At 34.6% G+C, this 107,518-nt stretch overlaps 2 protein-coding genes across 5 annotated transcripts; one reads left to right on the top strand and one right to left on the bottom strand.

The window, feature by feature from the left end:
* Window positions 1-6,876: 6,876 nt before the first annotated feature.
* Window positions 6,877-18,918, bottom strand: LOC123556761 (uncharacterized). Of its 4 annotated transcripts, none has more exons than XM_045347712.2 (5): window positions 18,809-18,918; window positions 13,765-13,955; window positions 10,488-10,905; window positions 9,920-10,101; window positions 6,877-9,060 (listed from the first exon to the last, which is right to left on the bottom strand). In XM_045347712.2, exons 2-5 carry the CDS (start codon window positions 13,930-13,932, stop codon window positions 7,786-7,788), a joined length of 2,043 nt encoding a protein of 680 aa, XP_045203647.2. In that variant the 5' UTR covers window positions 13,933-13,955; window positions 18,809-18,918; the 3' UTR covers window positions 6,877-7,785. The 4 variants fall into 4 exon arrangements, with proteins under 4 accessions (XP_045203647.2, XP_045203648.2, XP_045203646.2 ...); XM_045347713.2 differs by having other exon boundaries at window positions 18,813-18,918; XM_045347711.2 differs by lacking the exon at window positions 18,809-18,918 and adding an exon at window positions 17,572-17,697.
* Window positions 18,919-24,140: 5,222 nt separating this feature from the next.
* Window positions 24,141-88,394, top strand: LOC123556762 (uncharacterized). The gene is made up of 6 exons (XM_045347715.2): window positions 24,141-24,286; window positions 62,323-63,608; window positions 64,047-64,107; window positions 69,835-70,252; window positions 71,105-71,286; window positions 71,450-88,394. The coding sequence occupies exons 2-6, from the start codon at window positions 62,332-62,334 to the stop codon at window positions 72,809-72,811; spliced, it is 3,300 nt and encodes a 1,099-aa protein (XP_045203650.2). The 5' UTR covers window positions 24,141-24,286; window positions 62,323-62,331; the 3' UTR covers window positions 72,812-88,394.
* Window positions 88,395-107,518: the final 19,124 nt, after the last annotated feature.

Genomic DNA, 107,518 nt, shown 5'->3' with positions numbered 1-107,518 from the left:
ACCCTCGAGAACCCCGGTTTACGCTCGTAAACCATAGTTTACGAACGTGAACCATAGTTTACTACCGCGAACTTGGGTTTACATGCGTGAACCTACGTTTACGTGCGTAAACTATGGTTTACGGCGTTATCCTATGTTTTCGCTCAAAAATATCGGTTAATATTCGAAAAACCTGACTTTACGTTCGAGAAACCTTGTTTATCTATCGTTAATCCTAGTTTTTCGACCGTGAAGCTGGGTTCACGTAATTATTGGACAATTGGCGTGCCATACGCGTAGGGGTCACCCCGTCAAAATGTATGCGCGTGGACTTTTTTTTCTTTTTCTTTTGCTAATAGGGAGTCAATTTTCGGCATTTTTTAACGATTGTCAGCTTTTCATCTATGAAAACATATTTGAACTCAGAATAAACACAAATCCCACAGGGGTCCGTAACGGAGCAAGGGTACATACAGATTTTTGGAACTTCGTCAAATAGCTCAAAAGGTCCTATTTGATGTTGTTTGAAAGTGTCAGTATATGCCTCGGATGTAACATATTTCAGTATTTGAGATCTACAGACCTAGACATTTCAGAAATATTTTCAAAATGAATTTCGTGTAATAAATGTTGTTTCTACGGAAGCGTGAAAGGGCCATCAGACGCTAATACGTTTTATTACGTTACAGGTGCAGAAAGGATATCATGCACAACAGACCATGCAAATAGGATCCAAATGAAATTGTTACTATGAACTTTAATATTTTTACTGTTAGATATGTAAAATCAACCCATAAAGAGTATTTCACAATATGACCAACTGACATATACCATAAACAGATTCCGTTAATTACTGTTTAAATACTTGATGAATGTAATTTCATTCTTAAAAACGTAAACAGGTGACAATAGGAAATATTTCTGTTTTCAAAATACAATGATTGGTTTAGAATTGATCAACGTGAGCTATTTAGAGATATAACAGTCTTACAGCAAGGGAAGTATTTGGCCAACAGAAACTCTCGGCGGAGAAGACATATATAAACGCCTATCCAGCGAAAAAGAAACAACACTTTATTTGGCCTGTTTATGTGAAGGGACTGGGATCATGGGTATTATCCCGATATTTTTTGAAAAACAAAGAAAATGATGATTTCTAGGCTTGTTTCATGGGTCTGAAACGGTTGCTTTTGTATCTAGCTTTACATAATTATTTTTGTTACAGTTAAAGTTTAGGGGTGGACTCTGCACGTCGTTCTAGTGATATTAACAAAGATTATCTTCTATAACCTGTATATCCTTAATTCTGATGTAAGAGATTTAAATACCCGCACGAACTGGGGACTTCTCGCTAAGAAATATTATATTTCTGGTCATTTTTTATCACAAAGGATTTTAGGGGCATGAGGGAAGGGGATGCATATTTCATTGTGTGTGTGTATGTAAGCTTATCGGCAGCCTATATAGGCGAGAGGTGTTGCAATTTACATTACCTTTCATAAACAGACTCAGTCAAACCGAGTCTGCTATTATTTTGCTTAATTGCATTCTATGCTTCCAAAAGATCTTCTTACAGATTTTATTAACTATCACAAACACGGTGAGGATGCGTACACCGGATATTGCCATTAAGTGATAAGGTATTTTCCGAAAACGTGATTATTTTTCGTCAACAAGGTAAGTAAAACTCTGATTTACTATTGTATTATACTACTACAGAAGAAAAGAGCATTACTTTTCATAACTAGATACTGTGTATATGCTCTTACAAGCGTAAAATGAATCAATCTTAAGTAGAAATGCTAAAATTTGTGATAAAATGACAAGTTTATCATTTGATAAATGCATGCCGTAAACACATTTGTCCCGATACCATAACCTATTTGCATTATGGGAAAAATCTGAATCGTACGATTTATTTAGTTACATACAAAGAAATAATGTGCAAAACTTCAGCTTTGTACATGTTCAAATTACGGAGAAATCGGTGATAAATGATCGTCGATGGTGTACTGTGTATTGAGTTTTCAAAGTAATATTTGTACTGTGTATTGCGGTTTGGTGTACTGAGTATTGATATTGAAAAACGTGCATATTTTCAGCATTTATGGTCATGAGATAGACAAAGCATGTAATTCCATTGGCCCAAAAGATGATATTTCTTTTTCTGTTTGCAGATGGCATTAGACTTCACAGCGAAAATAACAAGCACCAGTTTGAACACTGATATTACAACTTACAATTACAGCGGCATGCCAATAGTCACTCCGAGAAACTGTCTAAAGACTAGCTATTGCCGATAAAAGGCCCAGCCACAAGTTCAGCCGTGAAGTTTTATAATAATGTAACACAGGATATGATGACGATAAGAGTGGAAAAGGTCTCGCCTTATAAGAAGAGCAAACATGAAAATATGTTATCCTTTTGCCTTCATACTACAAAGAGACATAAGCCTTGGTCAATAGACGACCTTTTCCGATTATGGTGTCAATAGTTCAAAGGTCAAGGTCGTAGGGGCTTTGAAGTTTTAAAGTGGTTTCTTCTCAATAACCTTAGACTCATTTGACGTAGAACCCTCGAACTAGTTTCACTTGAAATTTTCTTAAAATAATATAGTCAGAGCTATTTTTTTTGCTTTAAATGCATTGTTCTGAAAGGTAATTAGCTCACCACTTGCTTCATACGAAACAAAATGGGTGCCATATGCAATGAGCAATTTGTTTTAGAAGTAGGAGGAAACAGTGCCATGTGTTATTCTTGCACACTTCATTTGCAAGATATATGTCATTTCTATGCAAACAGTTCGTTACCATTGTTATGTGATCAACTTCCCTGTTAACCAAAATAGTATATTTGTTGTCAAGGTCAACTTCGAACTATAACAAACGATCGGAAACTGACTTGAAGATCTTTTTTTTTTCATGTATTCAAACTGTTGAATGTAAAATGTGTATGATCTTTGGTTTAAACATATTTATTCCCAACAATATACATAACTATATTTATATACTAACATTACAAGTACAGTTGGTGGAAAGGATTAGAAAGTGTGTCTAGGTTTCAAGTTTGTTTAATAAATATTTCAATGTACATGACTATTTGTTCTTTATCAAAGTAAATCATGGCTTTTACAATATTGCTGGTCAAATAATGTTTGGTAAAATAAATCTGTCACGACAGAACATATTTCAGTATCAATGCCCAGTCTTATGTGGAAGTAATGTACACTCATCACATTTATGCAGTTACCAGCTACTTCTTTTAATGTCAATAAGTATTTGTCTGTTTGCTTTTCTCTTTCCTCTTAATTTAGCGTCAGAAATGCGGTCTCCGTTATGCAAGCAGTTGTATAATTGTAAAATCATTGGAAGAGTTATAAGCCTGCTCTTCAAAACAACTTGCAGTCTTCACTATACCTCATATTAACCAAGTTGTTGATGAAAACATTTTGCGACGTCAAAAAATATAGGAAACTATAAAATCAGTTAAAGAAAACGTTTCTTGGCAAGCAAACTGATTAAAGGCTATTTATTCATTCATCTATTTTGTCACATTCTTTCATAGACTGTGTAACAATACTGTCCGAAAACCTTGTCTGTCCATGGAATTGCACTCTGTGTAACATTGAAAGTTCCATGTACACCGCCGTGTGTGTGTCTCTAGATTATAGTTTTGTACTGGTAGCATTGTGTAAATATTGAGCTAGATGGCGTGGTAGGCAGCATACATTTCCACTACAGTCAGTGAACAGGCTCCTCACTATTTGCCCAAATCAAAGGTTTCTTTCTGTTGCACATTGGTCCCTTTTGTAATCGGGTTCCTTTTTAAAACATGTATGTTAATATTTTCTGACTCAACGGTATTTTTCTGCTTGTTTTCTCTGCATATGTCTGGTGCTATCTTGTAATTTACCTTTTTGCTGTTTTGGTCGTTAGCATACGAAAATATTCTCGTCATTTGGGTGGTGTTCAACAAAATGACATACAATGTCCTTAAATTCGTTCGTCGAGCCAGTCATAAACACACATACACAAGTTGAATCTGCAACGAAAAAAAATCACAATATAGTATTTATTAGTAGCACCGGGCTTTCTGCAATATATTGAGAGTAAGACTAAGTGGCATACCAATGCAAAATTTTAAAAGATACCTTTAACTGTTTTTGAGATAATTCATTTAATATCAGCTTAAACAATGCTCAATGGAAGAATAGAATATATATATACATTTACAACTGGTAAGCATAACAAAAAACATTGCCCACTGTTGCACTATGGTGTAGACTGTGAGTTACGTTTAGAGCTTATTACATGAATTACAACAGAGTAAACGCTATAAATATCAATGTAAAACATCACGTATCTTCAGGGCTAAAGCAATTACTGTTTTGTACTTTGAAAAGGAAATGATAATGTACATTTTGTAAGATTCATTCTATAAAACTCAGCGATATTGTAAACAATACACAGTACAATGTGATACAGGTCAATACACAGTACATATATTTGCAATACACAGTACACCAACGACGCTCATTTATCATCGATTTCTCTGTCATTTGAACATTTACAAAGCTGAAATTTTGCACATGTTTTCTTTGTATGTAACTAAATAAATCGTACGATTCAGAATTTTTATCACAAGACAATAAGTGACGATATCGGGAGAAATATGTCCCCGACCTGCATTTATCAGATGATAATGTTGCCATTTTATCACAAATTTTAGCGTTCCTTCATAAGATTGGCTCATTTTACGCTTGTGAGAGCATATACACAGTATCTAGTTATTAAAAGTAATGCTCTTTTCTTCCATAACAGTATAATACAATAGTAAATAGGTGTTTTACTTACCTTGTTGACGAAAAATAAACACGTTTTCGAAAAATACCTTATCACTAAATGGCAATATCCGGTGTACGCATCCTCACCGTGACAAAGCAATATTTAAGTGCAGTATGGCGGCTGTGAAAAGTGTCCCCGTATTGGAATCAGTGTTGTTATATTTCTGGTAATTTCGCATCATGGAGTTTATTCATTAGTGTGTAGAGTTTCGCTTAAGCCGGTGCTTAGGGACGTGACAGGTGTTGCACTTTCCATTACTTCTAATGAAAAGACGCAATCAAACCGAGTCTGCTATTACTTTGCTTAACTACATTCTATGCTTCCAAAGAATCTTCTTACAGATTTTATTATTAATCATACGTAAGTTTATAATTTTCCGTGATAGGATAGTGCTAGATAAGAAGACGCTCAATTCCAAAAGCTTCCCTAGTTATTTAGCGTGTGAGGTGTAAAGCGCCCATACACTGAACTGTAATTTTAGTTGGAATAACTCACGTTCCCGAGTTTCTTGGGCAGACAATGTTTCAACTGAACCATTTTGAAGTGCATTATCTCTCACGAATGAGCTGAATCAAATCGAGTTTGCTATTATCTTACTTTACAGTATACATTCTATGCTTGTAGATTTCTTCTTAAACGAAGAGTTATTCGCAGTATATACCTTTAATATATAAATATGTTTGTGGATTAGGGTCTTTCCTATGCTTTTTTTCAAATAAAGCCCACATAATGATGTATTCCGATCATAAAAGGCGTTTACGAGTACTGAACTACCCTCGCGTGTAAAATCGTATACGCGTATTAAGACGGTGATGATTAGATAAAAGATACCGTTACACCCGCTATTTCTTTCAGAAAATGTTTCGAAGATTTCTTTTCTTGTTTTCGTAGAGAAAGATAGGCCATGCCTTTGTCATATCACCCTTCCTTTCTTGTGACATTTTTGAATTTTATGTTTTTAGGAGCAAAGTGTAGACCCGAGTCTAGAGAAGCTACGTCCTGACCAGAATACGTTCTGTTTTAAATCAATTTAGAATAACAAGTTCCTACTTAATAATATGTCCTTTTACCTCTTTCTGTACTTTGAAAATGTAGATGCAGCCTTTCCCTTTCCGCCAATACCCCTGTAAGCTTAGATATTTTACAAAAGTTGCATATAGTTTGAACTGAAAAATAGAAATACCTCCCTATCAGACGGCAGCACTACCTTGCTGCTCCTGAAGATAAGATATTTAGGGTTTTAGAGGCAAAAACCAACAATTGAATAAATCTGAAATTAGATCCCTCGGAAGCACCGAAAACAAGGCAAACAGGGAAAATTACAGACTTGGTTTGACTGAGTATTCATGAGCAGTAATGGAAAATGCAACACTGCTCACGCCCCCTAGCACCGGCGTAAGCAGTATTCAATCTTCAAATCTAAATGTTTTGTTTGTTTGTTTTGGGTTTAACGCCGTTTTTCAAAAGTATTTCAGTCATGTAACGGCGGGCTGTTAACCTAACCAGTGTTCCTTGATTCTGTTCCAGTACAAACCTGTTCTCCACAAGTAACTGCCAACTTCCCCACACGAATCAGAGGTGGAGGACTAATGATTTCAGACACAATGTCGTTTATCAAATAGTCACGGAGAACAGTCGAACTCACGACCCCGCATATCCGTAGACCAACGCTCTACCTACTGAGCTAAGCGGGGGGGGGGGGGGGGGGGGGGGGCTCAAATCTAAATGACCCGAAAGGACTAGAAAATATAACAACACTGAGATACAGTCAGGGGGACTTTTTACGGCCACCACAAAGCAACAGAAACCTTTTTGTTACAATGATATCTGGCTGTTGATTGTCTACTGTTGTTCTAGGCAAAAACACGGATAAATGGATTTGATAAAGTATTACAGCTAATTTGAAGATGAAACAAAACTCGAGATTTCATTCATTATGATTTTTTATGCTGATTTACACAGTGATCCAATATTTTTATTTCTGTCTTTGTTTTGCTGAAAATATGATACATGTATACAAAATGTATAGAAACATAAGGAATGTGAGACTTCAGAATATGAACATATTTATTTACTTTTTCTAAGCCACTGTAATATCAAACAAATCTAATACATATAGTATAATTGTTTCACAGAATGCATTCGATAAACAAATACAACGATGTACATGTAACAAGTAAAAATACATGTAAGAACTGTTCATATAATATTTCTGTGGTTTTGATGAAGCGGGACACTGAATTATGATGCACCGATACATATCAAGGGGCGGTTTAACTTCGTTATTGCCCTCTGACATCTGAATCCTGAGCCGTCAGCGATTTTCTCCTGGCCACTTTTGACCCTACCCATACCTCTAATATATTGTTTTATGCAGGTCATTGCCACTTAAACCTTATGTCTCTTTCCTTGATATTTGATTTAAAACACACAATGTTATCGCATATCTTCGTTATACACTGATTTTCAGGCGATGGCCAAAACAACATACCTGCCAAATACTTTAATAGTGTCATCTTAAAGTTTAAAATTTGACGTTATTGGCGAAATGCTTACAGTTCACGAAAATATTCACTGTCTTTAAAACATGTAACGTGAAAAAATAGCAAATGGCGAGTAATGTTTTAGCGAATGCAAAATAAAAAAGAGAAAATTGGGCCGGAGAGCGTCAAATGACATTGACACGTTGACTAACATTTATCTACCATTTGTCCAAGACAATATGACTAAAAATTCCCTTATTTACATTACATAACAGTTTTATAGATCTATCATGACACATAAAGAAATGAGAGAACCTTTCTGGGTATTTATTGAACTCCCTCGTAGATCTTAATACCTTTTACTAAAATAAAGTAATTTTTCTGATACGATTGAATGATAGATCATAACTTTTGTTCCTTTGCACGCACATGATTTTCTTTCAAACTGAAATAAACGTCCATGCCATTCAACAGTGTAACTACAACTTTTTTGACTCTTCTTGAAACTGTTCGAAATACTGAAGCATGCATGCTCTTTTCTGCATTTCCTTTAAAAGTGATATTCTCTGCATAAAACCCTCTTTTCTTTCTAATTTCTCATTTTCAAGTAATACATCTAAATGCTCTTCTAACATCACGAAAGGGTTTCCTTGCAAAGCTATTTCTTTTAGTCTGTTCGTACATTTTTGAAATTCAGCCATCAGACCTTGTGAGTTATCAAATATATCGTTCAGTTCTTGTTTAAGATTCTTGACGAGAATTTCTTGCGAACACAGTCTTTGAGTTTGTTCAAAATATTTTTGTTGCATTTCAGGATACGTTTTCTTCACCTTTACAGTAACCCTTTCAAATATATATGGAGTAGTAGCATGATGTTGCCAATGGCATTTACCAGGACAAAAATTACAATAGCCATAAGCATTCATAACACTACATTTAGCCTTATCCGCAATAGAACATGTGCAATTGACATGGCACGATATGTTACAGTGTAGACAATTTGTTACATACTGTCCCCTCGGCAAATCCCGCTTTCTTTGTTGTTCTTCTGTGACCTCAATTTCAAAGTTTTTGTTACGCTCAAGTGAACGCCTGGTTTCTGATATTTCGTTTTGTTCTTGACGTAGGCGGCCTGTTTTCAAAAGCCCGGAGTCAATAAGCGGCTGTAGTTTCTTGGCAACAGCATCTAATTTTGACCGCTCACGCAGAACATCTCTAGTTTTTTCAAGACTGCAGCTTTCGACTCCGTCCAGGTATTCAAAGAAACTACGGAAACCTGAAACACTTATATCCCAGAACATTGGCGACAAACTTGCATTACTTAACTTTACATTTTTTGCGTAAAGGGCACAGTTATTAAAAGCGAACGTACAACCGAATGGCAGTCCGGATGCTTTCATTGCAGCCAATACTGGTGGCTCTTTCCCATCGGCAAACGTAATTAAAGAACATATATTCCTTTCTACATCATTACCGAAAAGTGACATCACTGACTGAAATATATACATCTGAGGTAAAGTTAGCCTAGCATCAGGTGCTTTTAAAAGAAAGCAGACAGCGTCAATATTTGAGATACCTTCCGGTTTTTCCTCGGAAAACAATATTCGCACTTGATCGACCATTGCTTGATCTCTTTCCATACCACGTATATCACCGAATCCAGGGGTGTCTATTATATTTAGTTGATAGCTAAGGCGACTACCATTTTCGGGATTAAGTGTATAACATGTTATCCAGTCTTCCTGGCTTAAGGCCTGAAATAGGGAATCATTCAAAAGAAATGAGCTATAATTTTTCGTGTATGCACATGTTTGTTTCAGTGACAAATACCCATATTAATTCTGGTTTAATCTTGTGTCAGCAAATTATTCCGTAGGTATAAATTTTAACTGCTTCTTTCAACATTGGTATTAATTATTACGACGGTGTAGCTAGCTTTGAATCTCTTAAATATGTATTGTAAAATATCTAAATGTATCTTTGTAAGGTTATCATTATTATTATTTGTGTTTTATATGCACAAACTGCTTTGCTTAAATGTGCTTTATATCAAAATGATACAAATTAGGCAACATTAAACAGGTTTGAGTACAAATTTCTAGTATGACTTAACTTATTGAAACAATTTGCGGGTTTTGTTAAATTTCTTATTGTGATTATCCCCCTTCCATTATTAAGTATCGTCATTTTCATTGATCATTCGAAAAAAAGATGTTCAGAACTGGTTTTGACTAAAAATATGTAGCAAATCAATACTCTTTTATCATATTAGTTTCGATCTATATATAAAAATATTTCCCGTCGTGTGGCAATGTACAGTCCATAAAATAAACAAAAGTGTTTGTAAACATGGACGGATCCAAACGGAAGGGGAAGAAGCATTTTACAGAAATGTCCCGATGGCAAAATACAATACATGTCCGTAACCCTGACCAACCTATAAGCCGGGCCAGTCTATTTTAGAAGTACAACAACACGGATGACCTATTTAAACGAGCTGTACTAAACTTGAAATTATGTTACTCAACAAACAAACCGATTAAACTGGATACAATAGTTACGCTTGTAGTAGCACTTTCTTGAAAATGATGTAGTCAAGTTTATTTAACATACCTTGTTTTCCCTTCTCTCTGCGTCCCCTTTAGTAACAACTTTAACGGTAAACCTGTATGTATCGTCCCAATTAACGCCTAGCACATAGTTGATTAATCCGTCAACGAGAGTACTCTTACCACTTCCCGTAGCTCCAACCAGTATAATTGTTTTAGACTTGTCTATCCTTACTAGAGGTTCACCTTTTGTAGTAAATGTAAAGAGAAAAATAAATGGCTTGTGTTATAGGAGGAAACGCTGCAGCAAAATCAAATGACATCTGCTTAAGTAAAAATGTATGACAATAGAGTAATGTGCTACTGTAGGAAATCTCAAGGACTCTCAAGTCAAAACGGAACCAATAAGAATGCTGATGTTTGAACCCCATATTGATGTAAGTTCAAACTTTGCATTCATAACGAACTAAAATGTTTATTTGTTTTTACTTAAATCTATAGAAAGATCATTAAATTAAGTCTGCCTATAACAGGTGTTAAAATATACAACACCCCTTACGCCTCCTAGCACTGGAATAAGCGAATAGACTACATGATCCAAAAGGATCAAAGTCATATATATATGCACGTACCAATTTCAAATGTCCGTATTTTCCCGGCTTTATGCCTTTCTGACGTTGTCTCGGTCACGGGTACTGGAAATATTGTTGGAGAGGAGTCAGCATTCAATTCGTTTGTGGAAACGGTTGCAAAACGAAATGCAGGAGACTGACATGTAGTCAAAGCATCGCTCTCTGCGCTGTAAGGTCCCTCTCTATCTAAATATACAGCTCTATCACGAAAGACGAAAGAGGCATTAGATTTCAATTTTGACAATGTAGCGGTTGTTTCCTTGTATTCGCCAGGAAAATATCTCCATCTTCTGTCACAGCCAATTTCCTTGTAGCTGATCTGATAATAGTCATCATCTCCGAAAACTAACGGTGGCTCCCACGATAAAGTGATATTATCAGAAAGTATGTCTAAGGGTCTAGGTTTTCCTGGACACTCCTAAAAACAATACATTCCAATTATTAAGACTGTCTAAAACAGAAATGTCAAACTGAGGCAAGTTAAAAATAATTCTCTATGTATTAACGACCAATAAAATGACTTATTATGCTTTATGTAATGTTTACAGCTGAAATGTTTGTTTTCAAACTCAGTTTTTCACATACAGAAAATATATAATTCTATATATTCTAAACAGAGAAAACAAAACTGATACAGCTTAAGACTACTGAAAGATATGAAAGGAATAAATGTTTAATCCATCACCATTTAAGAACATGGCTAACAGCTAGGCGTAGCTCCATATACCCCTTGATTTACTGCTCCCAATTTGTTACAGATAAAATTTAAGCCCCCTTTTTGTGCAGGAAATAGTGTAAAAGTGGTTAAAATGCAAAACACATCTTGCAAAAGGGTCAGCTCTAGATGTATGCCATTTTGTTCCCTTTTGTTACCTATACTTCTTGGTAGTCATACACTATATATTAAGCTTTGTTTTGTCTGTTAAGTGATTCTAAACATTTATAGACTTATACACTTTCTGTTTATAATAAGAAAATTTAAGAATAAGAGTGTACACCAATTACATTACCTCAAACCACGTACCGACCATGAGTTCTTTTCCTTCAGTTGAAGTGTACTCTATTCTTAGTCTCAACTATAGTCAAAATTAGGAGGGATGCCTAAATCAAGAACATTACCCTGGCCTCATTCACTCAAAGTAGAATCACAGTATGTCCTTGTTATGCAAATGAAAAATGAGTTATCACGAAAGTACAATTACCCCGTATGATTCTATTTTAGAAAACATAAAATCAACAAGTTTATGGGTATTAACAGTACTATGCATTAGGGACCGACATTTGATTTTCCTGTAGTGGGGTTGTGGGGGTGGGGGTGAATGAAATGGCTAAATGCATGTCTCTTTGGTTAAATCTTTAAATTAGAAGCAATATGACCAAATAACAGTTCCTTATTATGAGCACAATGATATCCTACTTTAAGCAAGAATGGTGTAAAATTGCTTTTAATGTTCATATACATAGATTATATAATTGGTAACATAGGTGAAACCAAAGGGGCAAAGTCAGCCAAAACTGGATGTTGATCTTGACAAATAAGGGGGATTTAGGGAATGCGTCCATGGAAAAAGAATTGCAGAACAGCTCTGATGATTTTGATGTATATGTGGAGATATACCCTCTTAACTTTTTGCATTTTGAAATTGTTTGATATAATAAATTATAGATGTGAACATCCTGAGTATATCCATTGGCCTGTGTGGCTAATCTGATATAAATGCAAACAAAACTGTTTAATAAAGTTCACCCATATCTTTTGATAATATACTGGGCCTCACTGAAAAGTTACCACTTATATATACCTCATTATTTTTATACATCATTGACGTCACCTTTTTATGGCCTGTGCGCGGTATATCACTCACAGACCCTGTCTGATTTTGTCTCCTTACCAGTTTCATGATTGTCAGATGAGAACAGCCCATACGACGTCCAATTTCACGAATTTTAAGTCCGGCGTCAACCATACTAATGGCCTGATGACGTTGAGCGTCCCTTAAATATGACATTCTTAGCAAAGATATTCTGGTTTTGAACGTTTTTCTCTTAGTCTGTCCACTAACTTTCATGTGATATGAATGATTTGCGATAAAAGTTGCATACATGTCGACTTTGCTCGGAAAAGTCATTTTGCACGTGCAGGCCATGACTCAAATGAAGTTCATTAAATTTGTCAAATCATTACACCAGTGACTACTCAGCTGGGTGGAAAACATCGTCGCGTTGTGCTTTTAACACAGTTCAGTGCGGTTTTCAAAATATAAGGGTCAATAGAGTGATAACATTTCAGTGACGCTGAGTATATTTGCTTTTAAAATAAGATGATTACTGTCTAGACCTAATACAAGGTACAAGAACTGTGACCGCCTCGGTAGCCTAGTGGTAGAGCGTCCGCTTCGTGTGCGGGAGGTCGTGGGTTTGATCCCCAGCCGCGTCATACCAAAGACGTAAAAAATGGTACTAGCAGCTTCCTCGCTTGGGGCTCAGCATTAAAATGGTAGTGCTAGGACTGGCCAGCCCGGTGTCAGTATAATGTGACTGGGTGGGGTATCATGTCACGTGTCTACGGCGTGATATTCCAGTGAGGCAGCACTATAAAGCTGGGCATTGTGCTCACTGCTACAAGTAGACACCGTCGTTTATATGACTGAAAAAATTGTTGAAAAAGACGTTAAACCCGAGCACACACACACACAAGAACTCTGGTGGGTAGAAGGCATTGTGTCTGTTTTCTGGTCTCTCCTCGACTTCAACTTAATATAATATTACTGATACCAGATTTGCTCTGAGATCTGAATTCTAGGCTTTAAAAATGTATGTTAGCAGTTTTTCACAGAAAAAAATTGTGCATTTGGTATATCCCTGGATCAGATAGTGTATACACAGTATTATATATGTATACCAGGTTTAGGAGAGTGGGGAGACCAAATCCTGCAATATGTTAGTATTTTAATCACTAAATCCTGCATTTTGTTGTGTTTTAAGAAAATCATTCCTGTCATTAACTTAACCCTTATCTGCTATATTTCTTAAATGGACTGGCCCATCTTGCAATTTAGGCAGTACCACTTCTTATTCACAGGGGTGTTCATTTAAAATTTACTGACTGAATAGTGAACAGTGCAGACCATAATCAGCCTGCACGGATGTGCAGAATTAATTTATATATTTAGTAAAATAAGGATTTTATACACTTGAAGTAAATGTCTAAAGATTTTTTTAGTGAAAGATGGCCTTCGGATATCTTTAAACAAACCTTCTCTCTATTTATGCTTACCGTTGTATTAGGAATTGCAATCGGTGTGTGGAATGCAGTAGCTTTTCTTCTCGCATGGTCCTTCACACACTCTTCACATAATTTCTCTTCGCAGGCGACACAAATGTGTTTTGCAAATGATGTTTTTTTCAGTATCATACAAGGATCACATTTTTCTACTACCTGCATATCTTCGTATTTCTCGCTGTGACCTTTAAATAAAGAAAGCAATAACTTTTCATCACTGCAATTATCAAACATAACCCACGCTTTGAAATTCATAATGTAATCTTAAAATGTGCACATGTGAGATTCATCACCCATTATAAGTAAATTTTCATAATGTGGTAACATGTGTTCGCTGAAGTCAAAGAATCCAAAAAACGAACTTGAACATTGCGTTTTGACTGAGCCGGGGGTCTATACACACCCACTACGTGTATGGTCAAACCTTTGAAAACAATTTTTTCAAAATACCATATTTAAAGCTTCGAACAATACCGTGAGTTACCCTTCAAATATTGATCGTGTTTCTACAAGAGACCTCAACATCACCACCTTTTTGATTTTTATTAATAACACTTGTTTTACATCCATTCTGGGTCAAGTCAGAAGTTTCAAACTGATGTTGTTTCTTGCCCTAGTACCAAGTTTTAGTCAAAAAATGGGAAATCTATTTTCTCATCCCTGAGGTATTGGCCCACAAAATCATCTTTGTTCCCGACAAAGCTGCAGTTCAGAGTATTGCAGGTTACATATTCGCTTATATTTTTGTACTGATTACACTTCTTAGGGTATATCAAAAGTTTTAAAGTTCACATAATCTTGTTTAGGAATTACTTTACCTTTGCCAACTTGTTTACTTCTGTGCGTTTTCTTTCTACAAACTAAATTTTGTACGTTTATAATCCTACTACATGCTACAGGGTCTACTTTCCCTATGATTCAATGATTGATCTCTAGTGTAGGTATACTTTACAGGTGAACGACAGATTCAATGATTGATCTCTAGTGTAGGTATACTTTACAGGTGAACGACAGGTATTGTCTGATGTAAATTCATGAAGAAAATTATAAAAAAATTCACTGGATGCAAATCACTCAGTCACTGAAGATATAGCAACATAGAATCACATGAACATGCAAGTACATTTATATCCATTATATCCAAATAACAGAGTTATTTTAGTAAGATTAAAAAAAAAGAAGAAAAAAAAAAAACACGTCTGTCTCATACCTCATATGGCGACTGTATATACGGATGAGTGAAAGATGATAAAGTACTTTACAACTTGAACAAAAGCAGGTTTTCAGTAAATTAGACATAAACATGGGCTATTACCAGACCGATTTGGATTCAGAGTCTTGAGAAATTACAATATGTACCACTCACTTAGGAATATATTGATATAAATGGCTTTTATGTTCTGCGTTTCTATCGCAAAAGACGTTTGCGAAATGATAATAGGCCAAGAAGGAGATTAAATCATGTGTTAAATGTCACACTAAAAAGGACTGACAGTTTTATATGTAAACGTTGAAGTACAGAGGAATGAGTTGTCTGATAAAGGGATTGGACCAACTAGTCAAGGTAAACTCTGATCTTAAAAATAAATTTAGTAGTGCAGAAATACTTTGGTTCTATGACAAAATTTCGTCAACTAAAGTTATGTAATTGTAGATTCAGAATCGCTAGAGTAAGGTTTATCTTAGTGCAAGAACGAAATAGACGATAAGCATAACTTACGCAAGTTAAAGCTTGAACGATGTAAAGCACATATAGCACAGACCGAGGAAAAGCAATCTGACTAAAGAACACTGTCGTAGTAAGGTAAGATTAGATAACCAAACTGTCAATTAAGTGTATCGTCGTGAAAACAAAAGTGGAATGATGACCTTGGATCGCTTACCTGAGTAACCGGGCCTTTAGTCTCTACAGTGTTAATAGGCTTTTCCTTCGATTTGACTAGGTTTTGACTCTTACATGACCAAGATTCGACCATGGCATACAGATCTTTAAGTTTCATGAAGATAGGATAATAAATGTGGCTTCTAGTCTGTTAAGAAGAGTTCTTTTAATTTGAATCTGTGACCTAGTTTTTGACCCCACATTACCCAGATTCGAACTTGGCCTAAACATCATCAGGATAAACATTCTGATCAACTTTCATGAACTAGGGTAATAAATGTGGTCTCTAGAATGTTAACAAACGTTTCTTTGATTTAAGTCGGTGTTCTAGGTTTTTACCCCACATGACCCAGATTCGAACTTGGCCAAAGCATCATCAAGATAAACATTCTGACCGAGTTAATGAAGATAGGGTCATAAATTTGGCCTCTAGAGTGTTAACAAGTTTTTTGTTTGATTTGAGTCGATGGCCCAGTTTTTAAATCCACATCACCCAGATTCCATTTTGGCCTTGAAATCATCAACATAAACATTTTGACAAAGTTTGATGAAGATAAGATCAGAAAAGTGGCATCTACAGTGTTAACAAGCTTTCCCTTGGTGACCTAGTGTTTGACCCTTACATGACCCAGATTCGACCATGGCATACGGATATCCAAGTTTCATGAAGATAAGGATAATAAATGTGGCTTCTAGACTGTAAAGAAGCGTTCCTTTAATTTGAGTCGGTGACCTAGATTTTGCCCTCACATGACCCAGTTTCGAACTTGGCCTAAGCACATCAGGATAATCATTCTTATCAACTTTCATAAAGGTAGGGTCATAAATGTGGCCTCTAGAATGAATATTAACAAACGTTCCTTTGATTTAAGCCGGTGTTCTAGTTTTTACCCCACATGACCCAGATTCGAACTTGGCCAAAGCATCATCAGGATAAACATTCTGATCAACTTTCATGAAGGTAGGGTCATAAATGTGGTCTCTAGAATGTTAACAAACGTTCCTTTGATTTAATTTGGTGTTCTAGGTTTTTACCCCACATGACCAAGATTCGAACGTTGCCAAATCATCATCAAGATAAACATTCTGACCGAGTTAATGAAAATAGGGTCATAAATTTGGCCTCTAGAATGTTAACAATCTTCTCTTTTGATTTGAGTCCATAGACCTAGTTTTTAAATCCACATCACCCACATTCAATTGTGGCCTTGAAATCATCAAGATAAACATTTTGACAAAGTTTGATGAAGTTAGGGTCAGAAATGTGACATCTACAGTGTTAACAAGCTTTTCTTTGATTTGAACGGTTGATCTAGTGTTTTACCCCAAATGTTTCAAACTTGGCATAGGAATCAACAAGAAAAACATTCTGACCAAGATTCACAAAGATATGGTCATAAATGTGGCCTCTAGAGTGTTAACAAGCGTTACCTTTGATTTGAGCGGGTGACCTAGTTTTTGACCCCACATGACCGTCTAGAAATCATTAATATAATGATTCTTACCGAGTTTTAAGAAGATAAGGACATAAATTTGACCTCAAGAGTGTTAACAAGCGTTTTCTTTGATTGTTTTTGATGACCTTCTGTTTGACCCCACATGACCCAGTTTCATGCTTTGCCTAGGTATCATCAAGATAATTATTTTGAACAAGTTTCATAAAGATAGGGTAAAATGTGACCTATAAAGTTTTAACAAACTTTTCCTTTTATTTGAGCGGGTGACCTAGTTTTTGACCCCACATAGCCACATGCCTGAAACCAACCTGCTTTAAGCGGTCAACCCGGTGCTTTATACAGAACTTTTTAATTAAAATTCATGGTAATAAGTACGTTTCTGGATCAGTTCAGTAACTGTAATAACTGTTTTCACAAATCTTAAATAAAAAAACTTACTTGATCAAAAGTTCATGTATGTACCTGTTTACTACATTTGTGTTTTAGATATTCCATTCATATTTTATTTGTGCAAATGTATTTACAATTTGTGAACACATGTATACTCCAGTGCTATATGATTAATTGCGTTTGAATGTTGGACTTTCGTTCTTTGTACTTGCTTTATTTTCAGGAAAATGAAAATGTTTTTCCTGTGATTCAAGCTAAATATAGATTTAAGGTTAAATATATACTTCTACTTTCATTTTCGAATCCTTGAAAACAATGATCTGAATGACTGTAAGAATAATCGCCTGAAAGTGACTCTCTATTTGTTGTCCTCGCTTTTTAGGAAATGCCTGTAATGTTATTAATATGGGATTCATTTTGTACATTTGTCTGACACTTTCTATATTCGGAAATGGAAATGCCAAAGCAAAGTGATAAACAAAACGATAAGAAAAGCTTAGGTTATATTAATGATCACGTATTGTGAAATTTATTGTGCAGGGATCAACACCTGGTGCCATGTTTACGCTTGATCAACATCTGGTGCCATATTTACGCTCGATGTGGATCAACTGCAGATTATGACAAATATCAAATACCAAATTAAATTTTGTATGAGGAATGCCTAAAACGGTTAAGAGTAAACTTGGTCACCAAAAAACAAAACCGTACTATGTTCGGTATTTTAGCTAATTTTCATAAATCCCTACTGTAACTCGTAGGCGACCCATTCGCCCAGTGATTTATTCATTTTCTGTTTTACATTAACAATAAAAACCCGTTTAGAATATTCACAATGTTAACCATATCAAAATCAAAATATCAAAATCGTTAAAACAATAAACGATCAGAATCCACACCTTAATCTTATAAAGTAAAATGATATGATGAACATGTACATTCATTCTATCTTACAAAAAGGTATAATGCCTGACTACGGCCTTGAGACTGCTTTACATAATTAATGAACAAAATTTTCTGAAATGTCGGAATGAAAGGCGCACATCTGGTACGGTGCTCCTTCAAAACAACAGACTGATCCAAAATCAATCAAAAGAATAAATCTTAAAGATAATGTATCGTTTAAAAACAGACATGGAAGAAACAAAAGAACAAATGCCATGCATCGCTTTCGAACGGTAACTAGCCGGAAGTGAATGTAACATCTGTATTTTTATATGTGAATTACATAACAACGATTAGATAACAAGTTACTACAAACATAACATGTCATTGATGTCATTTTACTTTAAGAATAAAATATACTTACTTACACTTTAAAATCTCTGAATATATAAATACATTATAAAAACATCAAAAAAGTCAATGAGGCGTTGTTAATAAAGAAAACACGTATAAGCACAATGTCATTTCATGTTTGGACGTGTATTTTACTGGGTATATTTTTTAAAGCAACTCACCCACAGTTAGGTGGAAATCTTTTAACATGTTATTTCCACCAAGTTTGGCATAGTCTGCAATTTGGCATTGAAGAAATGAAAAAGTGAGTAAAAAAGTATTAAAAGTGTGTATAAAGCAAGAAGACTGTTGATTTTCTCCATAAAATAGAAACGTTAGTCCATTTTGCACAATAACTTTAGTAATTTATAAGATATCTTACAAAATTCATATGTCACTACATTGGTGCAAGTGGTTACTTTTATTGCATCAACATTTTATTGATAATTAAAACGTCTCTTAAAAGTATGAACAAATTGCTTTATTCGGAGATATCGACATTACCGAAATAGATAAAAGATCCGTGATTGTTTGTATCAAATACATTTCATTGAAATTTCGTAAACTTGCATGCGTTGGTGGAAGTGGCAAAGTTGTGCAAATTGTGCATGTATATAATCATCATATATACAATTAAATGCGCATGTTGACATAAATTTCCGTTTGAAGCAGTTCAATGTTTAGTAATTTTCACCTATGTCAAGACATCTACATTTTGATAACGTAAAACAACTACGTTCACGAGTCGTAGATAAATGAAAATAGAAAAATGCAGGTTTCATCTGGTAGCATTTATTCAACATTTGCTAGTTTCAGATAAAAAAAAATGCATTAGAAACTCCGAATAACTAAGATTAAAAATTCTTGACAACGAAGGCGTACAAATAAATACTTATGCATGCACACATGATAGCATATTGATGAATGACACACATTTACCAAAAATAATGTTTTTGATGATTTTTCAGTAAATAAATATTTCAACAGCTATTCAGGTTGTGTTTCTAACATATATTACGTAAAACGTCTATTCAAATTGATCCGTATCAGCTTGTACTTGTGTTTCAAAATACAATGAACATTAACATGCTATAGATTAGTCGGAAGCGAAACTGAGTGATTCACGTGTATATCATGCCTTCTTTAGTCATTCAAAATACACGTCAATGGCAAGGACACCTGAACAAATGTTGCATATGAATGGTACTAGAGATTTAGTAATTCACCAATGCAGCTCACCGAATCATTTCAGGGTTATCTTCAATGATAAATACTGGGCGATAGTTCATCTCAGTAAATGATTTAATTATCTCATTGATTTTTTCTTCTTTTTGTTTTTGTTTTTAGTGTGCGTGCGTGCGCGCGCGCGCGTGTGTGTGTATGTTTTAAAAAGTATTAGACTTTGCACTCAAGCGAAAATCAAACAGGCCAAAGCTTTATCAGATCATGGTTCCAATGTTGTTTGAGCGGTGTATTTTACGTGGACAGGGTGGATAAATAAAGATGGAAATACACCTTTTTGGGGTTTTAAGTATGATTTAAAACAATGTATGGACCCGGAGCAGAAATCAGTAGGTTTCATATCACATGTGTTCATTTAACTTATATGTTGCTTTTATGCAAATAGTTTCAGAATATCACATCAGATAATAATGTAATTATTGAAACAGATCTTATTTCTAGTGTTACTTCTAAGACAAAAGCATGCGTATTTTCATTGCATTTTAGCGAAAAGCCTAATTCGACGCCGTTCCGAGTAAGTCTTTTCTTGAGGAATTCAAGTGGAGACAATCCTTTCTCACTTTGCGACTTCAAGTGGAGACAATCTTTTCTCTCTTTGCGACTTTTATTTTATTAATTTATCAAAGGTCGTTCTTACCATAACTTTTCCCAGTTTTACACTGTATACATCTCTTATTACTCAAGCTAACAAGTAAACGCACTGTATAGTTAGAGATTTTATAGTTTACTGAACAAATGGGGTATATCCAATGAATGTACCGTTTGTGGCAAATATTAAAGGGTCGTGTACATTAATCATTTAATAAATTTCAAGTGTTAGGATTGCTCCTTTTGCAAGTCAGTACATGTATCTGCTGACAAGATTAAAAATTTGCTTTCATCTTTCTTCTTGCATTTTTTCCGTTGATATTTCTGCATATGAGTACTAAGTACCCATATAGCCAGAATTCAGAAAAGTCAAGGCTACTTCACATAAACACTTAAGTCGAAACGAAACAGAAACGAAACCGAATAAGAATAGAAATCATTATGACATTTCACATATACACCGAAACCGAAAGTATATGTGCACGCACAGAATGTCGATAGTTTCATTTCATGGAAAAACAAATTTTAAATACCAAATATGGCAAAGAGATATGCTTCTAATTTTAGAAACAGGTAACAAGAGTTCAGCTTATAATGAAACACAATTTAGAAATATGACCTCATATAAATACAAATCATCGTCATGGCTAAACTTCGTTAACGAAGATTTCAGAAGGTTGCAGTCCACGTTTTCTGCAAGCATGCATATGACTGATCAGGCCGATGTGGGATCTGCAGGCCCGGTTGCAGTGAATGTACGGGTAAGTCTGGTCAGAGCTTTGTGCAATAGCTGTACGGTTCTTCCTTCTCTGTCGCTTTTCCTTCAAAATGGTCCTGCGTGTGTTCTCGAAGGAAAAGACAGCTCTGTGAGTGTCACTATCTGCAGCTAATGTAGACCACTGGCGGTGGACTATGTTGCAAGGACTTCTTTAGACAGTCTTTGTAGCGTTTCTTAGGCGCTCCGCTGTTGCGATGGGCAGTTGAAAGCTCACCGTACATTATAATTTTGGGAAAGCGATGGTCTTTCATAATGGACACATGTCTAGCCCAGCGTAGCTGTATTTTCTAACGCAAATATAGCAATGTTTATGACAGCCACAAATGAAGCCCTACAATAAAATATAGTTTCCTCTGAAAACACGCAAAATTTACGTCAAATATATTTTGATAAACTACTTTGTGTCTGAAAGCGTTCCTCCGCTACCTCCGATTAATGTGGAGCAGTTGGCAGTTACATGCAGAGAAAAGTTTAGTACTGGTATAGAATCCAGAAACACTAGTTAGATAAATTGTGAGCTTTAGTCTTCCAATGCATTCCGATTCCCGTGAATTCTATTTAAGTAAGAACAATGTCTATTCGGGTTCATTACTTGTGTAAATCACAAATGATCCAGCTCTTACCTGAAATGAGTTAAATGATATAACTACGTGTTTATAATATACTTACAACAGTGCATTATGCTCTATCTCCCAAAAGTCTTTGGTTTGTAACAAATGCTGATATAAACAAGAATGTACGCATAGGCAATGTGTGGTATGACAGTAACGAAAGAAAGAAGTAGTGTCGCGGCCTTTCGAATTACATGGGTAGACCTTCCTGCAGGATCGCCTTTGGCAAGTGTCAGGTACTGTAATAACCTTCCTTACATAGATTTCTGTGGCATTTCTGTGAAACAGATGCTCCGCTACCGTTTGAATGTTATTCAACTGTATGTTACCCTTGGCCTAGTAAAGGCAGAAATATCCCTTTACTGCCTGAAGCATCTTAACGCACCACATACTGATCAAAATGGTGGACGTCAGTAACCAAGCTTGTCTTGACACTATTCTTTGGATAAGGGTCAATCAGATTCTGTAGCCTTACTTGTGGTTCAAATGCAGAGATGGCAACTGTTAAATATGATCAAGCAAGCGTTTCGTGTCTAAGAGCATCCTCCCTAGCAGATGAACATCTCCCCATATTTAATGCGTTTGCTATTTGCCAGGTAGAATGGAGAGAGTCCAAGATTGTTTGACCAACACGAAAGTAGTACGTGACGATTTTGTATTAGGAGTATTGCGATATTGCAACATAGCACATGGACAAACTTCAGTTTCTACTTCACCATTAATAATATACAACCAACAGCCCGCCCGCTTAGCTCAGTAGGTAGAGCGCTGGTCTGCAGATCGCGGGGTCGTGAGTTCGATCCCCAGGCGGGGCGTATGTTCTCCGTGACTATTTGATAAACGACATTGTGTATAAAATCATTAGTCCTCCGCGACTGTTTCATGTGGGGAAGTTGGCAGTTACTTGCGGAGAAGAGGTTTGTACTGGTACAGAATCCAGGAACACTGGTTAGGTTAACTTCCCGCCGTTACATGACTGAAACTGTTGAGAAAGGCGTTTAACCCAAAACAAACAAACAAACAAGCAACCAACAGAGCATTATCCCCTATCATTGACCATAAAGGCCCAACATTCCAGAGGTAGCAACGATTACTTACGTCACGTCCACATTAGCCTGGGAATCCAGTCTGACAATTTCTAACTTTTTTAATACCTGCAAATTGACACCCTGGGGAAACCTGTTTTCCGACCGCAGCGCCACCTATATTACATGCGGAATATGCGGGTGTTTAATAAAGAACGATAACTTCTGAAAGCAATATACCATGGCTAAAAATAGAAACGGAATTCTCACGGAAAAGACAGATCGGAATCGTGTACTTCCGAAGTTTTCCGAACATTTGCGGGCCATAGACAAATACCAGTTTGTACCTCTCATAGCTTTTCCAGCAAGTTGTAACAACTTTTAAATATATCAGTATAAACTTTAATTTGCGCCATAGCTATCAAGAAGTTATATTAATGCAGACCTAGTGATCTACGGAAATTGTCGAATTTGCCTCGTTTCCGTTTCAAACAAGCGCAAATCTGATCACATGTTAATTAGGCTAATTATAGAAAATCGATAATCGGTAGTAACATGGAAACTCCTTCAGATTTCCACGGGCGTTGATAATATCTGTCACTCGATGAATGCCAATTAACACTATTTAGCGCAAATTAAGTGATAGGTATTAGGTATGATTTCTTCTGGCAAAGCACAAATATTATCAACGGCTTCCCAGGCTACGTCCACATATGAAACAGATGTTGCAGTTGTGACACGTTATTTAAACGTTTGCTTATAAAAGAGATAGATTTTATTACACGAGTGTCTTTTCATGTTGAATTTATTAAACGAATTGAATAAACCCAATTAAATACTGACGAGCATTTTATCATTTTTTATCAAATACAATCGGGAAAGAAAAAAAATGTAGTATTCTATTATCACATGTTCGCTACATTTTAATTCCTTCTTTCTGTGCCTATCATAGACCAAATCATTTCGACCAACTTCTTCTATACCTGAAACGCCGTCAACATCAAACTATTCTTACACTAGTGTAATACCAAAACTATAGTATGGCTTGATTTCGCTCCCGACATCAAATATGAGATAGTTACTTTAAATTATGCAGTTACTCCACATGTTTCAATTTAAAAGAAACACGATGTCAAGGTTAAATTGGAATAAATGTAACCTTAACTTTAAAGCTTCGTTTTAAATAACGTGAATTATCGGTCACAAGTGCGTCTGAATAACTGCTGGGTGTTCGTATTGGAGGTATTAGAGGAGAATTCTGATCCGTAAGTATTAATTTATTTTACAACATATACAGATCAAAAGAGCTAGCCCGTCATTTGCTAGTTTGCAAATAGTTTAAGAAAAAGAAGAAAAAAAAAAAGAGAAAATAAATTACATTTAAATGGTTGTTCAAATCGGATTTCGTATATTGCCGTGGATATTTTGAACCTTACAAGGTCAAAATGTCAAGGCCCTTTTTAGATGAGCGTCTTAGGGTTATTTGGGGCTCTTGTTTATTTATTACACATCCAAAACAAATATTGGAATACCAGCAAGCGTTCATATAAACTATGAAATTTAGCGGATATGTTAATTAATATCGAACTTGATTATATATGCCATTCTCAATGATTTTTAACAATGTTTTAAAAAAATATCAAATGTCTTTAGTGAACCTTGAAACGTGCAGTACAAATAAACTTCCATGTCAAAATTGAATGTAGTGGTTTATTGTGCGGACAGAGAGCGAATACATACCATTTTAGTGTAGCAGACCACCACTGACATGAAATATTTAGCACCTTTAGGTAGACAAGTAGATGCAGGAAATAACTAGAATTGAAATGGTAGAAACTGATATATTTTAAAAAGATATAAGACATAACGAGTAAGGGTAAATGTACTCTTAATAAAATACATTGTATAAAAAGAGGGAAAATGTATAGATAGTTTAAATCCCTCATACATTACAATTAAAAACGACGACCTTGAGAACCCAAGGCCCTAGAATCAGACAAAATTAAAAAGAAAACGGAAAAGGGGGTGGGGTGGGGGAGCCTTTACTATAACAATAAATTGAAATCTAAATAAATACCCAGAAATAATGCAAGGTCTTCATAGACAAATAAAGTACTTATTATTTGATATTTTTAGCAAGTATGCTTGGGTTGTTCCATTGAAAATCAAAGCACTGAGATGACTGACGTAGCTTCTGGTAATGGGCATGAATATTTAGCTTAAATTTGGTGATTCTAGGTGAATTACTTTCGATTGATCAGCATTTTTAACCTTATTTTACCAACTCAAGAGGGAAATCTTTGCTTTTACTCAGTCACGTGGGATAAAACAATTATATGAGAAAAGCTCATGTGCTTATTGATAATTTTATGAGGTTTGGTTATCCTTGCCCAAATTCTTTTTTGAATTATAAGCATTTTCATTTGTTTTAAACAAATCAATGGGAAAACACTCTGCATTTACTGGAACAAGGGGATAACAGTAAATGTGAGCGAAGGTCATGCACTACGTGATAATTATGTGATGTTTGGAGATTCTAATTATAACAAGAGCTCGTAGAACACGAAATGCCCTCTGGATGCATTCAATAACTGCACAAGAAACAGAAATTATTTGGTCACTGTACATTGGACATTTGAAGTACTGACCTCAAAGCAATAATTATAGGTCATTTACCAGTCATAAGTGACCTCCGTATCAAATGTGATCTTAGACCAAAGTATTCCCTAGTTATTTGGCAAAAAAGTTCTATTGTTCCGGGTCACTGTGACCTTGACCTATGACCTACTGATCTCAAAATCAATAGGGGTCATCAGCTGGTCATGACAAACCTCCTGATCAACATTCATGATCCTAGGCCAAAGCGTTCTTCAGTTATCATCCCGAAAACGATTGGTCTACAGACCGACCGACAGCCATCATCAAACAATAATTAATATTTACAATACACTCCTCCTCCTTCGAAGGGGGCGGGGCGATTAACTTTCAAACTAGAAGATGTTTTGTAGAAAAGTTCATGTCTCCTCCAATGCATAGTCGTAGTAAGCAAGAAGTCAATAGCGATAGGAGCGAAAGGCAAAGAGACACTAATGGTTAACTGCACTTGGCATGTCTAATCATCCTATGAAGTTTCAACATTCTTGGTCAAGTGGTTCTAAAGTAAACCATTTTCCATGTTCAGGCCCCTTTGACCTTAACATTTGATTGAGTGACCCCAAAATCAATAGGGGTCATCTACTCTGCATGTCCATTCATCCTATGACATTTCAACATTCTGGGTCAAGTTGTTCTCAACATATTGATCGGAAAGAGTTTTTCCATGTTCAGGCCTTTGTGACCATGATCTTAGCTCAAGTGAACCCAGAACGATAACTGCAGATTATCTAGTAGTTAACTGCAGTTATCGTTCTGGGTTCTCTATGTTCAGAACGATAAGGGTAATCTACTCTGTAATTCCTATTATCGTATGAAGTTTAAAGGTTCTGGGTCAAATGATTCTAAAGTTATTGGTTGGAAACTGTTTTCCAGACTCGCGCCTCCCAATCATAATCGTATACGATTACTCGGGAGTAACATATAGATGTAGATTTTCGGGAAACGGGTGCGAATGTTTCACCTCCTCCGTTATGACCGCAATTATTTTTCTAAGCCGTGCAAATAAAAAGATATTTACTTAAATATCATGAAAGGATCGTATCTTTCTCTATGAAAAATAAATAAAATAATACCTCTACTATTAATTTAATGCAAATTATGTTTCCATAAACCCATTTCTATGCTACAAACTTATGTTACACGGGTGCAATTTTATCATTCAGTATCGTATCGAAACAGAAAGCACAGTGTCACTATATTCCCATGATAGTTTTGTTAACGATTCCCGCAGAACACTATTTCCTAAATTCCTAAACAAATTGATTTTCCACAAAAATTATACGCACACATTTAATGTATAAGATATTGAATAGGTTTAGGGTACTGTAAAGACTTTGTTTTGGTCACCTGAAAAAACAAACTTGGTCACGTTACAAAATGTTTTCTGACCATATGACAAAAATAAGCGCCTTGGTGTGGTTATAAAAATTAAATTTCGATTAACATTTCTTTGTTTTTGTTATGAAATATAGAATACGACAAAATATTTACTAAAGAGATGTATTTATTGATAAAATTGAATCTCAGAAGTGTTTCTCAAAGTTAAACAGACTTGAATTACGTAAAATTTATGGAAGTCATGAAACTACTTCATGCGTAGATGCTTCTTCTACGCATGCTGTTCGGTTTCAAATAAAACATATAATAAAACTGGATAATCTATACCTGAACCATTTAATAAAATAGTTTAGTTTATACTAATTTAGTAATGATGGATTGTGATGAAAGTTGTAAGTGTATTTAAACCACTCTCGAGCCCGCTTCCTGGAAAAGCCAGTACTGGTTTCATATGAGAAAAGAATTTTATAATTAGACTTTAATAACAGTACAATTAAGATGTATCACATATCTAATGAAGGAAGGGCATAAGTGATAAAGATAAAAGGCAGACCTGAAGGCTGAAGGGAATAATGTGCAAATACTCAACAGCAAACAATACTTAAATAGTTTACAAAGAATTGCACATAAACATGACAAAAGAAAACACCATAGTATAAAAATGACACCGACTGAATCCAGTAAACATCTAAATAAAGTCATTGTTTACTTTAATTTGTATGGTAACTTAAAAGTATTAAAAAGAAAGCCAAATTATAAAATCGGAGACCGAGTTCGTTTGAGTATAATTAAGCGACATTTTGAAAAACTTTAAGTTTTTACACCGACCTGGACAGCGGGAAAATTGTAATTAATGGAATTCACAGCACAATCTAAAGAACCTCACAGACCATCGAAGATTTGAATAATGATTGGTGCATTTAAAGTATGTTTAACGAACGATTTATTTCTAAAATAAAAAATTAGTATAGTATATAGAGATACAACAAAATTAACATGTGCATTAGCTAAAATAAAGAAGGAAGATAAAAAATGCTGTAAAATGATACGAGAAAATAGATACATTATTAAATCTAACCTTGGATAAAAATTTAGGGATAAAATAAGATGACATGTGACTGATAAATTTGTACATGTTATCAAACCTTACCTTTTGGAATCTACAGATTGGTTCTTTTTTGTATATAAGAACAAGAAAGTACAAATATGGTATGTGATTGCCATAAAGTGATGAAAATTAATAAGTTACGAAACAATTCTGAAGTAACCATTGTGACAGAACATAAAACCACAAATGACAAAAAATATAGAAACACTTATGCAGCATCCAAAGACTTCGAATAAATTCAGGACTAAAGTAAAATGTGGAATATAAAAATTAATGGAAAAAATGATATATATTAAGATATATTGAGTCAGGGTCTGAAACGGAGTCAGAGTACGTTTTCTTTGAGATTGTTTAATATAATATATGATATCGATGCCTATGAAAGAAAATGAGATCTAGCCAGTCGTCTAGCCAGTCTAATATATGTAAACATCAATTTATTTTCAATCAAAAGCTTTAACTTTTATTCATGTGAATGAAATTGAAAAATACTTAAAGTTAAACTTTAACAAAATAATCAACAGAATCGATATCTGGATTTCAGAATGTAGTGCACGGAGAATAGAGTCATTAGATGTCCAGTACAAAAATAGATATAAATTTAAGTTATTTAGAATTACAAAATCATTTACAGTTTCTGAAGAAAAGACTGATAAATAGAAAAAACGACGATAATGAATGCCCTAGGTGGTTTCCCATTTTCTAATCGAAGCACTGAAAGTACTGGAGGATCGATTGTCTCTGAACAACACATATTGTACCCATTATGCGTAAATATCAGGGGAACCTTTTAAAGTGTACACACAATTTAACATTTAACCATATGTGTGAACTTTACTGTTGATATAAGAATGCATGTGCGTGCCTTTTGCATTCAGTTATCATATTTAACCATCCTATGAAGTATCACAGCAGTATCTTGAATGGTAATCGAGAGGTAGATTTTTTACAAAACTGAACTGAAAATCCACAGCTTGCACAACTATTAAGGAAAATGTCAATTTTTAAATTCAATTCAATATTTATTTATTATCTGTAAACAATATAACATTACGAACATAAGCTATGTATTGCTTTCGACTTTAGTATATCTATTCGGGAGAGATTAGACTATGTTTTTTACACTTTTTAAAAACTTTTTTGCAGGGCAGGTATGTTTTTGTCCAGTCTACAACTTTCTTATAGTAAAATACTCTCCACCGGGACTTGAACCCAGACCTCTTCCTACGTGGTGTAAGAAGCATTCTTACATTGAAATATGGAGAGGCAAAATGTTGTAAAACTGGACAATACAATATTTAAACATATTTATCTGTAATCAGAAGAATTCAGAACAAATGTATAAATGTATGTATTGTTATGCCTATATGTATTTTCTTCCAACTATTTCATTTCAAGAAATTGAGAATCATTAAGTTAATCCAGATGTAAATTCTTCAACCAAATTCAAGTTTAAGAAATTACTTCTGTAATTATTATAAAATAGGATGAGAATATCATTTCTTCATAAATACTTTCAAGTCTCTGTTGTGCAGCATTTTCTAAACCTTTAGTTCTCTTGTCAAACTAGGAATAATTCAGTTACATTGGTAAAAAAACTAAAATTGAGTTGAAAGAAAATACAAATTGGACACTCTGTTGTTTTTTTTTGTTGTATTTTTTTTTGGCAATCAGGAACAGAAGGAAAAGCACTTAGTAGTGCATCATATCAGAATATTTTCTACAATAATAGGGCAAAGTAGTTTGAAACATTTTAGATAAACTAAAAGTTTAAAATAATGTAATCTTTTAACTTTTGAAAATATGTTTCTAAAGTAACTACCAGGAGCAATAACCATTAATCAGACATCAGTTGAGTTCTGAATTAATTACTTATGTTCTAAAAGGCAAATCTGAATTTCAATGAACTTATGGAAATTTATTTGGCTAGATGGAATCCTTAAAAGTTACCAGTGACAGAATACACAGTCACATCTTATCTTTGCTCTTCATTATGTATGAAAGAATGCATTGAAAAAAAAGTAAAATGAAACAATATGTTGGTTAGGATTGTTTAAAAATGAAGAAGAAAAACGTGACATTCAGCCCTTACATTTACTCAGTCATGCTTTATTCAATGTAACATACAGTAAAATTCAAATAAGTTTTAGTTCATACATCATCTCATCATCTGAATCAGGGACGTACCTGGGCATACGCCTATACGCCTGTGCATACAATTCAAATTCGGCATCGTGAAAATTTAAAGGCTCAATATGCTAAAAATGCAATAAAATGAAAAGCTAAAGGAGGTTAGGTGGCTATTTAAAGTTCTTCATTTGAACAATATCATCTAAATGTGATTATCTAATTCGTTTTCGAATTATTGGACATGCTTTGTATTTTCAATAATCGTAAATAAAAAAAACTTAAAAGGTAAGTGCAGATTTCCTGGAAGCATAGCAAACACGGCAAGTGACACAGATCGCCGAAAAGGCATGTCATAAATAAAAACTCGCACGCACGCCCGCACAAGTACACAAACTGACAGCGAGACCAAAACGAACGAAAGGAACACACTATGCACTGTCAATGAAGAGCCAGTGGCAACACAATCGAATGATCCATTTATATCTTTCTTCTTTCTAAGTCATATACTGCTTTAAAAAGAAGCAATTTTACAGATGAAATCTGGTCTTACTGACAGTGTTTTTCCTGCTTATCATATTTGCAGTTTGCAGTTCTCATTATAACCAATTTTTATCAGGGAAATCAATATTATTGTAACCAACAGCTCAAATGTAAACAAACTGGTATACACATGTGTATATTCATATTGGGCATCCCTTGGTTAAAGTTTTCTATAGAAAAATTTCACATAGATATGTCTCACAAAAACCAAAAATGATCAAGTGGCAAACTTAAGTAGAAACATTCGAAAACATGTAAGTGAAACAAGTGTATTAATGCAGTGGGAAAGATGTAGGTAAACCCTGAAACGCTTAGGAAGTTAAGTATAAGATGATGATTTAAAGTAAATTTACAATATTTTACAAGTTCGTTTTTATGTCTCAAAACAACTATTTTGAATGTGCATTTGCCAATATTAGATGTTGTTTACGTTTACTACAAAGTTTCGTTTCGTGTGAGAAAACTTGAAATATTTGCTATGTGTGGGTAGATACATTTATCAAAAACCTGTCATAATGCGGATGCAGAAGTCATGCGTTAAATTAAACATTGAAGATTTCAAAAACGATAACAACAAAAAACTAGTTGCACATTATTCAAATATGCGATTTGTTCACATGTGTAGCAGTTGGGATTAGGTTAGAGTTCAGATGCAGTTACCCTAACAGACTCATGGTTAGGTCTCTTTGGCGATACACAATATGCCTGCGCGGGTCTTGGCAGTTACACAATAGAATATATCATAGAATGACATTATGTAGTGTTTGTGCCAGAGTGTTCGAGCTACTGAAGAACACACTTTCCAGGGTAAAGTTACATAGAACTCTATACACGAAAAATGGTTATATTCCTCAAAATATCCGGGGCTGCTCCAGTTGCAATTTTAGAAACTGTCACGAACACTGCTAGTAAGCATGAGCTGTGTGATAATCTATGAATTTAAATGATTATCTTTCATTCTTTGAAGTATGTAGTACAAATGTGACAAACAAAATACATTAACTCTGGAATATAGCAACAGAACGCATCTCCTGCCGAAAAAGACCCAACATTTTCAAGGGGGGCCCTAAAAACCCAGTCCACCAGGAGATGGAGACCCCCTCCGTCACCTACCCCACTCTCGCAGCATCTCTGCTTGGTTCGTAGCTATGCTGCTCATATCTGGCGTACTGTTCAATACCATCCAGGTACGCCCCTGTGATTGTGAACATGCAACTTAAAGGTATTGCATGAATGCTTTTAGATATGACTGAGAGGATGGTTGAACTGACTAGGTGAAAAAATGTATAGACTATGTATAAAGTCTATTTCTCAACAATGAACTACAGTAATATGTGCTAAGTAAGTGAACACAAAGTTTCTCATACATGTGTGCATTTTTCAAATACTAATTATCACTCAGTTATTTGATGTTTTGTCATATTAAACAGCTATATCTTTTAAATTTCTAATTACTTTCCTTTTTTCCAAATCTAAGAGTATTATGAGGACACAAATTAGTCAGAAAATACCTTTGGGAATTCCTGCCCCTGCAGGGATGGAAAAATCTGATTTTCTATATATTTGTGTTTGGTTTTTCTTTCAAAGATCTATTTTCAACTTGTCCATATAACGGTTATATTGTAAAATATGGTGAACTTCTATCTGAATGTATGGGCTCTGGTTTGAGCTGCACAAGTCAGACCATAGATTTTGCCGCCCCTGCCCTGGCAAAAACCTGATAACTCTGAAAAGAATAAGATTCTTACACATCCTAAAAATAACATAGCTTACATATTTATATATTTGACAAAACTTTTTATTATGTTGTAACATGATCTTGGTTTCAAACTTAATGTCCCTCCACAATTTCATATTAATATTTATATGAATAAATTGACATCCTTGGTGACATTTTTTAAGCAAAAGACTTGAATACTTTGACAAAAATATGAAGTTATGTAAAAACCCTTGGTAAACACTGGTAATGGTTTTGGGAAGATATCATTTACCACTTTATTCTGTAATATTTATTAAAAAATAATGCCATGATCATAAATGTAATGAATACTTAAATATAAACATCTAGAAATGTTTTTTTGAGCTCTAGAAATAACACTAAATTTAACAAGAGTCAATTGGTACCAGTCAAAATTTCTATGAATAAAAGAGAATGCAATACTGACCTTTTTTTGTGTTCCATATCATTCTTGACAAAAGGGGTAGTGTAACAGTATTTGGACAATACCAATATCTAAATAAACATTTATCGTCATTCAGATATATATATAGACTAATACGATATGAATGTGTCTGCGGAACTGAAACAAACGCACAGGTTTATTTTGATGTTTCTAATTTTATTTACCAAACATTGTTACAGACCTCTTTGATTCTCACACTTACTCTCTCGGATAGAGCAAGTTTATACTTTCGGAGTTTAAATTGCTGGACAACTACAAAAAAAATCCTGGGTTACCAGTAAAAAATTCTGGTAGCCCAGTGGACTACCAGTAAGGTCATAAATTTGTCGGACACTGGACAAAAGTAAGTGCAATTTTTGTATGCAGGTAGAGAGGGGGAAATTAAACAATATTTCATTTAAAATGATCCCCACTACAATTAAATTATATCTGCTGCCCCAACTGCTAGCAGTAAAGATAAACAAAGACCTATAAGTACACAGAATGGCAACTGGGGATAATTCTGCATCATCTCATGTTAGTGCGTTATCGTATTTGAAAGTGTTTGCTGACTTGATCAATCGTGATCAAATCAACCGACGCTTACTGAAGTATAAAACTGGGATACCGCGTAATAAACCGAATTGAGTCCATTTTTCAAACGACAACTGTTGATTTCTCAGACTTCCAATCATAAATTCATTCATTCCCTATGTAGAAAATACTATTCTAATATGCTTGTCTCTGTTAAAACACTCTTACGCTAGAATGACGTCACGTTAACGTACGGTGACGTCAAAGTTTTTGTTGCGACCACGAAAGAGCACTTCTATATTTTATCTACTGTTTTAGATTAAGGGCATATTAAAAATCAAAATAATTTATAGCAAAAGAGTGTTTTAACACTATTTATACACTTGGGCTGTAGTACGTTATACAAATAATTTCACTCGGGCTGCGCCCTCGTGCAATTATTACGCCTAACGTATAACCGCCCAGCGTGCATAAATAATGTGTAAGGACTCTTTTGCTATAATTTATTTCTTAAACAACATTAAAAAAGCACCATTATCATTATAAACAAACGATCCGAAAGTAATCTTACTTCAAAGCGTTTGCCAACTTGATCAATCATGATCAACAGACGCTAACAATAAGATCTCATTCAGGTGTCATGGGATGTTGGCGAGATTTGCTCTATATGCCTTTCAAGCTGCCAATCTATTTATTTTTATAGCTCTTTGAGATAAAGAAGCTAACTGTGTGTCTTTTATATTTTTGCTTAATCTGTAATTTACACAACATGTTCATTTAAAGTTTACTGGACCCAATACTATTCTAAAATCTGAAAGAAATATATAATGTTTCATATTCAATATTCTAACATTATCACAGTAAGAGAAAAAATAAAAAAAATAAAAAGTTAAATTGTCATCGGTACGAAAATATTAAAATTTGCAGTGACTTGGGAACCAAAAATAGAACCTCTACACAGCATGTGCAGGACAATAATATGAATAATGTGAATGGTATAATTTACAAAGAGGAGAAATATTTTATCTTTAAAATCAGGAGATATTTCAAAAGTTTGCTCTCGTACAAATTTTTCTCGTACGTTTACATGGTTAGTGACAGGAAACACAAGTATTTGTAATTCTTTAATCTCCGTTGAAAATACAATCTCAAATTCGACAAATAATAAAACAGCAATTTGTACACCATAATCAGAAACTTTTCTTTATATGTATCGGCACCGATGAATGAAAATAATTGACGTTTTCTTTAGTATAAGGCATATATTGTGCTCATGACTGTTGAATTTGTTTTACTACTTGACTGAGTAAATATATAACCATGACTACCCCAAATAAAGTTTCGTATCTATGCCTTGAACTAGGTCAGAGCTAGAGTAATCGAACGATAATTTGATATTTGTAAACAAACGCAGTCGACCTTATTATTTACCAGTTTAGGTAAATCACGCATAGACGAAATGGATTAGTATCTCAAACTGAGACTCGATGAACGAAGTACTGTATTAGCGCAATGAGTTAGGCCGCTAGGTATGACACCCGAGGTCCTGAGTTCGATACTGGGTTGAAGTATACTTTTTACCTTTTTTCAGCATAGATACAATACCGGTTTTTCAACTGGCTTTAAAAATAATACGGTAATACAGTATACACGGGTTCTTTGTGAACGTCCAATTTTTACCGATGGAATGTAAGTACATTACCCCCACATTATACACTAACATACCATTCCATAGCTCGAAATGGCGAACATTGAAAAAAGCTTCTGATGAGCGATTTCATTATTCTGAAACGGACACAACTGACGATTCTGCAACAGATACAGCGGACGAGTCGGAAATGAAATCAATTTTACTGATTAAAATTTCATAGATATTAAAACAAGTAAAAACAAAATAGAAAAAAGAATAGAAAAAAAAAGAAATAAACGTAATAAGATAAAAAGAAAAAAAGTGAAGACAAACTGAGAATCAAACTGAAATAAAACAAACATAAAGCAGGGCTACATAAAACTTTTCCTTAGAAAATAAACCTCTTGCGAGTTTCGAACTCGTGCTATTTTCGCACTGCATTTGAAAACCGACAGCTTAGCCACCTGAGTTATTTCGCCAATCAAGTAAATGTTGATTTCTATTTGACAAGTATCATACGAATTCCTATCTAATTTACTGTGACATCTGACCAACCTAAATTATCTGTCTTAGACTCGCCTGACATTTTCGGGCCAGTTTTATTATCGTTCGCCGACTGTACATTTATAATTATAAATAAAACATTTACAAAAATCGCAATAACTGTCATGGTACAGGACTTGAAAATTAAATTGGTAGGAAACGTGAATGCGGCCTGGTAGCTTGGTCGACAGAGCATTGGAACGGTATTCAGAGGCCCCGGGTTCGAGTACCCGTCTGGCTGCACATCTTTCTCACCCGTGATATTTGGCGCCCAACGTGGGGCCATGAACAAAAAAAATGAGATCTATTCATCTTATTGTCTTTCCCATTAGAAATTCGAGGATGAATTCAGAGCGGGGAAGTAAGTCACAGTATTTGACTTGAATATTAAAACGGGGAGAATATGTGTAGGAAGCTTGGTCGGTAAAGCATCAGAACGGTATTCCAAAGCCCCCAGGTTCGAGTCCCGGTATGGCTGCACATTATTCTCACCCTGTGACATAACAACTAATCATAACATTTACCATCAATTACATTATACACTTGCAATACAGTACATAATGTGTACATGTTACTTATTGTATACCGAGTACCTTACATTAAAATTAAGGACGAACTGACTGGGGCGAAATTACGCCTGAATTTTGCATAAACAGATAAATACTTTCATTAAACTAGAGTATTACAGACTTAATCAGCATGTCTGTTGTACAATAAAGTTATGATTTGCCTGATGATCTGAATGGTTAGAATGAGATGTTTACTTCTTCTTGTTAGAGGGAATTTCTGACATGCAAAGACGTAAAAGAAACAAAGGGAGGTAACTTTTTGAAGTCTAATCGAACTACAGCTGTTTACTAAATATTTAATTAACTCTGACTTTAAAAGTGTCACAAATAACACTGATTAAACAGAATCTAACAAAAAAAAAAAAAAAAAAAAAAAAAAAAAAAAAAATAGGGAGATCTCACGGAAGTGCATTAAGGTCAACAAAAACTTCACCATCTCTGTAGTTAATAACCGATTTTTTTAGGTACCGATGCTCGACCCTAAGAAAAGAAAACAGAATATATCCATTAAGTCATGCATTCATATGTATACATTCATACATATGCATTGGTGACTATTCGTCCAGAAATTGTTACATATCACCACAATCGTTAGGCCTATCCAGTGAGATATATTTTATAGTTCTTTGGGCCTACCTAAGTTTATCTGATTCAACGATTTCCCTTCCTTTCTCGGACAGCTTTTTTCAGTGCAATAAAATCTTATCGATGTTACTATCAAACTCGCTACAAAAAAAATGCAACTCTTGTAGGCTAGCTGTAATCTCTAGTAATTAATCTTTAAATAACGTCTTAAGGATCACTGTGTGCGTGTTTAGCTGCGAACAAATTTGGCATCGTATGTTTGTCTGGTGACCTAGTTTTCGCGCATTAATATGTTACAGCAGTCAGTAAATAAACACAACAGAAATATATATGAAAATAGTTTAAAATACGTTTAAAACTGTATTTTTTGACGTTCGATAGCTGAAAATACAGTCGTGTCAGAATAGTTATATTTTAATGGTTGTCTGAATCTGTGGCATGGAACTACTTTGGCACTGTTTTGTTCGGTTTGCAGTAAGGAAATTTCTGCATTTTTAACTTTGGATTGTTTGTGAGACAATCGATCCAAAAAGGCATTTACTTAGCCATATCAGAAACATGTAAATTGTCGTTACGAATACAAAACTGTTTTTTTGGTATGATGATGATGAATATACTTAGCCAACTCAATTTTATAGAGATCCCGGTGCAGTTGGGGAATTTATAAGAGAAGTACTGAACGAAGAAAAATATTGCAAGAAAATAAAGAAAAAATTAACAAAGTCTTCGCCATGTCTTTTAAAGATAAATCTGTACTTACAAACTATTTTATTAAATTCTTTAGTTACAGGTTATCCTATTTTATTTTTAATGGAACAACCCAAGCATACTTACTAAAAACATGAACTAATAAGTACTTTATTTGTCTTTGAAAACCCTGCATATCAACTAGGTCAGCCAAGCAAATTTCATCAATCTTCCTAACCATAACTCGACGTGTTGGAAATTTTCTTCGTTTGATCAGTTTATGCAATTCTTCTGCTAATTCTTCATTCCAGTTTATTTCTGGGATGCAAACTATCCATACATTTTCCCTCTCTGTACACAATGTATTTTATTCATAGAGCATTTACCGTTACTTGTTATATCTTATATGTTTTCAAAATATATCAGTTTGTACTGTTTCAATTCATGTATATATGAAAGCACTATTTCCTGCATCTACTTGTCTACTTTTCTTGAAAGTTCTTCCATAAAGGGTGTTAAATATTTCATAATAAAATGTCAGTCAGTGGTGGTCTGCTACACTAAAATGATATGTATTCGCACAATAAACCACATTCAATTTCGACACGGAAGTGTATTTTTCTGAACGTACCAGGTTGCGTAAACAGATACACTTTAAAGTTGTACCACACGTTTTCAAGGTTTGTGATTTTTTGAAACATTGTTAAATATCATTGAGAATGGCATATATAATCAAGCTCGATATTAATTAACATACTAGTATCCGCTGAATTTCTTAGTTTATATGAACGCTCGCTGGTATTCCAATATTTGTTTTGGATGTGTAAAATAATTCAAATATAAATACCCAAGAGGCCCAAATAGGTATAACTCGCTCAACTGAAAATGCGTTGACATGTTGACCTTGTTGAAAGGTTCCAAAATATACAAGGCATTATACGAAATCAAATTTGAACATCCATTTGAATGAATATTTATGTTCATTTTTTCTTGTTGTGAAAAGACTTGAGGGAACTTTAAACTGAACATTTAATTTACATGGCCTCGTACACAAAATGTAAACTGAAATTTAATAAAGGCATTTTCCTATGACAGGCTTTTGGAATTAAAACCTATCAATTATACAATTACCAGTATAACCTTTTGTTCATGACATAAATGTGTAGAATTGGATATTTGTCAATAATTGCTAAAATATATCGGTATAATAAATTACTGAGCAATTTTCTCAGTCCGTGTAAATGGTCAGGAACATTCTAATTTTAGACATGATGAAAAACAAAACACAGTTTATCTTCATTTGGGAGGTAAACTTCTGGGCAAGGCAGTGGTATTTTACTGCTTAACTGGCTTTTTTTGAAGAAAAAAGTGGGGCATAGAAATAGGCTGCGTCCTTCCGTCCTTCCTTCCGTCCGTCACAGTTTGTGTCCGGTTTATAACTGCCATCCAAGAAGGGATTTTAAAATAATTTGGTATATATATTCCCCATAATAAGACGACGTGTCATGCGCAAGGTCTAGTCCCCTAGCTCTAAGGTCAAGGTCACACTTAGGGACCAAATGTCAGACACAATAATGACTTTGTCTGGAGCATTTCTTTTTATGCATGGAGGGATTTTGATGTAACCTGGCACAAAAGTTCCCCATCACGTGACGAAGTGTCATGCACAAGAACCTGGTCCCTTATTTAGAATTACTTCCCTTTCTTGTTTCTATAAATAGCTTATATTGTAACTTTTTTATAACTGACCGTAGGGAACAATCAAGACCACTTTTATGTGGTACAACATAGATGTTACTTTCAAATTTTAAGTGTATTTTAATGTAACTCTACCTGGTAAGGTGTTTTTGTGGACTTAGAAAAACAAAATTTTCTTCCCTTCGTTGCTACTATAAATAGCTTATTCTTGAAACTTTTTAACATGGTTGTTAGAATTGGATATGTCATTATTCTGGCTTACTGTCTACAAAACTTAATAGAATATGATTTATTGTATTACCGGCGTATATTGTGACGATTTGGCACTCTTATTATTTTTTTGCTCATGCCAAGATGCTGTATTGGCATGCAGTATGTTTTGTGTAAAATGTCCTTGTAGGCGGGGGACTTTTGTAACTCTGTTACAAATTCTTGTATAGATTAAAGGGGTCTTAAGCATGTGAATTAATACATTTGTTTTACCTATTTCATTTAATAGAAATAATTAGAAGTCAGGGGTATGATATTTGCCCTTGCGATTATGCTAAATTATCTGATAATTTTGTACTTATTCGTGGTTCTTTTGATGTTGGCAATAATATCCAAGAAATATTACAAACAAGATATAAACATGATGAGTTATTAGAAATGAAAGAACTGCCATGAAAACATTAATCTTTATATAATATATGACCTTTTTTGTAAATTAATATTTATAAATGGAACATAATGTTGTTTTAAGATCTTAAGCATCCAGTCTAAAGACTTTCGGTTTTGGATGAAAAAAAATATGTTGTTGGTTTGGATATTATAAATACGATGACTTACTTTTGGCATAATAAAACTGAAGAATACGGCAATAAAATATTTCGTTATAAAACGGTAAATGGAGAGAAATATTCTGTAAATGATTCTTTCAGCTATACAGATATCAATACTTATACCAAGGAAATATCAATAGGTAATGATGGCTCTTCGGTTATTGCGCCTATGAGCTTAGAATTTGATTTAAGCAGTTTTAAAATTTAGATATCCAGTGATAATGTTGTTTCTTGGACACAAGAATGTAAAATTTTCATACATTACTCTGTTTTGAGGGATTATAAAATTAAATGAAACTGAATTGGGTTTATAACGCCGAATATTACTAATTCTTTGGATAGTTTACATATATTGTTATCTAATTAATAGTTTTCTTATTGACGGACATTTTTGGGATGTTTTGTATGCTTTAAGTACCAAAAACTTGACAAGGCTTATCCATTTAAAGAGAACCGGAAGGAGCTGGATATATTTTCTCAAATCAATAGAAATAGCATTACTGCGATGAAAATGCACACTACGGATATGTTTGTTAGAATAATAAATTTAATGGAGTAGAAACAATTTTTAAAGAAATATAATAATCAGATCAGAACCTCCAGTTCTCTCAGAAGACGTTGTTCTTAAATAAAATAATATATAGAAAGGTTTATGCTGAACACAAAGAATGTATGTAATGCGTGTAAAGAAAGTTCGTTCCGGTTAAAGCAAGCATCTGTATTATTTTACTGACAAGTAAAAGATAACAGGAAAGGTACGTTCCATTCACTGAAAAACTACCAATGACCATGTTTTGGGTTTTGCTGTTGGATGAATTTAGATGAATGTACGACATTCGGTAAAAAAATTGCCCTGTCACGTAATAATTTTCTTGTAGAAAACGCCAATTTTCGCTACATTTTATGGGGTTTTAAGGCCAATTCTATACTTAACAACACTTACATAAGGCAATATATTTAGAAGTTATTTGTTTTGTTTCACATTATAGTAGTTGAATTTGTATTGTACAAATGATAATTCAAGATCTGACAAAAATGTTTGTGATAGAATCTATGAAAAAAGAAATCTTTTTTATTTTCAAAAGATGAAAATTTCTGAACTTAGTATATAGAATAGATTATTTTACTAAAGTAAAAAAAATTAAACCAAGTTTCTATAACAGAATTACTTATTAACTTATTAACATCTAATATCACTGAAAACTATTTATGACTTACTTCTTTCCATGTTATTGCTATGCAGATTTACTTTTCTAATTGAAACGAACTTTCCAGACACCCTTAAGGATGTTCCTTGGACGGGAACAGAAGTTTTACAAGGCTCTGGTATCTTTGACACTATAGGAAACTTATTTTCATCTACCGTTTCAAGTGATGGAAATAAATTTGGAAACACATGTCCTTGAAAGCAGAACAAGAGCTCCGCCAAGCGGAGCAATATACGCCCGAAGGGTTATATCAGAGGAGGATGGGAGCAAAATTAAAAAAAATACTTGACAGCCCAAAGGCCAGGAACAAAGGGAAGAAATTCCAAAAATGTCCACAGAAAAAAAATCAAAGTCCACAAAAAATCCTTTCCTGGTACAGATATGTCAAAAAACCTAAAAATTAGAGGTACCATCCATGTTGTTCCACTAAAAAGTGGTCTCGGTTTTCCCTACGGCCAAAAATAAAAAAGTTACAAAATAAGCTATTTATACTAACATAAAAGGGAAGTAATTCAATAAAAAAGTTATTGTAAGTGAACACAAAATGTATCTGCCAAATAAAAACTAGAGCACCACAATGCAGAGCAATATACGCACGAAACAAAGTCATATGACCTTTGACCCCTATATGTGACCTTGACCTTGAAGCAAGCCATCCGAAACATATGCTCTGCACGTCGTCTCAATGTGGTGAAAATTTGTGCCAAGTTTCTTTAAACGTCTTCAAGCAGTTCAAGAGTTATAGAACGGACACGAAACAAAGTCATATGACATTTGACCCCTAAGTGTGACATTGGTCTTGAAGTGAGTTATCCTAAACATGCGCTCTGCACGTTGTCTTGATGTAGTGAACATTTGTGTCAAGTTTCTTTGAAATCCTTCAATAAGTTCAAGAGTTACAGAGCGGAATGAAACAAAGTCATGTGACCTTTGACCCCTAAGTGTGACCTTGACCTTGAAGCGAGCCATCCAAAACATGCGCTCTGCACGTTGTCTCGATGTGATGAACATCTTCAACGGGTTCAAGAGTTACAGAGCGGACACGAAATTTCTAACGCACGGACGGACAGACGGACACCGGGGTCATAACATAATACGTCCCTTCGGGCGTATACCGAAAAGAATTGGAACAGAAGTCGAACATTTTGACTGCACATAAAGCAGTTAACATATAAAATAAATCCAGTAATCTTAAAAACACATGCAAAAGATAATAGGTAAGGGTAAATTTTTCGGAAGCACAGAGCACCAAAAACACAGCCCCAGAGCCACGCATTTGCCAGCAACAAAAAGAAGCTCTAATGGAAAAATATTACAGACGAGTTGCTCAAACATCCAAGTACATATTAATTCATGCTAAATATTGATGGAGGGGAAGGAAATAGTAAAGGGCGAAATGGGGTTGTGAGGGGGGGAAGGGGGGGGGGAGGGAAAGGAACCCGAAGGGGAAAGTTGAACAAGGACGAATATACAAGAGAATGCCATGTTCTTTAGAAACAGTCGTACTACCATGTAAACCACAAAAGTGCAGACACTCGTGTACCAAAGATAAACATACAACTACGATCAACTGAATAACATAGAAAAACGAACAAGAAAACAGTAGGGCATCGTTATAGACCCACAAGCATACTGCTGGTAATTTAGTTGTTAATGAAGTAATTAAATAAATAAGAATTATGATGATTTTAATATAAGATTAAATAAATTATTATTAAGTGGGTCGTCAAGGTACTGGGCCTAGATCTAGCTGTCATGATCATAGTAATAAACTTATTTATAAATTATTTTCTAATATGAATATATATACATGTTTAGATAAAACAGTATTGCGAAAGATACCAACAAACAGCTTTTGTAAAAAGTTTGTTAAGCACAAAAAGGTAAATACCAGTTTACGATTCATCATAGAAGTTAAATTTTATTGGTTTAATGCTTATTTTGAATAAATCTTTAAGTTTATAAGCTTGGTAATAATTAGGCGGATGCTTTAATTGATATCGCAGTTTAATAATTGAATAATTTGTCATGATCCAAAATGGAAAATTAATGCAGAATCAACTGGAAGAAATGAATTTATTTATTTAGACGATACCACAACAGCTGAAAGTATAGACGACTTATCGCGGTATTTAATATCATCACTAAAAATTATTTACTCAAGGCGGTAATCAGGTATATGTTCAATTAAAAAAATATTCCTGTTTTCAGGGTTTAGAAAGTAATATCCTTCCACCAAGTTAAATTTAAATTACACCTCAATTAAAAATTAATGATGAGATATACTTTATAAAGCTGCTGGTGATGAAGGCCGTGTTATTGTCACAAAATTATATTAATGGTCCTAAGAAGTATTTTTTTTAATGCTGACGGTTACATTTTAATTTCTGAAACATACATGAAGGCTAGACAGTAGAATATATATCTTCGAGATCACAGAATATGCTAAAAAGTGATATAAGTTTTCGAAAAAAGCTTGTATAACAAATCTCAAACATGTGTTTGTATATTGACAACGACCTGATAAAAGTAATTTATAGGGAGATAATCCTTGTTTATTGGATATGTTTAAAGTTAATGCTGATATTATCAGTTGCACGTTAGCGTCATATCGTCTTGAAGTTGTTAAGCGTGTTTTTATCTTGAAACATATTGCACAAGCATATTAAGGATTTATGATCATATTATTATGTATATCACTATATAAAATACTCTTTGCATTCATAGAAAAATTAAAACAAACATATATGGGTTTGTTTCCTTCACTTTATAATTCAAATTGGAAAAAATTGCATTAGACCCTAAGCGTATTACATTAACTGTTAAATTAAGTTCTCTGCCAGCAGCCCACATTCGTGTTTATGCCATACTTATGTATGAAGGAAGTTTATTAAATACTATTGGTAACGGAGCGTGCAACATTTTCATTTTTGTCGTGTGGAGCGGCCTGTGGAGTTTCCACTTTTTCTATATTGTAACTATTTAAATCAATAAAAGCTGTCCGTAAGACAGTCGAAATCTCGGCTACTCGAATTTTTGTATCATAAGCAGGAATATTTCCCTCAATGTTAAAATATCTATAGACAGAATCTGCATTAGTTTTGGAGAAAGTAACTTGCATGCAAAACATTAACCAGTGTTTAAGTTCAAAAGGAGACATAATTATGTATCACCTAGTTTTATAAACCCGAAGAAAGGTGTGAAGTTTCAGTTCAATATTTGCATTAGTTTTTGAGATAGTAAGTTGCATGCAAAACATAATCCATTATTTTCTAAGCCCAAAGGGGACATAATTTGTATAAGCCAAAATACATTTCAAAGTTATGAGAACCGATCCTGTGGTTATTGATCTAGAAGATGTCAGAATTTTGAGACTTGATGCTATCACCTAGTTTTATAACCCCAAAGACACATGTGAAGTTTCAATTCAATATCTGCATACGTGTTAGAGATAGTAACTGCATACAAAAGGGGATATAATTTGACCAAAATACATTCATAGTTATGTGACGTTATAACGTGTGGTTGGTTATTAACCTAAAAAAGTATCAAAGCTATATGCCTTTAAATGATAACTGTAAGTACTTGCATGCAAAACTTTAACCAAGTCGCGACGCTGACGCCAACGCCAGGGTGAGTACAATAGCTCGGACTAATTTTCGAATAGTCGAGCTAAATATGAAAATATAATATGTCTGAGTTATATAAGATATTAAGTACATTCAACAGAAGAACAAAAGCAAACAATGACCAAAGCTTCATCTACCTTTAGATTAAAACTTGAATAACTGCATGGTAATTTTTCTTTGCTTTTAAGAAATATACAAATTAACCAAAACTATAAATTTATCAAAAGTAAACAGGGATGAGAAGTAAAATTGCAAAGGAACAAATGAAAAATCAAGGTCAAAGCGAAGGATTTCTTGGCGCTGTAGCTGGTCTGTTGGGTAAGACAGTCTTACCATTTATTGAAAGTGTTGCTTAAAAGTATTGGCTCCATTATGTGTTGATGCAGTTGATAAGGTCTACCCAGGATTGGGGTCAACAAATTGTTAGGGCAGGGGCAGTTGTTCCCTACGAGCCGTCTGCTAGAGCAGAGAGGCGTGCCCGTACCAAACAATAAAAACAACTTGTAGCACCATATCTAACATCTCGCTAACCAAAAGGCATTAAAAACAACAAATATAAAATTGATACCAAAGCAACAATAAAATGGCAGTTTTGTTCTTGGCATGCTAACAGCTCGCCTATGAAAACCTTTGGTTAAGTCAATGCTAAGTGGCAAGGGTCAGGGACATGGTAATGGTATTCAAACAGATTTTCAGCCTAGACGTATCTAGACGAATTCATTTTGTTCCGGTTAAAAAATAAAATTTGTTATTAAAACAATTTCTAACTTCTTTGAAATAAAGCAATGTGTCAAACAGTTAAATATCAAAACTGTCAGGGATGTATTAGTCAAAATAATTAAGTATCAGCTAAAACCTCGACTAGAACCAGTATGGAATAATAGATTAAGAAGACTCTACTGGGCTTGAAACTTGGATAGTTATCAGCGACAAATGTCCTCTAATAGCTATCCGCCCGACCAAAGAAACTATTACTTTGATCCACTTAATCTATTACAAACAAAAAAGGCAATTAATTACAAAAACTATCGAACAAAAAAGTGTATTTTGTGATTATTATTCTTTATTTTTTATAAAAATGCTTACTGTAAATTTGTATGATTTATTCTACAAAATATTAAAAAGTAACAATCCAAGGGTAAACTGTTACTTCCATTTAAATCTCATTAATTTTGCGCTAAAACCTTAAGCAACAAGCAAATTCGATGAAATGGTATCTCCGCCGAATGGGTTTGAGGTGAGAAATGGCAAAGAAATATATTTTTGATTTTATTTGAATTTGATTACATAAATGAAACGAATATTCAGATTTATTCCCTTGGCTGGATGAACCAAGCTGTAAATGTTTGACAGAAAATGCTTGTCTATATTCTATAATGTGTCAACTGTAAACTTTAATATTCAATACATTCGAGGCAGTGAGGATTGATATACATTTAGTTCGTTTGTTAGGTATTACTCCTCGGCCACAGATCCACATACTGGGACATCAGAAACATGCAAATTAGTGGGACTGCCAATCCATCTACCTGATCTGTGAAGAAATTTCTGTATACAAAATGGACCTTTTTCTCAGAGACTGTTTGTACATGGAATCCTCATGCCTCCGAAATGATTAATTTTATTGTCACGTCCTCTCGTCACGTTACACTGTGTTTTTGAAGTCACAACATTAACTAAAACATCTAGAATTTACAAACTGGCGATAAACATTATGAGGTAAAAATGACTTCGAAAACAAAATAACGTCGTTGTCGTACCCTATAAAAAGGTGACTTTCTATAAAACAGCCAAATTCTATCAACCTGCATTCTTGTAAATGTCTTTCACGCGTTTTCTGAAAACACACAAAGAGTGTGGTAGTGAAGTGTATATAATTATATCTTTGCAAGGTTCCAATTTTTCACATTTTGCAATTCTTAACAATAAAATAGGGGTTAGCTGTTTTGTTTAGTATACATTTAGAGCTTTGCTCAGCCCACAAAGAGCGTAAAGTTATTCGTTTTATTTGAGGTCATAAAAAATGAAATAAAGGTAAGGGTAGATTTCCCGTAAGCACAGAGCATCCAAGCACAGTCATAAGACCATGCATAGCAAAATAGCCCCGCAACAAAAAGAAACTGTATCGGAAAATATAGCGGACGGGATGCTTCAAAAATCAAACAACAAGTATATTTTAATAATATGTTAGATACAAAAATTAGTAGGTGGTTGATTAAAGGATTGAGGTGATGGGGAAAGTGCAAAAAATCAAGGATGATTATTCTACAGTGAAAGTCACACTCAAAAACGCAGTCTCTCTACTCCGCAAACCACAGCAGCGCAAATCGCACATACAACAGACACACGCACATGCACGCAAATGCACAGAGCAAACAAAACCACACATTTTTACTAATCTTAAGGCCATATTTGAATTCATTATTTATGACTTATGTTGGGAGAATTCTTTTTAAAGAAATACCTTACGTCGCTGACAATAATGCTGTTTATATCTGTGTGTTCGTCCGTTTCTCTGCTTCTCTTACACATCCATCCCATCCCATCCCATACAAAAGCAAATACAAATATATTGTATTACTTTCATTTTTTTTATTTCTTATATTTGATATTTCTCTTAGCATTCCTTTATCCACCTATTCACATTACTACCCATTTTTTATGTTTCAGTTGTTTGTGCATCTTGATATTGTTAACGTTTCTCATAGCATCCATTTATCCATTTATTCTCTGCCCATATTCCGCCATCTCACTCAAACAATCCTCATATTATTTTAATTTCAATTATGATTGAAAGCTTTTTAAGTTGTTTAAGACGGTCTTATTTTTCAATACCATCGCACCCGCCAATGTAAAGCGCTTCCGTATAATCAATTAATATAGCTGTACAAATATAAATATATTACCTAATGTTTGTTATACAAGTCCTTATGTATGGAAAGACCGAAAACGCTTTGGTGTTTTGTCAAATTAAGTATGAATAAATATTTTAAACAAACTTACAAAATACATGTGAAAAAACGTAAATCATATAAGTTCTATTCTAATTGATTGTTAGTTTCTCCACATAATTTTGAAATCGACCAATGACAGGGTTGCTTCAAAAAAGTAGCATTCAAACGCAGTTTTTGAACCAGAAATTATTTAACATTAGAATGAAATATGTTAAACCGTGAAAAGGGACTGAAAAAAAATAGTCGAAAACTAATGAAGAACAAAAAAAATAAAAAATTAATATGACGCAGCTTAGTAGCATAAAACTCGCCAAGTCATTGTACCTACACATTGTCATTGATAATGGATTAGGCCTGAGCGCAATTTCTTTCAACCGTTCGTTACATGATTTTATAACGACCATCATATCTTCAATATCATCCAATAAGTCGTACAAGTATTCAAAATAACTTTGTTATTAGTAGCAAACATTTCATCGTCTTGTTATGGATAAGAAAAAGTAGTTAAATATTTGCCCTCAATGCTTGACCGTGGCCTTTAAACAAGAGGTCTGAGTCTTGTACAAGATATGTCATTTCTTTATAGCAAGTTTCCATTGAATATCAATACAAAATAAAATTACTGACAGGACAAGAATAATGACACAAAATGTTTGTCCTGTGGACATGCTCTGAGGTACTAGCCTTGAATGCTGCGTTGTGTTGTAGTAATTGCTTGTGTCAAAATATTTGAAATTCAATAGATGCATGAAAAAGTATCATTGACATGATATCTATCTATAAGTATGGTTTTGACTTTGGAGTAAGAATTATAAGACTTGCATACGAAACACTATTGTAAAGGTGGATGTTTGTGCCAAGTTAATTCATTTTTTTGTTGTTTGTTTATTTCTTGTACTACACGGCCATCCCTTGTTATAACAAATTACTGAAAATCAGAAGTTGTAATCTTAGGTATGTCAATATTTCAGAAATTTACCAATTTCGAATTTCTTTGTTTTTGCTCTTTCATTTCTCGCCGCTCTTATTTCGGTTATTGGCAATGCATATTGTGCTGGTGATGGATTTCCTTTCTCTTTCTCAACAGAAAATTTTACGATTCTTGAAGCTGGTGAATCTGATGTAAGTATTTTGTCGCTTTCCTCGCTGTACGGGCCTTCACCATCCTCATATACTACACGAACACGGAAAATAAATGCTGTATTTGACTTTAAGTCGCTAAGTAAAGCAGTTGCAGTCTTAAATTCGCCTTGAAAGAATTTCCATTTCTTTTCGTGATCGAGGTCCTTGTAACTAACTTGATAATAGTCATCATCTCCAAAATATGTAGTTTAACGATAAAGATAATTCAATCCAATCAAATACAAAAAGCTTATGTAGTTTAACGATAACAAAATTTAAATCAATGACATGCCCACAGGAACAAAATAAATACGGACTTCATGTGCTGCAAGTTCGGCAAAGGTGAACTAGAAGAAGATTTTGAAGAAAAATGCATGTCTCCCCAAATGCATAGTCATATAGGCAAAAGTCAAAGAGACAATGATGGTTGGCTGCAAAAGGGATCATCTACTTGGCATGTCCAATCATCCGACTAAGTTTCAAAATTCTGGGCCTAGTGGTTCTTAAGTTATGAACTGGAAATTGTTTCCCATGTTCAGGTTCCTGTGACCTTGAACTTTGATCGAGTGACCCCCAAAATAAATAGGGGTCATCAACTCTGCATGTGCAATCAACATATTAAGTTTAACATTCTCAAGGTACTGATTAAAAAGAGATTTTTAAGTTCCCTCCATTCATGAAAAAGAAATGTTCCGGACAAAGTCATTCTTGTATCTGACCTTTGACCTCTAAGTAAGATCTTGACCTTAGACCTAGGGTCCTGGTTCTTGCGCATGACACTCCGTCACATGGTTTTGAACATTTGTGCCAAGTTACATCAAAATCCCTCCATGCATGAAGAAGATATGCTCCAGACAAAGGCATTCTTGAATTTGACCTTTGACCTCTAAGTGTGACCTTGACCTTTGAGATAGAACCTGCGGTTTGCGCATGACACTCCGTCTCACTGACTGAGGTTAACATAAATTCATGCCAAATATAAACGAGATTGCTCCATGCATCAAACAAGCAAAACATCCCTCCATGCATGAAGAAGAAATGCTTCGGACAAAGTTATTCTTGTATCTGAACTTTGGCCTCTAAGTGTGACTTTGACCTTAGACATAGGGACCTGGTTCTTGCGCATGACACTCCGTCTTGTGGTGGTGAACATTTGTGCCAAGTCATATCAAAATCCCTCCATTCATGAAGAAGAAATGCTCCGGACAAAGTTCATTCTTGTATCCTTTGACCTCTAAGTGTGACCTTGACCTTAGACCTAGGGACCTGGTTTTTGCGCATGACACTCCGTCTCATGATGGTGCCAAGTTTCATCAAAATCCATCCATGCATGAAGAAGAAATGCTCCGGACAAAGTCATTATTGAATTTAACCTTTGACCTCTAAGTGTGACCTTGACCTTTGAGATAGGAACCTGCGGTTTGCGCACGACACTCCGACTCACTGAGGTTAACATTCATGTCAAATATAAACGAGATTGCTCCATGCATGTCAAAGTTATAGTCCGGACAATCAAATCCGGACAGACGCACGCACGGATGCACATACACCGAACAGCCCTAGGGACCTGGTTCTTGCGCATGGCACTCCGTCTTATGATGGTGAACAACTGTGCCAAGTTTCATCAAAATCCTCAAAAAGCATTTTATGAAAAGGATTCATTATTCTAGGCCCTATACTTTCTGAGCTATTAGCATCACAAACAAAAAGTCCATTATTTTGGCTATTTCAAGGGCCATTACTCTGTAATAAGAGCTAAGATTCTCAAGAAGAATGCCAATTGTGCAAGGTCACATCACGTTAAAGACTCTAGCAAGGTTTCCTGAATTTACATCTAATACTTATTGAGCTAGGCACATAATTAGGTGAAAAAGTGCATTGTTTTACTATTTCTGGGGCCATAACTTTAAAAATAGGGGGTGGAGTCAGCCAAAATATTAGAGGTGTGCAAGTTTATATTATGATAAAGACTTATGCAAGTTTTCAACCATTTATATTAAATAATTTTTGAGCTAGGTTCGTCACAAGGTGCAAATGTATATTTTTGACTATTACAGGGGCCATAACTCTAAAAATGGGGGGCGGACCCAAATGAAAAATAGGAGGTGCGCAAGTTCATATCATGATTAAGACTCATGCACGGTTTCATGATTCTATATCACATACTTTTTGAGCTAGGCATGTCACAAGGTGAAAAAGTGCATTTTTGACTATTTCAGGGGCCATAACTCTGAAAATAGGGGGTGGACCAAAATGAAAAATAGGAGGTGCGCAAGTTCATATGATTAAGACTCATGCAAGGTTTCATGAATCTATATCAAATACTTTTTGAGCTAGGAGTGTCACTTCAGGGGCCATAACTCTGAAAATAGGGGGTGGAGTCGGATGAAAAATAGGAGGTGCGCAATTTCATATCATGATTAAGACTGTTGCAAGATATCATGAATCTATATCAAATACTTTTTGAGCTAGGCATATCACAAGGTGAAAATGTGCATTTTTGACTATTTCAGGGGCCATAACTCTGAAAATAGGGGGCTGAGCTAGACGATAAATAGGAAGTGCGCAAGTTCATATCATGATAAAGACTCATGCAAGGTTTCATCAATTTATGTCAAATACTTTTCGAGCTAGGCGCGTTACGAACTTAGGACGGACAGACGGACGGATGCACGGACGGACGCACGGACAAGACCAAATCTATATGCCCCTACCAGTCATGGGGGGGGGGGGGGGGGGACAAAAAATAACCTAAGTATAACAGCATGGTGACCTTGACCTTGAGTATAATGGGCCCAGCCCCTGTACATACTTTGTTTGTATACTGGGCAATGTTTATGTGAAGTTACAGTAAGATATATAGTTTACCAATTATTTTTATATATGTGGCTGGAAAACACCCACATAGGCATTTCGAGAAGATAAAAGTTTTATGTGTTATATGTGAAGTATATGATATAAGTAGTTCATTGATGCCGGTAGTCACAATTCTAAGGTCAAATTAAGGTCAAGAAATTAGGTCAAAGGTCATTAAGTGCAATTTTTTACTAATTTCACTTATATGGCATCATATCTTCGCCATTTGATGAAATAAGTGGACAAAAATGGTGTTTGATTGAAGCCAATGTATTTAACTATGAAAAAATCACTATATGCAAATTAGCTCATTTGCATATTAACTAATATTAATGAAAGCGACAAAATTACAATAAAAATTGGAATGTATGTACAGCTGTACAATATTTATTGTTTTATAGATAATTTTCATGATTTGAAAAACAGAAAGGTAACAAATGATATGTGGGATACTCATTTCTTAAAGAAGTGTTTATGAGATTATGCATATGTACGAATATTTACTAGTCTACGACGATAGAAAACAAGTGTGCACTCGGCAAATAGCAAATCTATTATTTTCAGGTGTATACTGAACACTGATCCCAATGTTTGTAATTTTCAGATAAAGAACTCGTTATCCTTGGTTTCGTACACATTCTTAGTACGGGGCCGCTGCTTCCACTGTCAACACCGCAGTAATCACTAAATTGACTAATGTAAAGTCAGTGTCCATTTCTATGCCGGAATTTCAATACACATTTATTATCAGTTTAAATCTATGAAAGTGTGAAAAAATACCATTGTTTAACGAAGAACCATGATACAGAAAAGTTACTTTTGAGATATTGCTGATTTTAATCATCAGGTTTTCGCGTGAGAAGTTTAACTGATTGCATTTTGTAAAATGTTTCGTAGTTATCTACAATTGTATACAAATTGTATTACTTCCTAACATATTTGGCTGTACATTTTTTCTGCGATTTATTCTCACTCTGTTTTTAAAAACGTGCTGCATAAATTATCATATGTATAAAAAGTCGATAGATCAAAATTGGTTAGTTTACGACGCATGAAACATCTAATAAGGAATCACTATACACATCGAACTTTTCCCGGACCAGTATGCGGAAATACTGTGGACAAATGTTTCAAGACTGTCAAAAAATATTTGCATATATCGTGATAAAGCAAATATTTCGATTGTTTTCATTATTTATAAATATACAATTACGTATGTGTGAGAAAGTTACGTTAAGTAATTTCTTTCCACCAAATTTTACGTGAGATAAGCAGCGCGTAAGTACATAAATTCCACTATAATAAATTAAACCTTTCTTATACTTGCACAATCCTTGAAAAGAATTTTGGATCGTTGCCAAATCTTGTTCACATTAAGTCTGAGACTTGTCCTACAATTTTAGGCAGTTTGGTACACCATACGTAGAAAAATCATTGTCCGCACATTGCACTACTTTTATGTATGCTGAAAATAGCAATATGTACAGATTTATTTTCGTTTTAATACATGAGGTTGTCAGATTTTAAAACAAATTTTGTACCAGGTTTAGTTCTATTCAGTAAGACAATTCTCTTATGCACTTATTGAAACTTTGAACTAACTTTTGCCATTTATGAATTTTTGATAAAGTATTTTGAAAGGATTTATAAATCTAACCAAAAATTTGGAAAAATACAGATAAAATATCTTCTTTGTTTATTTCCAAATTTTAGTTTTACTTTTTATACAGCTACTTTTAGTTCAGGTCTTGCAAACTGAGCTGTTTTTTGTACTCTGGTACAGATGCATTTGAAAGCTTTTGTTCACTATATTTTCACACCTCAAATGAAGGTCACCCTAAATTCAAAATGGCGGAAGTACCTTAACGCTTAGCCTTACGTTTAGAGAAAAAAATCAAACAACACCAAATCATAGAAAGAAAGATTTATTTCACATGAAAATTGAACAGCATGTAAAACTTGTATATTACTCTGCGAAACAAGTGTCAGTATACTGATTTAAACATTAAATCCTGGAAAACGACTGCCTAAAGGGGCCCACTTCAGGACAGTTAAACGCCTTTAAAATCTCACCATTTTCAAAGAACTGTTACACATGTTCGGTTTGATGTATTTGCAATAGCGTACGAGTGTTGAAATTTCACATAACTAGGTGGAACACAGTTTTCAGCAATTGTTTATTTTTATTTCTTTTGAGGGGGGGGGGGGGGGGGGGGGGGGTGGAACTTTTTCAAAATATTTTAAGTATCCGTTGTAAGGTCGGGTAAATATTGGTAAAGATATTGTTCGTTTATCAAATATTTCTTTGTTTTGATGATATACCCCTAAACCTGAAGGTAAATTTAATAATAACGCTATTGGCAAAACAGAAAGATAATTGTTTATTTTCGGCTTATAACAGCTGCTATTGACTCACTAACAAACTCTATATTTGCAATCTGTTTCGTTTTCCTTGTACAGTTAAAACCGACATATTGTCATACATAAATTACTGAATTATTGACATTTTGGTAATTATGAACAAATTATAAAACAATATATAGAGATCAGTTGGTAATGTTGTATACAGTATTATCGCCTGACACTGTATAATTACCATAAAGAAACATTTCAAATAACCGCGATAGCCGTTCTTTACAAGTTTTCAACAAGTTAACTGAACCGGGTAGTAACCATATAGAATTTATACCATTTGTTGTCTTTCAGACATATATTATAACCAATTACTTAGACAATATTACAACATAACAACTCCTTTCAAATTCTACTGTTAGAGAAGGAACAGAGATCCAGAAGAAATAGTAACGTTCTAAGAATGCAGGTTCCGTCCTTTTTGAACGATACCCTGTTTGAAGGACAGAGTCGGCAAATATCAATTTTATATCTCCCGGCTGAGCAACCGCAAAATTTACAAAAGCTTATAAAATAGCATGAAAAGGTTTGACGTTCATGTAAACATTTCGGATTGCTTAACATTTATAATTTAACAGTTCAAATGAGGCACCGAACCCTCATCAGTGACAGGCAAGTGAATAGAAATTATCAAACTTAACCACTTGGTCCCTACGGCTCACTGACACTCATTCAGATTTAAGGTCAGGAGAGAACAATAAGGCTATTTTACCATTAACATTATATTTTATATACACTTGAATGAGGTATTATTCATGTAATATTGTAATACAATGACAGTTTTGCTAACTTCAATGCATTTTAAAAATGATCGTCTAACCGCGTATTTGTCGCACCGTGTAATAGTACTTATAGTTTGTATATTTACAAAAGGTACAGACAAAAAGATAACATAAATAGTAGCATGGTAAATTATAAACATAACCATTCGGATTGACTTTTGCTAGAAAATCACTTCAAACTCAATACAAGAAAATCTACCAGCATTAACCGAACGAAAGAGCAAAGACGTCAACATTAAAGTGTTAATTCAATTTAAAAGCAAAGGTATAATTACATATTCCAGCATTAATTTTATAAATAAAAAGCAAAGGCGGTACAAAGCCGGTCGAAATTACATATTCAAGTATCAATTCAACAAAAGATCAAAACTGCAAAAAAAAAACCTGCCTAATTACACATTCAGGCGTTAACTCAATTTAAGAAAAATAATTTTACGAAACAGGCCAACGGCAGAAATACACATTCAAGCATCAATTCAGTTAATGTGCAAATGCATTAAAATATATGTATTAAAATTTCTTATTAATAAATACTGTACAATTTTTACGCAGTTGAGATTATTTTGTTGTGATATCTTTAAATAGGCTGGTGTTCAAAAGCTTTTTATAGCGCAGAAGTTACTCCAAGTCAATCATGATGTTGCAAAACATTTAATTTTTAATAACGCTGCATCAGACCATTGATATCAAAAGCATTTGCATACTAGTATCATATTTTTTACCTGAATTTTCGGCACTACATAAAACGTATAGCGAAAACTAAAACTATCGATTTGGAATTGTTTGAAAATATTTTAGATAGATCTGTAAAGTAGTATTAAAAATTAATATATTGCCACAAAAACCAGCAATCAGTGCAAAATTCAGTTAATTTACAATGATTTATCACATTAAGGTGAATCATTTTCGTGTGTCAACAATTTGTGAAAAAATTTACTTCTTCAGAACCACTTGTCAATTTACACCAAACTTCACATGAATGATCCTTGTGTAGCCTACTTTCAAAATTGCCCAAATAATTTAATTCCATGCAGACCTCTGGTTGCCATGGCAACTGAAAGGAAACACTTTGAAAATCTTCTTGTCAGAAAATGCATGCCTGATTTCAAAAAATATTTTGTAGAAATGGTCTCTAGGTGACCCTCTGCCAAGATTGTCTAAGCCATTCTGTTTCGGTGAAAAAACATGGCCGGCAGGGGGCGACGCTTATTTTCCCTATATGGCTACATTGTAAATTTCAAAAATCTTCTTCTTCTAAACCTCTAGGCAGTTTTACACTTAACTTCATAGAAATGTCCCTTTGGTGCTTTCCTATCAAAATAGCTCAAAAAATTAAAATCCATCCAACCGAAAGGAAAAACTTTAAAATCTTCTTGTCTAAAACCACAGTAGCTAGGGCTTTGATATTTGGTATGTTGCATCATCTGATGATCCTCTACCATGTTAGTTCAAGTTAACCCCCTAGGTCAAATATGGCCCCACCCTGGGGTCATGTGGTTCACATAGACTTATAAAGGAAAAACTTTGAAAATCTTCTTGTCCAAAACCACAGGGCTTAGGGCTTTGATACTTTTTATGTTACATCATCTAGTGGTTCTCTACTGAGATTATTTGAATTACCCCTAGGGTTAAATATGGCCCGCCACGGGGGTCACATGTTTTATTTAGACTTATATAGGAAATTTGAAAATCTTCTTGTCCAAAACCATAGTAGCTAGGGCTTTGATATTTCTTTTTGTTGGATTAAACGTCGAACCGACACATGATATATGGCGACTTTCCAGCTTTGTTGGTGGAGGAAGACCGCAGGTGCCCCTCCATGCTTTGATATTTGGTATGTGGCATTACCTAATGGTCCTCTACCAAGTTAGTTCAAACTATCTCCTAGAGTCACATATGACCCCGCCCTGGGGTCATATAGTTTACATAGACTTACATAGGAAACACTTCGAAAATTTTCTTGTCCAAAACCACAAGGCCTAGGGCTTTGGTATTTGAAATGTAGAATCATCTATTGATCCTTTACCAAGTTTGTTCAATTTATCCCCGTAGGGTCAAATATTGTCCCGCCTAGGCCCGGCTCACATTGTTTAAATAGACTTTGACAAAACTTTAAAAATCTTCTTGTCTTAAATCAGAAGACCTAGGCCTTTGATGTTTTGTATGTAGCATTGCCTTATGGTCCTCTACCAAGGTTGTTCAAACTATTACCCAGGGGTGAAGAGAGGCCCTTCCCTGGGGCTCAATATTTAACATATACTTATATAGGAAAAACTTTAAAAATATTCTTGTATGAAACTGGAAGGCCTAGGATTTTGATATTTGGTATGTTGCATTGCCTAGTGGTCCTCTATACCAAGATTATTCGTGTTATGCTCCTCATTTGTCCAAATGCCCCACCAAGGGTGTCCCAAGTTTTACATAGACTTATATAGGAAAAATATTCTTGTCTGAAAGTTTAAGGCCTTTGATATTTTGTATGTATCATTGCCTAGCTGATTTATAACAAGATTGTTTGAATTATGCCGCTGGGATGAAAAGAGACCCCGCGCCGAACTACTTTCTGGTATTTTAAGATACAGCCTTGGATTTTTGATGACATATACAGTTTTGCACACTTATCTTAAAACTGTCTTTCAGTGACCATGAATGTGACCTACTGACCGACTTTTTTTAATATTTTAGCATCGGTTTGACCAAAAGAAATTGATTTAGTAGTGAGAGTACAAACACATAAATGAACATTAAAAGTTTCATGTCTCTCCAAAAAGGGCTTGAACTGTGCGATGTGAATTATTTTCCAAACATTAATGCCATATTCTAGCTGACTCTTTGTTTGCCTGTTGGATTAGTGCTCTAAGACGACATATAACTTGGACAGGGTCAAGCATAAAGGACAATCTGCTTAATAGTTTGGCCAAAATGATCGTTCACAAAATGTACCAATTGATGATTTGGAAATCTTCAGTGTGGGACTCTCCCTGACATAGGAGAATAGCCTCTAAGTTTTGATTTTTGGAAGACAACAAAATTACTCTTCATAAGTGTTAATTCTGTTACCTTTTCAGTGTCTTTGAAACAACCTTTAAATAACCAGGAAACGCAGGAAATCGCTCACATATCCCAATTTAGTTCTGCGGGATCTTCTTCTTCTTCTTGTCGTTCGCGACTACACTGTGCTGTGTAGTCATAGCGATATTGCATGGTGCTGTGGTTCGTTAAGAGAGTACCAATGGCCCAGCACCTCTGTCTTCAACTCGCTAGGTTTCTTTCGGGGTTACCTCACCCTTAGTTTCGAGTTAAAACCCTATCCTGGGAACACAGGAGCTATTTGTCCCATAGCTGGGGGTCTGTTCATAGACATCAGGGCGTGTCCACACACCGGTGGACCTGGCATGCCACATGTCTAGGGGCAGACCTCCTCCGAGTCCCCTGCAGTTCTATCTGAGGCCGCAAGGTGCTCAGTTACCGTGTGGCGCCAACTCGGAGGCACTGCAAAAGGGCTTGTCTGCAGAGAGGCTATGTACCGGCTGGGAAGACTTACGCTTTCGGCTCCTTTTTTCACCAGAAGGCTAGACAGCGGTGGAGGCTGAAAGCGGAAAGTGACAAGCACACAAAACACAGCACACCACACTTGACGCATCAGCAGACCAATGCCACACGTTCTGCGGGATGAATTTCCCGAAAACCCTTACACTGCCTTGGTAAAAATTTGCGTCTATCAATGGTACTGAGTCTCTGTGTATTTAAGTTACAAATATTTAGTTTGACTTGCCAAACGTGAAATGTAGTTACAAGTATTTACCTTTCGGCTCCCCCACAAATATCCGGTGTATCTAAGTTACAGATATTTAAATTCTGACTCCTCTGTTGCCATCCAAAAAAAGTTAAAGTTTCATATTAAACGTGGGCTAGGTCGACGGAAGTCTCTACCTGGAATCGATGGAACCACTTATTTCCAGTCGAGCTCACGGTTAGTGTTATATTTACCTCCCTAACATCCAGTCTAGGCCGATGCTGCTGAAGAAACTACCAAATTGAATTTAAGTTAATCACCTAGCACTGAACAATAGTCGTGATATTAGCCGCGACCGTGATATCAACCGCGCCCAACCTTCTAAGAACTGCGCCACTGATTACCAGTATAGTTGAATTTTCTAAAATAATTTCTTGCTCCTCCTTTGTCATCCTGTTTTTTCTATTTTCAGTATTTGCATTCTGATTCCTCCGTTGCCTTCAATTGATATTTACATTCTGGCTCCTCCGTGGCCATTCTGTGTATTCTTATTTAAATAGCTTTATTTTGATTCCTACGTTGCCATTGTGCATGTATTTATTTTCACTACTTACATGTTCACCCCTACGATGCAATTATGAATATTTAATTTTTATGCTCCCGAATGGCGAAACATATAGCAGACGCTTCTGCCCATCAGTCCGTCCGTCATCCGTCCGTCCGTCCACACTTCCATTTGATTTAAACACCATCTCCTCCTGAACCACCAGGCTACTAATGTTAATGAAACTTCACAGGGATGTTCCTTTGATGATCATCCTTAAAAAAATGTTCAAAGAATTTGAATTCCACACAAAAGTCCAGTTGCCATGGCAACTGGAATTTGCTTGTCCAAAACCGAAATTTATAGAGCTTCAATAATTGGCATGTGACATCATCTGATGGTCCTCTATAAAGAGTTTCAAATTATGCCCCTGGGATGAAAAACTGCCCTTCCCCGGTGGTCCCAAGTTTAACATAGACTTAACACATTAAGATCTTCTTGCCTGAAACCACAAAACACATATTCGGTATGTAGCATTGCCTTGTGATCTTCTACCACGATTATTCAAATTATTACCCTGGAATGAAAAGAGGCCCCGCCCCGAGGTTCCTAAATTTTTCATAGACATACATGTATAGATAAAAACTTCTTAAAAAACTTCTTGTGTTTATGTTTAAGGTCTATGCTATTGAGATTTGGTATATAGCATTACCTAATGGGTCACTTGTTATATGAGATATAAAGGAAAAATAATTAAAAACTTATTTGATCATATTTCCTAGGCTGTTTTATTATAATAACCTGATTGTTCCAAGTAATTAGGAGTGACTTGACTGTGACCTTGACTTACTGTCCTACTTCCCCGCCATCACACTCACACGATCCTTTTATATTATTTTAGTTTCAATTATACCCACTCATTTTTAGCTCACCTGAGCAATGGCCAGGTGAGTTTTTCTGATCGCTCGATGTCTGGCGTCCGTCGTCTGTCGTCTGTCTGTCAACATTTAGCTTGTGTATGCGATAGAGGCTGTATTTTTCAACTGAACTTTATGAAATTTAGTCAGAATGATTGCCTTGATGAAATCTAGGCTGATTTTGGAAATGGGTCATCTGGAGTCAAAAACTAGGCCACTAGTTCAATTCAAAGAAAAACATTTTATATATGATAAAGGCTGTACTTTTCAATTAATCTTCATGAGTTTTGGTCAGAACATTAACCGTGGTAAAATCTAGGATGACTTTGAAAATGGGTTATCTGGAGCCAAAAACTAGGTCACTAGATCAAATCAAAGAAAAGACCTTGTGTATGCAATAGAGGCTTTATTTTTCAATTAATCTTCATGAATTTTGGTCAGAATGATTACAATGATAAATTCTAGGTCGATTTTGAAAATGGGTTATCTTGAGTCAAAAACTAAGTCACTAGGTCAAATCAAAAGAAAACCTTGTGTATGCAATAGAGGCTGTATTTTTCGATTGATCTTCCTGAAATTAAGTCAGAATGATAACCTGGATAAAATTTAGGCCGAGTTTGAAATTGGGTCATCTGGGGTCAAAAAGTAGGTCATTAGATCAAATTAAAGGAAAACCTTGAGTGGCTGTATTTTTCAATTGATCTTCAAGCAATTTGGTCAGAATGATTGCATTGATGAACTCTAGGTCAAGTGCAAATATGGGTCATCTTGGGTCAAAAAATAGGTCACTAGGTCAAATTAAAGGAAACCTTGTGTATGCGATAGAGGCTGTATTTTTCAACTGATCTTTATGAAATTTGGTCAGAATGATTACCTTGATAAAATCTAGGGTAAGTTTGAAAATGGGTTATCTGGAGTCAAAAACTAGGTCCCTAGGTCAAATCAAAGAAAAACGATGTGTATATGATAGAGGCTGTATTTTTCAATTGATCTTCATGATTTTTTTTTCAGAATGATAGCCTTGATTAAATCTAGATTAAGTTTGTATATGGGTTATCTGCATTCAAAAACTAGGTCACTCGGTCAAATCAAGGAGAAACCTTCTGAATGCAATAGGGGCTGCATTTTACACTGGATGTCTCTAAAATTTAATCAGAATAATAGCCTTGATAAAATCTAGGTCAAGTGCGAATATGAGTAGTCTAGAGTCAAAAACTAGGTCACTAGGTCAAATCAAACAAAAACCTTGTGTATGCGATAGAGGCTGTATTTTTCAATTGATCTTCATGAAAATGGTCAAAATGATAGCCTTGATAAAATCTAGGTCAAGTTCGAATATGGGTCATCTGGGGTCAAAAACTAGGTCACTAGGTCAAATAAAATTAATACTTGTTTATACTTAGGATTTTTGCTCCAATGCTCAAATTTAATGATAATTGGTCAGAGTATTATTTTCCATAAAATCACAAGGTCAAACATGTTTACACTGTTATGGTTTGTTATGGTGAGTTTGTCAGAGCGATCTAGGGTCATCTTGGCCCTCTTGTTTAGTATAAGCTACTTAAGGTTCTTAATGTTGTTTTTGTTTCATAACCACCAGCCAACAAATGTGAAGCGCTTCAGTATAATCAATTAATATACTGGCATAAATATAAAAATTCTTACTAAATATTAGGTAATTTTTAGTTTGTTTTAAAATCCTGATGTATGGACAGATCGAAAACACTTTGTTTTTGGTAATGTTAAGTATAGATAAATATTTTAAACAAACTTACAAAAATACTTGGAGGAAACGCAAAACGTAAATAACTGATAGGTAATTTCTCAACACAATTTGGAAATCGACCGATGGCAGTGTTGGTTCAAGACATTAGCCTTCAAAAGCAGTTTTTGAACCTGAAATTATAAAAGGTTGGGATGAAATCTGTTTAACCTTGTAAAGGGACTGAAAACTTAGTCAACGAAACTGATGAAGTACAAAAAATGATAACAGAAAGAATGTAACACAGCTTAGTATCATACTATTCGCCCAATCACTGTAACAACGTATATATTACTGAAAAAAATAGAATAAATGGTATGAACAGAAGCACTTTTATATGTATATACAGTTTCTTACTTTTATCAACATATTGTTTCAGATATAAATTATGGCAGAGCAAATGGAGATTGCAAACCCCAAATTAGTTCAGGAAGAGATCATTGGTGAATCACACGATTGCCATGCCAAAAGGAAGGCAACATCCTGTGAGGAAATCTGCAGCGATTGCACGCATTCCCATAGAAATCGAAAAGCGGCCAGGTTACACGAACCTATAGCAGTGGAGAGGTTAAAAGACCGGTCTTCGCAATCAGACGAAATGGTTCCGTTATGCGATCCATGCAAGGATAATGATATCAATTCTTGTTCAATGAATTACTGCAAAGTATGTGAAGAATATCTTTGCGAAACATGCACAAAAAGCCACAGAACAAGAAAAGCTACGAAAACACATGATCCTGTCCCAGTGCTTTTGCTGCAACAAGACGCCGAAGACGAAGAAACAAACGTGAACCAAGATAGAAAACTATGTTTCTCATGTCTGATTATAGACATAAACAAAGCAGCAAAATCATTTTGTGTTGAATGCGAGGAACTGCTCTGTGCAGAATGTACAAATCAGCATCGTTCAAAAAAGTTAACTAAATTACATACACTCGAAAGTCCTGAATGTGTTGAATACGTTACCAAATTGTGCGATATCTGTAACTTGAAAGATAAAAAAGTAGTTATGTTTTGTAACACTTGTGGAGATGCACTATGTCAAGCTTGTGCACAGAATCATAAAAGACAAAACGTCTCCAAAACACATTCCACTGAATCAGTTAAAGGCAAAGTACTGAGAAGGATAATAACGTGTGATCCATGTTCAACTAATGACGAAAGAACGAAAGCACAAACATACTGCAAAGAATGCGAAGAAAATTATTGTGAGATTTGCACACGCCACCACAGGACACAAAAGGCGACGAAAAAGCACGAACTGATCAGTCCTGCATCTATTAACCTTAAAGAAACAACTAAGCCGGAAGTAAAGATTTGTGGAGAGTGCGAAGAAGAAAAGAATACATGTAAATATTGTTCTACATGCCAACACTATTTGTGTGACAAATGCTGCGAGATGCACATTCGTAGTAAGTTTACCAAGGACCATACGGTACTAGAGCCTGGGGAGATTGAAGATAGGAAACAACATGATTGTGAATCCTGTAATACCGCTGGAGCAGCGCAATTCTACTGTGAACAATGTAAAGAATTCTTTTGTAAAAATTGTAATAAACAGCACCAGAGGTTAAAAGCCACAAGCAACCACAACCTAGTTTCAGTTGAGGAGGGCATGATTCAAAGAACTGCTAATCTGGACAAGGGCGAGAGCACCCAATTGAGGTATAATTATAATTTGCGACCGTAGTCTCCCGTTGCTTATAGCCAGTGTCGTTAACAATATGAAGTCGACGTAAGGGAATCATACCTCTTTATCGTGTCAGTTTTAAAAGTCATACCGTATATTGTTAATTTATTCTCACAAACAATATAAACCCCATTCTATCTCCCGATGAAACCTTTCAGCGATCAAATTGCAAATGATCATGCAATAATTTGAAGTACATGTACTCCCTATACGAATAGTTGTTTGAGGAGATCAGTCGGTAATTGTTATCTATTCTTATACGACTGCAGTGAACGAATTTCATTTTATTTATTAAAGACCTCAAACATGTTTGCGGCATTAATATCATGATAATTTGGCGTCTTATATATACATATAGTATGAGCAAGCCAAAGGATTTCTAAAATACGATATTTATTTTCTTTCTACTTCAGAGTCCAAGATAATGAAAAATTAGACGTCATACTTACCAAGCGAGTTGAACAGCCTAAACCGGTTTGTTACTAGGAATTGTAGACTTAAATAACCTTAGCATATGCTTTTATATTGTTAAGAAACGCCATCGACATGATATATTCTTTAAGAAAATAATGGAAAAACTAATTAGCATAATATATCAACTATGTCTAATTGATTGTTTATCATTTGATGTGGCATTTAAAAGTGTGTATCATCGAGGCTATATGAAATCGAATATAAATACAAATCGCTGGTAGTACTTTGGTAGGTTTTATTTACTATATTTCGTCATATGAGCGCAAAAACTGGATACTGACATTTTTTTCGAAAATTACTTTTTGCATATTTTAGTCCAAAATGATCTCATACATATAATCGTCATTTATTTTTTCAAGTTTTTATTTTAAAAACCCTTTTTTAGAAGTTTTCAAAAACCTGCTATCTGCAAACCAATTTTAAATAAGAGCAAAAACAGGACAAGTGTACTTGGCTTGTTTTTGCACTCATAAAATATCATACAATTGCATAAATTCTAAATGCAAAAACAAGCTAAGTGCACTTAACTTTTTTTGCAGCAATGATTTGTTAAAAGACAATATGACAGATAGGCAAACAAAATTATAGTTAATTTGCATTTTATTATAATTTTAACATTAAGTGAGTTTGAACACCAATTTTTACTGCTTAATGATCTTAAAGAGAATTCCTATAGTTTTTTTCCTTTCATAGAATTTTTTTAAATTCACATATATGATAGGAAAATTTGTGCTGAAAACAATGAACAAATAAAAACAATAGGTCACCAGGCTTGTTTTTGTGAAAAATTGTTTTGAACGCACCCACTGTTGCTGAAACTGCCAGCGATTTTTCAACATTTTCATAATTTTCTGCTTTTTTATAAATACCAACCAAAATATACATCCAGGCAGCACAATACGGTTTTTTCTTTTTACAGATTTTATTATATACTTATGTGATATCATAGTCATATTTGTAATACTCTATCCTTACAATAATGGATACAAATGAAAAAAAAAAAAATTGTTTCATATTTACTTTTGTGAACTTTTTTCAATGAACAATACCCATAGTGAAGAATATTTTTTTTAATTTTGAAAAAACTCTTTCATAGAATTTTTTCTTTTTCTTCTTGTTTATAGATAATTGTATTGTGAGCATAAAAATGGCTAAAAATGTATGGGTCACTAGGCTAAATTTTATGTTAAGACCGCTAGAATACAACACCTGTTCGGACGGAAATGGCGCGAACCGGGCCAAATTGATTACATGTATGTCTGCTAAAAGTTAAAAAAAAGTTTTAAAAATTCTTAATTCTTTCTATAATTGAATACTAAATAATCTAAAAGGTGATATTGTCTTATCTACTAAGTACTAAGTCAATTATCTTACATTATATGAACAACACTGTCTTTGCACTAAAATGCGATGTGAAAACACAACCACAAAAATTACAAGATACCTGTCAGGCATGATACTTGTCAATACAACATAAACCAGTATCAACATTTGATTACTGATATAACTTAACAAAAATGTTATTTCATTCAAAATTCCTTATTTTTAAGATTGTCTGTAACATGTTTCAACAAATGTTGACTTCAGTTCGGTTTTCCATAGAAAGTGTGGGCTGCGCAGAAAGATGCGCATAAAAAACTATAGGAATTCCCTTTAATTTGTTGTTTTAGCTCAAAATATTTTTGTTATACTTCATTATTCAAAGCCAGCAAGCGCGATAAAAATGTACATTCTGTATATTAAGTTATTTGCCGAAGTACAAATGAAATAGCTAAATGCAAATCTCCTTGAATAAAGCATAGTAATAAACTTCTCTGAGAAAAAATGGTTTTCAATTTTCACAATACATTAATTATATAATTGATACCTCAGTAGAGTTTGACTGCTATCTTTAAAAATACTGAGTTAGGTACATGGGGTATAAGTTCTCTATTTTGCATTCACTCTTTAGTTACATAATTATTGTGGAAGAAATGTAGGTAGGATTTACTTCTGCCCCAAAGTTATTTTTGAATGAAGTGAGCAAAATTTAAAACAGACCCGCAGGATTCGACCTTTATTTTTCAGTGTTGGAGTTAGAATTCTGTCTCATTAAATCCCTTTACTTAAGGTACCCCAGAAAAAATTATATTGACAGTTTTATTTTGTGTTTTATTAGTTTACCAATAGTTTGATGTTTCATTTATCAAAATTAATGGTAAAATGAATTATCTGCGAACATTTTGGATAGTGGTCATCACTTTGAAATGTGTCTGTACTTGAGCTAAGCCTTGAGGAAATATCATGAATTGTACAAATTCTAAAAAAAAAAAGCATGGTAAAATTTCTTTAAAAATTGCAACACAGTGCGAAACACTGAATATACCAAGCAAATGCCATTCTTTAAACATTAACATCATGGGTCTAATACCTTAATGTCTAGAGTTGTTTTGTTTGACAGTGAGATATCTTCAGCTATGGGAAGTTTTTGATGACACAAAGTCAGTTAAGATTATTTTTCAATTTATTACCAGCGACAACAAATGACAGAATGCCGTAGTTCATAATTTACAGTTTTAAAGCTAATGAAATTTTACACAGAGTTTATAATCAGTTCATCACAGTCTGTGATGAATTCTGTATATTGTAAAGGGTTTAAATTATAAATATTGTTATTCAGATTGTTTTGTCTGTGTGTTTGAGAGCTATTTTTAACAAAAACTGTCCTTTCCAAAGCTCGACTTTTTGAATTATTGTCCAAGAAGCAGGAATATTACCATAAATGTTAAAAGTATCTATAGAGATTCAGTCCAGTATCTGCATTTGTTAACATAAATGCAAAACTTTAACCAGGATTTTCTCTTATGTCCAAAAGGGGGCATAATTTGACAAAGATGCATGTGAGAGTTATAGAACTTGTGCTATCACCTAGTTTGATAACCCTGAAGCCACAAGTGAGGTTTCAATTCAATATCTACATTAGTTTTGGAGAAAGGAACTTGCATGCAAAATTTTAACCAAGTTTTTGACCAAGTCCAAAAGGGGGCATAATTTGGTCAAAATGCATGCCAGGTTTATAGGTCTTGATGCTATTACCTAGTTTAATAACCTCGAAGACAAGTGAAGTTTCAAGTATTACTGCAGATGGTTCTGAATATTTCAACAGCCAACTGCTGAATTCTGGTGAGTTTTAGGAGATAATTAACAGTATGATCTTATAAATAAGAAAAAAATATACCAATATATATATATATAATACTCAAAAAATGGTATTCCCCACCACCATGTCTCCTTGAACATATGCTTAGGTTTGCAGTATATAGTACTGTTCTTATGCTGAAATTATCAGTACAAAATATTACAGTCACAATTACACTACACAGAATCAATCTCATCTTCAGCAGTGTCCAATATTTAAAAAAGAAATGCTGCCAAGAAAAACTGTTGTGCTATAAATGATATAATAATTATACTAACCTTACTATGTGATTATAAAATATTAAATCTAAGGGCAGTTTCGAAACAAAGAAAATGACTTTCAGAGTAATAATTTGTTTTGTTTTTTAAAAATCTGACTTAGAGCATTACAGTCGAAATCGTACTTGCGACCACCTCTATTAAGCAATTCATTTTATTAAAAGACCACTCAAAATCCCTCACGAACATTTTCAGTACATAAATACATTCCATTAAAGAGCATTTTTATTAAACAACTAGCGACCACATTACTATAGTCCTGACAGGTAAAATAAAACATTTAGATGCTGATTCTGAATTATTTAGGTAACAACTTTTCTCATGGAGAGTGTATTTGTGCTACGAAGGCTCTTCAAAAATAACATAGACTTTTTCTCTAGCACATTCTTTAATGAAGCAAAACGAGAAATATAACATCATGTTTGCAATCTTTCTACTAACTGCACTGCAAATTTGACGTGATTATGACGGAGTTACACCTCCTCGAAAAAAGTTACTTAATACAGTTACACGGACCCGGCGCACAGCGATCATATTTCAACGAGGTTAACGAAGCCGTGCCTACATTGTGATGCTTTCATTAAGTTTGCATTCATTTATATTTGTAAATTTATTTTATTTGTAAATTTAGTTTATAAATTTTCATGAGCTATACTTAAGTCATAACAAGTTTTTTGGTTAGAGTACTAACAATGTACGAACACTTATGATACGCGTCTTGGACAGGGTACTCCACGCGAGTACTTGGTCTTTATCTACGGCGTCATACATTGGCGTTAACATTTATCCGCAGTTTTTCCATTTTTGCTCTCCATCTTCACTGGCTTTAAGCAATTCTGAACCATTTAAGAAACATTTGTACTACTTGAAGATAAAGACACAGATGACTGAACATTGTTGTTGTGTCTGCATCATTAGTTTATGAGTTTCAGTTGTTGTTCGCCAAAATTTCTCTAAAGTAAGCAACTGTCTTAGTATCTATGCGAGTCAATGACAACATTACATGCATTATAAACAGTAATACTTAGTTTAAACATTGTTTTCCTCCGCCTCCTACGTCGGAATGACACTTTACTCTAGGTGCATTTTGCCCTGACGTCTTGCTGCACTTTGGCAAACATGTGTATTATTAGTACGAACATTAGCGATCGAATTCACATCATGACAGATCAAAAAGCGACTGTGCTGGTAATGCGTAACTATGAATAAAAACGTTCGACGCACTTCACCTATCAGCAAAAATGTTACAAAAATGTATGACAAAAATGTACAGAAAGATTCCGAATTACAACGATATACATGTATTTCACATTATTATCTACACAATATGCAGCATTTGACAGCAGAAGTCTACGTTATTTTTGAACAACATTCTTATACTTCATATTATTGGAAGAATAAAAATATCTTTGTATCTATATTATTATGTTGCAAAGGGGTCCAGCACTGAGTGGATTGAGTTTTGTGACTTAATTGTGTGTCCTAGAGCCATAATTATAGTCTAGGGAGTAGTCATATCAATATGAGTTTTATAGGCTCTAGGACACAAACATAACTCAATCCACTCATTGTCGGACCCCTTTGTTATGTTGCATTAGACTGTTAATTAAGATTTATATTGAGATTATTAAGTTATCAGTTTCAGTCACTGGCTTGCACTAGGTTTCTGCATGTTCAGATCATTAACATAAATGATTATAATAATTAACACAAATTGTAACTGAATGTAGTAAAGTAAAACATATCCCGCTATACAACATAGTATCTTTTATCATGAGTGTGAGTCAACTTTGAAATCTATTCTTCTTATTACCTAAGCATATACAAAGCTTTATTTTGAGTTTGGTTGTGCAAATATGCATTAGGGAAGTGCACATAGCTACTTTTTGCACACACAAAATTGATACAAAAGCCAGTTATGAGCATTTTACCTGTTTTTGCACAAAACAATTTCGGAACAAAATCAAGCTATATGCATATTTAACAAAAAACTCTTTTACAATAAAGATTTTATAGAAAATACATCTAAGGTATACATTCATGTATTTTCAACTGTTGAAAATTATACACATACATAATGAGCTCAATTTAAAGTAGGAGTTATTAGTTTTTTGGCTCTCCTGAAAAATTATGAAAATGTCAGTTATCCAGTTTTTGCGCTCACATGACAATTTATGTGTTTATCATATAGTGCCGTTTTTTCACCCCTGTTACATTAATATACACCCATTAATTTAGTGTGTCCTTACTGTATTGTATCTTAAAATTTAGGATTATCCTGGAAAACCAAGAGCTTCAGATGTCCTTGCAGATGCTATAACTCTGTTGTGGGATGCACCATCAAAGTTTGGAGATGATGACTATTATCAAGTTAGTTACAAGGACCTCGATCACGAAAAGAAATGGAAATTCTTTCAAGGCGAATTTAAGACTACTACTGCTTTACTTAGCGACTTAAAGTCAAATACAGCATTTATTTTCCGTGTTCGTGTAGTATATGAGGATAGTGAGGGCCCGTACAGCGAGGAAAGTGACAAAATACTTACATTAGATTCACCAGCTTCAAGAATCGTAAAGTTTTCTGTGGAGAAAGAGAAAGGAAATCCATCACCAGCAAAATATGCATTGCCAACAACCGAAATAAGAGCGGCGAGAAATGAAAGAGCGAAAACAAAGAAATTCGAAATTGGTAAATTTTTGAAATATTAACATACTTAGGATTAAAACTTCTGATTTTCAGTAATTTGGTATAACATGTCATAACATGTAGTGCAGGAAATATACAAACAAAGAAATGAATTAACACAAACATCCACATTTACAATAGTGTGTCGTATGTAAGTGTTTTAATTCCAAAGTCAAAACCATACTTATAGTTAGAAATCATGTCAATGATACTTCTTCATGCATCAATTTAATTTCAAATATTTTGACACAGGCAAATACCACAACACAACGCAACATTCCCAAGGCTCGGACTTCAGAACATGTCCATAGGACAAACATTTTGTGTCGATGAAATGTTTGCTACTGATAACAATGTTATTTTAATACTCTTACAGGAAAACGTGGATTTCTTAAAACACTAAGCCATATCTCATTCATCTCCTAGCCCGCCCGCTTAGCTCAGTAGGTAAGAGCGTTGGTCTACGGACCGCTGGGTCGCGAGTTCGATCCTCGGGCGGGGCGTATGTTCTCCGTGACTATTTGATAAACGACATTGTGTCTGAAATCATTAGTCCTCCACCTCTGATAATTCATGTGGAGAAGTTGGCAGTTACTTGCGGAGAACAGGTTTGTACTGGTACAGAATCCAGGAACACTGGTTAGGTTAACTGCCCGCCGTTACATGACTGAAATACTGTTGAAAAATGGCGTTAAACCCAAAACAAACAAACAAACATTTATCTACTCGATGATGTTCAACTGGAAACTTCTACTAAATTCTTAAAATATATTTCGTTCCACTATATTCATACAGAATAACGCTTGCTACCACATTTTTGCTTCAGTTAAATACTACATATACTTCCATGTGTAGGTGCACATCCTATGCAGGACGGAAAATCAAAGACAATTTTGCTGGTAGGGGCTACAGGGACAGGAAAGAGTACATTAGTTGACGGAATCGTAAACTATGTATTAGGTGTCAATTGGGATGATCCATTTAGATTTACAGTGATAGATTTAGAAACAGAAGAAAAGGACAGGGAGAACAACCAGGTAAGTTTTGTTTCCTCACTATTTCTGTTTGTCTCTTTTTCCTCCATTCATTGAATTTATCTGTTCCTTGAAACATCCTATAGTCTGAGAACATTCTTTCTTTGAAGATATAATTTAAAAAGTATTACCATCACACCTATATAATTTCCCTTTAACATTTTAGGCTCTCAGTCAAACGGAATGGATAACCTGTTACACACTTAATCCAGAAAAAGGTAGTCGACTTAATTATCAGTTGCATATTATAGACACTCCTGGATTTGGAGACACACGGGGATTGAATAGAGATCAGGAGATTGTTGAGCAAATACGGGAATTATTCTCTGAAACAGAAGCAAAAGGCGTCACGTTTATAGATGCAGTATGTTTCCTTATTAAAGCCCCGGACGCACGTCTTACTGCTGTTCAGAGTTACATTTTTCAATCGATAATGTCATTGTTTGGTAGAGATATTGAGAAAAATATTTGTTCTCTTGTTACATTTGCTGACGGTATAGATCCACCTGTCTTAGCAGCACTTAAACAATCTGGGTTGCCTTTCGGGAAGAGCTTCACTTTCAATAATTCTGGGCTATTTGCCAGAAATGCGGACATAAGTACTGCGAGTTTGTCTCCAATGTTCTGGGACATGGGGTTAAAAAGTTTTCGTGCTTTCTTTAAGCATATAGAGCAAGTGGAAACAAAAAGCCTGAAAACAACAAAGGAAGTCCTTGACGAGCGAGCACGACTGGAGGCCACTGTGAAGAATCTACAACCACAACTGGACGCGGGACTATCGAAGGTGAATGGCCTCAAGCAGGAAATACAGATTATTGAGCGAAACAAATCCTTGATAAAAGATAATAAGAATTTTGAATATGAAGTTGACGAAACAAAACAGAAAAAAAAGGAATTGCCACGTGGTCAACATGTGACCAACTGTACAAACTGTCATTTCACATGTCATGAAAACTGTGCGTTTGCGAACGACCACGAGAAAGCTAGATGCATTGCAATGGACCAGTCCACTGGCAACTGCAAGATTTGTCCAGACAAATGCCACTGGCAGAAACATGCTAACACACCGTATATATTTGAGTATATAACTGTCAAAGTGAAGAAAAAGTACGCTGACATGCAACAAAAATATAAAGAGGCAACTGGAAAACTGCTGACGCAGGAACAAATAGTAGAAAAGCTTGGGGAAGAACTTAACGACCTACTGGATGATATTGAAGATATGATGGCCGTTATAAAATCATGCAACGAACGTTTGAAAGAAATTGCACTCAGACCAAATCCATTATCAATGACAGAACATATCGATTTGATGATTGAAAATGAGAAACTTGAAAAGAAAGATGGGTTTTTACAGCGCATAAACATTCTGAATGACTTTAGGAAAAGGGCTCAAATATCTAAGGATTTTGAGCAGTTTAGTAAAGAAGCTCATTCGACGCTAGGTGCTGCTGGAAAAAAGAGAAATCGTGACACAAAATCCCTGCTAGCAAGATTCGGGGCCTGGTTTTCGAATAAGATATTCTGAATATCAATACAGTTGATGGTCCTGACATTACTGAAATCAAAACACCAAATGCACAAAAACAACGTGCGATTATTTGTATATATATCTTTTACTCACTTCATTACCTCTCGTGAACAGACTCAATCAAACCGAGTCTGCTATTATTATGTCTCCCACCACGCAGTGGTGTGGGAGACATATTGATTTACTCCAGTCTGTCTGTGTGTCTGTCTGTCACAAAGCTTGTCCGCACTCTAAGTCGAACATTTCTCATCCGATTTTCACCAAACTTAAACAAAATGTGTTTGACCATAAGACCTCAGCCAAGTTCGATAACTAGCTAAATCGGCCAAGACACTTCGGAATTATGGCCCTTGACAATAATTTATGAATCACCTAGATGCATAAAAATGCTGAAGTCTTCATTCTCAAACATGCACCAAAAACCATTCATCTTGTCCGCACTCTAAGTCGAATATTTCTCATCCGATCTTCACCAAACTTGAATAAAATGTGTTTGACCATAAGACCTCAGCCAAGTTCGATAACTAGCTAAATCGGCCAAGACACTTCGGAATTATGGCCCTTGACAATAATTTATGAATCACCTAGATGCATAAAAATGCTGAAGTCTTCATTCTCAAACATGCACCAAAAACCATTCATCTTGTCCGCACTCTAAGTCGAATATTTCTCATCCGATCTTCACCAAACTTGAACAAAATGTGTTTGACCATAAGACCTCAGCCAAGTTCAATAACTAGCTAAATCTGCCAAGACACTTCGGAATTATGGCCCTTGACAATAATTTATGAATCACCTGGATGCATAAAAATGCTGAAGTCTTCATTCTCAAACATGCACCAAAAACCATTCATCTTGTCTGCACTCTAAGTCAAACATTTCGTATCCGATCTTCACCAAACTCGAACAAAATATGTTTGCAAATAAGACATTGGCCAAATTCGATAACTAGCCAAATCGGTTAAGACACTTCGGAATTATGGCCCTTGACAATAACTAATGAATCACATAGACTCATAAAAATGCTGAAGTCTTCATTCTCAAACATGCACCAAAAACCATTCATCTTGTCCGCACTCCAAGTCAAACATTTTTTATCCGATCTTCACCAAACTTAAACAAAATGTGTATGACCATAATTCCTCTCCCAGATTCGATAACTAGCAAAATTGGCTTAGGCACTTCAGAATTATGGCCCTTGAATTACTGAAAATCAGCCATTTTACTCTTCAAAGGTATATTTGTTGTGACTAAACAGTATAAAAACACTGACTTAGATGATTAGGTAGTTGTGGGAGACATGCGCTTTTCTCAAAGGTAGCTCTAGTTCTTGGTTGCATTCTTTGTTTCCAAAGAATCTTTTTACAGATTTTATTAGCTATTTCATATTTCCTTCATTCAAAAATTGTCTCAAGAGACACAATCTGGAAACGTCTCCTTCCAACACTTATTTTATTCAAAATAACTGAATTGTTATTTCAGTCACCCATGCAATAAAATGGTAAGAAAGATTCTGAGCTCAAAAGAAGTGTTGATGATGAGCTTTTAGGATCGTTGGATGTCCGTATTCCGTCTAAGGTTTATCAAAGTACATCTTCTTAACCCATAACATCACCAAAGCTTCAGAGAATTGTCATTGGATGATCCATTTTTTTCGTGTCCTTCAAATCTAGATTATCCGAATTTTGCTTGTCATGAATACCGAGGTGAATACTTTAAAAATCTTCTTTTCAGACTCCTCGGACCCGATTTAAGAATATTGTCATGGACATATTTCTTGAGTGACTGTCTGTGAAATAATTTCAAATTATCCGTTTTGTAACAAAGCATGACCGCTTGGGTTGTGTGGATAGGTTTTCTGTATATAGCCATAATGAAAGCTTAGGTTTACTTATTATGTATAGTAATATATTTATATTGTTTAATCGTCTTCTTGTCAGGACATGCAAGTCTGGCCCCATTTTCAGTGTCACCCGCGTTTGATAATGAAACTAAATTTGTCACTGGATCCAGATTGCATGATTAAAATCAAATATTCTATTAATGACTATTTTTAAGTGACTATTCAGTACTAATTTTAACTCTAAACTGGAATTTAGTGTTGAAGTTTTAGCAAAACTTTCTATAACAATTTCAATCTCAAATTCAGCTAATCACAAAAATATTTTGTGAACATAAGACCATGTTACCCAACCAAAATAGAACATTTTGTCATAAGAATAAATATTGTAAGCCCATATTTCTGACAGAATAATAAAAATACAGTGACAACTGATTACATTTCTCAAAGAAAAGTTAAGAGAATTACGATTTCCTTCACTTTGTCTGTCTTCTTTGCTACGAAAGGCTACGAAATTGGAAGACTACAAATGAAATTCTATTAAAATCAAAATGCATACACAGCTTTCTAAATATTTTACCTTAATGGTGGTTGATCAGATTTTGGTCAATTAATGGATTTGTTCAAAGGTTTAACAAATGATCATTTATACTTATTTGTGTTCAATTGCAGCTTACTGTTAGATTGTCTATGAAGGCACTTTCAATATTTGATGTTCTTATCCTGGTTGTTCAATCGAGGTAAAAGTATTTTAGCATATGTATAAATATAATTAAAAAAAATTGCCAAATGAATGATATAAAAACTTTTGTATCATATTTATCAAAGATTTAAATTGACAAATTTATTAGAAATGAAATTTGTAAACTTATCATTGCCTCCCTTTACCTATCATAGTTGCGCAACCAGAATGGATTTGAAACAGACAAATTCAGAAGCCACACTCTATACTAAAACTTACGTTTTGACTCAGATTTTTTTTAAATATCCCAGTATCTATAAACAAAACTGGAAAAAGTCCACTTTTTGAAGAGTATACTATTAAATGGGAGATTTTACAAAATTAAATACAAATTAATATAAAGATTTATTTCTAAGGGAACTAACACTATGTAATTGGTCTTTTTCGTTTATTAAATAAATCTGTAACGAAGTATATCGAAAATAAAATTAAATGTTATAAAAGGTCGCCAAATGTGGCTTACGACCTTTAATGGAAGACAATTTCATAAAAGAAAAAAGACATACATTACTGAAAGGATTCTGGACCTATGTAACGAACCTTTCTGTGCATAGACTAAAATATTATAAAACAAAAATGCTTAAATGCTATCCTTTTTTTAGATAGAAACGTCTCTTCTACTAACACATTTTAAAAGAAACTAATTGATGTTTTTTTTGTAACTACATGTACGCCCAATATATACCAGTAAGATTTGTTCTGTATAATACATTTTTTATGTGATTTTCATGTGTAAAACTATGTCATTTCCACATTGTGGTCTCCATTACTGAATGTTTTTTTTCCACAATGTAAGTATTAGATATTGTGTTATTGTAAAATTAGGTTTAAGTTTTTCCAAAAGGTGGCAAAAATGTTTGCAATAAATGCATACTGTGTTCAAAATAATTGAAAAGAAACTGTATAGACAGACAAAAACAGAGTGAATTATTTTTGGCCTTTAAGATGAATAGTACATTACGTAACATAATTTATCCGTGAGATTCATATTTCATTGATACGTTTGAATGAGAGTGTATGTTTGTTTAATGTTAAATCTATTTTTAATAAAATTAGATTCCAAGCAAAGATAAGCGGACCTTTGAGAAAAATAGGAAATCTGTTTCTGTAGGAAAGCTTAGATGTTTTCCTTTTGATAACAGTGTTACTCCGTTACAAAAAGCATTTTTTCTTATCAAAGCTATAACAGAAATGAATTCTTTTTTTTATTTTTCTTATTCTATAGATGATTTTTTTTTGCGCGTCACAGTTTCAGTTAGAAAGAAAGTGATGCAACGACGCAGTGAAAAAAATCAAAAAGGTTATTTCTAAAGGAAAATATCTCCTTGCTTGGAAAAGGAAATGTTGAAAAGAATGAGAAATAATGTTACATTTGCCCTGATTTATGTACCCTGTTTAAATCAATAGATAAAATATAAAATAATACAAACAAAAACAAAAAAAAAAAAACAACAAAAAAAGCAAAAAAAAAAAAAAAAAAAAAAAGTAGCAAAATAAAAAAGTAAAAAAAAAGATAAAAAAAGAAATATAAAACAGCATACAAAGAAACAAAACAGAATGTATATATTTATGTTTGGTAGATTGTAAAAAAAAAAAAAAATTCTTTAAAGAGAGATTTTAAAAAGAAGGAAACTGATTATGTAATAGAAAGAGCATTGAAACTCTCGGGTGAACGATTTGTACGAGGGGGCGTAGTCCCCGAGTATAAATCGTTTACCCGAGAATTTTAATGTTCTTTCTGTTTTGTATCATAGCTATCCATATATGGTGGTTCAGTATGCGTTCCGCATTGCCATGTATAGCAGTTCAGTGAGACATAAAATCCTTGCTTTACAAATGTGTAAAACCCAGGTAAAATAATCCAATGCGAGAACAGAAAACCAATAAAATACACTTCGCTGTTTGCTGTTCCAGACTAGCTGGGATACTTGTTCGGTAACTAGCGTGCGGGTATCTAATACCTACACACTTTTAGTTACCGCACCCTCCACTCAGTGTATACAATTTACCTGCACCAAATTTGTTAGGAAAATCACCGAGCTATGATACGGTGTTCCGTTGGGGACATCGCAGTTTCGCGTTGTCGTCCAAAGGGCGAAATCGCGAAAACACGATATTTTGACGCTAAAACGCGATATTTTGACGCGAGAACACGAAGCAAAAATATCGCGTTTTCGCGCTGTTAATATCGTGTTTTCTCGTTTTCGCCCTCGATCTGGCATATAGGGAAACGTTTATGGGCCTCGCAATGTCGCTTTAGATAACGCAAATATCGACATAATATCGCGAGAAATCAACATATTATCACAACAAGTCGATATATTTTATTGACATATTGCATTCATTTTTCCAATGTTTAACCACTTTTTCTCGTGATCCGCGTAAACTATAAAGATATTTCGACATATAATGACGATATGAAACGACCCTTTCTTGATTTTCTAAAGTGAGTTCTCGTAATATATAGTAATTGCTTTCTTTAGAAATATGGAATTTGGGTTTACAGGCCCGTACGAAGTATTTTATGCTAGTAAGACAAATCAACTAGATGGAAGTTCAATCAGTAGAATAAACGCAATTTTGGAAATTATTTCGGAAATTGTTGCACTGACCCTGTTCCTAGAAGCCTGACTTACCGCCAATATAAACTGACCGTAGGGCAGGTTAGACTGTACTTTTACAACTATAAATCAGCACTTAGTTTGTAATTTTTGGGAGCGGGATGTGTTAAAAAAGCGGTTCCTAAAAACAACAGTAACGTTACCATAATTCCTTTGAATTCTGACAACACACAAAAGATATATGAATGTACACAAAAAACAAGTTCCATATTTCCTGTCATGAATAACAAAATCTGGAAAGTAGATCCCTCGGAAGCACCGAGAACAAGGCAAACAGTGAAAATTGCAGACTCGGTTTGATTGAGTCTGTTCATGAGCAGTAATGTAAAATGCAACACTGCCCACGCCCTCTAAAACTTGTAGAAATTATCGATGGAAAAGTATACACTATTCAAGCTGACCACTTATAGTATGTAAGTTCCTAATCCATGTGAGATGACATAGATAGCAGATAGTGTTACAAACATATTGGTCCGTCAAATGCAATGCAACAGATATTTTAGGAAACCCAAGCAGTCTTAATCTACTTAATAAAAAACTCAACATTTTATTTATTTATTTCCCTTAATCATCTTTTTAAAGAAATCCGACTGTATTCTAGATGTACTTCATAAAAATATTAAAACTTGTTTATATTTTTAGTTTAAGAAAGTGTTGTTATTTTCGAACGTTCTTTAATAAAATACATTCATGAAACATAATCATTGTATTTTTTTTTAAAGTGAACCTCGGGCATTGTACTTCCGGGTTATGACATCACCAGGAAAAATCGTCTGGCGGAAGAAGCTCGATTGAGCATAAATTTTTAGCAAGAAAAATTAATCAGACATAGATTTGTCTATAATGTCGGAAGGTGGTGTGCACAAGGCATATCTAGTCCAGTCTATTTAAAGGGTAATGTCCCGCCAAATACTAAATTTCATGGGATTCACGGCTAAGCCGTGGACTAGGACTATTTGTATTTCCACGGGATTCACGATATAGCCGGGAAATCTGACTACTTTGGCGCGGATTGAAATTGACAATTTGAGGCCCATTATAGTGGTTTTGGGGATAAAAACATAAATTACTGAAGTTTATAAAATATCAACTTTCTTATTACTGAACCGAATTTAATGAAATTTACATGGAAATTTAAGTTATGAAATACAGAAAAACATGAGAGGTATTTTATGCGTGAAATCTGACATTTACCCCAATAACTCAAAAATTTACAAAAGGATGATGCAATACCTGCATTTACACTACAGATAAAATAAGGCCAGTATGTCAATTTGTGACAGTATCATTACAGCTTACGCGGATCTCGAGAAAAAATGATTAAACATTGAAAAGATGAATGCAATATGTCAATAAAATATAACGACTTGTTATGATAATATGTTGATTTCTCGCGAAAATATGTCGATATTTGCGTTATCTTACACGACATTGCGAGGCCCATAAACGTTTCCGTAGGCATCGTCTTTTCGCGTTTTCGCCTTTGTGGTAAGTAGGGCAAACGCTTACAAGACATTTGAGAGACCGTAAATTCGACCCCGATACATTTCAACCCCAACTCATTGTACATTTTGACCCCTCCTTGGACATTTCAACCCCTACCTAATCCCTTTTTTGACACCTATTCTTTAATATGCATGGAGGTAAAAATATGTAGCAGTGTAGTTATTAATCCATTTTAGAGTTAATTGATAAAGATAATATGTATAACATGTAATAGAATGATGAAATCGGGATTGACTTGATCTTTTCTTTTTGAAGGTGATATAGGTTTTGATTTCTTTTAATATTTAGATAACTGTTATTCAATATTATACGTGTATATGCTTGCTCGCCTATCTACCTTTTCATCAGTCAAAGAAGGTAGAACTTGCTAAGACGTTATTGAGTGTGTTTTACATGACATCTATATCATAATTAGAAGGCAGTCTGAAGAATATACCTGCGTACCAGTTTACAAGTATTTTATTTAGAGCAGGGAAATGTCTCTAAATGTATTCCTCTTTTTTTGTAAGTATATATATATATATATAAAATACTGTGTGAATCTAGGCGATGCTCTTGTTGAAAAACACGCACTAATTAATATAAGTGTATAAAGCGGCAATGTTTAGCCACATCTGCACTAAGAAAATGGTAACATACTAATAGAATAACGAATCAAATTATCAACTTAAAGATGTCATCGTCAAAATCTCAAGTTAAGCCACCCCCCCCTCCTCACCCACTCCCCCAGGCCACCCCCACCACCAAAATAAAAAAAAAAACAAAAAAAAAACATTTGGATTGGCGAGAAACACAATGGCATATTTTTACATTGTTGTAAATTAAAGTCATACCGCTTCTCAAATAGCTACAAGGTCAGAAAAAGATAGAAACTGGTAAAGTTCTGCATGCCGGGAGTCAGTTATAGTTTCCATACGGCGCTATATTCAGATTTACAACAATGTAAAAAATATTGAATATTTTGCTATTATGCGAAATAAAATTTGTTTCTTTTTCACTTTCACACTACTGATAAAAATAGAATAAACACCCAAATCGCATCAATACTTTATTTGCAAAAAATGTAAATAGCACGTCGGCTTGAGTTTCGTGATCAGTTGAGAATAAGCCCAGTGTCATAAAATGCTCTCTCTATATTTTATCCATTCGTTTTGTCTATCGTTTTGTCTGTCAATCAGTCTGTCTGTCTGTCTGCCTGTCTGTCTATATATATTATTGTATGTTCGTATGTCATATACTACAGATGGAGTCTGCGATAGATTGTCCTTGAAATGAAAAAAATATTCTGTGACAACTAGCGGGAGCTAAAAGAAGCAAGATGTTGGGGCAGATGTTTATATTGTATGCATGAAATATACCATGTACAAGTCTTTAACAAAATCTGTCGAGCATTATTTAAAGGTTTGGACCAAAGAAGTTCCATATAAGGAATGTTAACCCAACACCATTCTCAAATTTAAAATGTGTTGGTGTGTATATAATCAAAGAGTATCCAAACGTTCTGAAAAAATGGTAAAAGCGTGTATATATCTTTGTATATTTTATATGATTACTTTTTCAGTGAAACCACATTTGAAATAGGACTAATTGTTTTATTGTTCCTGTTTTATTGGTAAAACATTCGTGAAAATGTGGTATCCTTCTTCTTGGCCTTTTCGAAAAAAAAAATGACCGAAAGTAATGTGAACGTGTATTAAACATGTATTCAAGTTCATTCTATTCATTATTTATTTGGTTGTTGTTAGCGTAGTCCTAACTAGTTCAATCCATTGCTAATCAATCATAAGTGCAGCAAAATTTGAATTTTGAGACACATTTTCCATTTCAAGACAATGCCTGGGTACCGTTGTAAAATTGCATTGTTTTATAAATAAGTGACATTAATTCAGTTAAAACTTCAGATCTTATTTGGGAAGATGTCGGAGTACTGGCAGAGTTATTTTGTTTTTGTAATGTTTGAACGAAATTATTACATTCGAATATGCAAATGAACAATTTTAAGCACGGTTCTACATAAACTACTTCTGCACAATTTTATAAACCCAAAGTAATGAAGTAACCTCATTGTTCTGGATAACATAAAATATAGCCTAGACTCGTCATATGAGCCGCGCCATGAGAAAACCAACATAGTGGCTTTGCGACCACTATGGATCCAGACCAGCCTGCGCATCCGCCGCGCAGTCTGGTCAGGATACATGCTGTTCGCTTTTAAAGCCTATTGGAATTAGAAAAACTGTTAGCGAACAGCATGGGGCCTGACCAGACTGCGCGGATGTGCATCAGGCTGGTCTGGATCTATGCTGGTCGCAAACCCACTATGTTGATTTTCTCATGGCACGGCTCATATAGGGTCGAAAATCTATGTATGAATTATTGGGGTTCATGCGTATCATAAATGAAATTTTTCTAAAATTGTAATTGTTAAAATGTTGACAAATAAAATAGTTCCAATAATGTTTTCAAATCAGAAAGAATTTTTAGACATATATCATAATATCTAAAAAACACATAGAAATGTACATTTTACTTGGCTATATATTCCAATTTATATGTACATAATTCAAAACAGTGATGAGAAGTTTTAATAAAATCTGCAAAGTAGAAAGTTTTCTGTTTGCAAAAATGTTATCGAATATCTTGTGTTTTACTTTGTATACATACTTCAGTCATGTTACAGTTTTCTCTGAAAAGGTTACATGTCCTACTAAATACAACATCTTTAAAAATACTTTATCTATGTTTGGCTATAAATGTATATGCGCATTTTAATACCAAATAAATAATATGTTATGTCACATTTGTGACTGGAAAAGTGGATCTATTGCCGACACGAAAAAAACAAAAAAAAACTCAAAATATCCTAAGATCGCGTCTCTCGAATTAACTGTCTATCGAAATGTCTTGCAAGCGTTTGAAGGCGAAATTACAATATTAAAACATCGTGTTTTCGCGGTTTCGCCTTTGCAGTTGAGAGGGCGAAAACGCGAAAACACGATACAAGATCGCGAAAACACGATAAAAAATTATCGCGTTTTCGTGCTATCAATATCGCGTTTTCGCCCTACTTACCACGAAAGCGAAAACACGAAAAGACGATAGCAGATCGAGGGCGAAATTGCGAAACGCGATATTAACAGCGTGAAATCGCGATATTTTTTGCATCGTGTTTTCGCGTTAAAGCATCGTGTTTTCACGTCAGAATATCGTGTTTTCGCGATTTCGCCCTAAGGACGACAACGCGAAACTGCGGTGGCCCCAACGGAACACCGTAATGATACAACTTTCTTTTTATGTTCATTTGGTTAGGTTACATTGTTATATACCAACTTAATTTGCAAACAACTACAAATTGAAACGTGTTTATGTTTTATGTTATCTTTGTTTCCGATACGTTTATATTAGTTTATATTGCCTCATCTGTCTGGTAGTCCGGATTTTTTTACTGTACCATAATATCTATCAATTACCATTTTATCAATACGTTACCTTTCACAGTAATTATATCTTCCGGCTAACAATAATGCCTCAATATTAGAGGAGACATATTGTTTTAATCTGTCTGTTAACAAAGTTATAGGTTCTTATACATTATCAATTAAAGTAATGCGAATGGACACCCGGTATGCTTTTCCCGATTAATATATACAGTTTCTAGAAACGAATTAATATTACATAATATCAATCACTGATAAATTTCATTGTTGATATGTTTTTGTTAGCTGTAAACTGAAGTTCGTACTATTTTCACTCATGCATACATCCAAAGACAAAGGGGGAAGACATTGTTAATAAAATGTGCGAACAGATAAACAATACAGTGACATACAACATGTTTTTATCATTTAAATGCTGGTAGTGCCGTCGTCATAAAAGAAATGAAATCATTGGAAGCATTAAGCATATCAAGTGCAATCAGAGGCACAGAATCATAACTATCTGTTAAATTCATGCTTTTGCTTTATCATAAAAATGTATTTATATGTATTGATATGCATGTTTAGTTGTATATGTATTATTATGTTGTTATTTTATCCTTTTATTTATTCAACCATTCAGCAATCATTTGTCAATTTACAAACAGATAAATTGTTTAACAAAAAAGGCTTATGTATAAATTTGTCCGGAAATATCTGTTCTTTCGTAGTATAGCTGTGAACGTTTGTACCGCTCTTATTATAAACTTATCTACACTTGGCGTTAACATACACATTTATGGCCTGTGCTAATATCAAGTAGTTTGCGAAATTAGTAAATTCCGAACTTGAACGTTTAAGTATATGACGTACTGTATCATAATATTATGTAATATCTCAAAAAATGAAGCACACTAAATGCAGACTACTCATCAGCTATATAAGATAGAACAGATACACTGGTGAAGACATGAATTATTTTGTTGTACATGTCTATTGAAACAAATGAACTAAATCAGTTAATAATACTTAGTACGTTCAACCAAATAGTTTTCTATAAGATATTGTATGCTAATAATATGTCTGCATCAGTGCACATGAATGACAAAATAGGCAAACATTTATTCTATATTGATTTTGATAAAGCATGGGTATACTTTTGAGCACTGAATCGACCCATTTTTAGTGTACTGACGTACATTCTTGTTAAAAAAGTTAGTTCGTTGATTAAAATATTATTATCAAAACTTTAAGGAAATATTATATAAGATTTAGAAAATGATTATTTTGGGCATGGTGGTGCTAGGAATATATACGTATGTTACTGGTTTGATTCGAAACAGGATACTCTAAGTATTGTAAGATGGTATATTTGTTCGACTTAAGATTTTGTTGCAGCAATAGTAAGTTAATATATGATACACGAAAATGCAGAATGCATACATCGCCATTGCCGACACCTGGAAGTGTCGGTGAAAAATGTATTTAAATGTTTCTTTAATATTTTGGTAATAATATAACATGTACTTTCACGCCGTATTTGAATCATTGTAAGATCAGTGTCCAAGCACACTGTTATGGTTACCAATAAGGTCGTAAGTAGTATATATGTTTCCTGGCTGGTTTGGTGATAGTAAAAACCTTAGTATGATGTTATATACCGGTATATACTAAACAAACCTGTGTTTTGTCAATATTTTCAAACTAGCCAACCGATAGAAATGTGCTGAATTGAACATTATATATGAAATCTGAATGTCGAATACAACAACCTCGATAGGACCCTTTTTGTTTATTCATGCCACTAAAACTAGCATAATTTGTTCATAGAACTTTAATTAAACTTATTTTTGTCTTTGTAGAATATGTATTTTAGTACAAAAGAATTAGACTCTTCCACGCGTTAGATACTACATATTAACCTCTGTATTTGCTAAGACAGATCAGTGTAACAGACTACAAAAGAATACGACAAAAAGTTAAATTCCAGATTAGCTCTCGGAACGAAATGATTGAATTTACCTATATAAGACGAAATAACAACAAGTATCATTTTTATTTTCAAAGCAGTATTGCATTATTTTAAATATTAGATTTACCGTCTAGAAAGCAAGTTGGAGTCAAACTCATTATATCAGCATCGGTTAAGTGTGGTAATGTTAACGTGCATTTATTTCAACGTATCATCTTATATGATTTTATATAATGCGAAAGTCCATTCATTTTACACAGGTCTCTCTCTTTAATTTTTATTTTGTTGGGTTGTACGTCATACCGACACAACTAAAGGTCATATGGCGACTTTGCAGTTTTTGATGGTGGAGGAAAACCCCGAATGTCCCTCCGTGCATAATTTCATGACGGACAGGCACCTGGGTACAACAACCGACCTTGCCTTAGCCAGCTGGATGGCTTCCTCACATGAGGAACTCCACCCAAAGTAAGGCTCAAACCCACATCGGTAAGGGACAAGTGATTCAAAGTCGGCGACCTTAACCACTCGGCCACGGAGGCTCCCCTTTAATTTAAAGACAACGCTTTGAATGGATGTTACATTGATCATTGATACCGGTTGGCTAGTTCACTTTTAGTAAACATTGATATATTAACAATGAATATTCTACGTTAGATTCAACAATATATTGTAACCCGGAAATAGCTAATCAGATTTTCGATTAAAGATATTGTTTTATTGTATTTAATTCCATGCATATACCACCAGAAACAAAGCTTCTAAGAATATCATACAGCCTCTCCATGTCATTATATCCATTTTTCTAAAACACATTTAAAGCAGTGTAGCGACTACCAAGTTATTGAATTATGTTGTTATAAACTATCATAGAAGTAATTAAAATCGGATGGATACCCGATATGCTTTTTTCAATTAATATTTGCTTTTTCTAAAATAGACAGGAATAAATTATTGTTTCTGTTGATATATTTGTGTAAGCTGTAACAGAAGTTTGTACTATTTTAATTCAAAGGCAAAGTGTAAAGACATAATTCAAATGTGCGAACAGATAAATAAACAGTGACATTCAGCATGTTTGTATTGGTAATGCCGCCGTCATGAAAATCTGTAATCATTGGAAGCATTATGCTTATCAAATGCAATCAGAGTCACATACTCTTAATAATCGGATAATAATCAGCTAAATTCATGTTTTTTCTTTATAATAAAATTGCATTCTTATGTATTAATACACATGTAATTAATACACATATATTATTATGTTGTTATTTTATCTATTTATTTGTTAAACCACTCTACAATCATTTGTCAACTGACAAACAGACGAGCTGTTTAACAAATAAAGGCTTAAGCCTAAATTTGTCTGAAACTATCTGTTCTTTCGTACTGTAGCTGTGAACGTTTGTACCGCTCTATAAACGTATCCAATTCACATTTATGGCCACCACTATCACAATTGTGCTAATAACGATAGAAACAAATGCAATATTTTGCGAAAACTTGTAAATGTCGAGCTTCAACGTTACAAGTATATGGTCATGTATCACAATGTTATGTAATATCTCATATGAACAAAAACAAATTAAATACAGATTGTTCATAAGCTGCGAAAGACAGAACAGATACACTGGTGAAGACATGAGTTATTTTGTTGTAGATGTCTATAGAAACAAATGAACGAAATCAGTTAATGATACTAAATAGTTTTCTATAAGATATTGTATGCTAATGATATGTCTGCATCAGTGCACATGAAGGACAAAATAGGCGAACGTTCATTTTATATTGATATTGATAAAGCACGGGTATAATTATGAGCACTGAATCGACCGGTTTCTAGTGTACTGGCATGCTTTCTTGTTCAAAATATAGTTCGTTAATTAAAATATTATTATCAAAACTTTAAAGAAATATTATATTAGATTTAGAAAATGATTGTTTTTGGCATGGTGGTTCTAGGAATATATTCCTAAGTTACTGGTTTCAAAACAAGAAATGGATACTTTAGGTATTGTAAGATGATATAACTGTTGGACTTAAGATTTTTTGGCAGCAATAGTAAGTTAATACCTGATGCACGAAAATGAAGAATGCATACAGAGCCATTGCCGACACTTGGAAAGTGTGGGTGAAAAATGTATTTAAATGTTTCTTTAATATTTTGGTGATGATATTACATGTACTTTCATGCCGTATTTGAATTATTGCATGATCTGTGTCCATCTGGTTGGTTTGGTGATAGTATAAACCTTAGTATGATGTTATGTACATACTAAACAAACCTGTGTTTTATCGATATTTTCAAACTAGCCAACCGATATAAATATGCTGAATTGAACATATATGTGAAATCTGACTGTTGAATACAGCAACCTCGATAAGACCCTTATTTAAGAAATAATTTATAGCAAAAGAGTGTTTTATCACCATTTATGCACGATGGGCGGTTATACGTCGGGCGTAATAATATCACGAGGGCGCAGCCCGAGTGAAATTATTTCTACGACGTATTACCACCCGTGTGTATAAATAGTGTTAAAACACGGTTTTGCTATAAATTATTTCGATCTAATATGCCCTTAATCTAAAACAGTAGATAAAATATAGAAGCGCTCTTTCTTTGTCGCAACAAAAACTTTGACGTCACCGCATGTTAACGTGACGTCATTCTAGCGTAAGAGTGCTTTAACAGAGACAAGCATATTAGAATTGTTTATTAATGCCACTAAAACTAGCATAATTTATTCAACTTGGATTTAATTCATTTTTGTCTTTGTAGAATATGTATTTTTGTACGAAAGATTATGATAAAAAGTTTAATTCCAAATTAGCTCTCGGAACGAAATGATTAGATTTTTGCATCTAAGAGTACATTATCAAGTTATCTTTTTATTTTCAGAGCAACAATGCTTTATTTTAAATATCAAATTGTACCGAGTAAAAAACTCATTATATCAGCCTCAGTTAAGTGTGGTAATGTTAACGTGCATTGTTTCAACGGATTATCTTATATGAATTTTATTTAATGTGGAAGTTCATTAATTTTACATATATCTCAATCTTTTTTCTATTTTATGTTGGGTTTACGTCATACCGACACAAGTATAGGTCATATGGCGACTTTGCAGTTTCTTATGGTGGAGGAAGACCCACAGTATCCCTCCACGCATTATTTAATCACGGACAGGCTCCTGGGTAGAACAATCGACCTTCCCTAAGCAAGCTGGATGGCTTCCTCACGCGAGGCTCGAAATCACATCGGTGAGGAACAAGTGATTCAAAGTCAGCGACCTTAACCACTCGGCCACGGAGGCTCCCTTTGTTTTAAATACAATGTTCTGAGTGGATGTTACATTGGTCATTGATACCGGTTGGCTAGTTCGCTTTTAGTAAACCTTGAAATATTAACAATGCATAGTCTACGTTAGATTCAACAACATAGTGTAACCCGGAAATAGCTAATCAGATTTTAATGAAAGATATTGTTTTGTTGTATTTAATTCCATGCATATACGACCAGAAACAAAGCTTCCACGAATATCTTACAACCTCTCCATGTCATTATATTTATATCCTGATTGGTGAATTACATCAGAGTTTGCTATGTTTCAGCAATTTGCCACTCTGATATTGTTTTTGTTGGGTTTAACGTCGCACTGACACAATTATAGGTCACATGGCGACTTTAAAGCTTTGATGGTGGAGGAAGACCCCTTGTGCCCCTCCGTGCATTATATCATTACGAGCGGGTATCTGACTAGAAGCACCGACCTTCTGTAAGCCAGCTGGATGGCTTCCTCACATGAAGAATTCAACGCCCTGAGTGAGGCTCAAACCCACATCGGCGAGAGACAAGTGATTTGAAGTCAGCGACCTTAACCACTCGGCCACGGAGGCTCCTCAATTTGCCTCTGTGCATCCCATCTAAGGAGAGAGAGACAGCAATTATGGAAAATAGTAGCATTCATGCTTAAATTGAGTCTTTTTTTGGGTTCAACGTTACACCAACACAAATAAAGTCATACGGAGACTTTTCCAGCTTTATATTATTTTATTTGGTTTAACATTACACCGACATAACTTTAGGTAATATGGCGACTTTCCATCTTTGATAGTGAATGGAGTCCCCAGGTGCCCCTCCGCGCATAATTCCATCACGCTCGGGCATGTGGATAGAACCACTGACCTTCCGTAAGCCAGCTGGACGGCTTCCTCACATGAATAATTCAACGCCCAGAGTTAGGCTCGAACCCACATCTGTTAGGGACAAGAGATTTGAACTCAGTGACCATGTATGATGGAGGAAGACCCTAGTTGCCCCTCCAGGCACGGGCTGGCATCTGGGTAGAACCACCAGCATTCCGTAGGCAAGCAGTATGCCCTCCTCACATGATGAATTCTAAACTCCAAGCGAGGTCTCGAATTCACATCGCTGTTGGGCAAGTGATTCGAAGTCAGCGACCTTAGCCACTTGATCACGGAGGCCCAGAGACTGTACAATAGAGCTAATAAAACGTGCAAACCCCCGTCACGCCTCCTAGCACCAGCTCTAGCGGAAATCCTGTTATGACGGATCTTGATATCAAAGGACCAGAAATAGCAATGCCATATCGCGTCTCTCTGGAAATCCTATATTTATCAGCATGACAAAAACTCTTAAAATATTTGAATTGTTAGTTGGTAGCATCTGCATACTAGTATTTTAAAGACCCACCACAACCTAGTGACCTAGGTTTTCCTCCCATATGAGCTTCGTGCAAATCATTCGAATAATACTGGTATAATACAGCTATTCTACAAGATGACAGGTGGACAATTTAGGGCCTCCCTGAATAAATGTGTTTTCACAACTTCATCTGCAAACTTATTCAGTCATTTTCTTTTCAGGAAAACTTTAAAAACATTGAATAATAACTACCTTACACTGTAGAAACAAAGTATGACCTGAACTCACATTAATCTTTCAAGAAATGTTCATACTACTACATTTATTTAATAATATATTTAGATATGAAACACATTGTCTTGGCCTTATATATGTCACTTTCAATTTGTAACAAGATACTTGTTATTTCTCTTTTTTTTCATGAAAACCATGTATATTTACCATCATGGAAATACAAAAGAATACATTTATTTTGTGGGTGTCTTTAAGAACAAAATTATAAAATTTTATTTTGTGTTGTTTCAAAAGCTCGAATAGCCAAACACTAAAACTAAAAAGTTATTAGTTCCTCTCATGAATTGACTAGATTCAACCAAATGTGCGATTCTTTGCTTGGTTTAGTCTATGATTCAAAATGATCTTCTTATATGTTTGATTATATTTCACAAGAGCAATCTTTAAGTGGCAAGGGGTAGCCTCACAAACATCCGCATTTGGAGGATGATGGGGTCCATGGAGAAACATTAAACTCACCAGTCGTGTGTTTACCAATGCCCGTTCCAAGACGGAACATCATGGTGTTCCTTTATTTGTTATCCCCCGCCGAAGGCGGAGGAATATAGTTTTTGGAGTTGACAGTCCGTCTTTTCGACCGTAAGGAGCCATAACTAAGAGATGGTCTGAAAGCTAATTGCATCATCTGAAGTATAATTGATATATATGATTAATATTAAACCGAATGGTTAAGCTTTCGCAGCACGGCCGAGCTAAAACTACCAAATCATTTACGCAAAATAAAACTAAAGAACAAATACGACGCGACCCTGCTAATTACTGATCAAACATACACACTATTTATTTACTGGTTCCTTGCTGCTGGTTTTTAACATACATCAAATTAGCCGCAAAATTAGATACATGTAACCAAGCTATTTAATTATTGAGTCTCATTTAAATTTATATACTAAATAGAGGATATTACATGAGTGTCTTTTCATATTGAATTTATTAAACGAGTTGAATAAAATAATAAAATGCGAGGCTCTGTTCACGAGTTTAATATATTCAATGAGGAAAGTCAAAAATGTAATATTCTTTTTATCACATGTTAGCTTTTCCTGCTAAACATCACAAATTCTTATTTCTTTATCTATTATAAACAAGTCAATTTGACGAACGTCTCCTATATTGTAAACGACGTCGACGACAGGCTTTATTACACTAGTGTATTATCATTTTTATGTAATGGCTTTATTTCACTCCCGCGACGTCAAAACATGTGATAAACAACATTAACAAACAGAATAACACAAAAGGAAAGAAACATCTGCAAAGCCAGAATGAAACAAATAAACACAAATATATGATAAATTTTATACAAGCCGTATAGAGCTTGCATAGTATATAAGTCGCGCATGAGCTATATTCGGTGGTTGACAATGCATACAGCTTACGATGAGCTGTATCCCTGAGCATGCAACGAATACAGCTTATGTAAGCTGTATACGTTGGATATACGCATATGCTTTTCAGATAAGTCTGTCGCCTTAACGTATATAGCTTACATAGTCAGTATTAACCATTTTTGTGATCATCGTCATCATCGCCGTAGTAGCAGTAGCAGCAGTACTAGCAGTAATAGTAGCAGTAGCAGAAGTAGTAGTAGTAGTAGCAGTAGTAGTAGCAGCAGCAGTAGCAGCAGTAGTGGTAGCAGTAGCAGAAGTAGCAGTAGTAGTAGTAGTAGTAGTAGCAGTAGTAGGAGCAGTAGTAGTAGTAGCAACAGTAGTAGTAGCAGTAGCAGGAACAGCCGTAGTAGCAATAGCAGCAGCAGCAGTAGTAGCAGTAGAGTAGCAGCATTAGTAGTAGTGGTAGTAGCAGCAACAGCAGTAGTGGTAGCAGCAGCAGCAGCAGTAGTAGCAGCAGCAGTAGTTGCAGCAACAGCATCAGTAGTAGAAGTAGCAGAAGTAGTAGCAGTAGCAGTAGCTATAGTGGTAGTAGCAGAGCTGGAAGCAACAGCAGTAGTACGTAGGAGCAGTAGCAGCAGCAACAACAGTAGCAGTAGTAGCAGCAGCAGTAGCAACATGTGATGGTTATGATGAGGATGTTATATTTCACATAACTAGGATGATTTTCACTTATGTTGGTTTAGATGATTACGTCACATGTTTTATGTTTCTAACATGATGATAAATTTGATAATCACGTGTTCTGGTTTAAAAATTGAAGAAAACAGTAAACCTGTTGCCATGACCCACCCTGTCGTCTGTGTGCATGCTCAACAATGTCCATTTGTTGAAAGCTACATGTCCCAAGATATGCATGTTCGAAAAGAAATGCATGCCCGAAAATACATGACCTGGGACGGTAAAGTGCACGTCTGCCTGGACGTCTGCAAATATGCTAGCAAACATTTTGCAAATACAATTTTGATAATTGATATAATGATTAGTGATGACTATTTGCGATGACGACGATGATGATGGTGATTATGCTGCTGCTCTGCTGATGAAGGTGGTGATGAACACAACGCGTATGGAGGTGTTGATAATTTTGATGATCGTTAGAAAAATAACGATGATTATGGTGGTGGTTGTGGATGTTGTAGTGGTGGTGGTGATCATGCTGCGGCTGCTACTGTTATTGTTGCTGCTGATGCTGATGGTTGTTATGCCGACGAATTTAATAATGATGATTATGATAATGATGTTGTTGACGACGGTGGTGATAATTTAGTGTTCATTAATGATATTTTTGATCCTTAATTACAACCCATCAACAATGAGTTATATATAAAGGGATATGCAGCATCTTGACGTACACAGCTTACGATGAGCTTAAGGTCTTCTTGTACACATTATCATAAAACTAACTGAAAATATACACAGCAAATATCGTTTGCGAGATAACAGATTTCAATATTAAACTTTCCTTTGGTTGAATATTCTGACCAGACGGAGTAAATATTATACTATATACTGACCAGACACTATCAGAAGCTTAACAATCATTATGGTTGGTTATACGAGCCTATTCACAAAAGATTATGTAGTTCTTAAGTTGCAGAGTTGCTATATACATAAACTATGGTGGCTGATTTCTACCATTTCGTGTTGGCGTGTTGGCAAGGCGGAAACACGACAACACGAAAACACGAAAACTCGACAAAAACCTAATTTGTCGTGTTTTCGTGTCGTTGGGGTGGAAACACGAAAACGCGATACATTTTACTCGAAAACTCGACGTTTAGAGTCGCCGATACGAAAAATTATCTGTCCAGTTTTCGTGTTGGCGGGTATAAATATGTCGTGTTGGCGCCCTTTATTTGTCGTGTTTTCGCCCCGCCAACACGAAAATGGGAAAACACGACAAATAACTTATCTGTTGTGTTTTCGTGTTTTCGCCCCACCGACACGAAAACACGACAAATATCTTATGTGTCGAGTTTTCATGTTTTCGCCCCGCCGACATCTCTTATAAATCCTAGAGTTATTCTGAACCCAGTGGCAAAGGGTTTTACAAGCATTTTCCTGTCCATTCGAACGAACCTTCACTTCCGAATTTATTTATATTCACTAAAGCTGCATTAAGAGATCTGAAATTATAAAACAATACAATTATATGTCAGATGTCAGTTATCGTTCCAAGAATACAAAGTGTATGTATAACAGACCCGGTTCCAGAAATATTTCATTGGGGTTCTGTGAGCGACAACAGTTTAAGAATGAAGGCGGCATCGGCGAGCCGAGTAGGGTTAGGTCCGGAAGGGGGTAACCCCTCATGTTAGGTAGGTCAGGGCGTGTCCGCCTGGAAATGTTTGAAATATATGAATAAAATGGTGGCCCCTGCTGCATTTTTGAGTTCTAATTTTGAAGTACGGGGGTTAACCCCCTCCTGACAGTGAAATCACAGGGTCTCTCCCTTGTCATTTTTGAAATAAAGGTATGAAATGGTGGTCCCTTTCTGCATTTTCCTCAAAACATTTGAGGTACGTGAGTGGGTCATTCTCTCCTATTTAGGGGGTCTGATGGTATTCCCACGGACATTTTTGAAATATAGGAATGCAATGGTGGCCTCTGGTGCATTTTTGAGTCTAAATTATGAGAAAATATTATTTTGATATTCGACTTTCGTCTTCCGATATCTTTTTATGTAACAAAATGGTATTCGGTCGAAAAATACATAGAACATAAGTCAATTTTAATTCTTAAACTTATATTTTCTAGCATGCAGTTATGTTGTGTTCAGTTCAGTCATTGTTGTGCGCATGTCTAACGGAAGATGCCAAAGCGAAAACACGAAAACTAGACAAATAAGATATTTGTCGTGTTTTCGAGTTTTCGTGTTTTCGTGCCGGCGGGGCGAAAACACGAAAACACGACGAATACCTAATTTGTCGAGTTTTGTGTTTTCGTGTCCGCGGGGCGAAAACACGAAAACACGACAGCACGACAAATACGACATATTCATACCCGCCAACACGAAAACTCGACAAATAAATGTGTCGTTTTGGCGCCCTCTTAACGTCGTGTTTTCGTGTAAAATGTGTCGTGTTTTCGTGTTGTCGTGTTTTCGCTCCGTCAACAAGAAATGGCAGAAATCAGCCACCATAGTAAACAGACCACCGCCCGCTGACAATATTCAGATGTAAATGTTTGAAATGTTTTAATTATTTAAGCCAACATTACCACTAACTCAGGTTCAAAGTTTGCCGAAATTAAAACAAGATATTTCGTTATTCCGTCTTAGCATATATACCAACCGTACTATGGCAATTATCTTTAAAGATGGTATTTTAGACAAATCAAAACAATAGAAAGTGATTCACTTTGTGGAAATTATATGTTGATAAATTCTTAGACATTCCCATCACAAGTGTCTTAATTTTGAAATTTTGAACTTTGGCAACAATGTACAGAAAATAGAAAAAATGTATATTGAAATTGCTACCCTTTCCGCTGAGTATCAGATTGAAAGTCCCTTTCAGTAAGGTGCTATTCAAAACTAAATATTCATCTGATAAGGGTTTTGCCATTTTATTTACGAACATACATAAATAATCAAAATACTTGTTATGCTATCAAATATTTACCCTTGAGTGAGACGTTATCAGTTAACAATTGTTCAAATAGTGCATTAAAACACGAGTAAATCGTGAATAGCAAGAAGAAGACGATGCAGTAAAATAACTACATAGGAACCGCAGACAAAAATAGTTAGCTGACGATGGAAAAAAGGTGAATAATTTCATATATTCTTTCTCTGGATACAATGACTTCATAGAGATAGTGTGAATTATTCAATGCTTTTAATCTAAGACATGATTAGAAGTATTTCAATAAAACATGGCAGAAGTTCACTGTTATAGGGAAATGCGGTCCTGCAAGTTTCCGCGCAAATGCTTGAGAAACACAAGAGTTACGACCCTTAGAACTTCACAAATTGTTAACTATATAGGGATTTTCTTTTCAGATGGCATAGGCCCACTTTTGTTATTGAATATTATGGCCAAGCTTAGTACATATGTAGCTTTCAATGTCAATGTCGCTTTCGCTAAAATAGAAAAATGTTTTCAGTTCAATAACTTCTGTTAGAAATAAGGTATTGCGGCCGTACTTGGTATTAAGGAAGATTGCATGCGGGTCACGGTCAAGATCACCGTTACTAAAGTAGAAAAAAAAGAAGGTTTTAGTTTGCATACAGACCAATGTATTTGGTTGCAATTTGTGTAGTTTAATTCAAAGTCATTGTTACTTGATATAGAAAATGGTTTTCACTCAATTATCTGTTTAGGAAGAAGGAAATGCGACTAAACTTGTTATATAGGTAGATTTCATGGTGACCAAAGTTGCATTTTGGTTGATATGGTCAGGATCTAGAACAAAAGGAAACAAGAGGGTCATTGACCCTAAAGCGCTCACTTGTGTACAAGGCTTCAGGTGTGTTTATGGTACAAGTACAGTTAGGTTTCTTCTAAGTTAGCCTATATTACATACATGTCACACACATTTTTGAACTTAAGGCAATAATTTGAACAATAATGGTAGACAGTAAAACTCTAATATCATATGCCTGGCTTTTTTGACGAGTCGGAATATATTGAACAATCTTGGTAAAGGGTCACTTGCGTAATATTATTTTAAAATCGGGCCAGCAGTTCCCCACAAGAAGATTTTTAAAGTGTCCACTATATACATATAGGGAAAAGCACCCACGCCCACTTTCGGTCATGTTTTTTGACAAATCTAAATAATTTGAAAAATCTTGATAAAGGATCACACAAGGATCATTTGTGTAAAATTATTTAAAAATCTGGCAAGCAGTTTCACATAAGAAGATTTTTAAAGTTTCCACTATATACATATAGGGAAAAGTGACCACGCCCCCTGAGGACCATGTTTTTTGACGAATCGGTATAATTTGAACAATCTTGGTAAAGGGTCACACATGGACCACTTGTGTAAGAGTATTTTAAAATCAGACCAGAAGTTTCACACAAGAAGAGTTTTTAAAATGTCCACTATATACATATAGGGAAAAGTGACCACGCCCACTGGCGGCCATGTTCTTTGACAATCGGCATAATTTGAACAATGTTGGTAGAGGGTCACATAAGGACCATTTGTGTTAAATCATTTTAAATCTGGCAAGCAGTATCACACAAGCAGAATTTTTAAGTTTTCGCTATATACATATAGAGAAAAGTGACCACGCCCCCTTGCGGCCATGTTTCTTGACGAATAGGTATAATTTGAACAATCTTGGCAGACGGTCACATAAGGACCATTTCTGTGAAATTATTTTAAAATCGGACCATTGGTTTAGGAGGAGATGTCGTTTGAAGATTTTTCTATTTTTAGCTTTGGCGGCCCCTTTGTACAACCAAGTGAAACCGTTTGAACAACTTTGGTAGAGAACCATTAAAGAAACATCCACGCCAAGTTTCAGCAAAATCCATTCAGTGGTTTCGGAGGAGATGTCGTTTAAACACAATTGTTGACAACGGACGACTTTAGCTCAGGTGAGCTAAAAATGGTTTCTAAGTCAGTTAGGAATGAGACATAAAACTTTACACTAAACTTGGTAAGTATCTTACACAAAGACCAATGATCACTTGCATTTCGGTTTATCATTGGTACACAATAAACAGAAAATGGTGAAGAAAAACAAAGATAAATATCCAAAAGGGAAAGTCTCGTTCCAAGATCGCCGCCTCTCAAAACCACAACTCACAGTGCTCAGTGTACGCGTTGTAGTGGATATGACAAAGTAACACCCGCATATATAACACATATGCAAAGCATAACATATAGACAACTAGGACGAAACAAGCAAATAAAGGAATACAGTGGAAACCGCATTGGAGCGGTCAGTGGCAAAAACAACACTTGGGAGCTAAAACCGGTTTAAGGTGCGCACCGAACCTCACTTTCAACCCTCACCATTCAGATATAAAATTCAGATACAGTGCAAGTAGTGGTTATCCCAGCAAGGTGAATCCCTAAAACGCAACCGTCCTATTGTACGGTTGGGGATATATTTCAGTATCTGTGATTAATTCACTTTTTATGTGATTATATATATGTAACTCCATTTAAAAATATTTCGGATTAATTTCATTAGTACTGATAACATTCATTAGAGATATTCAAATGTAGTTAAACTTAAAATGTTAACTCATTTATTATATTGTATCTAATCGTTATATGTACCTTATGATATAAAGATATTTTGTAGATATATTTACACAAACACGCAGAAGTTTAATACCCAGGACGATTTAAGTTTAGTGTTCGCGTGCCATTGCAATTGTAATACAGTTAGATTCTATATTTACAACTTTTTTTAACAGGTATTGAATAATGTTTTGTATATTTTATTTTTACTATATTTACAAGCGCAGATAAACAGGTAACATCCATCAATTAAGACTGACATTATTATCCCCCTTCCTTCCGTGCAAATTTAATCTGAAAAAGAGTGACCAAATGGATATAACTTGTAGACTTTATTCATATCTTGTCTATTTTCATTTTGAAATTTTGAAAGAAAATCTGCTTTTTGTACAAATGTACAGAGGACTTTCACTTGTAAATACTTTTTAACGTTTCATAGTTTTGTTTGATATGCATGAATCTCACCTTACCTTAGATCCAACATTCCCCCATCAACGGTAAATTATGCTCTTCCTTTTCTTAAACACTACACTCTGCCAGATTATTTTATCAACGTTTTATCAACGGTGTCACTCAACACGGAAATTTAGCAAAAATATTGCAATCTGGCAAATTATCAGAACAATAGAAAACAGAAACTACATCTAACCAGGAAAAATACATATTTCGTGTTTAACAGTAGACATACAGATCTAATCCTTGTCAATTAATGCACACTATCCGGAAATTGTAACATTTATTTAAGGCATCCAAACATCAAAACACTGACACATTAATTTGACTTTATCAATTTATACAAGAAGTTGTTCATTCTGATCTAGACAATTGCAAACAGTGAAATATTTTCTGGAGATGTATTTTTGTTTGTTGAATATTAGGATAACAAATTATATATTAAGGACTTATTATGACACTATTTTACCTCGGACTGCATTTATAACAGTTTAGATGTTCTTTCGCTCTTTGTTCTGTCATAATTGATTTTGAAATTCAATTTAAGTTATGGCATATTCAAAAGATAAACATACAAAAATGTATATGTAAATTAATATTATATTGGGAGTATGAAATATGATAGATTTGTTTTCACAACAGGACCCAGTTGTGAATATGGAAATATAGTTATTATAATGGGAATAAGCTCATCAATTTTCTCCCTGGACTAAGCACTATTAAATAAAAGAAGTGGAAACGCACAAGTCGACCAATGCGACAAAATAAAAAAAAACATGGACGGTAGTGGAAATACATCCTTCCGTCCGCGAACTAAAGCCCTGGGTTAAGCAGAACTCAACATTTACAAATGTTACAAGTACGAAAAGTCCACAATGAGTTCTTACGCAAATTAACAAGATCCCAAAAATCCGATATCAGTCATTGTAAAATCTCAAATGATATCATTCTGGAATCGTCTACATACCGAGAAATACATGATCAACGAGCCTAAATATGGTTAATTCTCCATACACATTTATTATTAAATCCTGAATGTATCCCCATTTACTCAACTTAACAATGTTAATGATTGCTAAATATACTGAACAGCAAATTAAAGAAACTATCCAGATGTATAACGGTATTTTCTAAGCTTAAATTTAAAAATTTGACTTGTTTTCTTTATACCACATTGCACTTGAAGAACTTCACCTGTTGAATTTTAAAAATCGATCAACCGTGAAGTCAGTAGTCGCACAATAGCCGTTTTGCACGAAATTCTGGCTATATCTTCTGCGCGTCTCAGTAGTCCCACAATAGCCGTTTTGCACGAAATTCTGGCTATATCTTCTGCGCGTCTCAGTAGTCCAACAATAGCCGTTTCGCACGAAATTCTGGCTATATCTTCTGCGCGTCTCGGTAGTCCCACAATACCCGTTTTCCACGAAATTCTGGCTATATCTTCTGCGCGTCTCAGTAGTCCCACAATAGCCGTTTTGCACGAAATTCTGGCTATATCTTCTGCGCGTCTCAGTAGTCCCACAATAGCCGTTTTGCACGAAATTCTCGCTATATCTTCTGCGCGTCTGTTGCTTTGTAATATCCCAATTGTGCGCTCGCGCTGAATTTGATTTAGTCGTGCCATGCAACTAACAATATTTTTTTTTTAACTTTATGCTGTTTTTCGAGGAATCAATCATCCATGTTTCCAATGACAACATTTACAGGGAGCGACAATAATGAGCTATTTATTATTATATAAAAATATTCAATAGTTGTCTTCTTCTTTCAAATGCTTTATATACATAAGCTGCTAGCGATCTGTGTTTTCACTTGTTATTAGTTCTTTGAATTTAACAAAATTTGGATGAATTCTAAAATAAGGTTTAATGTATTGTTTTCTAAGATCTTTGTAAAGTTCGCATTCACATACGAAATGATATTCATCCATTTAGACAGAACCTAAAGAAGAGTGCATTTTAAGCGTTTTAAGTGTATATGTTTATAAAGAAGCTTAATCTTTAAAAGTGTTTACATGAGCACCATAGTATTTAATATATCGTGCCTTTGGTTAACATTGACTGTGGAAAGATTGACCTGGCAGGGATGAATTTTATTATCACTGTCCTCAATCTTCGAAGCATTGTGTGGTTTAAGAGTGAGGTTAGATGCGTTTAAACTTTCAGTGCTTTTTCCAATTGTCCATTTCAATGCGATGTCCCTGTAATTAATTATGTGTTCCCTAATGCCTAATTGTTTAACTTCGTCTGTGTATTTTTGTGTAAATTTCAATCTTTTATACGTCCAAACATACATAGTTATATACAGATTTTATAATAACACAACAACAACTACTGCTAACTTAATTAAACGATGACAACATATTTGGTTATAGCCATTCTAATATTATTTATTATTATTGTCCTCTTACACAAATATTTGAAAACTGAATCCTTGATTATTTGCAAAGACGATGCAATGAAAGGTATTGCATTACCATTATTGTTTGAACAAACCAGTGCATGACCATATTGTTTAAACAGTATGTATTACTGTGAATATAATTCAATATCTACGCATTATCAGAAGCTAAAAGTATGCACAAGTGGTTAAAAAAAGCATGGACGGTAGTGGAAATGCATCCTTCCGTCCGCGACCTAAAGCCCTGGGTTAAGCAGAACTCAACATTTACAAGTGTTACAAGTACCAAAAGTCCACAATGAGTTCTTACGCAAATTAACAAAATCCCGAAAATCTACTCCCGTGTAAATGGGCGAGCTTGGTTAATTTCCGATATCAGTCATTGTAAAATCTCAAATGATATCATTCTGGAATCGTCTACTTACCGAGAAAGAAAATAAAATATCTTTACAAAGGTTTCAATACATGATCAACGAGCCTAAATATGGTTAATTCTCCATACACATTTATAATTAAATCCTGAAAGTATTATTTACTCAGATTAACAATGTTAATGATTGCTATTGCACTTGAAGAACTTCACCTGTTGAATTTTAAAAATAGATCAGCCTTGAAGTCAGTAGTCCCACAATACCCGTTTTGCACGAAATTCTGGCTATATCTTCTGCGCGTCTCAGTAGTCCCACAATAGCCGTGTTGCACGAAATTCTGGCTATATCTTCTGCACGTCTCAGTAGTCCCACAATAGCCGTTTCGCACGAAATTCTGGCTAAATCTTCTGCGCGTCTCGGTAGTCCCACAATACCCGTTTTCCACGAAATTCTGGCTATATCTTCTGCGCGTCTCAGTAGTCCCACAATAGCCGTTTTGCACGAAATTCTGGCTATATCTTCTGCGCGTTTCAGTAGTCCCACAATAGCCGTTTTGCACGAAATTCTCGCTATATCTTCTGCGCGTCTGTTGCTTTGTAATATCCCAATTGCGCGCTCGCGCTGAATTTGATTTAGTCGTGCCATGCAACTAACAATATTTTTTTTTAACTTTATGCTGTTTTTCGAGTGAGTCAATCATCAATGTTTCCAATGACAATAAGATTTCACAAAGAAAATTGTTAATTACACGCGCACGTGAATTTCATGCAAAATGTTTTTTGTGGGACTGACATCACGGTCGATCATTTAACATGTGAAGTTCTCCAAGTGTAATACAAGTCAAATTTATAGATTTAAGTTTTTTATTTACAAATACTGCAGTTAACATCTGGATAGTTTCTTTTGCTGTTCAGTATATTATTTGTTAATTCTCCCGTATATATCTGTAGAGTTATTAGTAATTAAACGGTCCTATTACTCACTACTAAAGTTCATAGTTACTACTATCGGTAATGTTTGTTATTTATAATACTGCCCAAATTAATGAATGACATTCCTTTGAGTTGTAAATATTTCTACGCATGAAATACCCAATATGCACATGCAGTACCGATCAATTCTCCTAACACATTTATAATAAAAGCCAATTACCTTACTTTAACTGGATATAAATATAAATATTTTCGGAAGTGTTCTATGTTTACAATGTTCTCTTTTTCTTGAATTTTATTTTATTAATGTTGATAATACATTTCAACTGCTTTTCGCAGCGAACTGATTGTGAGGTTAATGCAGACGAATATCAAGCGCTCCCTCGCATTGCCCCCTCCAAAACCCAACCCAAATAGACATCCATTTTAGAAATTAAATCTCTCTGTCAAATGTAAACTAAATGGTATTTATTATTGGTTTCCTTACCATTTAATAGTAACTGTACCCCTGCTCACCGACAGCAATATTGAATAAGTGTTTATTTTACTCAACGTTGAAATTTTTGTTACATTTTATGTCATCACTGATACGTATGTACTTTTTCCTCTGTACCATTCAAATGTTTGTGTTAAATCAACATTGAGTTATATTCCCCATTTGTAGTGAAAATGCCTGGGTGAAATAAAAGATATGTTCTGTTCTGTTCTGTAAACTAAAATCTCCCTACAGATGCCTTGATTTAGAAATCTTTTAAATGCAACGCGACTTGTCAGTCATAAAGTACTTTACGTTCCGCTTCTAATTCATCCCAAATAGAAAGATAAGATTTTCTCGCTAAATCATCTACTTCATTTTCACCCATGAATGATTTTAAAATTAATTCATATAAAACATTACTAAGAATATTACAAAGAAGATTAGACATTTTAACATTTTAACATTTTATTTCCGTAATAAGCCATTTCTGGCCCATGAACATTTACAAAACATGTTAACATGTACAATAAATACTAGTATGACATGCAGGTCAGATGGCGAACAGAAACACATATAAAATACTACAAACATCAGAACATTATATACAACATTTACAGGGAGAGACAATAATGAGATTTTTATTATTATATAAAAATATTCAATAGTTGTGTTCTTCTTTCAAATGCTTTATAGCCATTCTAATATTATTTATTATTAGTGTCCTCTTACACAAATATTTGAAAACTGAATCCTTGATTTATTGCAAAGACGGTGCAATGAAAGGTATTGCATGGCCATTATTGTTTGAACAAACCAGTGCATGGCCATATTTTTTAAACAGTATGTATTACTGTGAATATAATTCAATATCTAGGCATTATCAGAAGCTAAAAGCATGCACAAGTGGTTAAAGAATACACGTTATTTATCATAAAAACAAGGATAAATATCCAACAGGAAGAGCCATATTCAAAGTACAAAGCCTGCTCAAACGCCAAATCCGTAGTAGTGTATTCATGGATGTATATGTGAACATGACTGACATATACACTGTACACAAGAAAACATTGACAAAGAAAATCATCGACATCAAGGACGAATCGAACACATGAAAGGAACACGATAGGAAACGTGCAGGCAGTTTGTGGTTCATACTGTATCCCACTCTCGTTCTAAAGTCACAGAACAATGCAAATAAAATCTATTCTCTTACGCAGCCTCATCAAACAGCAGCACCTTACATTAGTGCGCGTTTGGATGTGTACATGTTTAACATATACAAAAACAAATACCTAAATAGCAAATCATTGAGACGAGGACGAAGTATACAAATGCAGAAACACAGTGGAGCACCGGTGACAAAAATACCTCTGAGGAGCTTAAACCGGAGCACACTTAACCTCACCGTGGAAAGGTAAGGGAAAGCATCAGATTACCTTTTAAAGGCAAATGACTGTCCTTTTATCTGCATGAAATTAATATACTTGTAATAACAGAAATAGACTAAACAAAACATAACTACATATTATCTGAAAGAAGAAGATTGTAAAGACAATGTCAATAAGTATTAAGACGTAAAGATAAAAAATGTATAGATACCTGACAAAAAACCAATAGGTTATGACAAAACTGAAAGAGGAATTATACATAATTAAATCGATAAGAAAATAGTATTCCAAAGACAATATGCCATTAAGTACAATCTATACATATATAAAGAAACTATTGAAATGAAAATGTATAGATAGTAACGAAAACAATTAAAAAAGCGATGTAGATAAAAATGATAACTTTTATAGAACTATCAATTTCTGAGAACTCGTGAGTAGAAAGAATGAACTGTATACACTAATGCAATGCTATTGTAGTCTCGGACAGTAAAAATGGAATGTACAATTCAGGCATTTTAACATGGAAACGAATGTTTAGATAATAATAACTTTCACTGCAATTCATATGCAATAATGTTGCACGGAATTTCTATCAAGGTCTAGGAATTCATATAACTGTTTAAAAGGTCGAAGCATTCAACTGACAACAGAAGTCTCCACTGCGGCATGTAATAGCACACTTATTGAAAAAAGTTTTTATGTAAATTAGGTTTGATTAAGGAAATAGAGTAGATAAATAAATTTCTTAAAATTTGACGAAACATTGATAGCATAGTTTTACTTAAAAGATACAGCAGCTAAGATGTTAAAATGACTTAAAGTCATAGGGGCGTGTATTTCGTTTTTAGGAGGCTGCGTTTTTAAGCGCGGCTATTCCTATTAGATCTTTTTCAATGTTTATCCTTTCGCAGACACAAACATGCCTTATCACACTCTCTGTCTACTCTAATAGAACCTCCTTTTTTCACAGACACACCTTTTGACACTCGGTATCTACTCAAATAGACCCTCTTTTTTTCATAGACATACCTCTTCTCACTCAGTGTATTCTCTAACAGACCCCCCATCCTCCTTTCGCAGACACACCTTTTCGCACTCAGTGCTAACTCTGATAGATCCTCTCCTTTCACAAGTAAAATATTTTCTTTTTTTAAACTTAGTGTTTTCAATTAAACGCTGAGAATGAAACAAGAATTAATGAATTGAAATAGGTGATACAAAGTAGATAATTTCGTTGTTCTGCTGTACTAACAGTAGCAATTCGTTTCACTAATTGTAAAACTTGGTAACATATGCATATCAAGATACAAATGATGAAATGATTTCTGAATCTACGGGCAATATCTCGTTACCGATCCAATAATTTGTATTTAAAAGAAATTAACTAAATGTCGTGCATTATCATACCTGGCAAAATCTTTTAAATCGAGTCGTCCTATTCACCGGATGAATAGTTAACTATCGTGTGGTACGTTATCTTATTTTTCAATCAGAATAAATTAAACTAAAGCAGAACGCGTAAAACGAATTCTCGATCGTGTTTTTCTTAGGATTAAAGTGTTATAAATACTTCTGTTTTGATGTACTTGAAATATATATATATATATATTAAATTATTTCCTGATTTTGACAGATAAATTGTAGTCTCCTCTCATTAAGTACCATATTCAGTATTCATATCGATTACCGGACCTCTAGACAGCCCTACACGTACTGCTTTAGTAAATAACGTTGACAAACAGTAACTTCTGTCAAACTTTCATATTCAATACGTCTCCTATAAAATACAAAATCACGTAATAAGGTCAACTTTATGAACTTAACATACTTTTTTCGCAAGCAATTACCATATACACTGGTAATGTACATGTATATTGATTACCGGACCTATAGACTCCAGGTCTAGAGGTCGGGTTACTGGATCCCTAGCCACTTTCATACTAAGTTACACATACATTCACTTACCGTTGAAATTTCAAATAGTTTTCTTTTCGTTGGAAATTCAAAGATTGAAGGAACATTGTGTGTTTTCGACATCTGACCGCCCATAAAGCCTCGAACTGTAGTTGAAGGTGAATTTCTTCATCTTTGTTTATGATTTATTTTGACAATACTTAAAGCACCGCATGGTGCTCTGGTGCCAATGTGAAGAATCACTTTTTTGTCCATTTAGAAAAAAGCAGTATATTGTGCAAGAATCAGAAACAGTAAAGCATTTACTGCATGATTGATTATGTCGGTATACGTACAAGATGTGCATCTGATAAGATGCTTCATATTATTTTCTATGATAGCAGCAGAAAGAAAGTAAACTAGTGGATACTAAGCAGTCTCTACAAGCTATTCTTCTAATATATGGCACCATGTTATTGTCTATGATAGTAAAAGAAAATTAGACAATCCCTAAAACCTATGCTTCTAATAAAAGGCATGTTTTTGTCTATGATAGTAATAGAAAGTAAACTACTGTAAAAGCACATATTTTCGCTGGGCCAAAATGTCGCGAATTTGAAATTTAGAGTATATCCGCAAGGTTTAATATTCGCAAAATTGTCAAAATGGTATAATACTTGAATTAGAATTACGCTTATGAATATTTACGCGAGGATTAATTTTCGCGAGTTGTAGGGCCTCGCTAATATAGTGAATATCCCTCGCGAAATTTCTGGTTTTACAGTACTGGATATTAGACAATTTGGTAAAGGTAAATTGAGCACTGTTAAAATGAATTCTGTTACTGATTTAGTTTTAAATGTACAATGCGTGTATGAGTATTTTAGGTCTTTTTAGTAGTCTTTGATTTACAGGAAGATTTAAGTGTTATCCTCAGTAAAATGGTCTCCAAAACGCTGACCTGGCTGTCAATCAATTCACTCAAACTATTTTTAAAATCTTAACGGCAGATTTATTTTAGATTTAAATACGTCTTTTTCCTGTGAAAATAAAGTGGGCTGGGTAATAATGTCAACATGTAAAAATGAAAGAGATCTGTTAGTGACATTTATGCTTTATACTGATATCAACTTGTATTCATAGTAATTTGTAAGATCTGAAATCCATATAACATTAAGTGGGATATTATATGTTTTATTAAGTACCACCATTTTTTTTTCAATTTTACCAAACTTCAGAGATGCTTAAACAGTGAGTGAAGAAAATGCCCTCTAAAATTTAAACGAGTTCGGTGTGCTACCAATATTTTTGCCTGGGGACCCGATCATTTTGGTTTATTTGGCAATACTTACTTGCACTACAGTTGGATGTAAGTGGTAAATAAATATAGGGTTTCATAATCTTAGTCATACGCATATCTTCTTACTGCTCTAAAATAAAATTTATCATTACTGATTTTTGTCTTGGATTTTTTTTTCACCGGGGTTTAGAAGATAAACGTAATTGGGAACCTGTCTCCGATTAATTGCTAACAAGAGTTGTCTAATGACAGCACGCTTAACTATTTGAAGCCCTTCCATCTAATTCTAGCTTACATACAAAAGCTTTAGCAATTATTTTATACGATGAAAAGGATGATTACTTGCTAAAAATGTAAGCCAAAGATATGAAACTTGCCACGTGAGGTCATCCCATGATGCATAAAATAATTTTCTTAAGTAATTCCTGAGAAACATGCTTGAATGCAAGTACACCTTGACAGGTGGCGGTAAAATGACGCATTTTTATGACTGGTTTGCATATTGCCTAAATACTATGGGTGGACGGATTAGCTCAGTGGGTTGCACGCTGGCATTCCAATCAAGAGGTCCGGGGTTCGATCCCCGACAGATGCTTTGGGAATTTTCAGAAACGCTTTTAAATGTTTCCCACACAACTAGAGGTATACTGGTCAGAAACCCAGGCAATCCTTGCGTGTATCGGTGCTATATACCGGGCACGTTCAAGAACCAAGGGGTCTATTCAAACAGAGCTAAGGTCTGGTACCCGGATTCCCTTGTATCTGAATATCTGTCTCTTCAGTCAGACACTTTAATTATATACACGTAGTGTGCACTTGTAAATA

Source organism: Mercenaria mercenaria, chromosome 5 (assembly GCF_021730395.1).
Source record: "Mercenaria mercenaria strain notata chromosome 5, MADL_Memer_1, whole genome shotgun sequence".
Taxonomy (NCBI): domain Eukaryota; kingdom Metazoa; phylum Mollusca; class Bivalvia; order Venerida; family Veneridae; genus Mercenaria; species Mercenaria mercenaria.
This window is presented reverse-complemented; position numbering and strand designations above follow the sequence as displayed.

Excerpts from the sequence above, each read along its gene's own strand:
- LOC123556761 (XM_045347712.2), bottom strand. The coding sequence starts at position 13,932 with ATGCAGGTAGTAGAAAAATGTGATCCTTGTATGATACTGAAAAAAACA. Across the intron at positions 10,906-13,764 it reads TTGCAATTCCTAATACAACG|GAGTGTCCAGGAAAACCTAG; the intron begins GTAAGCATAAAT and ends TATTGTTTTTAG. Across the intron at positions 10,102-10,487 it reads AATACGGACATTTGAAATTG|GTGAACCTCTAGTAAGGATA; the intron begins GTACGTGCATAT and ends TTACTACAAAAG.
- LOC123556762 (XM_045347715.2), top strand. The coding sequence starts at position 62,332 with ATGGCAGAGCAAATGGAGATTGCAAACCCCAAATTAGTTCAGGAAGAG. Across the intron at positions 63,609-64,046 it reads GGCGAGAGCACCCAATTGAG|AGTCCAAGATAATGAAAAAT; the intron begins GTATAATTATAA and ends TTTCTACTTCAG. Across the intron at positions 70,253-71,104 it reads AACAAAGAAATTCGAAATTG|GTGCACATCCTATGCAGGAC; the intron begins GTAAATTTTTGA and ends TTCCATGTGTAG.